The sequence below is a fragment of the Molossus molossus genome, unplaced genomic scaffold (assembly GCF_014108415.1).
Source record: "Molossus molossus isolate mMolMol1 unplaced genomic scaffold, mMolMol1.p scaffold_m16_p_3, whole genome shotgun sequence".
In the NCBI taxonomy this organism is placed as follows: Eukaryota; Metazoa; Chordata; class Mammalia; order Chiroptera; family Molossidae; genus Molossus; species Molossus molossus.
Window position 1 is genome coordinate 26,679,281 of NW_023425366.1, and position 144,179 is coordinate 26,823,459.

The window sequence follows — 144,179 nt, forward strand, 5'->3', positions numbered from 1 at the left end:
GAATGGATGCTGGTGGCCTGTTCTTCATCAGATGTCTGTATTTTACCATTTCTTCCATTTCGGTGCCAGCAGCTGAGCGTAGTTCATCCTTTCTGTGTTTCCCATTGTTCTCTATTTTCACAGTAGAGGATAAAGTCAGTTACAAAAATGTTTTTTCTTGATCCATTGAAGACTCACTGAGTTAACTGAAGATCATGAACAAGTTTCTCTTCTTCAGGGAGTGATCAGCTCTGGAGGTCAAAGAATAATGTTTTTATGTGGCTACTCATCGTATCAAGGAAAGTTAATTTTTTCTCACTGGAGACATTTTTCAAAAACAATCAACTGAGAGGACACATCTAGTATTGTGGCTATTGCCTCCTTTACCCATGTGACTTTGCTGTCTGAGTCATTCTGCATTGTTTATCCAGAACCCACAGCTTTTATGCCGCCTTCTTTGTTACACCTGGTAGAAGCTTACTAGTCACAAACTGAATTATTTAGAGGATTTAAAGTAAAACCCAATTTAGATACCTTTTACTTCACAAACTTAGGACCAAGGCTTATGATTATCCTAAGGCTTATGATATCTTAAGATGTGGCAATATATACAGGCTTGTGCAATGTCATTTTGACAGGTGATGACTGAAAATGAAAGCATATCTACAACCACATTTCTTCAATGTGATAAATTCCTAGGGCATTCAGGGATTATTATTTTTAAAATGTGTTTGCCGCCTGCCACTTTGCTACCAAAAATAAGCTAGTCTGAGGGAGCTAAGTGTTAGAGGACACTTCTGGAAACTATTTCATCTGGGACCATTTGTGACAACATTCTTGACTTATTTTTCATTACTTTCTTTCTCTTGTTTTCCAACCAAATCAATTTCTGACAAAAAAGCTGGGGCATTTTTTAAACCAAATATACTTTTTTTCCCTGCCAAACTGTATAATGAAAAAATTAATTTAAGCTAGTAGTTTATCTTGACCATTTCAGAGCATCTAACTATTAACTCTAGTCAGCGCCATCAAACACACGCATTGCAATACTGTTTTAGGAGGCAGGAGAAAGGATTGGTGGTGGTGGTGGTGTGTGTGGGGGGATCATTATGTTTGAGCCAGAAAATCTGGAGTCAGGGAGCTCAAAAGTTCTTTGTTAATAGTCTTATGACCTTGAACAAGTTACTTTGTCTGTCTGGGTCTTCAGCTGTGAAATGCAGCCAAAAATGACTGTCCAATGGGAGTCTGTTGTGCGCAAGACGTTAAAATGTTACATTGGTGAAAATCACTATTGATTTGGACAGACACATTGCAGTATAGAAACCCAATGCTTTGTGATTTTGGACTCTACGCAGGTGGAAACTAGTGCATGTGCATGGTTTCTGTCTAGTTCCCTGCAGGTAAAGTAGTTTATTTTCAGAAAAGAACTGAGGGGACTTTCGTCCTACCGGAAGATGACTCCCAGAGAGGTTTTGCGGAGTGGAGTTGCCCAGAAACTGGCTTTCGGGTACGTATAACTGAGATCCAAGGTTGCAGCCCTTTACGGAGGAGAGGTGCCATCTGAGTCCTTTATACAAGGATAAAAGTGACCACTCATCACAGAACGTGGCACTAGGAGGAACCACGCCAGGAAATGACCCAAGATGTTTGCAATGTCACCAAGATATTTACAAATAAATCCGAATACTCACTGCAGGAGGGAGGATGGCGACGAGGACAGAGGACATAAGGTCCTGAGACTTCTGATCCTAGGACTCTCGTAGCTTCTTGAGCTTGCCCTTGAGGAAGAGGGTTGGGAGCAGTCGCTGGGAGGAGGCAGCTACCGTCCCCAGGTTCTACGCACCCTTTTCCGCTACCCTGCTTAGTGCGCTCGGGCACGACCACGGCACCAGCCTCGCGCACCTCCACTCCCACGCGGGTCTCAAGTTCCACCGTCTCGTTCTCATCCCGCCCAGGGCCGCCGCTCCCCACTTGCCCACCCAGTAACGGTTTCTAGACCGGTGGACTCCAACCCCTCCCCCTTCCCGATCTCGAGAGCCGCAGTGCCGCGCGGTTTGGAGAGGGGTAATCCGCCCCGGAACCGACGTGAGTGGCCCGGGGGCGGGGTCGGTGGAGGCGGTTGAGGTATCCCCCCACCCCCGAATTCAGGCCTGTCCTTACCGCACCTCACGCCCTGTCCGGAACGCCCACTCTGCTCCTCCTCAGGAACCCCGCGCCAGCTCCCTTCAGAGACCTCCTCCCCAGCCCACCCCTCCGCTCCGCTGCTCCTCCCCGCTCCGTTCCCCTGTCCCCCGCCCCCCGCGGCTCTCACGCGCAGCCGAATTCCGCGCCGCCTGGGTCAGAGCCGAGCCGGCGGCTCCGCGGAGCAGCAGCCTCTGCCGCCACCGCCGGGCCCTCCACGTCCCCTCCCCGTCCCGCCCCTCAGCCCCTGAAGCCCCAGTCCCTTTCCTTCCCTCTTCTCCCCCCTCCTTCCTTCTCTTTTTCCTCCCTCCCCCTCCGTTCTCCCTTCGGCTGCAGCCCCAGCCCGGCCCTTCGGCGAGGCTGCCAGGAGGGCGGCGGCGGCACCACCATGAGCTTTGAGGGCGGCCACAACGGCAGTCGGCGCCGCGGGGCAGAGAGCGGGGACGCCGAGCCACCCCCGTCGCCGCCGCCGCCGCCGCCGCCGCCACCGCCACCGCCACCAGGGGAGCCTGTCCCGGCGCCCCCGCGCTACCTGCCACCGCTGCCCGCGTCCCCTGCGTCCCCCGAGCGCCCCGCAAAACCCGACGAGCCGCCGGCGGGTGTGATCCCGCGGCGCAGGGGCGCGGACGAGCTGCCGCCGCCACCGCTGCCCCTGCCACCCGCCGGCCAGGTGTCGGAGGCTGGCGACTCTGGGGAAGGTCCGAGGCGCCTTCCGGAGGCGGGGGTCCCGGAGGCGGCGGCGGGGAAGGGCGGCCCTGGGGAGCCTGAGGCCGGCGCGGGCGGAGAGGGCGACCGGCCGGTTGCCGGCGACCAGCCCGAGACGCGCTCGGTGTGTAGCAGCCGCAGCAGCAGCAGTGGCGGCGGCAGCGACCAGCGCGTAGGGCACCAGCACCAGCATCACCAGCCCATCTGCAAGATCTGCTTCCAGGGCGCTGAGCAGGTAAGGTCCGGCGGGACTCCGGGGCAGCTGGCAGTGGGCTCGGGCACGGATGGTCTGGTTCCCTCTCGAGACGATCGACCTTTCAGCACCACGGACAGCGCTCGCCTCTCGAGGGCACCTCTGTGTGGCGGGTCTGGCCCTCCCGATTGAGAAGCATCTACTGTGTTCGCCTTCCCATTTCTGTGAAGACAGATAAAAATGTCCCAGTGGCGAATACAGGCTTTCATTTTATTTACACTCCCCCCCCCCATCTGGATTTGCAGTTACACATTCCTCAGGTGCTTTAACGATAATGCCCAAAGTATCTTTTATTTATTAAATGGATTTTGGTTTATACTTAGAAACAAACCTGTATCCCTTTTCTACTTATGTATTCTGAGACTAATCATCTCAGAATACAAACTGGGGCGAGTCATGTCAAAACCAAACAGCAGCGTCTTTCCTTATTGCAGATTTTGGTGACTTCATCTCAGTGATATGACAAGCATGTTACACTTTTACAGGAGAAATAGGAATGTACTTTGGTCCTGTGAAAGAAAGACTATTTAGGCAACCATGTACTTTACATTTTCTTAGAAACAGTTTAAAATATAAACTCCATTAGAGGTACATGCAAACTTATATGAGAGTACTCATGGAGACAACAGGATGATATATCATTCTTACAAAATATGTGGTCGGAGAAAACATTAGGTTTAATATTTTTAAAAGTAAGGAAATTGCATAAGAATATGCAGGCTTTCAGGAATATAGTGCCCTAAGTCAATATTTATGATGCTACATTTAGAAAAAATAAATAAAAGCATAATGCTATTGCAATCTACTTTCTGGGATGCCATGCATTTCTTCTTTAGTAATGATTAAGAATAACTGCAGAGGAAATGCATCTGACCATCCACTTAAAAGTTATTAAAGAGATTTAATAGTTCAGCTTTTCCCCAAGAGTATTGGGAGCTACATCTTGCAGACATTTTGTATGTTGGTAGAACATTTATGTCATAACTCTAAGCAATATCTTTGAAATAGTTTTAAGACTTTAGTTTCATTCCCATCAGAGGTATAAAAATTTAATTTCATTTTCTAGAATAGAGCTTGATGTTGATAGCCTTCTGGGTAAATGACTTTGATAGAAAAGAAAGCAAGTACTAGTTTTTTAAAACAGGGACACACGCATAAATAGTCACACTGAGCTCTTTTCTTTTCAGGGGGAGCTGTTGAACCCCTGCCGCTGTGACGGGTCAGTTAGGTATACACATCAACTGTGCCTGCTAAAGTGGATCAGTGAGAGGGGTTCCTGGACCTGTGAACTCTGCTGTTACAGATACCATGTCATAGCCATTAAAATGAAACAACCTTGCCAGGTAAACATCTGTGGCATTTTTTTTTCCCCTAAAATAATTTTGCTAAACATCAGTGCACTTGAATTTAGTTATTGCTAGGGATATTTACATATGCGACTTAAAAACATTTTATACAAATCATGGTAAAATCAAGATTTAGAATTTGTAAAGAAGAGCTTTGAGAAATCTATGATATTTTTATCTGAGAAACTCAAAATACATTTGATGCAAATGGTTTCCTTTATTAATTTGTTATTTATTAATGAAATTGTACCCACCTTTGTTTCTAAAAGGGAAAGTTGGTAAAATGACTTATACTCCAGTGAAATCAGTTTTATTAATTAGAAATGTTTATAATTTATTTTAGTAATACTTTGTTAATTTAAGCATTGAAACCCTGGATGGGCTCACTTTATGGAAAACAAATGCAAGTAAAACAAAAGTTTACTAGTCTGGAACCTTTGGTTGACCCCTTATTCAAATAATAATTATTATATGCAGTTGTAATCTAAATATTTTTTTCACTTCTCTAGGCTTTTTTTTTTTTTTTTCCCATATGAAATTTTTTGATGGTTAAATTTTGATTACTTGCATTCTTTGTTGTGGTCAAGTGCATAGTGGATGCAGAAGTATTCCCAATATTTACTCTCAGTAATACTACTGAAATGGTATATATTCTTAAACTTTTTGTGTATAATCACATAATAGCACAATACTCAAACCTACAGATGCCCTTGGAAAAACAAGTCTCTTTTTTTTTGTAATGATGGAACTGATTCAGTCCTTTGAAAACACTGATGTAATGTCAAATACAAAATAGTGAGGATGACATCTTAAACTAAAGTAGAATAGTGTGTAATTGACAAGATCTGGTAGTGACATAGAGTTGAAGTTAAGCAGACATAAAAGAGTAGGGTTCAAAGCACAGAGACAAAAGAGGTAATGAAAGGGAAAGGAAGAGAAAATTAAAAAGTTAGGAGGGAAAGAAAGTCATAAAACCTAATGTTCTCTGTTTCTATTTAAAATACAAAATTTAGTTTACAGTGAGCAGTATAAAATAGTTGATATTGTCAGTGTTTGCAGAATAAATCTGGAAGCTGAATTACTACTGCATTAATAATTTAAACTTCATAATTTTTAATTTGTGCATTCTGCACATACTTTGCAATTAATTTGGATCTTTGATAGTCACCACTTAAGGCATGGTTATCAGGCATGAAATGAAAATATCAATTTTCTCAAGCTGACCTAAGGCTTATAAATAATTTGAAAAGAAGAATAGCTAATGTGGATGAATGATGTTATCATGCCGAAGATAGGCATGAACCTGACACATTTTTCCAGAAACTCTAATTGATTGAGCTCCTTTGGTATAAATTTATGGATCCATCACAGTTGTCTTGAGAAACAGATGGAGCCAGGTCCAAAGATCAGAATATGAGTAGCATAATTGAATCTGCAATAATTTTGTGAATAGAAATCTGTGGAAATGACAAATGGAGAGCTTTGGGGCTCTAGCGAAAGGCCCCATGAGAACTGCTATGGTTGGATGTTCAAGAGCTGAGATAGAATGGCAAGTATTTTAAAAACATAAACTTATGCTACTATACATTAATTCATTTGAGATGATTACTTTTGTCATAAGTAGATACAGGTCCTTGATATAATTTTAAAATATAGAAGAGACAAAGTGCTAGGGGGCACCCCCCCCAAATTACTAATAATTCTAATCTTATAACAAAGTGAATTAATTACCACTATATTTTTCTTCATTAAAAGACATTTAATAATTATTTTAACAAAAGCAATTTCCCAAAGTATGTGTATGATATGGCCAAAAATTCAAAACATAAAACAACAAAAACAATAAATTAACCCAGTATTACTAAACATTTAGGTTTACTTTTACGACCTATGTAAATACTACCATGATCTGTAACCTGGTCTGTTTGTTGCAGTGAACTAGAAAATAATATTTAAAAACAAAGTTGATATGAGTGTGATGATTATAGCATAGATTATGCCAGAGAAAATAACTTTTCAAGACTGCGTTGTACATATGTAAAGCTCAGTACTCTTAATGAACAGAAATTAGTTATAAGGTTCCCAAAGTGTGGATCCTTATACCTGGGAGTAGTTTATTCTCAGATAGTTTGACTAATTGTCTGACATTTCTGTAATGGATGACCCATAAACTGAGCATTTACGCTGATTGTGGTTTTCTCCTGTGCTGGTGTAAGGCCAATTAGATTTAGCATTTATTATAGCCATTGTGGCATGACAAAGATCCATTTTCTCATGGTGCAGGATCAAATAAGAAGCATGTTGTGGTCCTCACCTTCACTTTCCATATCTCTCTGTGCTAAGGATAGAGCCCTCACATAGCTTTGAGTGGGTGGTTTCTTGGATGTAAAATAGAATAGAGAATAAATAATAATAATAGAGAACATTTTCTGAATACTTATTCTGTGTCAGGCATTATTCTAAGTGCTTTACATATACTGATATTGATATTTAATCTTCATAACCAATCTATGAGGTAGAGAATATTTCTATCTCTATTTTGTACAAAGGGAAACCGAGGCACAGAGAAGTGAAGTAACTTCTACTAGGTACATATCTAGTAAAAGGCAAAACCAGAATTCAAACTTAGTTTGGATCCTAGGTCCATGGTCTTAGCCATTGTGCCTTATGCTGGAAAGTATTATTCTCAACTCCATCGGAGTTGCCCTCAAGCAGCAACTGATTTCAGCATGGTCTCTAAGATGATCTAGAAAGGCTTTGACTCTTGCTGCATAACAAACCATCTCAAATACTTAGTGGTGCAAATGACTATAACTTATTATCTTGTAAGAGTCTGAGTTAAATGAGATCTGCTGAGAGGCTCTTCTTCACATGTGACATCAGTCTGGAGCTGTTATCATCCAGAGGTTTGACTGAATTGAAACATGTAAGAAGTTGTACTCATTTGACTCATTTTTGGTGCTGGCTGTTGGCTGGAAGCTCAGTTGGGACTGTCAACTGGTGCTTTAGTTCTCTTTCCAGGTGACTTGGACATCTCACAATATTGGGTTGGGTTCCAAGAAAGCGGAAGTCACAGATCTCTATAAGTCTTGACCTTGGAAGTGACAGTTTCATGTCTGCTGCATTCTCTTGATTAAGGCAAGTCACAAAACCAACTCAGACTCAAGAAAAGGGAAAATGGACTCCACCTCTGGAGTCTGCTTTTTTTTTTTTTTAAATAAAAAGAGTAGCTATTTTTAATTTACCATAGGAGCTAGCTTCTAAAACGGCTTTATTTACCTACTCTGGTCTCTGCATTTGATCCTCATCAGGTACAGATTGGTCAGCAGGCAATTACCCACCATCATTTCCCTCCCAGGGCTCAGAAACAAAGAAGGTGAAAAAATTGAATGGGAGGTTGATTCCACCAGTGGTGCTTGATGCATATCCTCAAGTGCTTTCAGAAGTGATTATTTTAATGATGTGGCTCCTGGTGTTCAGAGGGACATGGGGACAGAGGGAAAGGAGCAGTTAGCAAGGAAGCAGGTGTGTTTGAGGGAAATAAGCTGCAATGAATCTAAAACCTTAGTTTTACTTGTTTTTCTCATTGAGATTAGAAGTCTTTGAACATTTGGGTCTAAACCTTCCCATTTCATTGGATTTCAGCGATGCTCAATAACATGACCTACTAGAAAACTGATGTATCTTTTATTACATATTTAAGCGTTAATTGCGGTATCATTAGCAGTAGGAGTTAACTAAAACACTTGAAGTAATTAACATGCATTTACCCTCCTATCTACTTCTAGAATGTATTTTATTGATTAACAAAGTCAAGATGATGCTTTGATGATATTTTAAGAGTAAAAGCCAGTTCTGTTTTGAATCTCATAGTATGGTATAAAATTTGTGAAATGCAGGAACACATAAGATCCAATATATTTTTAAATGTGATATTGTAAATTAAGCTATATTCAAGTTTATGAATGCTTTCAATGCTTTGTCAAGAAATATAGATGCTTTAAGACATAACATTTACTAGATAAAGTATTGTACAAGAAACTTCAAACTTGCTGTAAGAAAGAGACTGTACTTCCTAAACACAGAAAAATACAATGTAAGTGGATAGTAACAGATCTATTACCTTTGACAAGTTACTTTAACTCTTTTGTGCCTCAGTTAATTCATCTTTAAAAGATACTGGCACCTATTTTATATATTATTTTGAGAATGAAATACATAAACACATGTAAAGTGCTTAGAATAGTGCCTGGCACATTTGAATGTTGACTGATTATTATTACATGTTCAAACAGATGGGGACCTTCAGCTGCTCACAACAACAATTGTCACAGGTCCCTGTGGTTTTCTTCAACCTCCTGTCACCTAAGTGAAGTTAATGACTCCTCTTTTTATTTCATTCTTTATCCTTGGATGTTTACATCCTTTTTCTAGAAGAGTCCATCTCAGTGTCTGGCCAAATTTGTTATCATAAATAATGAATGAATCAGCATTTTAAAAATCAGGTGTCATGAGATGTAGTGATCTCAGCACATGGCAGCGTATTTACTCTCCGGATGTCCTTCCCCGTGGGTCTTTGCTGGAGTTATGAGACGCTTTTATATGTGACCGAGCATAGGGCAGTGCTAGTCAGCATGCTCAAGCAGCCTTGTTTGTTTATACTTTGGCAGGAGGTGGGGAAGCCCCGATCCATGGGGATAGTCACAAAGGGGCACTGGCAGGTGACTGAGCATCAGTCCTGAATAGTGTTGCCCATCAGATTTCCTTCTTCTTCTTTAGTTACTCAGATCACCAGAGGAAAGGACTAGGAAGGGACTTGCCTGGAAAGGGAATGTGACTTGCATGTAGTGCATATACCTTCCAGCCATTAGGCCCCTGGCCATTTTTACTACCCTTTAGCATTTTTATTAACCTTCTTACTGCTTTTCCTTTTGAACACTTAAAATGTGCTGTCAGCAACAGGTTTTCTCATCACTGTAAGAATGACAGGAGAGTCTCCTAGGAAGGAGAATGACTTGCGAGTATTTTTTCATTTTTATCCATATTCGTAAAACCCTGCGATTCATCATGACAGTTTTGAATTAGAGAGGAAGTTGGCACCAGGCAGGTTCATTTTGGCAAACGTTCTAAGGTACAGCTTCTGGATGTATTTGTAAAATCTTTATAGAACTTTAATTAACTTCTTGAGGACTCTCGAGTCATTATTTTCCTAAATGGAGCTGTGTCATAAAAGGGGTATTTTCACCTTCAGAAATGATTAAGTCATTCTCATGATGGAGCTGATGCACTAGGAGAAGCTGACAAATTATCATTGGAAATTGGCTATGATTAGAAAATGTATTAAAAAAACATCAGAGCATGAACCTTATCAGCATTGCATGTTGTCATTTGAAACTCTTCAAGGCATTTGCATTTTATGGATTTAAATATCTCCACACATGCAACCTGGTTGAGATAGCAAGCCACCACTTTTTCTGCTACTAACATTCTCTGTAGGTTTAATAGCAAATGACAAGCCAAGGGGCAGCTTTTTATTGCCACGTCTGAACAACTGAGAAACAATGTTAAATGTAGTATTTAAATGCATACACTGGCAGATTTTATAGGTAATTTAAAAAATGTCAAAATAAAGAACATATCAAAAGGCAATTGGCTCGCCTTTGAAATCATTTTTGTTTTCATTTGCTTACTAATTTTCAAATCATAAATTGTCATTTTACTCACTAGAATAATGATTCTCTATTGAATAAAATATGTAAATTATACTCTGCCGACTACTTGTAGCCATCTTGTTTATTGTGTAGGCCACATGATTTTGCAGTTTGTCTCAAAGTCAGGTGGTTCTGAGATGGTCGTAAAAGGAGCTGGAGTCCATTTAGAGCTTAGTGTGCTCATGTTTGCTTTTACCCTTCATAGAAAGAGGATCGGGAACGATGTCCCCATAGATGATACCCTCTAGAACTTTCTTCTCCACATGTATATGCCTTTGTACATTTTTCTAGCTTCCCTTTTGACCCCTTTCTCTTTGCTCTTTTGGCTCCGCCTCTCAGACCTGTAGAAGAAAGAACTTCCTGGCTGGAGCTGGGCAGATTTACTGGTCAAAGCAAGTTAGAAGGGTAAGAGTTGGCATCAGTTGTGTAGAGGAGCCTTGTGGTGGCTCCAGAATGCCTTCATTTTGTAACATTTATCTTGTTATTTAAACGGGAAGCCAGCAAATCTTTTCTCTGGCCAGATAGTAAATAGTTTTGGTTTGAAGGGCCATCCTAACTGCAGCCCCAGTAGGAAAGCAGTCTCACTACCTCAATGAGTGGCATCGCTGTATTCCAGTAAAGCCTTACCGGCACACCCAAAATTTGAATTTCTCATAACCTCAATGCATCAGGAAATAGAGTCCTTGAGATTTTCCCCTTCCCCAACCATTTACAATTTAGAAACTCAGCCCTGGCCAGTTTGGCTCAGCGGTTAGAGCGTCGACCTGCGGTCCGGAGAGACCCGGGTTCGGTTCCCGCTAGGGGCACGTACTTCGGTTGCAGTTTCTCCCCGGCCCTGGTTGGTCGTGCGGGTGGCAGCCACTCGATGTGTCCCTTCACGTCGAGGTTTCTCTCTCTCTCCCTCCCACTCTATCTGTACAAAAAATGGAAAAATATCCTCGGGTGAGGATAAAAAAAAAAGAAACTCAAGGGCAACACCAACTCAGGTGAAAAGCTGGATTCAGCCCACCTGGATTTAGTGGATGTTTGTCAACCTCTGATTTACATGAATGGCGTGTTGAATGGGCTTAGGTGTTTTCTGACCTCTTAGAAAGTGCAGTGGGTGAGGTGTTTGAAATTTTTATGTTTCTTTGTAATTTTCAGAGAAGTCATTATAAGCCTATGTCATTTAGAAAGTGTTGGTATTGTAACTCTATAACAAAAGGCTATTAACTCCTTAATATTAAATATTAAAACTATTGTGTCTTCTAAATGGTTTATTGATTGTCTCAGACTGAAATCTTAACTTTCTAGTAGTTTTAGTTAATTCAGAAGCAGAAGGCTGGGATCAGCCCCCAGAGTCCCTGGAATAGGCCCCCTTCTAGCCTCAGTGAGTTTTGGAATTCATTTACATCCATCTCTAAAACAGGTCCTCCCAGGTTCTTTGAAGCCCAGTAGGTATGCTTAGAATATCCCTTTTCAAACGTATTACAATGATACTGTTTAGGTTTTCTTGGGGCTTCCAGGTTTGCCTTCTAGGAGGGCAAACGTAGCAGTGAGTGGGACAGTTTCAGAATAAATTATGTAACAAAGGTCAGTATAGCTTGAGATTTACTTTCTTGGTCACTTTGTGGGCATTCAATGAATATCTGTGGTATGAATGAATGAATGTTTTAGTAAGGCAGAAAGAACCAAGGAGGTCACGTTCATATTTCTGCAGTGAGAGAATGACTTAAAGAAATCAAGTTGCATTCACTGCTCACACATTTGCCATCTACTGGCTGTCAATTTTCAACTTGCTACCAAGTTGATCTTCTAATAATCCTATTATGATTCTGCCTGAGCAAATATATTCAGTTCTTAGACCACAGGAAAAAGCCTTAAGAGTGAGATCTATTTTTGAAAACCTAGAATTAAAAAAAAAAAGGTTCTAATGAGACATATCTGCTCTTTTCACAAAATAAAATGTCACGAAAAAAGACTCAGTGAATGTGAAATTACCCATGCGTGACACACTTGCTTTCTCGAGGTTATCACTGGTTGAAGGATTTCATTTAGTGTTTGTTCAGAGAATTCTAATAATTTGTTGGAAATTCTTTACTGCATGATCATGTGTACAAATGAGCTGCTAAGAATGTCTACTGGGAATAATTTTTTTGGTGTGAAATCTGCCACCTGGCTGAAAACAAGGTGATGTGTTTTTTTTTTCATGAGCAGTTTGTGCAGTTGTAACATAACTTCAAAAATGATTTTCCACTGGTGAATGCAAGACTCCAGCCCAGGGAGATGTAGCCAGAAAACAAACCCTTTCCTCCCTGCTCATCTCCTGCTTTGCCCTGTGTGTGGCTTTGCTGTGATATGACCAATGTTTGCTGAAGAGATTGGAACAAAGGAAACTCAGCTTCCTTCTATTTTTGGACCTTCTAAGAGTAGAATAGGATGACTCTGAGAGCAAAGCAAGAGTGTTTCCGACTCTTATGAGCAGCAGGGAGTGGACTGATGAGGAGATAACCACCTACAATTACAAATAATGGGTGGTAGACACTGAGGTCTCAGCCATGTGACTGGTGCTTTCTATGTCTTTGGATATCTGACAGTGTCTTCCCCTGTGAGCCTAAGTCATCATTCCGCAACTGTTCTATGTGATTGACCAAGTGAAATTCCACATAAGTCAAGGTGGACTGGAAGCAGTCAGGCGGGAAGACATGAAGAAACCTCAAAGCATTACTACCTGGACAAAGTCAATAAGGGAACTTACTGAGGAGCCATTTCTTATTCCATCCTTCCTTTAGGTGTGGTATGCTCTGAAAATTACCATTGTAAAACCTGCTCTTTCTCCAGTTTCTATCTCTTCAAAATAGTTCCTTGTGACTGATGATACCCGGGCAATGTCTCCTTATCACAATAACAGAGTTCCATCACCTTAATGTGCCTTTTAGTTCTGTTTCTCATGTTGGTATGCTAATTATGTGCAAGTGGCCAAGGCTTAATTCAGGCACAGGGGGCCCTCCCCATATTCCTCCAGCTCTTCTCCCTCAGCACTCCCGGGTTATATATGGACTTGCAGTTGTGACATGACACTCATTTGTGTCATGACTCTGAGTTACAGAAGAGTTCACATAAACAAGGAACTATTTCAGGAAGTTTCTGCAGTTGGTTTATTCAGCCTGTTTAAAAAAAAAAAAAAAAAAAAAGATGTTAAAAAGGATAATATCTCACAGATATCAGTATATTTTACTTAATTTATGTGGAAGAACATTCCAGAATTCCAGAATTCCAGAAGCTGCAAGGAATAGTTTGTTCTTTTCTCTCTCCTCCACCCCCAGTCCCCAATATTAATTTCTTTTCTATGTTACATTTGCAGATGTTTAACACAAATGTGCCTGTAAGTGGCTTTTCTATTAATTTAAAGGGGAAACTATAAAAAATAAACAGCGTATAAAATAGAAAAGAACACAGGATTTGCCAGGCATATATTGAGCATTGAGTAAATATTTGTTTTATCCTCCTTTTTTCATTTCTCTCTTTTTCTGACAACATCACACTCTTATTTTTTGGGAGGTGGGGGGAGTAGATGAGAGGTTTCCAGGAGGAACTTTCAGTCCTTTGGAGAAAAAGAAACAATGAATGCAGGGGACAGTCCTTACTCACACTGTGTTCCCTAGGACCCAGCATGCCCTCGCTCCAATCCAGAAGCTGAAAGAAAATCTTGAATGCAAAGCCACCTTTCAATACCCACTCCAATAGTCTGTCTTTACCTTTCATGGTAGACTGTGGGTCACACTGTCATTGCTTCTGTTAAAGGCATTTTCACATCCAGACAAGATTTTTCAGCAATTTGAGAAGTAGAAGTAAGAAGTAGAAAAATGTGAAGCCAACAAGATTAGAACCAATTTTACCAAAATTTATTGGGTAGCTTTGGGTCATACATGGTTTTTAGATAATGGGGGAAGATTTGGAAACCTTTTTGAGTAGCTTAGTGAAATATGTAAGGATAGGAGATGAGTCTCCCTCCATCCTATCTATTCTCTCTGTCCTGCACCCTATTAAGACTAAGGGTAATATCTGTTGCAGAAAAGGAAATTTGAGCTAGAGCTATGTTGCTTTATTTTGGACATGATTAAGCTCTCCTAGAGTACACTTTAGGGGGGAAAAATACCAACCATTCTTTGAATTGCCTGTGGGGAAAATGTCAATGCTAAGCGATGATGAATACATGGAAATGAGTAATGTAACAGGGCATAGCAATGGATTAATATGTATTTATTTTTAGTCTAGAAAATGATTTTTCTCACGTCAAGAGGTAGCCTCAAAATATTTTCTTTGTTTTTCTACTGTGAGTTATATAACCAATACTTTCTTATTGGTTATTTTTTTCACTCATTCAATAAATTTACCATTACTATTTAACATACACTAAAACAGGTAAGAACTCTGCTTCTAAATTTCTGATGGTGAGGGACAGACAATAAACAAGTAGATTGTGTTAATAACTGGGTGTTAACAAAGGATATGCTAGATTGAACCATGTGATACTGGATTAGAGTGTGGAAACATCAGTGTAAACTCATGTTTTGCTAATTATAGATACAAATGGTTACATATAGAAATATTTATAGATATGTGCTTATGCATGGGTTAGTATAGAAGCATTCATTTTATAGCTCTGTCTGTTGAGAGGGCCTTATAGTGACACTCCAGTGAGAAAAAGCTCACCTGGCACCAGGTCGTGGTTTCCAATACCATTCCCCAATAAATGGAACCAGTCTCATATAAGCTGCTATTCTTATACAATATGAGCCTGGGGTGTCTTGTACTAGAAAGTAAAGGAGTGCTAAAAAAATACAAGGATGAGGCACAGCATGGACTTTAGAAATATGTAGCCCAGAGTCCAAATTTTGGCTCAGCCACATACTAAGCTGTGTGACCAACAGTGATCCCATATGTATTAATTCCTTAATTTGGTTGGGAAGGTTAAATCAAGTAATATTTTCTAAGTTCCTGGCATGTGATGGTGTTTCATTAATTCCTGATTTCTGACCTCGTTAGAACAAGAGTTGTAACACATACACTTCTGCCAGATTTTGGATTTGTTGATTTATTTATTTATCCATTTAATAACACAACAAATATTTATTAGCTACTTACCAGGTGCCAGACACTGTTCCAGAGACTGGGGATGAACAAAAGAGTAAGCAAAGGAAATAAAATCCCTGCCCTCAGAGGGCATCCATCCTGGAGAAGGAGATTGACGACATATAAGTAAACAGTTCAAATGCCGCCATCTCCCCTTATATGCAGTTTTGCTTCTCACAGTTTCAGTTACCCATGGTCCACTGAGGTCTGAAAATATAAAATGGAGAGTTCCAGAAATATACACTTCATAAGTTTTAAATTCTAAATTGCACGATGAAATCTCACACCATCCCTCTCTATTCTGCCCAGGACCTGGATTACTGCTTTGTTTGGTGTATCCATGCTGAACATGCTTCCCAACCATTAGTCACTTAGTAGCCATCTTGGTTATCAGAGGGGGCAGACCACATTCACATAATTTTTATTACAGTATATTGTTATAGTTGTTCTATTTTAATATTAGTTATTATTGTTAACTTTATATTGTACTTCCATTTATAAATTAAACTTTATCATAGGTTATGTATGTATAGGAAAAAAACATAAATACAGAGTTTGGTACTGTCTTCCGTTTTAGGCATCTACTGGGGGTCTTGGAACATACCTCCTGAAGATAAGGAGAGATTACTATAAAAGAACTAGTAGCCCTGCCAGTGTGGATCACTGGTTGAGTGTCAACCTATACACCAAGAGGTTCAATTTCCTGTCAAGGCACATGCCCAGTTTGTGGGTTCAGTCCCCAGTGGGGGGCATGCAGGAGGCGGCCTGTTGATGTTCTCTCTCATTGACGTTTCTCTCTCTTCCTTTCCTTTCCTCTCTCTCTAAAATTAATTTTTTAAAAACATGTTAAAAATAAAATAAAAGAACTAGTAAATTAATTGTGAGTACTAAGAAAGAAGCATTGGGCAAAGAAGGGCAATAGGAAATGTGAAGAAGGGTGGTTATGTTTTTAGATTAGGTTGGCTAGGGAAGGATGGAAATCCATGATCTTTGACTTTGACAGAAATTATTCATATATGGCCTTCTAGAAAAGAATATGCTAGTGAATGTTTACCATGATTGATTTTTCCACTGGAGAACATTTTATTCTGAATTTTAGTTTCTGTGAGTGAACTGGAGAGGTCACTATTTACAGTCTACTGTATAGTTTTATAATTTGCATATATATGTTAACATATATATATATATATATATATATATATATGTTAAAAGTCTTACTAGGGGGCCCAATTTCCTTGACCCATTTGTATAACATATTCTGGTGAATATTCAAGACATTGGTTTTAAGAGCTAGGAAAATAGAGTACCATCAGACAGATTCAGAGAAAAAGAATAATGAAAAATGTATTCTAGATTCTAAGAATCACAGATGCTCAATTTGCTCTTCCCGAGTTACTTAAATTATTTATGTTGCTGTTTTCACTGTTCAGTTTACAGAATTATCAAGAGATTAGTATTTAAATAAAAGCCATCATATATGAGAACTTTGGCTTATTTTGGATTATAATTATTTTATGTTGACTTTATTAATATACTGATAATAAAACAAGTAAAAACCTAATATTGGGCTTATTTTTTTCTTGTACAAGTACATTTTTTAAACACATTTTTAAAATGTGTTAAAAACATTTTATGAGATGGATTGTTTTTAAGAGAAGCTCTATTATCTTACTGAATGTTAGAAAAAAAGCTTGGCTGTTTGGAGATCGAATTTTTGAGGCTGTCATTTTCAAGGTACTATGACTGGGAGATGTAGTCGTCTTCTCATGACATGACCACTATGAACGTCATGCAATGACTTAAAGAGGGGAAATGCCATTTTATGTTGTTCCTAGAGCTACAGAAATGGACATTTAGGCTTCCAAAATCTATTTGAAATAAATGGCTTCCATTAATCAGAGCACTGAGATGCTGGCCAGCCCATCGTTTTTTGCATCTCCGTCACTGACAGAGAAAATGAATATAAAGGAATTTTGAAGGGTGAAGACTCCTTCCTCCTCTTCAGAAAAATTTGAATAATATGGAGACATTTTGCTTAAGCTTATGGTACTTAGGTAACACAAATGGAACAATCAGTTCCCCAAATTTGATGGGAAATGTCATCCATAACTTAAAACCTTTAGCTTTCAAAGGACATAAGCATAAGTAAGTTATTAGGAATCTTTTATTCAGGAGAAAAGCGATGATCATTTCATGGGGAGGTGTTATGTTGGTGACACACACTGCAAGGAAGATGGATCATTCTTAGGGTTAGCATTCTCCATGGAGCCTTTGACTGGGTTTCCTGTGTTTGTTTGATTGCCTTAGTAGTGGACTCGTTCAGATTAACTGTTAATAGTTTAAAACCTTTTAAAATAAGTCAGTAGTGGCAGATCTTGAGGGTTTACATCGGCAAACATCCCAATATTGCTGGTATCCCTTTCTCCAATTAGATGTCAGAAGCGCTTCACTATGCAACTCTGCCCTCTAGTGTTTCTTGTTAACTAGTTGTGGTCTTGAAATTTGACCCATGGTGCACAGAATTCCACTGGGTTAGAGATACTTTTCTATATTTTTATCTTGTTTAAAATTAAATTTGGTCCAGGTTTTACTTATTTAAAAGGCTTTGAAATCTGTTATTGTTCACCTAATTTGTTTCAAAAACAGGTACTTGTTTTTCTATCTATTCAGATTTTGACTAAATCAAACATTTTCGGTTTTCTTTATTGCACTTAGCAATTTTGGATGATTTTATTTTAGTCTGTTCAGAGATTTTGGAAGAGCTACTTCTTAAACAGCTTAAGAATATAAAGTATGTTAACTCAAGCAGAATGTTAAATCCATTTAAAATTATTTTAGGGAGTGCATTCAAATTTTGATTGCCCATTGAATATCTGGGAGCAATAAATTAAAATAGAAGATAATTGTAACATCTAGCAATTTCTGCCAAAATATTTGTAATATATTAATGATCAGTATTTTATCTTGTTTGACAAAAAGATAACATTCTTTATTTGAATTCATGTAACTAAAAGCAACCATTGACCAAATATTGGGGCAGTTTTCTAATTTGAAACAGAAACAGTAACTGCACTTTGGCATTATTTCGGCTTTAGTGTTCTCAAAGAGGGACTTTTATTTTGCTTAGGACCACATTTTTAAAGAGAATTAGACGAGAAGCAATTTTCATGATGTAAAACTTATGAACTATATTTGAAAATGAGGTTTTTAATTACTGCTGATTGTTTTACTAATGGCTCGCCATCTCGCTTGAGGGAGAAAAATTTTCTGAGCAGCATAAGTTCTTAGTTAACAACTAGAGGAACCTTAATTAAGTAGTAACTGTTGAGCCACCGGCCAAATCCTGAGGTTCATGGTTGGTGGGAGGAGGTGTGGAGAACGGGTCTCAGGCTGGTTGTGAATCTCCAGGAAAAGCTCTGTACCTTGGAAATAACTGGGGATAACATAGAAATAGAGGAAGGAACAAGGAGAGATCAATGTGCTTTTCTGTTTCTAAATGATAAATATAATTTTATTTCAGAGGTATAAGACATTTCAAGAGCTCTAATAGTGGACATCAGACAGACTTGGGAAGCACATGTATACTCTTTCCAGATCGATGAGGTCACATCTGTCTTGGTTTGATGCACTGAAAATATGACATAAAGAAAATAAATGGCCTTGGCCAATTTGGCTCAGTGGTTCGAGCATCAGCCCGCGGACCATAGAGACCTGGTTCGGTTCCCTCTAGGGCGCGTGCCATGGTTGCAGTTTTTCCCCCGGCCCTGGTTGGGGTCGTGTGGGTGGTGACCAGTCGATGTGTCTGTCTCACATTGATGTTTCTCTCTCACTCTTCCCCCCTCTCTCCCTCCTGCTCTATCTGAAAATAAATGCAAAAATGTCCTCGGGTGAGGATAAAAAGAAGAAAACAAAAGATGTGTAAGTAATTCAAAGAACTTGGTTTCTCACACTGTCCCTGCCGTCTTGGTGGAGTGACCTATTTATCAGGAGGTATGGGATAGCATGGTTAAAGGTACGAGGAATGTTATGCCCTGTCAGGGAAAACCATGTCAACTCTGCAGTTTTCAGGAATCATACATGGCTTTGGGGCCTGTAGGAACACGAGGCTTCTCTTAGATGATGATGTGGCCGTAACTTTCATTAATCACATTTTACATAGGGATAAAATGTGGTAGATTTGAAGTGAATTGATAAATGTATAAAGTAAATATACTGTCTTTCACATAAAGATCTACATGTAGTACTTTGGCTTTATCAAATATAGAAATGTATTTCTAGGCCCACATAGATTTCAGAGAATATTTAGAAGCTAAACATGATAAGAATGGACTCAATTATTATTGAGTTAATTTATAAATTGAATATGTTGGTAGCATATGTTTTAGTTTGGACAGCTAGAAAAAAAGTATTCTTCATCAGATGTTTATACAGTAAGAAAAGTGACCTATGTTACTCGGTAGTTGACTTTTTCTCTCAGCAGCAAACCCTAGGGTACTAAATTACATAAACATATAGGGAATTAAAATCATTTTGCATGGACAATAACATATTTTCAACAGTTAAAACTTTTAGCAAAATACAGAGCAAATTAATTTTTATGGCAGTATTGCTGAAAAAGGTTGATATAACAATGGGACATTTTCAATGAAGTAGCATAAAATTTCATTGAGATTAAGGAGAGAAGCACTAACATTAATAATGTACCTACATGGCATTTTCTACATGAAAATATATTCATCTAATCATATCCCAGAAGCTCCATAATGACACAGATTAGTACCCACGTGAAGAACTAAGAGAATATTGGCCATCGTTGAAGGTGGATTTAGTTTATAGTCTGAAGACAGGGCCCTTACTTCAAAAAAGGTGCTAGGTACATGTGGTGACAGATGGGTGACAGGAAACGTAATGCAGAGCTGCTTGTCAGCCGCGAGTCAGAATCTGGGCAGTGCTTAGGAGAGCTCTCCTTTCTCGTATGGAACCGGTCTGGAAACGGAATTTCTTCTACATGTCTGATTAAAACAACAACAGCAACACAAATAGTGCCAGCAAAGTTACTTTACAGAGATTAAACTATACAATTATTATCTTTTAAGTATCTGCTAAATCCATTCAGAACTCAGTATAAAGAATATATTGCTTTTTTTTAAATATAGATTTAGATATTTATGGATTTAAACTAACTTGATTACATAGCAAGCAGCAGTAGAAAGTAACATAAATTAGATAATGTTTAAGCAAATCCCAACATGTCATTTCCAGGACTGACAATATTAAACATGGGTGCGAATGATCTGGAATAGGAAGTTAAGAGTGTGTTCAGGTGTCTCCCTGGCTGACTACGGCTGAACCATTGATGAGCTCAGTCAGTCAGCACACTTGTTCAAAGTTTGTATTGCACTATGATGATTAATTCTAGAGATTGTTCCTAATAATTATGATAGCTGCCATTTATTGAGCTTTTAATGTGCCAGGCACCTTCCAAATGCTTGAGAGATGTCACATTTAATTCTCAAAAATATGGGACATGAGTGGTCTAGAAAAATTCTCACTTTGAGGTACTTCAATATCAATTGAACTAACATTCAACAGGATTGATCGAAATCTCTGGATTTCAGAAGTTTAAATCAGTTTGGGAAAATAGAAAAACAGTTTGTAATCAGTTAGGGGGCCTGAATGTTAGTTTATGAGTAACCACAGATCACTATGGGATTTTGGGTACATCTAATAATTTACTAAACAATTTAGGAAAACACAATATTGTTAAAATGTATGTTAAAATTTAAATAATTCAGATAATGTAAAAACAGGTAGTGTGAAATAGATAATCCCTCTTGTTATTTACTTCTCAGACCCCACCCCAATCCAGGTAATCACTGTTAAATGACTGGTCTGTGTGGCCTTTCAGACTTTCTGAAGAATGCATTTACATGCATATATATGTGTGTCTGTGTATTTATGCTATTTTTCTTCACTACCTGACTTGTTCTGAAGTTTCTTTCACTAGACAGTGTATCATTACAAATGACTCTCTCTTCCTCTTTTAACCAGTACATTACATTCTTCAGAATGAGACTATCAATTTATTATAGCAGTTTTCCTGTTGAGGGACATTTAGGTAGTTTACAAGTTTTCACTGCTACAAAATGCTGCAGTGAATTCTATACACACGTTGGTGTACTACTACAGGGTAGAGTCAGTGATTGAATGTTGGGTTATGGAGCATTGCCATTAAACGTGTGATAGATATTTCCAAATTGCTCACCATTAGCACTGTACCAATCTAACTAATATGTACTAATATCAGCATTGTATCTTCATCAATACTGGAAATCATAAATTACTAATAATGAACAAAGTAAATTAATGGTTTATAAATGTGACACCTTGTTATTTTAATTTGTATTTCCCTAATTGCTAGTGAGACTAAACATTGCTTTCTATGTTTTCTGACCACTGGCATTTCTGTATGTGTATGTGTGTGAATGTTCCTATCCTTTGCCTATTTTTGATTGAGATCAAATTTATTCATTTAAAAAATTTACACTCAGCATCATTACATTGTTAAAAATTGTTTTGACCAGCTTGATCTGTCAGTATGTTATATAACTTATTATCTAATTGGGACATAGACATTAACAGATTATCATGCAATTAATGTTTAAACATGTGAAGATCATCTTTGTGTTACTGATGTATAGCTTAATAGTCTTATGATTAGAAAAGATGCTTGGTTTGAATTCATTACTTCAGTAATTGCTGACACTTGAATTTTGGCCAAATATTTGGTTAAATTCTGTAAATACGTAATGTGTGCTTGAAAACAATGTGTTTTCTCCAGTGGTTTAGTGCAGCCTGTCAGGTTTAATTGGACTGTCAGAATGGTTTGCTCCATCTTTTTTTTTTTTTTTTTAACCCTCACCCGAGGATACTTTTTTTTTTTTACATGTATCTTCAGACAGAGTGGGAGGGAGAGAGCGCGCGAGAGAAACATCAACATGAGAGAGACACATCAACTGGTTGCTACCCGCATGGCCCCAACTGGGGCCGGGGATGAACCACAACTGAGGTACACACCATTGGCTATAATCAAACCCAGAACTCTTTGGTCCGAGGGCCGACGCTCTAACCATTGAGCCGAACCAGTCAGGGCTGGTTTGCTCCATCTTTTACAGAGCTCTCCAGTTCCTAAAATAAAGGTAACATATTTGCTGGACATATGGCTACACAGAGCCCCATTCGGCCCTTTTCCAACTGTGTCAGATAGGATTTGGATTGGATGCTAGTGGTGGATATCCAAAATATCTGAATCTCAGAAAAGATAGGAATTTCTTTCTTTTATAGAAGTGGCAGGTAAGGAGCTCTGGGGCTATACAGGTGCTCCATGTATCAGAGTCCAGCTCTTCCTCTCTTATTTTCCTGATATGTGACCTCCACCCCAAGTTCATCTTATGCCCCAAATGGCTGCTTTAGCTCCAGACATTACATCCACATTCCAGGAGGAAGAAAGAGTAAAGGGAAGCACAACCCTCTAGAAATGTCTAGAGGCCATTCCCCAGAAGTTGTGCACAGTACTTCAGACTACATCCCATGGGCTACAACTTAGTCATATGATAACATCTAGCTTCAAGGCAAGGTAGGGAGTATGTGATATTTACTCTGGTTAGCCTTTGACCAGCTGAATTTTGGGAGTTCATTGGCAAGAAAAGGATGAGTAGGGATTAGCAATAATTAGCAGTCTGTCATAACAAATTCTACCATTGCGTATATCAATCAGTTATTACTCAATTTAGAGAATACAAGTGTCTTTAAGTGTAAAGAATACCACGTTTAACTTTGTGTATAATCTTTGCTAAAATACTTAGAATTACACCTGTTCTATACCCTAAAACACAACTCTGAGCATATTTATATCCCTTCTTAAGAGTCTCAACTCCAGATTGCCTCGAGTCCCATTCATGCCCCCTAGCATGGTAGTCAAGGTATTAACTGAGCTAGCCACATCAGAAGTTACCAAACTAATACGCGACTTCCTGTGCATTTTATTACCTGTGAACCTGCTGAAGAGTTATGGTGTTTTTCAAGCACAAAGCACGAATAGTCTTAGTTCCAGTGCCAATGACCCTCCTTTCTCATCTAGAAATGCCCTTCTTCTATTTTTTACATAGAGGAAATCTCCTCTTGCTTTCCAAGTCTAATCCAAAAGCCACTTGTCCACTAAGACATCACCAATCACTTTGACCTGTGTGTAATCTTCTGTCTGTGGGAACTTCCATGGCATTTGATCTTTTCTGTGCTTTTGCAGTTGCATACACATTTTTGTCTCTGCACTCCACTGTGAGGGACTCAAGGGCAGGATCAGTACCTGGCCATGTGTGTGTAACATTGGACACTACAGCAATAAATGGGGGTTTAATAAAGTGAATGATGGATTACATATAAAATGTGTGCATTTAGTGCCATCATATTTATTTCATAAAATCTAAATTATCATACTACTTCAACATAATTGATTTTCTGTGTGGCCTAAATGGTATCGCTGGTGCTTGATCATAGCAATAAGCAAAGAGATACATTTAGTTAAAAGAAAGCATAAGTAGCTGCAGGTGGTGAGGAAAAAAAACATGATACCACTTACTGGCATATCTTAATATTTTAACAGATTTATTCTTAGCCAAATAGAGGAAGCAGAATTTAGAAACATTGCCAGTTCCTGCAATTGGATTCATCAGGGGGCACTTTATTCCATAAACGTTGGAAGGAGGGATGAAATACTTTGGGTTCCATTTGTGTCTCTGATTGAGAGTAAGAAATGGATGCCTGATTTTTCTGTGAAAGCTCTTCATAGATAAGTTTATTCTGTGGTCTTATACCCATCATGTCTCAATCAGAATTTCGTTGCCCAAGACTGGATCCTGCCAAAATTGGCCTTAGTTTCTCTAAGATGAATTAATAAATGGCTTGAAAGGGCTTGTGAAATGGATTTTGATAGCACTGTTATTACTCTTATGCCATACATATAACTCAGAACATGTGTTTTGACTATACTCGTGCATATTGGTCCAGGGACTTTGAACAAATCTCATCTTTGGACAGAAAATTGAAAGTTCTTTGTTAGACAAATGGGTAGGCTGGTAGAAACAGTCTGGTTTATAGCACACCCATATTAAGTATAGCAATCAATGTGTATTCATATTGATGGTTGTGCAAAAATGCATTTGGTAGAAGTCATTTGATCATAACAGAATTGTGAGTAAAATAAAAGTGAAAATATAAAGCTCAACAAAAAATCTCTTCATGGTTAGTGACTGAGCTACTAGAAATACAACTATTAACGTCAGGATCAAAACATGAGTGCCTGCTGTCAACACTGTCATTTGAGATTGTTCTGGAAGTGCTACCTAATGCACGTAGGAAAGAGAACAAAAAATGGGCATCGATGCCGTGTCCCCACACTCAAATCAACAGAGAATGTTACTCTTTGCTTTCACCACAAAATGACAACAAGAAGAAAACAAAACCAAAAATCGTTTTTATTTTTTCACATTGTTTTGGTTAGTAGGGAGATTGGGTATCTTTTTATATGTTTATTGGCCTGTTAAAAATGAGATAGGAAATGTTTACTAGTGGCAATAACTGGAGACAGGGAAGGAGGAATTCTGATTGACATCGCCTTTCGGTAGCTCCCATCACACACAATCTAAGGCAAAGATGCAGGGATACAAGCTGCCACATTTTTGTCCTTTCAGGAGATGAAATAACAAATCAGTCCCATTTGTAGTGGGATGTAGTGGGAGACTGGTTTTGGAAAAAGGACATGGAGTCTATAAACTGATACAATGTTTTTGGAGAGCAGATCTAGGCTCATTTCTCTGAATATAAAATCTTCCACTTCTTGACTGACAATCAGACTTCAAGAGATTTATTCTAAGGATATAATTATACAAATCTGAAATCATGTGTACGCCTGGATATTGATTTCAGCCTTGTTTGTAATAGAAGAATATTGGAAAAGACCTAAATGCTCATCCATAAGGGCTGGTGAATGGTTATGTAAATTATGTCACCTTAGTACAGGGAACACTATGAAGCCAAAGACATTTATTGACTTGGAAAGTTTTTCACAACCTATTGTTGAGGTTACAGAATGCATTTATGCTCTAACTCCTCTTAGTAGTTGACTAGATAGATGATTCATAGCTATATATCTAAACATATCTATGAATATAGATAAGTTTGAAAAAAACATTTACTAAAATATTGACACTGATTATTAAAATCTAACTGGAGAGATACCTGCAAACAAGAAACTGTTGGGGAGTAATGGAAGATATTTACAATCAGCTCTTAAGGTGACAGAGTTTCAGAGAAGGGGAAGGTCAGAGAGAGAGTCTAATGCAGTGGGAAATCCTTGAGTTGATTTATTTACTGGAGGTCAGGTTTGACTTGGTGAAGAGGCAGGAACAGCATTCCAAGTAGACACAAAGCATCCATCCACAATGTTTGTGTTAAACAGTGAGGCAGGTGCCAAGAATCACATGTAAGTTATGGCCTTTAGACTCACGGGGCTTATAGCCCAGTGGAGAATAAATGCACATGAATTGCAATCCAGTATGGAAAATGCACCTATAAAGATGTACCCAGGGCACCGTGAGAGCACTGAAAATGGTATATATACCTAAGCCCAGAATGTGTGAACAGAGATAGAGGGCAAAGGGCTGCCTGGAGAAGGTTTCTAGAAGAGGTGAGTGTGAGTAGAAAGTCAGAGGATGAGTTAGTGACATGGAGAGTAAATAATACTGGAAACAAACATGAATGACTATCTGGGACTTGATCATTGCATGGCTACAAAAGGCCATCTCCAGCTCACTGACAGGTAATGTATTAAACCCCTTCGCTCGCACAGACAAGGTGGTTTTCTCAGGCTTGCCCACTGCAGCCCTTTAGCCTGCGTGCTCTGTAGCATCATGTACTGTGTTTCTTGGGTGAAACGATCCTTGGATTTGAGTAGGCAGAAAACAATTTCTCCTTATCTTTAGTGTCTCCAACTTCGACTGGCTTCCAGGGCCTCGGAAATCAAAATCCCCCCTCTGTACTGGTTCCGAGCAGCACAGCCCTCTTTCCTTGGTAGACTGCAGCCAGAATTGGTTCTTACAGGTTCCTGCCACCCTTGAAGCAGACACATGACCCTTCTAAAGTCTAAGAATTATATAATTTATTTCTAATAAAGTACTCTTTCACCGAGGAATGACTCCTAGAGCACAAAGTGCTTACATCTAAAGTTCATGGCTTGATGACTTTAAAAAATTTTTTTTTATCCTCACCCGAGGACATTTTTCCATTATTTGTTCAGATATTCAGATAGAGTGGGAGGGAGGGAGGGAGGGAGGGAGGGAGGGAGGGAGGGAGGAAGAGAGAGAGAGAGAGAAAAAGAGAGAGAGAGAGAGAGAGAGAGAGAGAGAGAGAGAAACATCGACGTGAAAGGGACACATCAAGTGGCTGCCACCAGCACAACCAACCAGGGCCAGGGACAAACTGCAACCGAGGTACGCGTGCCCTTAGTGGGAACCGAACCCAGGTCTCTCTGGACCGCAGGCCGACGCTCTAGCCGCTGAGCAAAACCGACCAGGGCTTGATGACTTTTTATATCTATACACACTTGTGTAGCCACTATTCAGATCAATCCCAAACAGGCTCACTTGTGCTCCCTATAGATTAACCAATCAAAACCTATCCTATGGTGGCTGTGCCCTACTTTAAACACAGTTCCCTCAAACGTGACGTCTACCAGGAGAGCAAATGAAAGAGAGCTCTTTGGGAAATTCCTTCCTTTGAAAAATGAATCTGAGAACTATTGAGAGAGATACTTCCAGTATTTTCACTCTGGTAAACTTGAAAGCAGTTAGCTCAGCATCCTAGTGTCTCTGTTTCTGTCTCTATCTGTCAACCTGTGTCTATCTTTTTAAGATTTTTAGCACAGAGTAGCTAAGCTAGAATTTCCAGTTGATAAGTACTCTCTTACAAAGTGCTACAACGGAAGGCTAGAGTTGTACTGCTTAAGAAATGTGGCTGCAACAGCCTATATTTCTGCTTCTGCACTAGCTGGACGGCTTTCAAATTGTGTTACAGCAGAAAGCTGAAATGAAATTATTGATTGTCCTCTAGTTTAGTTACTGTGCCAAAATTTAAAAACTTGCAAACAACCTACCCCAGTTTTCTGCTTCTTTCAGCTTCTCAAACCAGAATTTTGAATTACTTTCAGGTTTTTATTGTTGGAGCCACATGGACCTTAGATAATATATATATACTCCAAGCCCCTGAGGTCATAGAGCTGGTAGAGTGAGCCAAGATGTAGTGGTCCCTGAGACCAGAGGTCTTTTTACTCTTTTCTAAGTGATAATGAACCTGAGAGAATTCTGCAATTTTGAGTGGAGGTCTTCCTCTCTCAGCATGAATAGTCTTTTTAAAATTATTTCAACCATCAGAGCTAGAGAAGAAAAAAGAAGAATACTTTTAGCAAATTGGAGGCTTTTAAAACTGCACCTTGTTTTGCTTACTTATATTTACTGATGATTAGCAGACATCAACTTTCATGAGCTAAAATATTTGGTACAATATAAAGAAGGCCCCTGGGAGAGGTTACAGAAATTCTGTCCGCCCCTTTAATTTAATAAAACAGAAAAAATAATTGGGTCTTGGCCTTTAGACAGTGAGATTTTCAAGATCACCTGCTCTTGATTGAGGAGGTTGACCTTATGTCCCAATTCTTTTATTTACAAAATCAAGCAGTTTTCTGCTGTTCTTAAAAATTATTATGACTTTTGAATTCAAATGTCTACTGACTGAATGCAACTTTTTGATGCAGCCAGCCCATTTATGAAAATTCGGGGAGAGTATTATTGAATTAGACATAAGGAATTTGAAATGCTTCCACACAAAACCCTCTTAAAGATCCAGTACATAAAAAAGGTAAAAAAATTTTTCTAGTTATTTCCCTTGGGTAAATATGGACAAAACTTCTCTAGAAGTAGAAGGAAATTTACTGTTAGGGCACCCCTTTGAGGGTCATGTATTGCATGAAATACGGAGATAGTAATTCTATGAGGAGTAACACCAGTGACATTCTGGAGGAAGAAAAACACCTTTGTGCATTTGATTGTATAAAAGCATGTGGTAGAATGAGAAGAAAGGACATGGTTTATATTTTTTCCCTACTTTTTTTTTGTTTTTGTTTTTAGGTTCCACTTATAAGTGAAATCACATGGTATTTGTCTTTCTTTGTTTGACTAACTAAGAGCATAATACCCTCTCAGTCCATCCATGTTGTCACCAATGGCAGGATTTTATTTTATTTTTTATGGCTGAATAATATTCCATTCTCTGTAAGTACCACATCTTCTTTATCCATTTGTCTATCAATGGATACATAGGTTGTTTCGATAACTTAGCTATTGTAAATAATGCCGCAGTTAACATAGGGATGCATATGTCTTTTTGAATTAGTGTTTTGAATTTCTTCAGAAGTGAAACTGGGAGATCCTTTGTTGTCTCTTGTTATAGCCTTGTTTTAAAGTTTATTTTGTCTGATATAAGTATTACTACTCCATCTTTTTAAAATTTTTTTCATTTTCAATTGTATGAAATACCTTTGTCATCCCTTTACTTTCAGTCTTTGTGTGTCTTTCAATCTGAAATGGGTCTCTTGTAGGCAGCACATGTTTGGGTCTTGTTTCCTTATCCATTCAGTACCCAATGTCTTTTGGTTAGATAATTTAATCCATTTACATTTAAAGTAATTATTGATATGTAGTCATTACTATTTAGTTATTCATATTTTTGCACCCCCCCCACCCCCTTCTCCTTAAAGTCGTCCCTTCAACATTTTTTTGTAATACTGGTTTGGTGTTGATGAACTTCTTTAGCTTTTTCTTGTCTGAGACAAAATACACTTCTATCAGTTTTATCAAACTGATCTTTTCATCACATGTATTATTTATATAGAATAATTATGTTCGGTCTTGTATTCTAAAACCACCTTTTCTTTCACAGAGAATTGTATTAGCTATAATAAAATAACACAGATGGGTGGCTTAAGCAATAGAAATTTATTTCTCACAGTTCTGAAATCTGGGAAGTGCAAGATCAAAGTGCTGGCTGATTTGATTTTTGATGTGGTTCTCTTTCTGGTGTGTAGAGTGCTGCCTTCTTTCTGTGCCTCACACTGAGGACTGTCTTCATATCAGATCATGGTTCTATCAGATTAGAACCCCTCCCCCCCTTTATGACCTCATTTAACATTAATTACCTTCTAAAGATCTGTTTGAGGATCCTCATATTACATTTAGTTGTGTCTTCTTAGGCTTCTCTGGGTTATGACAGTTTCTACATTTGAGTAATATTGGTCAGGTGTCATTTAGAATGTTGCTCAATTTGGTTTGCTGATTTTTTTTTTCTCTTAGATAGGCTGGAATGGCTTTTTTTGGGAGGAAGACCCATAGAGGTGAAGTGCCATTCTCATCATATCCTATTTAGGGTACATGTTATCAACATGACTTATTACTGTTTGTGTTGACCTTGGTCATTTGGTTTGAGGTAGTGTTTGTCATGTTTCTCTCTGTAAGGTTACTCTCTCCTCCCACCTTCCTCCATATTCTACTCTTTGAAAACCAGTCAGTAAGTGCAACTCCTACTCAAAGGATGGAAGACCTTTGACTTTATTAAATGAATGTATTCAGCTCCTTTCTATTAACCTTCAACATCTAAATGAATCCCAGTTCTAATTCTTATTCTAACTCTCATGGGAAGATTTTGTAGTGATTGTGCCACCAGCTCCATGTACTGTGTCTTTTTCTCATTTTTGTCAGCTGTCACTCATAATTTTTCTTTTTTTTCTTGCTGTTGGCATGTGACATTTAAAATCAAGATTAAGACTGAAAAATTTAATCAGCTATCCCCATTTTTCCACTTAATTTAAGTGTTTGCCTAATAGCCCAAAAATGCAGATAATGATCTAAAAATTAGTTTTTAATCACTACTGAGTGGTATACATCCTCTGGCACCATGAACTCACTTTGTTATTAAATTATGATATAATGTCACTGGATGTGGAACCTTGTGACCCATATCTGAGCATTCCTCTGTTTACTAGATAAACAGAATGCAATATGTTGATTAAGATAAACAGAATGCAATATGTTGATTAAGAATCAAAGCACACATTTTAACTAAAAACAAACTGGCTGATAGAAAAACAAGAGGTAGGATTTTGGGATAAGGAAGAGAGAAGGTCAGTGAATGCACATTGGTTAGTGGTAGAGAATGAAGGAAAGAGTGTAGGTTGAGGCTGTTAGGAAGCATTCTATTACAGAGAGGGTAGTGAAGACCTGCTGATTAGTATACATTGAGATAAATAATACAATGGGAAGAGTTTGTTCTGGGCATCATGGAGCAATTTGGTAAGTCCCATTTTAAAGGGCATTAAGTCATCTTAAAGACTATTTAGAGAGTATTCAAGAACATAGCTTCAACTTTATTTACTGAACTCATTTTACAGTGTTCATTCTGATTTTCTCTGAGAAATAATAATTAACGTTTTCTTGTTTTTCACATGCATTACTTTAAAAATCCATTAAAAAAATCGTTGATGTTAATTTTATCATTAAGTCATTTTACATATGGGTACATTGAGACTAAGGGAGGTTAAACAATTTATTCTGGATTACTTGTTCCGAAATAAAGAACCAGGGATTTCTGCCTGTTTCAATTCAAGTCAGTTGGTTTCAGTTAACATGGAGTGAGCAGCCCTCACTGCTGGGGACCCTCACTGCTGGGGACCCTCACTGCTGGGGACCCTCACTGCTGGGGACCCTCACTGCTGGGGACCACTGAGCTGGAAGCAGTCCTGCACGGGAGTCTCCAGACTGCAGCGCTTACGTTCAGATCCACTGCGATCCATGTAAATCCAGCTCCTTCTGAAGTCCTGCCAGTATTTGGAAGAGCTTTGTTACTTGGATGTCTAAGTTAGGTCTCTTTTTGGAAAATTCACCCAAATTCAGCTCTGAGGATCATGACTGCAGCTCCCACTTCATGCCCATATTCCCCTAGACCAGCAATTTTCAGTGTGAGGAAAGAATTTTTAAAACATGCAATATCTGCCTTTTTTTTTTTTTTTTATCCTCACCCGAGGACACTTTTCCATTTTTTGTACAGATAGAGTGGGAGGGAGAGAGAGGAAGGGAGAGAGAGAGAGAGAAACATCGACGTGAAGGGACACATCGAGTGGCTGCCACCTGCACGACCAACCAGGGCCGGGGACAAACTGCAACCGAAGTACGTGCCCTTAGCGGGAACCGAACCCGGGTCTCTCCGGACCACAGGCCGACGCTCTAACCGCTGAGCCAAACTGGCCAGGGCAATATCTGCCTATTTATCCAGGGCCATTGACCTCTTTTCCCTTAGACTGTCAAATTAAAAAAAAAAAAAAGATATAAGCCAGCACAACAATAGCTGTCTGGTGTGAATGAATCAAAATCATACTTTTTTTGGTCCATCAACCAAAAAAATGTATATTTTTTTGGCATGTCACAGAATTTTACTAGTTTATGTGTGCCATGAGATGAAAAAGGTTGAAAATTGCTGCTGTAGACCTAGGCAAAACTCTCAAATACCTGCCTCCTCCTCTTTGACCTTGTTGTATTTTGCAACTGGTTTTTCTGGTTTAAACAAAAAGACTCAATTAGAGTTGAGGAAAAACGTCTGTGTTCCTTGGAACACTAGCAGAGCTTGCTTTTAGAACAACATTCTCTTCCATAGGCATTTTCTTGTTAAACAGTGTATCAAATTAGCTGCTTAAGAGATCACTGAAACTCTAAAGTTTAGAGTCTAAAGACATAGAATAAGGCTGGTTCGTTTTGGAGGGAGAGAATATCAACATTCAGCGGCATGGTGAGCCAGGTCCTGGGAGATGGGAGGAACAGGTCAGCCAGGTGGACTAGGGCAGCCAAATTGCCTTGGCCCAGGGGAACAAACATAGAGTGTCTGGGGAATAGGAGCAAAGGGCAGGTCAAGACAAGTCTCTCATCAGCTGTCCTCTCCCACCCCACTTGACCTCCCTGGCTCCAGCATATTCATGGTGGTCTCTTACCTTCCACTTCCTTATGCCCTCTTAGGTGTCAGGAATAGAGACCGAACAAAGTGATCAGCTAGAAAGCTTCTGATAGAATGAAGAGCCAGGGACAGGTAAAGAAACTAAGGAACAATGAAAGGAGAAGGGAGGAGATATGGGCACAAGGGTGTTTTGCCCCTTTTAATGTCTGATTCAGTTTGCTTTTAAACATCAAAGATAAAGTGCACAAAGTGTGAACAAGGCTTTTCCTTTGAGGGGAGCTAACAGAAAAGAGGAACGCAATGGAAGCAGTAACGGTGAACTTGTCCCGGGTCACTAGACTTCATGCATGCTCTGCTCCACTGAAATGCAGAATCCAGAACTTGTAAGCAGTTTGAATCCTCAGGGCGAAACCAGGCTGCATTGTGCCCTCTAGGATATATTTTGTTATCTGGTTGTTTTATGAGCCATCTACTTGGTTTAAGACACTATTGGTCTCAGAAGAGGGATTTTGAAATCTGTCCCAATGGTGCTGGAATGGGATTACTTTTAATGTTATTTTAAAAAGGAAAGTGAGCTCGAGTGGAGGGGATGATGACATAGGAACCAGGTTGGTCAGAAAATCATGTTAGGACTGGAAGTTCATAGATGCTTTTGACTCTTAAACTCTCATCTTAGAAATGGCTTGCCTTTGTAAAATAGAGTACAATTTAGTAATTTTTACCCACTTTGACAACTTGTTAACTATTTTAGTTTAGAAACCATTATGCCAACTCTTCCAGCGAGGTTTTTAGTCATTTTGGCTTGTGATGAAGATGGAATCTGCTGTTTTTCCCTTTAGAAATGATCACAAGGCTGCCTTCTCAATTTTTGGCAGTGAGTCATGTGGAAATCATAGGGTGCTCTGTTTTGCCTTTTAAAGTCTTTGTGTTGAAGTGATTTGCCAGGAAAACTGGAAAAAATCCCCTGAAAATCAAGCAACATCCTGATTGCTGAAGGCCTTGAAGGGGGTCCCTGTGCCGTGAGGTAATGAACACGAAGTACCTGGAGCGTGGAAAGAACTTTTGAAAGTGTGTATCATTTGGGGGCAGTTCCCCTCTTTTTGCTCGAGGTCAGAATATACTGTTCTCATGTTTCTGGGCCCTTGAGTTTTAATTTACATTTTCAAGGTGAATGAAAAGTAGACTTTATTGGTTTTTAACAATGTCAGTTTTCTTCACGATATGAAAGTGAACGTGCTGTGTGTGCGATGGTGTTCCAGGCTGCCCAGCTTCCCGTGAATGTATTTCTCTCACATTCTTGTTTGAAAATTTTCCAAGGTCTTCTGCTTTTACTTTTCCCATAGAAAATGACAGGTATTTATAGGTCATCGGTGTCCAGGCGACCTTCACGTCCTTGTGGGCGCTATGGGTTCCTTGGGAAAGGGCCACGTTTTTGTTTTTATTTGACTCGGTGCCTGAGATTTGGGGACTCATGCTGCTAAATTATTCCTGCTTTTAGATTTAGGACCAGAAAGGGAACTAGATAAAGACGGTTTCTCTGCTGGCATATCTCTGTCACCTGGGACAGTGTCTGGCATCCACTAGGCACCCAGTAACTGTGTGCACACGGGAAGCCTGAGTCTGCTTCTGCTGTGTGTACATCAGCTGTTAGGTAGAGCAGAGTGCTTCATACACAGTGAAGGTCTCCTGTCCAGAGGATCAAAAGGGCTCTGGGAGGGATATTTTAGATTATTCTTCCGTTGGTTTGGCAACTAGATGATTCCTCTGACTTTCAGAATAATCCGAGTCCTGCAGCATTGGCTCTGCACCCGCCCTCACCCCCCCGCAATATCCCCTCATCCCCACTGTCATTGCCTTATTTCACCATTATGTTAGGAGAAGAGGATAGAACAGCTTTGAATGGGTACACCTCCCCTTTAAACAGCACCAGGCACATAATACTCACTATGTAAAGGTCCGGCATTATTATGATGTTGTTAGTGATGCTTCCTCATTTTTCTCTGAAGAGTTTAAAAAAATTAAAAACGGATACATTTTGAGTTCTACTAAATTTTGCTCAATTCCTTCTCTGCATTAATGGAGAACATAAGATTTCTCTCTTTTTACTTCAAATGAGAAACTATGTTGACCTATTTTCTAACTTGAACTGTCCTTGTGCACCTGTTATAAACCTCATTGTGTTGCACAATTTGACTTGCACATACTTTCTTGGAGACTTCTGCATTGCGAGCAGAAGTAGACTTTGTGGGTTCTTGGGTGGGTGTGCTGTGTTTGTCACATGTAGGTTGTGGATGTTATGCTGGTTTCCTAGAAAGAGTCAAGAGTTTTGCTTTATGTTTCTATGTGCATTACAAATAGCACTGAGATTATCTGTTCCTGTAATGATTCGTGGGATTCACAAATCTGCTGTATTTTAGGAGGGGTTCTTATTTGAAAATGTACTGCAGTTTTATTTGTAATAATTGGTAATATATAAAATCATCCATTTATTTCAGTTTTTACATTTTTGAGCCACACATTTTTCTGTGTTGCATATTCCATGAATAATTTGTGGTTATTTCTATTTCTCTTATTTATTTTTGTTAGTTAAGGGTTGATCTTATTTATTGCCCTTAGATTCTTGGCTTGAAAACTCTTTGTTTCTAATTTATTAACATAAGAAATTTAGGCTGTGAATTTTCCTCTGAGCTCATTGCAGCTCTATGACAGAGATTCTGATAGAGTATTCCATTTTAACTATTGTCTGCATATTTTGTATTCTTGGTTTTGATTTCATTTTGACACTAAGTTTATTTTAGAGAATAAAAACTTTAGATGGTAGGGTTCCTTGATTTTCTGGTTTTGTTATAGGTTTTTATTTTTTTTGCATTATGAACAGAAATTATTGCATTTTTGTCTTTATAATTGAGGCTTTATTTTTTTACCTGTTTAGTGGTCAAAATATTCCATGGAGATTTGTAAAGAAGTCACATCCCCTATTTTAAGATATGAGTTCTATTTATATATCAATTAGAACAGCTTTGTGATTTTATTTTTAGTTCTTGTTTAAGTGGTTCTTTGGCAGAAAAAGATACATTTCAGTACATATATATTTCTTATATTTTTGTTAGATGTTCACTACGAATTGCATTGGCTACAGTGTTAAAGTAGCTTTTTCTTATTGGATGCTCATTTCTTTGAATTCAGTGTGTCTCAAATTGAGATCACAGTTCCTGAGTTTTTGTTGGTACTCACCTGGCCCAATCTGTAATTTTCAACATTTCTGAGTCACTTTAAGTGTTCCTTACTTAGAGCACACCGTTTGTTTTTTCCTGTTGGGGACCAATCTGGGGTCTTTTTGTTTTTATTTTAATAGAATCTAAATACATTAATTTATATAATAGATGTATTTAGTCTTAAATTTGTAATCATATTTTATGTTTTTCTTTGTTTTATTTTTTAACACTTTATTATGTGGTCTCGATTTAATTTTATATTTTTTCCTGTTATTTGGAAAGTTCTTGCCTTTCATGTTGTAACTGTTTCAGTGATAATCTTTATAATTGTAGCTTCATAGTTATATTTAGTTAATTATATTTCTTTCTTTCTTTCTTTTTTTTTTAAATCCTCATCTGAGGACACTTTTTGCATTTATCTTCAGGTAGAGTGGGAGGGAGAGAGGGAGGAAGAGAGCGAGAGAAACATCGATGTGAGAGAGATGCATGGAGTGGTTGCCACCCACACAACCCCAACAGGGGCTGGGGACAAACTACAACCGAGGTATGTGCCCTTAGTGGGAACCGAACCAGGGCCTCACTGGTCCGTGGGCTCTAACCACTGAGCAAACTGGCCAGGGCTAATTATATTTCTTTAGACAGAATATTTATGTTCCCTAAAACCTGTGAAGAAATAAGTGTAATTCTACTTATTTCTGCCTTTCGTTACTTCCTTCTACCACCTAAGTTTAGTTTATTATATTATGTATTTTTAGCTATTCTGTATTTACCTTCATATTTTAATATAGTTGCATTGCTTTTTCTTTTCCTCTAGCAGATTTACATTTTATGTTTTTACCCTAGCATGGCACCTCTCTGCTTCTCTTTCTGTGTGCCCCCAAGTTTAGTTACCCATTTCTACATTGTCATAGTGTATACTATTTCCATTCTATTCTATAGCCACAGTTTTCACAGTGGCTTTAATTGTTCCTTGGTTAAAAGCATCAATGCATCAAGTGATCACTAGCAGTCCCTTTAATAAGTTTTTTTTTTTTTTTGTCTCTTGACTTTCTTTGCCCGAGGTCTTTGGAGGTCTTCTGTTATATCTTGATCTGGAATGTTGCTGGGGAGAAGTCCATGGTTAGCCAATGTCCTTAAGCCCTTCAAGATAGATGTATCTCTCTATCCTAGCTGGATGCCCAAAGGAGTTTTCTTTATCACTGAAGTCTATTAAGTTCATGTTTAATGTTATATATAAAATTTATTTCTGGTATCCTGTATACATTTTCAATCTTTTCTTGTGTTTCTGAAACATTTTCTTGTATTACGTCTGCCTCCCTCCCCACATCCCCCTTTTCTCTGTCCTAGTTGATGTTTTCTTGTTCTGGGCCACCATTTATGCAAATACAGTATCTCCTCAACTGACTGCCAGCACTTTCTCCCTGAGCTCTTCAAAGAGCATATTGCATTTACCACCCTCCTTCATTTATACATGAGGAACTGAGGCATAGTAAGAGACAGGGCTGGCTAGTATTCAAAACCAGGTCTGCTTCCCTCTGTCTTTTCAGATGAGCCCCCTTTTTCCTATAGAGTATCTTTCCCAGATTGCTCTCCCCTTTAACCTCCTGCACCACCCCCCCTCTTTCTTCCCCACTCCTCGACATCCTCCTCTCTTCCTCTTTGGTTTCTCTCTTCCTCCTTTCTTCCATCTTTCTTACTGTCTTTGCTATGTTTTCTCACATCTTTGCATTGGGGACCATGTTCTATATGAAAAAGTGAGCAGTTGGGGGCAGGAGGTTAGGTGGGGGGAAGAGAACATGATTAGCATACGATTCACAAATATTTTTGGGGGCATTTTCTTTTTTAGTAGACATGGAGACCACCTGGCCATTGCCAGCCATACAGTAATTACTTTTTATCTATTCCAATATTTAAATCTATTCAACAGTATTGTTTTCTTTTTGGGCTACATGATCTCATTTCTAAAGAGATCTTATTACTTTCAATGTTTTCCATTGAACTCCTCTTCTTAAATTGTGGATCCAAAAACTATACACGATTTTCATAAAACACTATACAATGGCCAGTAGGGTGGGGAGGAATCAATCTCGTTTTATTTGTCAGTTTAGGTTTCAATAATGTACTTGATTTTATACACAGCTTTCTAATCCATGTTGAGTTTCTGGTCCACTGACTCCTAGTTCTATTTCAGACATACCTGCCCTCTGTATTACACTGTGTAATTAGTTTATCTTCTATAATTGATCCAGTAGAGGTCCCTTTTGAATCTCATCCTGTTTATTTCAGATCACCTCAGCATTTAACGATGTCATTTCAAATTCATGAAGTGTCCTGGTTTGGTTAAAGACCCAAAGCTATTAAGTTTATATAGTGTGCCAATGTGTAGTCACTGATGAAAAGATTATAAAATTTACTCAGCCAGGAAATGACCTCTAAATTCTCCCAAAGCTATAACAAATAGTTAAAAAAGTGAATTTATTGGTTGTAGTTATAAAATTAATGTGTGCTTAGTATAGGGGATTTGAAAACTGTGTGTGTGTGTCAGAGATACTCGTACCCACAGGATACAAAGATTACTTAGTGTGATCTTGTGTTTCCTTTTGTCTTAAATATACATACACACACAATTTTATTAAAGTCTAGTCATGCTTTATATACCTAAATTTTAGTACCAAGTTTATTTTTTGTATTGTTCTTATTTCATTTTTGTAAATATTCATTACATATGGTTTTTGTAATGGTTACATACTTCTTAATTAAAAGCTTATACAAGAATAAATGTACCTCTATGTTCACAGCAGCACTATTTGCAATTGCTAAGATCTGGAAACAGCCCCAAGTGTCCATCAGTAGATGAGTTGATAAAAAAGCGGTGGTACATTTACACAATGGAATACTATGCAGCTGTAAGAAAGATTGCTTATCCTTTAAGACAGTATGGAGGGTCCTGAAGAGTATTATGCTAAGTGAAACAGGCCAATTAGAGAAAGACAAATACCACGTGATCTCACTTATTTGTGGAATATAATGAACAAAGAAAGCTGATGAACAAAACAGACCCATAGACACAGAACTTATATGCATGTACACATAGCCAATGGACAGGGACAACAAAGCTGGGGACAGGGCGGGGAGGGAGGGGAAGGGAGGAATCAGTGGGGGGGGGGAAGGAGAAACATCTGTAACAAAAATAAATTAATTAATTAAAAAAATTTTTGACTAAAAGATAAATAAATAAAAAATAAAAATAAAAATTTTTTAAAAGCCATGCCATTTTACCTCCTTACCAGCAGCGTGTTTGAGTGGTTGCCTTCTCACGCCAACTTCAGCCTTTATTAAATTTTGCTGTTTATTTTATAAACAGAGTTGAGTAGATAGTGATGTTTATTAGCCATCTGAATTTTTTCTGTGAATTGTCTAAAGGGATTTTTTTTTGTTAAATTGACTGTTGGAGTATTTGAATTTTGCTTATTTCCGTTAAGGGTATTTTAAATATTTAAACATTTTTTATATTTTTAAAATGTGTGTGTGTGTGTGTGTGTGTCTATTCGAGTTACAATTCTTTGTTCCTGTTTACATAAATTGGTTAGCTGGTGCTGTGTAACAAAACGCTCAAACTCAGTGGCTTACACAATAATCTTTTGTTATTGTTTGTTCATCTTTGGGTAGTCTGCGTGGCCTTCTGGTCTTGGCTGTGTTGTCTCATGCCTCTGGGTCAGCTGTAGGGTAGAGAGATGCTTCTCTGGATCTTAGCTGAGATCTCTCACATTTGGGGCATTGGCAGGCAGGTTGAACTCTGGCCTGGATTAGGAAAACTGGGCTCTCTCTCCTTCTCCAGGCTAGCTTGGCTTATTCAAATAGCAAGTTTCCGAGAAAGGCTTGGCACTGGTACACAGCTGTTTATGACATCTTTATTGGCAAAAGCAAGTCGTAGAATCAGACCAGATTCAAGGGATGGTGAAATACACTGTACTTCTCAGTGGGAGGAACTGTAAAATACAAAAGGCGTAAATACAGTAGAACCAGATAATTGTGGCCATTCTTTCCATTTTTCCACAATGGGTAACTAGTTGTATGTGATTTTTTGTTTGTTTGTTTTTTACTGGATCTTTTTAGAATATTTCCTCATCCTCTTATTTCAATGATTTTCTTAGGATGTATCTAAGATACATTTCAAAAATATATGTACTCTTTTTAAGTATAGGAAAGTTTTATTCAACATGTCTTTGATTATTGCATTTATTCCTATTGTCCATGTTAATGTCAACAGCTTACTCCAATGTGAATATTGATTCTCCTATTATTTTATTGCAATTATTTATCTTTATCTTTGTTGCAGCCAGTTGTATTTCTGTGTGTTCCTGCTGACTTTTCATCTCAGGATTTTCTTTCTTTGCTATTTTTTACATCTAGTTCTTACAGGGCATTCATATTTCTGAAGCTTTGAAGAAGTATTTTAGAATGTTCTTTGGGTTCTGTTAATAAAACACCAGCTGGCTTACTCTTGGTCCCCAGGCTAACACTCCACACTGTCTTGTTCTCTGACACTCTGAATATAAATCATCCATATCCAAATAAAACCTTTTATTTGCCTGTCATTCAGAGTTTTCCCATATCTTGGTATTTTGCTTATAAAAAAATACCCTCTCCTTATACAAGGAGATTTTCATATATACACTTTTCATCATTGACTGTCATTGGTTCTGACAATCCAGGCACTGTAGGAGGGTTATGAGAACTACTTTAAAGAGGAAGAAGCCAAAGAATGATGTGAAGTAGAAGCACCTAGACCAGCAAGGAGTGGAGCCCTGGAACAGGTACCCAGTTGGATTGGTTAGACACACGGGACTGCCTGAAGATTGATAAGATGAGAGCAAAAAATATGAATTTAGATGACTGCTTATTATACTTTGTCCCTTCTCCTTCTCAGCTATGTAATTATTTCTTCTCATTACGTCTGCTCTTCGGCCACTTAAACACCTTGGGAATAGCTCATTTTATGCTTGGTTCTGAATGTAGCAGCAAACCTGTTCCAAAGGCAAGAGGAAGAGCTGTCCCTGCTGCATTCTTCTGCATCACCTGGGCAGCCTCCCCAGCCAGTCTGGATGCTTGAGTTCTTGCCTGGGCTCGGGACCATGGATGAAAGGGTTCCTCTGGCTGGCTCTGGGCTACATTCGAGGATTGTAGACAGTGGCTTATCTGGGCTTTTATTTTCTGGTGTGCGTGCATGTGTGTGTGTGTGCGTGTGTGTGTTTAGTTACGTTGCTCTACCTCAGAGCATCTGTGACTTAATTATTGTGTCTCCCTTTTAAATGGTGCCACAGCACCACTGTTCAATATCATATCAGAAGTTAGAACTGAGTAGGTATTTAGGGGGAAAGGGACATGTATTCCAATTCCTAAGCAGAAAGTAAATTAATCTTTCTTTTTGCGCTGTCCTTTGTGAAATGGCAATGTTCCCAGAATATTGGAACTGGAAACGATCTGAGGGATCATGTAGTTCCTCCACTGGAGGAAACTGAGAAGGTAATCTGACTCATTCATGATTCCAGGGTGGGAAGTTGAAAGAAAGGATTTATACCCAGATCCCCGAAAGTTGCTGCCATTTTATTCTTTATTTTCCCCCAGTTCTTCACACTGCTTGGCTGACAAGTTTTGTTTTAGATTGTATTTTTTCTTTGCTTTCTATTGCCAGCGCCCATTTTTTTTTTTAAACCCTTGTGCTAATATAATTACACATTTGTATATTTATTATATTTTACAATTGAAAATAACAAATAAACTGAAGACATTTTTGCATTTATCTTTAGATAGAGTGGGAGGGAGAGAGGGAGGAAGAGAGACAGAGAAACATTGATGTGAGAGAGACGCCTCGAGTGGTTGCCACCCACATGACCCCGACAGGGGCCAGGGACAAACTGCAACCGAGGCACGTGCCCTTAGTGGGAACTGAACCTGAATCTCTCTGAACCACGGGCCTACACTCTAACTGCTGAGCCAAACCAGCCGGGGCAAGACTTCTGAGCTTTTTAAAAAGAATGACTTTCAACTCTTCTAGCACTTGCCTTAATGTTGATTCATGGTTAATTTACTCCTCCCTTCTATCTACTTCTTTAGGCTAGCCTCTGTTAAATGGAATAGTCAAGGTACTGCTGGCATTAAAATGTATATTTAAAGGCACGTGTTGTTTCATCTGTTTACTATGAGGGATCCATTAGATCATATTTGCCTGGTAAATTAATATGAACCTTCAGGCATAGGGATTAGAATCAATTTTGGTAGATAGGAAGAGATTTAGGAAGTGAATTTCATTGAGAATGGACAATGTGCCTGTAATACAAACATATTTGTAGATACACTGTCAGCTTATGGTTCTATCTGTGGCACTGATACTAGGTTGATTAGTTGTGACAATGATTATCTTCTATCCCAATAATTATAATATAAGTTAGAAGTATATCTTAGGCATTCTTAACTTCCTTAATATGACTTGTTGGCTGAAAAATGGACTAGATTTCTAAAATTGAATCTGGATATAATGGTTGAATTTGTTAAAGTGCAATTTTACCTGTATTTATAAAATGCGGTTAGACAAAATCTTAGGGCAGTAATGATGTCTCATTTTTACTGTAACTGATGAAATATTTTGTCTGTATTAATTTCCTAGGAAATATATCTTAAAATGGCAAAAATGGGGAGACAAGGAAATTTTAATTTTATCCATTTGTATTTCATAGCAGATATCGGACTGTATACTCTTTTTTTCATTTCAATTTATTTGTCTTTTGGTCCTTGTCTCACTGATAGGCATTTCTTACTCTGGTAACAACATAGCCCAGTCCTGTGTAAAGATAAAAGTTGGGACAGGTGACATAAAATGACCTCAAACAAAAGAATTGTATTTAAATTGTATTTAAAACTAATTTAAATGAATGTCAGTTGGAAATTACTGTTTCTCTATCGAAACACCTGAAAACGAACTCGAGAAGAACATTACAAATATCTTACTCAATTCTGCAGTTAACTTTTATAAAGTCTTTTCTGGAATTGCCGAAACACAGTGTAGAAACTAAGTATTGCTGAGCCAGCAAGTTGTTTGAAAAATAATTTACTTACATAAAGCATAATGGGACTATAGAACAACTCTAAAATAAATATTTTAAATCTCTTTATTTGGGCATCTTTATAATAAGTAAAATTAAATTTGGCATAGCTACTTCAGTATAAAACCCTTGACTTAAAATATAAGGAGCTTTTTTCCCCAATTATGTACTGTGACTTTACAAACTCTGTGCTAGAAGAAGCTTTCCTGAGTCATGCCCAGAAAATATAACCAAAGAAACCCTGATAATCGTGCGAAGATGATAGAAAACATTCCCAGCTATTCTACAACTTTAGATAACCAATAAATGTCTTTGGATGGTCCGATGGTTACTGTTACATTTGTGAGACATCTGATTCTTCAGAAATGGAAAAGAGTGTAGTTCCAAGGTAAGCAGCAGAGGAGCAGTTCATGTCAATCACATGCCGACTGCATGAAGTGTGGTGAACAGTATACGTTCTAGGTTGCATATAAAGGACTGAATAATGGTATTAGAATTAGGGACATCCAGCAGTAAGCTCATTTCCTAATCAACCCTTTCCAGTCAAGGGTTAATGAGACTTCTTTGTGTAAAAATATACATGTTGAAAAGGTAAATCTTATATACAAAATGAAAGTGACAATTTTGAAAATGGAAAGAACAAGTGAATATTGAAGGTTTAACTATATGCCAGGAATCAATGTTTTATGAACTACTTGTATGAACAGATGACCAAGCTTGTCACATATTTTTAATCCACACACACACACACATGCACACACATACACACACTGGTAGACTCTTTAGCACATGTTAATTGACCAGCCTCCATGTTTATATATATTCATTAATTACCATTGTACTACAAATTTCCATCATACCCTGTGAAACTTGAATGTTTAACCAGTTACTCTAGATATGCTACTTTAATTATCTAATTATTTAATTATATGAGACTTCATAATTATCTCCATCATTCATTATTTGGAAGAACCATGAGATGCTTTTTATTTTTATTTTTTGGACTGAGTTGCGGTGATGTGAGTAGGTAGATTTATGCTGTTATTAAAGATTTATGGTCCTTCAAAAATATTCCTTCAACATTTAATGCTTCAATCAAGTTATTAATTTGACTCTTTATAAAACGTTCATGCCGCCCTGACCAGTTTGGCTCAGCGGTTAGAGCATCTGCCCATGGTCAAGAGAGACCCGGGTTCAATTCCCACTAAGGGCACGTACCGTGGTTGCAGTTTGTCCCTGACCCTGGTTGGTGCCATGTGGGTGGCAGCCAGTCGATGTGTCTCTCTCACATCGATCTTTCTCTCTTTCTCTTCCTACCTCTCTCCCTCTCGCTCTATCTGAAGATGAATGCAAAAATGTCCTTGGGTGAGGATAAAACAAACAACAAGAAAAACGTTCATGCCGCCCTGGCCGGTTTGGCTCAGCGGTTGGAGCATCGGCCTGCGGTCTCAAGAGACCCGGGTTCGGTCCCTGCTAGGGGCATGTGCCTCGGTTGCAGTTTGTCCCCGGCCCTGGTTGGTCGTGCGGGTGGCGGCCACTCGATGTGTCCCTTTTGCATCGATGTTTCTCTCTCTCTCTCTCCCTCCCACTCTATCTGAACAAAATATCAAAAAGTGTCCTCGGGTGAGGATAAAAACAAACAAACAAACAAACAAAACGTTCATGCCTATTAAAAGTAGATGCTACCCTGGCTGGTGTGGCTTAGTGGGGATAAACATCGTCCCATGTCCCTAACCTTGGATTCTCGGGTAGAGCACATGCCCGGGATTCTAGTGTTTCTCTCTCTCTCTCTCTCCCGCTCTCTCCTCCCCTTTCTCTAAAGTCAATTAAAAAATATTTTGAAAAAGTAGATGCTAACCAAAGCAAGACTTTTGAAGATGCCATATCTTAAAGTTAGAAAAATGAATTGTGTTATGATGAACAGTTAAAATGATGAATTGATTTAATGTCAGAACGTATTAGAATCTTAACTCTGCAATTAGAATCATAACTCTGCATATTCCATTACATGAGATATTTGAAACCAAATATTTAAGACCAAAGACAGGTCCAGAGGAAGACTATATCATTTAGCTTTTCTTGCCTTAGGAAATGTAAGACCACCATATAATGCTAATTTTAAAAATTCTTATATGCACTTAGTTTTTATTTGTAAGATGTCTATACTGGTCATTTAAAAGTAGCTATTGTAACAATAACAGTATCAAATAGAGGTTTTGAGATTAAGAATTTAAGTTTCATTCCATCTGCAAAGTATTATAATTTGAAATAAAGTGCAAAATAATCCATGTGTTAAAAATTAGTGTATCTGCCAATATTTTTTTGTAAATGATTTAGTTGTTAATTAGCAGCATTTACATGGTACATTCTTGGCATGTGATTTCATGGAAATGGTGAGCACTGTGCAAATAAGAAAATTATCTTAATTCTATTTATTTTTTAAAATTTATTTTCTATTATAGTTGACATACAATGTTATATTAGTTTCAGGTGTGCAACATAGTGATTTAACATTATATACGTTACTACATGATCACGACAATATGTTTAATAACCATCTGTCACCATACAAAATTATTACGATATTATTGGCTACATTCCTTGTGCTGTAAATTATATCTCTGAGATTTACATATTTTACAACTGAAGTTTGTGTCTCTTATTCCCATCATCATTTTCATCTATCCTGCCACCCCTGGTTTATCTTAATTTTTTCTTTTCTTTTCTTTAGATGTCAAGGGAATCCTATATGCCCCTTCCACCCACCACCTGAACTTAAAATTATCCAAGGCCAACATTACAATGATGAATCCTTCCGTAATTAATGATTTCTCCCTGACTGTACCAGGTTGCAATGCTTAGTAACTGTTGGGGTGGTGTTACTTAAGAAACAAACTAACAACTGTAGCAGTTAAGGGATTCATCTGAATCCTCTACATTGAACACTTTTTCTGATTGCTTTCTAAAGATTTGCAAGCAAGAATCTATGTTCACAAATGAGAATGAGGAAATGCTCATCACATTGACTTAGTCAACACATCTTTGCTGTGTCTCATTATAGAGAAAAATAAAAGTGTGGGTTACCTGGTGTTTATCAATTAAACCTGAAAGTGACTTGTATTAAATTTCTCCTGACTAATTTGTGTAGCTTGTCTTTCCCTTATAAATCAACTGTTGTTAGATTTCCTCATAATCAGGCCATATTTTCTGGGCTTCTTGACATGGGTCCCTTTGATATTGTAATGAAGAAACTTAATGACAGTCAAAGTTCATCAGATGAGGTGTCTATGGAGGAGCCAGTGCTAAGGGCTTGGCTGTGTTTACAAGCTCCAAATCCATCCCTGGATGCCAGGCTTAGGACTGGATTCTTCATGGCAGCCCAAGGGAAGCTGGGAAGTTATTTCATGCTTTAAAAGGCACATGGCAGGGGCCCATTTTGGGGACTCTCCACAGAACTAAGGGCTCTAGGACAATGATAATAACAGAATTTATAGACCTTGAACCATGTGCCATCCCAGTTCTAGGACAGTTACATATATTATCCTTAATCCACACAATAGAAACTTTACCTATGTTTAGTATACAGGTTGACTTCTGTGCCCTGTGATCAATTTAAACGTCAGATGGTCATGAATATGTATCAGTGGTTCTAGACAATGAGCGGTTGGCAGCGCCACCTTCCCTCATGTTGCATTTCAACTCAATGTGACACATCACAGTTATGAGGCCTGTGGAGTGGAGAGTACAGATTACAATACTTGGTTTACATTCCACTTTACCATCCCATAATTGACAGGAGCCTGAAAAATATTTCTGCAAAGAAACCTCAGATCGAAGGCAATTATAGTAATGCAAACATAATCCAACAATAAGAACATGGCTGACCTGGCATTTTTCATACTAGTGCAGCCATGTTTCTAGAATGGAAGACTGGCAAATATCAGATCTGCCAAAAAGTCAGCCAAAAACTTAGAAGTGATTAAGAGATTATTGGAAATGTGGGTTGTCATTTCCTATTGTTAATTATAAAACTTGCCCCTAAGTGTATTGTTGTATCTGAGAAATAAAGTAATGGAAATCTTTGGCTTGAAAACGTATGCCCTGAGACTTCCCCAGGGGCACCGCTGGATATTGTAAAATGCCAAGGAAAATACAGCTCCATCTGTAGGGCAGAGGGTGAATTGCTAGCTCGAGGTAGCTCGGGATTTAGGGTTTCAACAATAGACCTCACATTTTCCTTTTGATATCATACTTTTGTGAAGCCACATTTTCAGTGACTGCTCTGGTAAAATGATGTGCCCCCTGAAAGGGAGGTGGAACAGGAATTGGAGCTGGAAGCATCTTATTTGAGTCCAAAACTTCAGAAGTTGTAAAGCATCCAAAAGGGTCACATGTCTCATTACAAGTAACTGTGGTCATTTAATAATGACATTTATCTGTATTATTTATTTAATGGCCGCTAAGTTGCTATAAGTAGTCATGAAGTTGTCTGAATCCAACTACTTAATAGACAGATCTGTAAGTTGCTTCTTTTGACCCAGGAGTGATGTAAGAAAATTTATTGTGATACCAAGGGCTCTGTGAACCAAGAAAAGTCAGGAACATCAGCTGTAAACCTGAAAATACCAAAACCTTTCCAAAACTTAATATGCAAGTTAGGGAGATGCATCTCCTATGTTGTTTCTGAAAGACAGTTTCAAAACACACTTGAAGAGGACATACAAGTTTTATTAAAGCACCTTGAATCTTTTTGAAGTTCATACAGAAGACTTGATCTGTTCATCTTACCTCTTTCGACAGCATGGATGGACATGGAGAGCATTATGTTAAGTGAAATAAGACAGCCAGAGAAAGACAAATACCATATGATTTCACTTATATGTGGACTCTAATGAACAAAACAAGCTAACAAACAAAATAGAAACAGACTCACAAATAGAACAGACTGACAGCTGTATGGGAGGTTAGGGGGCTGCATGAAAAAGGTGAAGGGATTAAGAAAATAAAACAAACCAAAAAACCTCATAGGCAACAGTATGGTGATTACCAGAGAGAAATGAGGGGAAGGGGAGGTAAGAGAGAGTAAAGGGGAGGCTAATTGATGATGGAAAAAGAGACTTGACTTTGGGTGGTGAACACATAATACAATATACAGGTGATGTATTATAGAATTGTATACCTGAAACTTATAAGATTTTATTAACTAATGTCACCCCAAAAATTAAATAAAAAATGCCTTTTCTAATAGTTCTTATCATATCTACAAATTTGCCCTGATTTCGTGACTGAATTTCCAAGATTCATTGCTACCTTGGATTTCAACTTGATTAGACAACTGAGATGAAGCAGGCTGAGGACACCCCAACATCCAATTTCCCGTAGCTATCACTAAAGTGAATGGATGTGAAGTTGTGGGATAACATCTTTCACCTTTCTCTATGGGAAGTAGAAATGTTTATTAATAGAGTAAAAGACAAATGGGCCATGCCACCAGGCTTGACTCCACTTCTAGAAAACATACTCTTGTATTCCCTGTATGTCTAGTATGCAAATACTTTGCTTAATAACATACATTTATTGTCTCAAATATTTTGGAGGCTGGAAGTCCAAGATCAAGGCATTGGTAAGGTTGGTTCCTTCTTTATTTTAAAATATTTTTTTCTTTATAGATTTTAGAGAAAGAGGAGGGGGGGGGAGAGAGAGAGAGAGAGAGAGAGAGAGAGAGAGAGAGAGAGAAACATTGATGAGAGAGAACATTGGCCATCTCTTGCATGCCCCTCACTCTAGATCAGGCCCACAACCTGGGCATGTGCCATGACTAAGAATCGAACCATTGACCTCTTGGTGTATGGGTCAATGGTCAATCACTGAGCCACACTGGCAGGGCAGGCTGGTTCCTTCTGAGAGCCAAGACAGAAGGGTCAATTTCAGACCTCTCTTCTTGGTTTGTAGATGGCTGCCTTCTCCTGCATATTCCTTCTATATGTGTCACATGGTCTTCCTTATATACCGTCTTTGTGTACAAATTCCTTCTTATAAGAACACCTGTTATATTGGATCAAGGCCTACCTTAATGACTTTATATTATTGTAATTACTTGATATTATGAACTGGATGTTTATGCCCTCCCTTCCTAATTCACATGTTCAAATGTCATCTCCAATGTGGTGGTATTTGGAGGTGGGGCCTTTGGGAGGTGATTAGGTTATGAGGGTAGCATCTAAATGATGGGGATTAGTGCTCTTATAAGAAGAGGGAGGCCAGAGATAGCTACCTGTCTTTCTGCTGCTTGAAGTTACAATAAGAAGGTCACCTACAACCCTGAAGAGAGTACTCACCTGAACCTGACCATGCTGGCACCCTGATTTCAGACTTCTACCTCCAGAACTCTTAGAAATAATTTCTGTTGTTTTATAAGCCACCCAAGTCTATGTTTTTGTTTTGTTTTATTTTGTTATAGCACCGGAATGGTCTAATAGATCTGGTAATACCTGTAAAGACCCTATCTCTGATACCATTCTGAGGTACTGGGGGTTAGGAATTTAACATGAATTTTTTAAGGAGACACAATGCAATTCATAACATGTGGGAAGCAAATGGAGCAAAAAAGAAGTGATGCCTTTGGAAGAGTCGAAGGCCTGCATTAGCGCAGGTGGCCTCTGAGTTGACTTGAAGAGTGGTGGGTGTTCAACAGAGAAGAACAAGGCAAGTTTACATCATTGACAGGCTTACATCATCCACATGGGAGGTACAGATGCAAAACTGAGATGGCATAAACTAGCCTTTTTTACTTTTTTTAAAAAAATATCTCTATGGCGCTCTCCTTTGGTGATGTGTCCTCTACTCTGAAATGGGGCAAACAAACCTCCATGGTGCTGGGCTCCTAGCTTTGCTGCCAAGGTGGTTTGATCTGCAGGAAGAAAGGAACGAATGTGGCAGCTGAGGCAGAGGGAAGGAGGGCCACTGTGTCATGGGAACATGCCAGAGAGGCGTAAGAGAAACCATGGGGCTGCTCAGAGGATCCAGATGATCCAGACTCACGACAGTTTTGAGATAGAAAAGCAAGACAATGGTTGGGCACAACAAAGAGAAAGCCACTTTGTAAGCTTTTTGCTTTTGTGTAAGTAATTATCCTTGTTTTTAAAATATTTTCCTTGCCCAACCGGTGTGGCTTGAAGGTTGCATGTTGACTCATGCATCTAGAGATCACTGGTTTAATTCCTGGTCAGGGCACATGCCCAGGTTGTGGGCCAGACCCCCAGTGGGGGGCATGCATAAGGCAGCCAATCGATACTCTGTCTCATTGATGTTTCTGTCTTTCTCTCCCTTTCTCTTTCTCTAAAATCAATCAATAAAACAAAATTAAAAAATAAATAAATAAATAAATAAATAAATAAATAAATAAATAAATAATTTTCCTTAAACATTACTTATTTCTACTGGTCTTTTGAAAGATAGTGACTACAGATACCAACTACGTAATAGGCACTGCTATTCCAGCTTGCTGACCTAGAGAGGGTCCTGGAACTTGAATAGTCAGACAGTTGGTGGCATGATAAGACTGGTCATGAAAGTGGGGGAGTTGATTGCAGGTCTCCCCCAGAAGGCTCTCCTACTCCTCTCCGGCCCCATGTCTTGTGCGTGCTTACCCATGCAAGGGGAGGGGAAGCCATCTATTTCAAGACTTTCCAGGGAAACAGCAATGCCTCAGTCCCAGGGCCCAGAAGTCTCTTCCTGTCAAAGCTCAGGACAAAGTATCAGGATTGACAAGGTATTAGGCTAGAATTGGATGGTGGATAAGAGAGGGTAAGGGCATCAGAGCCAATTGCTAATGTTTCAACTGAACCTCACTGCTTTTTAGCTGCTGTGTGCTTTCTGGGCAAAGTACCTACATTTTCTGTCTCCTAGTTCCTATCTGCAGCATGAGAATAATAATAGTATCAATGAGCTGAAACCCATAATGGTCCTAGAATAAAACCTGGAACAGTACAAGTGCTCAAGTGTTCGTATTGTGATTATTGTCAGCAGGGACGGTCCAGCCATCATATTGATGGCATAGTTGATGGAGTGATCAGGTTAAGCCTACCTATTTCAGAATGGGTAAGCTTATTTTGTGGGGCATAGAAGCTTTAGCCTTTCTTTTAGGATCTATGAATAGAGACTGTTCCTGGACTGAGGTAGCCAAGTCAGCTGCAGTTGGGAACAGCGACATTGCTGGTATGATACTTACATGCCACCTGGACCTTTAATATTTAAAAGAACTTGGATTTATTCAGGCATCAACTCAAATGTCACCTTCTCAGAAATACCTTCTGTCACCACTGAATCTAAAGTGGAAACCCACTCACTACCTCATTGCCCCATTTTAAACCTTTTCATAGTAGTTACTTTTATCTTATATTTCTTGGTTTGTTTCATTCATTCATTTACTTATTTAAAAATATATTGCATTTCTACCATAGTCCAGGCACTGTGCTGGTACTGGAGACACAGAGATGAAAACACAAGAGAAAGCCCTGGTCCTCATGTGACTTAATGTTCTAATGGGCAAGGCAGATAGAAAATGAACAAGTTGGTAAATATATAGTAAACATAGTATGTCAGATGGTGATAAACTTTATGCAGAAAAACAAACGAATGTTGGTTGGGAGTGGGCTGGTGGGTTTGAAATTCTATGTGGTGTGTGCAGGGAAGGCCTCACTGTTGGGTCACAGTTGGCCAGAGATCTAAAGGGATTGATACATGTGGTATTCCAAAATAGCAAGTACAAAGGCCCTGAGGTGCAAAGTGTATTTGCTGTATTTATGTAACAGTAAGGATGTGAGTGAGGCAGGAACAAGATGGATAAAAGGAAATGTATCAATTAGCTTTTGCTGCATAACAAACCACCTGAAAGCTTAGTAGTTTAAACCAACTACCATTTATTTAGTTCAATAACCTCTTTGTTAGGAATTTGGCTGTGCTCAGCTAGGCAGTTCTTGATTGGGTTCACTCATGTGTCTCTCATTACTGCCAAAAAGCTGAGTGCTGATTGGCCTTAAGAACTTGGGGCAGGATAGCTTGTCTCTAGTCCACACTGATCTTTCATCTTCCAACAGATTATCCCACGTTTGCTCACATGGCAAGTCCCTTCTGCCTCATTCTTTTGTTCAAAGAAAGTCTCATGGCCAATACAGGATTCAAGGGGTAGAGAATTGGCTCCAGTTCTTGGTGGGAAGATCTGAAAAGTACATTGTGGTCATTTTTGCAACCTACCTTAATGGAAGTGGCATGACATGAAGCCAGAGAGCAGCACAGCCTTGTAAATTGTAAATGTAAGTTTGGATTTCATTCATAATGTAAGTTGGAAATGTAATTTGGAAAGCCATCTGAAGGTTTTGAGCAGAGCTTACACTTGATCTGACTTAATTGAAAAGCATTTTTCTGGCCGCTCTATGGAGACGAGACCATACAAGGGCAAAGTAGAAACCTAGTGGCCAGTTTGGAGGCTATTGTAATAATCTAAGTGGGACTTGATGGTGATGTGAACTGGGGTAGTGGCAGTGGGTGGTGGCGGTGAGGTGGTGAGAAGTAGCCATATTCAAAATATGCACTGAATGTCTTCCACTGCTTATTCTCTCTCTCTCTGTCACCTTGAGAGAAGCTCCTTGTGGGCAAGAATTGTTTTATTTTCCATAGTGTCCTCAGTGCCAGACAATGGCTGGCAATTGGTAGATGTTTAATACATATCTGTTGAATGAATGAATGAATGAATGAATGAATGAATGAATGAATCTGTTGTAATTTAAACTTAAAAGTTGAATGTTCAGAAACCAATAGAGCTTCATTCTAAGAAACTGCAGGGGACCCCGCGAGCTCCCGGCTGCTCATGGCATGCTGTGCAGATGTAAGCCTCTGCTTATAGGGTCTGGGAATGGAGCTTGTTTCCTTGGACCGGCTGCTGAGATGGGAGAGTCCTTGAGTTTAGCACTTAGCAGCATATGTATGGACATAAAGTTTTGGGGATTCCATTTGTGAGGGGTTACTTAGTAATGCATTTTAAGCTAGTTCATTTTACTTCATTGCATTCCGCATGTTTATTTGAATCTGTGGGTTGAATTTTTATTACTATAAATAGAAGTAATAAAACACTGAGCCTGGAGTTGTTTTGCATTAGAGGAATAATTGGTGAAATAAACTCAGAATTTGAAGGTTCCTAAATGGTATTGTCAGCAAGTCAGTAAGCAAAATTTTTTTGTTGGCTTATAGGACTTCATTATCCCAAATGTATTATGTTCATGAGTAGGCATCCCTTAACATTTTACATTCTCAAGTCTTGCAATCTTCATGGCCCTGGGAATTTGGAAAAATTAAAATCAATTTTTTTTTCAAGTCCTGTGTAGAATGCCAGAGTGATGCTTCCTCTATGCTCTCTCCTCTTGGTGGAGTGCTCAACAGCTCAAGGTTTTGTTTCTCAGCTGTTTCTTAGCTTTCCTGACTCTTCAGTGTCTCCTGTCTGTTGGATTATTCCCAAGAATAATTGTGTAGGGTTCTCTAATCTCCTCACCCAATCTAAGAAACAGAAGAGATAAAGCAAGAAGCTCACAAACAAAACTTCCCTTGATCCACCCAGCCACAGCTCTGTTTTTTCTCTGAGCCATATTCTTATGACCCTTGAATAACATGGGTTTGAATGTACAGGTCCTTTTATATTGGGATTAAAATAAATAAATAATGTAAATGTATATTCTCTACCTTATGATATTTTTAACATTTTCTCTACTTTGTTGTAAGAATAGAGTACATAATACATATAACATACAAAATATGTGTTAATCAACTGTTTATGTTATCAGTAAGGCTTCTGGTCAACAGCAAGCTATTAATAGTTAAGTTTTGGGGAAGTTAAACGTTATATGTAGATTTTCAACTGAGTAGGGCATCAGTACCCCCAAGCCCATCGTTGTTCAAAGGTAAATCTTTTTATTCCTTAACTGTTTCCACCTCTTCAGTCCCTGTCATTTTCAACCCACTGTAAGCTAGCTTCTGCCTCTGTTACTTGGCTAAAACTGTTCTTGCTCAAGCTGGCCATGACCTGGCAGAGGGGTCTTCAGACATCTCAGACAGGACACAGCGAGTGATGCCCACCTCTTGGCTCTCTAACTGCTCTGTTTTGTTTTTATTTTAATCCTGTTTCTTCATTCTCTATTGAATATGTCACTTCTTTCTTGCATAAATCCAACAACCTATCTACTTGAAGGTTTCACAGGAATTTCAAACCAAGTGTCCATAACAGAACTCTTAGTCCTTCCCTTGAAGCCTCCTCCTCCTTTCATCTCCCCATCTTGGTGTAACACATCTCCATTCACCTGCCTTCTCAAGCTACCATCTGGCCAAAGTCATGGCCACCTTTTATTTGGAGCAGTAGTATGATCTTCTAGTTGGATGTTTTACTTCTTCCCTGCTCAGATCCATTCTCTGTACAGCAGTGAAGGAAATATCACCTTCCGCCTTAAAACCATTCAGTGGCTGGTTCCCCATTGAGCTTGGGGGAAAAACCTCAATCCTTCAAAGGATGCACAGGCTCTGCCCAACCCAGGCCATGCCCGTGTCTTGGAGCTCATTTCATGTCTCTCATTCTTTCACCTGCACAGTCCATCCACAGTTTGACATGTTCCTCAGACTCGCCACAGGTACTTTGATGCTGTTCCCTTTGCCAGGTACACCTGACCCCTGCCTTTTTGCTCATGCTTACCCTCTCCAGTCTCAGGATAAAGTGCCCTCCGTCAGAGTGGCTTCCCCGAAGCACCAAGCCCAAGGGAGCTCTTCATGCTTCCCTTCCCCAGGCAGCCAGTGCTTTCCCACCGTGCTCGGCACAAGTCACAGTGCCGTCTTCCCCCGGCCCTGTCTGGTCTGACGTTCATGTCTTCTGCTAGTTGGCAAGCACCACCTGAGGAGGGACTGGCCTGCTTTTCACCAACATATGTCCGGCACCAGGCACAGAGTGAGCGCGAAGTTACAGGATGGTCGAGTGAAGTTTATTTCCTGCTTTATTTCGGAAGACAATTGAGTTTATTTATTTATTTATTTATTTATTTATTTATTAATCCTCACCTAAGGATATTTTTCTATTTATCTTTAGATAGAATGGGAGGGAGGGAGAGTGGGAGAGAGAAACATTGATGTGAGACAGACACATTGACTGGCACCTTCTGCACAACCCCAAACCACAACCAAGGTAAGCGCCCTTGACTGGAATCAAACCCAAGACTCGCTGGTCTTTGGGCCGACACTCTAATCGCTGAGCCAAACCAGCTAGGGCTGGAAGGCAATTGAGTTTAAAGAGAGCAGTCACTAATTTTTGTGGGCCTGTGGCTTTTCTGAGGGACTGAGTCCCAACTGGGTGTGATTGTCTTATGCTGCTGTGCAGAGTGCTTTCTGCATGGACATTGTTTTTTCCAGATGTACATGCAAAAGTCAGCTCAAGAGTGCAAAGGAAGGAGGTCTACCCAAATAAGTCAATTTTTTGTTGTTGTTGTTCAGGTAGAGTGGGAGGGGGAGAGAGGAACAGAGAGAGAGAGAGAAACATCGATGTGAAAGGAACACATCGAGTGGCTGCCACCTGCACGACCGACCAGGGCCGGGGACAAACTGCAACCGAGGTACGCGCCCTTTGCGGGAACCGAACCCGGGTCTCTCAGGACCGCAGGTCGATGCTCCAACCGCTGAGCCAAACCGGCCAGGGCAAATAAGTCAATTTTTAAAAGTTTGCACCATTTATGGCTTTAAAAGGTTAATAAGTAAGTATGCCGAATAGGTATGTACTCAGGAATAAATAATTCACAGCCTCCCAAGTGAGCCACATTATAGCACAGCTGATTCAGTCATATTTTATTTATTTTCATATTGAAGAAAATCAATTTGAGAAAATTTCTAGAGCAATCTGGGGGCTCAGCTACCCCCTGCTCTGTGTGCTAAGTTAGGTGATGCTTTTCAGATGGCACAGTTGCAACCAACACTCCTCCTTTCTCCTGCTGTGTTCCTCCCCTGTACCCTCCTCACTCTGTCACTACTGTGGCATTGACGCATCTGCCCATCGGTGTGCTTCTAACTTGAAAATTAAATTATTGTTCCGAGGTTCTAATGGCCAGCGTGACTTTATGTTAGAGTTTAGTTCTCTCTCATTATCTCTGACCTCAGATGTCCAGGCCGGTTAGGGCCCACTCTTCCACTTGAGTTTTATTCTCTTTGCCAGAAGAAAGTCCCAGCACCTCCCACTGCCTGACCCTGCGTGAGGTGGAGGGACAGTGTCTCAGAAACCACCTTCTCTGGGAATTGTAGCCAAATCCAATTTCTTAAACATTCATCCATAGGTCCATTGTATGAGGTTTTACCTTCGAGTTCTTTCCGCATATTCCAAACTGTGTTGTCATGGAGCATGGGAGAATTGCAACTTTTCTTTCTTTCTTTCTTTCTTTCTTTCTTTCTTTCTTTCTTTCTTTCTTTCTTTCTTTCTTTCTTTCTTTCTTTCCTTCTTTCCTTCCTACCTTCCTTCCTTCCTTCCTTCCTTCCTTCCTTCCTTCCTTCCTTCCTTCCTTTTTATTTTATTGTTACAGATGTTTCTCCTTTTTTTTTTTATCCTCACCTGAGGACATTTTTCCATTTTTTGTTCAGATAGAGCGGGAGGGGGGGAGAGAGAGAGAGAAACATCGACGTGAAAGGGACACATTGAGTGGTTGCCACCCGCACGACCAACCAGGGCTGGGGACAAACTGCAACCGAGGTACGTGCCCTTAGTGGGAACCGAACCTGGGTCTCTCTGGACCGCAGGCCAATGCTCTAACCGCTGAGCCAAACCGACCAGGGCTGTTTCTCCTTTTTTACCCCATTGGCACCCCCCTCCCCACCCCACACCTGCCCCGTCCCCGGCTTTGTTGTCCATGTCTATTGGTTATGTATACATGCATATAAGTTCTGTGGTTTATCTCTTCCCACCCCCCCAACCCCTCTTCTGACGGATGTCATTCTGTGCCCTACTTCCACGTTTCTGGGTCTGCCATATTCCTCAGACTGTTATGTTCATTATATTCTGTATATAAGTGAGATCATTTGGTATTTGTCTTTTTCTGCTTACAACTTTTTCTAAATATTCCAGTATCCCGAGTAGCAGCTTCTACTTGTGATTCCAGTAGCCTAAGATTATTTTTTTCTCAAGTCACTAAAAAGGGTCCTTTTACTCTGTCAAAGTAGACAAGTTGTAGTCAATAGCTCAGCACTGCTTTCGTTCGGAAGTTCATACAGTAGCAGGAACTATTTTCGAAATTACCTGTAATAACTGTCCTCTGCAATTTGGGGGCGGCAGTTATGCTGAACTAAGACATTCGAGATGCTCAGAGTTGTTTGATGAAGTCAGAAGCAGGGGAACATGGGCACTCCTAGCTCCCTGCTCATCAGGGCAGGTGTGTGAAGGCAGCGGGGTGGGTGCAGTGTAGTCCCCGGCGGGAGAGTCCCAGGCCCTGGGCACTGACGTGTGTCAGTTTCATTTTATAGAGATAGATCCGACTTCACAGTTGCAGACAGGCAGTAAGCGTCACATGATTGAAATGCTTCATTTGATGACACTAACTTCAAGAATACTACTCGTGGACTTGATAAACATAAACAAGTGATTTCCTTTGTTCTTTGCTGTGTCCTCCGATGGCCATTGATAAATACCTGCATGTTCCAAAGATGGAAATCACAGCACTAAGCTGCCATCTCGCTCCAGGAAGTTTTCAGCCTCACAAATGCGGCCAATCCATGCGCAGGAGACTTTTTAGTCCCTCGGAGGCACGAGCAAGACTCCCTCGAAGCTCCAAGTTTTGATTTAACTGGTACAAAACTTTCACATAAATCTTTTTATTCCTTCCCTCTTACCCAACGTGTTAAAAATACGAGGTGACTCCTAATATACATGGCTTTCTGCAGATGCTGTTGCAAGAAGAAATACTTTCCTTTTCTGCCCTGTTTTCATTCTTTCTCCTACCTCCAGGCCTTTTGATTTAGATTTACTGATGGGGTCATTCTTTTCTCATGAGTGGGAGAGGCGGTGACATACAGCTGCACTGCAGTCCCCACAGCTGGGGAGAAGGCAGTAGCAGGCAGCACGCAGTCAGACTGCGGGAAGAGACCTTGTGTGCCCAGTGCCAGTGTTAGGACGGCAGCTGAACCAGGGAATGAGAGGGCACTCCTCACAAAGCAGCCACTTAAATTAGACTCACAGATTTTATCTCCATGAGTGGATGGACTAAATATTTCATTTTAAGTTATGCTTATTGCAAAATGCCCTTTACAGATCTGCATTTCAGCCTCTGTTAAAAACGTTACTGCAGAGTCCAGACTCGTAATCTTATTCATGAACCTCACCGATGACAGGAATTTGGTCACTGCCAGAGGATGAAATAATCACAGCAGAGTGAGCCATGGTGTGCAGTTAAATGCTATGGATAAGTACACCTGACTAGGAAAGCTTAGATAAATGTTTTTGATTCCACAACACAGGTTATTATTATTTTTTATTCTTAAAACAACAATCCAGATAATCAGAGTCAATTTAATCAAGGAGAAAATGTAAGAAACCACATTGTATTTTTTTTTTTAAATAATTAAGGCAGCCATTTTTTTATTATTATAAAAGAAAGACTTCTGCCCTGGCCAGTTTGACTCAGCGGTTAAAGTGTCGGCCTGTGGTCCAGAGAGACCCAGGTTCAGTTCACGCTAAGGGCACGTACCTTGGTTGCAGTTTGTCCCCAGCCCTGGTTGGGTCATGTGGGTGGTGGCCACTCGATGTGTCCCTTTCACATTGATGTTTCTCTCTCTTCCTCTCTCTCCCTCCCACTCTATCTGAACAAAAAAAAAAAAAAAAAGGAAAAATGTCCTTCGGTGAGGATTAAAAAAAAGAAGGACTTCCAAGAATGTCGACCCTGCACACATACCACGGGTCCTCCAGATCCACAGTTGGGCATGTGGCAGTTGTGGACAAAAAGGGGAAAGTACCGCTCTACCAGGGTAATGATGCTTTCTGGGAGATACACAAGCAGGAAGCAAGACAAAAAGGGCATGTGAGCAACTGACCATCAAACAAAATCACTGCAAAAATGAAGCCCAAAAAATTGTGTTCGAATTTTAGACTCCTTCTGTATGATTTCTTTAGTTGTAGAATCTTGATTTGCGTCTTAACACTGAGGTTTCCGTTACCTTTAATTTGGGCCTTATAATCCAGCTCTGTGATAAAGTAAGGCAATAATCTTTCTTTGAAAATAAAAATATTCCTTTGATAGAAAATATTTACATTAGGAGGGTGGATTACATTGTTCACAATTTCTCAAGACAGAGTGGTGTGGAGAGGTCTGAGCTCATTCCTCAGTTACATCCTCTCTATTCTCATTCAAGTACTCATATACCGTATTTAACTGGAGAAGATGGCCTCTGACATAAAAAGACTCTCTTTCTGAAATCCTATCTTAAAAAGTCAAGCACTAATAATGTATTAGATTTTCAGTATGCTTAGGAATAGTCTTAATCTTCCAAATTTTAGTCATACTTTTCACTTGATCACTGGTCGACATTAATTATGATTGTTGTATTAAAACGGTAAACTATATGTTAGATATAGATGACCTCCTTTGGAGTGGAAATCTCTATTCTCTACCACCAAAAGAAAAGAAATCATAACACAACTTGAATATTGCCAACCCATTGTATAAAGAGCTTTGTATAAATCATGTTAAGCTACGAATAATTTAGAGGAAAAATAATATGTCTATGAGAGCCGATTTTATTTTAAATTGTGCATTGCCTAGACTTAAGTTTACTGGTGGTGTTGGCCATGTATTAGCAATATCTTTTCATGGATACCATAAAAAATGATGCTTTCTGGCTGTGTCATTCTTTAATTTGTTATTTTTTGCTATTAAATGAGTTATCTTTTTGTCAGACCTCAAAGAATACAGTAATTATTACTTCATGGGCTGCAGATTAGAAATACAAATTCACACCATTTTTGAGTTTGCTACAACTAGTGGTAATGTAAAGATCTGTAGCTTTTATTATGTTGTCCATTAACTAGCTGTGTGACTTTGGGTAAGTCATGTTACTTTTATCCTCAATGTCTACAAAATGAGAGTTGGACTAGAATGTTTCTAAGCACTTTTTAACCTCTAATATTCTCTAGTTTAAATAAATATCCATTTTATATGTATGTTATTGTATTGTGCTATGATTGTACACTCCATACATGAAGATGCTGCTCTCACCCACCCCTGGCCACCTGCATGTCCACAGAGAGTGGAAACATGCAAAAGCAGGTGGATGGACAGTCTTCCTCGTTACATCTAGTCTCCTAAGTCCAGTGATGAGAATAACTGATTCATCTGTGCAAGATAATCTTACATGTACGGAAACTGGATGATGTGGTCTTGGTCTCGGTGTCCTAACCAATCATCTTTACATCATCATTTTTGTCTTTTAATGGGGGCCTTTAGAATTGCACATATTATAAACATTTCTAAATTAATTAAAAATATATAATTTTTAAACTCTTTCTAGAGAACTAGGAATAAAAGGTGTTTCCCAAATGGGACTTCCCAGACGTGTTCCACTCATGGTCCGGGAAAACAGTGGCAGTTTCTGTCCTTACAGCATCTGCCTGGGCTTGCTTCTCTAAGGACTTGGGAGGTGAATTTTGGGAACTCCATCCTCTTAACATTTATTCAATAGCTAGATGCTGTTTATTGAGTGTTTATGTCCTCAACACTCAATAAACAGTTGAGTGTTTCATGAATATTTTCTCCTGAGATGCTCATGGCAGTCCTCTGGGGTAGATATTATTATCCTGCGTTGCAAATGAGAGGCAACCAAGATTTTTTAAAATTAATTTCTTTTTGTTACAGATGTTTCTCTCCCCCTCCCCCCCACACACCCTCCTCCCTGTCCTGCCCCCCACCAAGCATTGTTGTCTATGTCCATTGGTTATGCATACATGCATATAAGTTCTTTGGTTTATCTCATTCCTCCACCTTGCCCCTCTCCTCTGAGGGTTGTCAGTCTGAACCATACTCCTTTCCGTGTCTCTGGGTCTATTTTGTTCATCAGCTTTTTTTGTTTATTATATTTCACAAATAAGTGAGATCATGTGGTATGTCTTTCTCTGATTGGCTTATTTGGCTTAGCATACTACTCTCCAGGTCCCTCCATGTCGTCTTAAAGGATAAGAAATCTTTATTTCTTACAGCTGCATGATGTTCCATTGTGTATATGTACCACAGCTTTTTTATCCACTCATCTATTGATGGACACTTGCGCTGTTTCCAGATCTTAGCTATTGTAAATAGTGCTGCCATAGCCCTGGCTGGTTTTGCTCAGTGGTTAGAGCATCGCCCTGTGGTCCAGAGAGACCCGGGTTTGGTTCCCGCTACGGGCACGTACCTCGGTTGCAGTTTGTCCCCGGCCCTGGTTGCTCATGGGGGTGGCAGCCACTCGATGTGTTCCTTTCATGTTGATGTTTCTCTCTCTTTTTCTCATCTTCTCTCTCCCTCCCACTCTATCTGAACAACAACAACAACAACAACAAAAAGGAAAAATGTCCTCCGGTGAGGATTAAAAAAAAACAAAACAGTGCTGCTATGAACATGGGGGTACACATATTCTTTCTGATTGGTGTTTCAGGCTTCTTAGGATATATTCCTAGAAGTGGGATCACTGGGTTAAATGGCAGTTCAATTTTTAATTTTTTGAGGAAACACCTTAGTGTTTTCCATAGTAGCTGTACCAATCTGCATTCCCACCAGCAGTGTAATAGAGTCCCCTTTTCTCCACACCCTCACCAACACTTGCTGTTTGATAATTTGTTGATGGCTGCCATTCTGGCAGGTGTGACGTAATACCTCATAGTCATTTTAATTTGCATCTCTCTGATGATTAGTGATGTTGAGCATTTTTTCATATGTCTCTTGGCCATTTGTATGTCCTGTTTGGAAAGGTGTCTATTTAGGTCTTCTGCCCATTTGTCAATTGGGTTCTTTGTCTTCCTTTTGTTGAGTTGTAGAAGCACTCTATATATTTTGGAAATTAAGCCTTTATCTGATGTACTGTTGGCAATCATATTCTCCCATATAGTGGGTTCCCTTTCCATTTTGATTGTTGTTTCTTTTGCTGTGCAGAAGATTTTTATGGATTCACGAGTCACATTTAAGTCTTTTATCCATTTTGAGTTTATTCTGTATGGTGTAATTTGATGGTCTAGTTTCATTTTTTTTGCATGTAGCTGTCCAGTTTTCCCAACACCATTTATTAAAGAGGCTGTCTTTACTCTATTGTATGCTTTTGCCACCTTTGTCAAATATTAATTGAGCATAATGTCTTGGGTCAATTTTCAGGTTCTCTGTTCTGTTCCATTGGCCTATATGCCTGTTCTTGTGCCAGTACCAGGCTGTTTTGATTAAAATGGCTTTGTAGTATAACCTGATATCTGGTATTGTGATCCCTCCTACTTTTTCAAGATTGCTGTGGCTATTTGGGGTCTTTTTTCTTTCCATATGAACTTTTGAAGTATTTGTTCTAGTTCTGTGAAATATGTCATTGGTATTTTGATGGGGATTGTATTGAATCTATAGATTGCTTTGAGTAGTATGAACATTTTAATGATGTTAATTCTTCCAATCCATGAACTTGGTATATGCTTACACTTTTTTTCTTCTTCTATTTCTTTTTTTCAGTGTCCTACAGTTTTCTGTGAAGAGGTTCTTTACTTCTTTGGTTAAGTTTATTCCTAGGTATCTTAATTTTTTTGCCATGTTGGTAAATGGGATTGTTATTTAAGTTTCTCTGTCTGTGAGTTTATTTTTGGTGTATAAGAATGGCGTGGATTTCTTGATGTTTATTTTGTATCCTGCTACTTTGCCAAATTTGTTTATTAAATCTAGTAGACTTTTGATGGAGTCTTTAGGGTTTTCTATGTACAATATCATGTCATCTGTGAATAATGACAATTTCACTTCCTCCTTTTGAATTTGGATCCCTTTTATTTTTTCTTCCTGTCTGATTGCTGTGGCTAAGACTTCCAGTACTATGTTAATTAAGAGTGGCAAAAGTGGGCATTCCTGTCTTGTTCCTGTTCTTAAAAGAAATGCTTTTAGTTTTTGTCCATTGAGTATGATGTTGGCTGTAGGTTTTTCATATATAGCCTTTATTATGTCAAGATATGATCCTTCTATTCTCACATTACTGAGCATTTTTATCAGAAATGGGTGCTGGATGTTGTCAAATGCTTTTTCAGTGTCTATTGATATGATCATATGGTTTTTATCTTTCATTTTCTTTATGTGGTGTATCACATTTTTGATTTGCAAATATTGTACCAGCCTTGAATCCCTGGGATGAATCCCACTTGGGCATAGTGAATAATTTTTTTGATGTATTGCTGGATCCGATTTGCTAATATTTCATTAAGGATTTTGGCATCTATGTTCATTGGGGATATTGGCCTGTGGTTTTCTTTCTTTGTAGTGTCTTTACCTGGTTTTGGAATTAGAATTATTCTGGCCTCATAAAATGAGTTTGAAAGTCTTCCTTCTTCTTGAATTTTTTGGACTAGTTTGAGGAGAATGGGTGTTAGTTCTTTTTTGGAATGTTTGGTAAAACTCCCCGGTGAAGCCATCTGGGGTTGGGCTTTTGTTTGCTGGAAGGTTCTTGATTACATCTTTAATTTCCTTCATTGTTATTGGTCTGTTCAAGTTTTCTCTCCCCTGTTCAGTTTTGGGAGACTGTGCGTTTCTAATAATTTGTCCATTTCACCTAGATTGTCCAATTTGTTGGCGTATAATTGTTCATAGTATTTGTTAACCATCCTTTGTATTTACGTGGTGTCAGTTGTTACTTCTCTTTTGTTCCTGACTTTGTTTATTTGGGTACTCTTTGTTTTTCTTTGCTGAATCTAGCTAAAGGTCTATCAATCTTGTGTATTTTTTCAAAGAACTAGCTCTTTGTTTCATTGATCTTTTGAATTGTTTTTTTTTTTTTTTTTTTTTTTTAGTCTCTGTGTCATTTATTTCAGCTCTGATCTATACCATTTCTTTCCTTCTTCTTGCTCTGGGTTTTACTTTTTGTTTGCTTTTTTGTTATTTAAATTGTGAGGTTAAATAGTCAATTAGAAATTTTTCTTGTTTCCTGAGGTAGGCCTATAGTACTATGAACTTCCCTCTCAAGACTGCTTTCTCTGCATCCCATAGATTTTGTGTTGTTGTGTGTTCATTTTCATTGGTTTCCAGAAAGTTTTTAATTTCTTCCTTAATCTCCTTGGTAACCCATTCATTGTTTAATAATATGCTATTTAGCCACCATGTGTTTAAATGATTTTGCGTGTTTTTGTTGTAATTGATCTCCAGGTTCATTCAATTAGGATCTGAGAAGGTGCTTGATATGATTTCAATCTTTTTGAACTCGTAGAGACTTAGCTTGTGTCCTAACATATGGTCTATCTTTGAGAATGTTCCATGCGTACTTGAGAAAAATGTGAATTCTGCAGTTTTGGGGTGCAATTCTCTGCAGATATCTATTACATCCATTTGCTATAGTGTATAATTTAGAGTCTCTGTATCCTTGTTAATTTTTTGTCTAGAGGATTTATCCAGTGATGTCAGTGGAGTGTTGAAGTCCCCTGCTATGCTTGTATTGCTGTTGATTTCTCCTTTGAAGTTTTTTTTTTTTTTATTATTTGTCACAGATGTTTTTCCTTTTTTTCCTCATTGACACCTTTGTCCCTATCCCCCCCACCTCATCCCTGGTTTTGTTGTTCATGTTCATTGGTTATGTGTACATGCATATAAGTTCTGTGGTTTATCTCTTCCCTCCCCCCACCACCTCCTCTTTTGAGGGTTGTCAGTCTGTATCCTACTGCCACAACTCTGGGTCTACTCTATTCCTCAGACTATTATGTTCATTATATTCCACAAATAAGTGAGATCATGTGGTATTTGTCTTTTTTTGCTTGGCTTGTTTCGTTTAGGATAATAGTTTCCAGGTCCCTCCATGTCATCTCAAAGGATAAGAGATTCTTCTTTCTTATAGCTTTAAATATATTTTGGTGCTCCTGTGTTGGGAGCACATATGTTTACCAAGGTTATATTTTTTGCTGGATAGATCCTTTCAATATTACGTAGTGGCCTTCTTTGTCTCTAGTTATAGCCTTCACTTTGAAGTCTATTTTATTGGATTTAAGTATTGCTACCCCAGTTCTTTTTTTCCTTTCCATTTGCTTGGAAGATTTTTTTTATCCCTTCACTTTTAACCTGTGTGAGTCTTTTGTTGTGAGGTGGGTCTCTTGTAAACAACATATATAAGAGTCATGCTTTCTTATCCAATCAGCTACTCTGTGTCTTTTGATTGGAGCAATTAATCTATTTACATTTAAGGTTATTGTTGAAATGTACTTACTGATTGCCATTTTTACTTATTATGGTTATATTTTTATTTCTATTTCTTCTACTGATTACAGAAGTCCTTTTAATATTTCTTGCAGTGCCGATTTGGTGCTAATATATTCCCTCAGCCTTTTTTTTTATTATTTATTTTTTGTCTGTGAAGCTATTTCACCTTCTATTTTGATTGATAGCCTTGCTGGATAGAGTAGTCTCAGATTCCAATCCTTGTTTTTCTTTTAAATTTTTTATTTATTAACTTGTTTTTGTTACAAATGTTTCTCATTTTTCCCCCATTGACACCCTTCTTCCCTTCCCCCGCACCCTACCAATCCTTGTTTTTCCTTGATTACTTTATGCTATTTCCTTCTGGCTTGTGGTGTTTCTGCTGAGAAGTCACCTGAGAGCCTTATGGTGGTTCTTTTGTAGGTGACTTGTTGCTTATCTGTTGCTGCCTTTAGGATTCTCTCTTTGTCTTTAATTTTTGGCATTTTAATTACTATGTGTCTTGGTATGGACCTGTTTGGGTTCTTCTTACTTGGGGTTCTCTGTGCTTCTTGAACTTGTACACCTTTTTCCTTCACCAAGTTAAGGAATTTTCTGCCACTATTTCTGCAAATACATTCTCTAACCCTTGCTTATTGTCTTCTTCTTCTGGAACTCCTATGATGCAGATGTTGTTACATTTCACATTGTCCCAGAGTTCTCTTAGGCTGTCTTCCTGTTTTTAAATTGATTTTGTCTTTTTGATTCTCCGATTGGGTGATTTTTTTCCACTCTGTCTTCAAATTCACTAAACCAATCCTCAGCTTCCTCTACTCTGCTGCTTATTCCTTCCAATGTGTTCTTTATTTCTGCTATGCCATTCTTTATTTCCAATTGGTTTATTTTCAGTGCTTCTAAATCTTAACTCATGCTGTTGAGCTTCCTCATGATTATTACTCTGAACTTGCCCTCTGATATCTTGTTCAATTCCCTTTCATTTATTTCATCTTTTGTCCAATTATCTTGTTCTTTTATTTGGAATTTGTTTGTTTCACCATTTTGGCTGTCTCAGTGGGTTTTGGAGCCTGTCAGATTTTTCCTATGGTGTTGCTCTTCCACTGGCTGTGGTTCCCTCTATTGGGTTTGGATGAATGTGGCAGGATCCATGTTAAACACCACTGTCAAGTCTTACTTTCCTGGGTAGATTTGCAAGCCCAAGAAAGGTTCAGTTATTCTGTAGCATTTTGCATGGAAGCTATTAGTCTCAGTTACTTGATGAGCCTTGGGTTGTAGCCTTCAGCTGAATGAAAAAAAAATCCTTCAGGTGTTCAGGGTAAGAGGAGTTCCAGAGGGTTGGGCAGGTGCTTGCTGGCTGTTAATGAGTCTCAGTTTATGTTTCTTTGGTCTGGCTGGGTGGTGTTAAATTCCTGAGGGGGAGGGCCTGTTGCTTCCCACTAGGGTTCTGGGAAGGGGCTCTTCGTGCAAGATGTCCAGTGAGGGAGTGATTCAGCAAAAAACTCTTACTGCTGCCCCAGCTCTCAAGCTCTCCAAGCTCCTGAGTCTCTCCACACAGTTCCAATCCAGTCTTCCCTACCTCTGCCAGAGCCCAAGGTGAGTGACTGTAGCTAATTTAGTGCTCTTTCCTGGCCCTCTGTGCTGTGGAGCCAGCTTTGGAGGGAGCTGCTCACAACTAAAATAGCTGTTGTCCGTGGGCTCCCAGCCTGCCCTCTCTTGCCTCCACAGTTCCTACAAGGCACAATTTCATGTCCTCTTTCTGACCGTGGTTATATGTGTCCTCTTCAGCTGCTTTTATGTTGTTGGTTTTTTTCCTGACAATTTGTCTTTATTTTAGTTGTAATTCCAGATTGGTCGTGGGAGATGGTCTGTGTAGCTTCCATTCACTCCATTGCCATTTTGGAATCCCAGAAACTGAGATTTTGGAAGTTCAAGCAAATTTCCTAGATTATATAGGAAATGACAGAATTGAGATTCTCACTGGGGTTTAAGCACATTGAGACTTGTGATGTTAACCATCACCAATACCAGGCAGAGGACACAGGCACACAATCAGAAACATGCACACACACACACATGTACATATGGGCACATCCACTCACTACCCAGATGCCATTTCCAAAAAGGAGAAGCACAGCCTGGAGCACATTCAATTACATACCTCTGCTACCTGGAGGTGCTCCAGCCTCGTCCTGTGTTGCCAACTCTCTCACCCCCCACCCCCACCCTAGCCTTATAATGTCAATGAGAGCAGCTTTTATAGGCCACTTCCGCTGGCCTAGCCTCCCAACTGTACTCTCTTTGAACCTCTTGCTTAGTAGCTCTCTCTTCACCCTCTCTCCCCTGCCCCAAGCTGGCTGAGGCTTCTACAAGTGACCAGATGTGACCTTCTGCCCTTTTTCTCTACCTGGAGCTTGTCTTGTCCTGGGTTGTGCCCACAGCAGGTGTTCTTCCTCCTCCTAGGACCTTCCAAGTTCTAAACCCCACTGCAATCCCATGCCTGCCCTTCAACCTATCCTCTTTTAACCCTCCAATGCCCAGATATAGGCTTTATTTATTTTAGTGGATGGCACATTTAACATTGTTATAGCTATTTAATAATTTATTGGTTATTTGGAGGTACCAGTTTCCTATTGCAAAGCAGGCTTGGCTTTAGTTGTGTATTCCTACTTCCAATTTCAAAACTTTTGTCAACAAAACTTGTTGAAGAATCAGTTATCTTTTAATAGAGAGATAACCTAAAAAGCAATAATACAGGATCTGATTACAAAGAAAAAAAATAAGTAGTGCTTCCCTCAGGCCCTCTTTTCTTCAAACCACTTAGTTTATTTTTTTTCACTCTAAGCATCTCTTGGGGGAGGGACATCTCTAGAAAATTTTGTTTCACATCTTTTATCACATAAATCTGGTTCATAAGGAGTTTAAAAGCTAGTTCAGCTGTCATGTGAATAAATTTATATTTATCCCTCTGTATTGTTCATTATTTTGGAATGTTTTTCAACAGCAGAAGGGCAGGAACAGCTGGTAACATACCTCACCTGCAGCCAGGGCTTCCTCCAGTCACCTCTGACATTTTGGGTCATGGGGCAGGAGGTTTTTGCCACTGTCATAACTAATAGGCTGACTCCTTAGGATTGTCAAGACAGAACATTGAATAGTACATGAGCCCATAGGATTGAGAAGATGACCCAAATTAAGAAGAAAGAGGTTTCAGAGTAAATTCAAAGGCACCATGGCTAAGTAACAGGAACACCGGACCCAATCCAGTGGCCACGTTGATGTCCCACCAACCAGCTTAGTGGCCTTGCCACAGCCATTTACTTCTCTGCTTTGACCACTCTTTTTCTTAAAATGAAGGGCTCAAGGAGCTTTCTGCCTCCTTCCAAATGGGTTTTTATGTGGAAAGATCTAAACTGTTTATGTTCAGATGTGGACTAGGCTGGATTTTGTTAGTGGACACATTTTTTTGTCCATGCCCATCATGTCTGAGTATATTGCTTTTGTTCTTCTCTCCTATCTGAAGAGCTATATCTTCTCCAGAACAACAAATAATTTAGTCTTTAGGGTTGTCTCTCCTACCCAAGACCTGAAGGTGGCCTGATCCAGAAGTTGTTAGGCATCAAAATATTAGCATCATCTTAAACTTTTTGGATAGCTTTCTTCCAATTCCCAACCAGTTGGCCAAGAGAAGGCCAACTGTTTCTTTTAATTTGGGTGATTATAGTGTTTGAAGACACAATGCAGTATGGCCATACAGCATTATAAATATTATAGTGATCTTAGCTGTGGCCTTGGATAAGGGCAGCTAAGTCTGTTTTTCCATCCATCCACCTATACACTCGCCCATCCATTTTTCTGTCTATTAATCTGTCTGTATATCTATCTATCTATCTATCTATCTATCTATCTATCTATCCATCCATCCACCCACCCATCCATCTACCCACCCATCCATCCATCATCCATCCATCATCTATCCTTTCATTCATCTATCCATCTTTCCATTCATCCATACTTCTTGCCCCATCCTCCCTCCTTTTCTCCTTCCATTCTGTGTATCCACTCATTCATTCATCTCTATCTGTCTTCCCATGTTATAAAGAAATGTTTCCTCAAGGAACATGCTTTTTCCTTATTCATCTAAGTGCATTGAATCATGTATCATTATTTTTAAAAATTAACATGCTGTGATAATATATACATGAAGGTTATTGCAGACAGACTCACAAAGAATTTGAACTTGTTTTTAAATTCGAATATATCAGCATGTTAGTCACTCTCTGACATTGTCCTCTCTGCATTATCCATTTCTCATATATTTTCTGGCCACAGTCACCTCGTAATGCAGTGTTCTGGCTGATGAGATGACCCGTGACACACTTTGGACATCACTGCTGTTAAGTTTCCCAGGAAACTAAGAGCAATTATCTTGAGAAGAATCAGGCTCTTTCCTCCTTGTTTCTTTTAAAAAATAAGCTTGCTGTAAGTTCAGAAGAGAATACACCTAAAATGCTCCAGAATAGTAACACAGCATCTATTTTAGTCTTAAGTGTAATGGACTAGAATAGGGTTTCTCATCCTCTGCACATCGACATTTTGGGCCAGATTTTTGCTGTGGAGGCTGACTTGTACTCTGTAGGATATTTGGCTGCATCCCAAGCCTCTACCCTGGGTTAGTAGCACCATCTCCAGTAATGACAAATAAAAAGGTCTCCAGAAATCATCAAATGTCCCCTGAGGAATGGATGGGGCAAAATTAGCCTTGGTTGAGAAACACAGGACTAGAATTATAAAGTTAAAGTGACTTTTGGGAACCTTCATGCTGTCAAAACAAGTTACGTAAAGAGACAAAGTAAACCAAATCTCATTCATTGATCATAATGTTTCTTTTTTTCAATTTTTATTTTTTTAACTCATCTTTATTGTTGACTGTATTACAGATGTTCCCCCCCTTTCTTTCCTCATTGACCCCCTCTTCTCCAGTCCTGATCCCCTCCTGCCTTTCTCACGCTACTGTTGGTGTCCACTGGTTATGCATAAATGCATAGAAGTTCTTTGGTTTATCTCATCCTGCTCTCCCTCCCCCCTTCCCTTTGAGGTTCATCAGTCTAACAGCCAATTTGTCCTTCTTAATTCCTCCATTTTTTTACCCATCCACCCAGCCTCCACCCATCTTGTAAGCAACAAAAAGTTCTGTCTATCTAAGAGTCTGTTTCTGTTCTGCTTGCTCATTTTGTTTTTAGATTCAATTGTTGATAAATATGTATTCATTGCCATTTTATTGTTTATATTTTTGTTGTTTTTCTCATTTAAGAAGACCCTCAAACATTTCATGTAATACTGGTTTGGTTGTGATAAACTCCTTTAGCTTTTTCTTGTCTGGGAAACTCTTGATACGCCCATTGATTCTAAATGATAGCTTTGTACATAGAGTAATCTTAGTTGTAGGTCATTGCTTTTCATTGCCTTGAATATCTCTTGCCCCTCCTTTCTGACCTGCAAAGTGTCTTTTGAGAAATCAACTGACAGTCTGATTTGGGAGCTCCATTGTAGGTAATGAACTGCATTTCTCTTGCTGCTTTTAAGATTCTCTCTTTTTATGTAACCTTTGGCATTTTGATAATGATGTGTCTTGGTGTGGACCTCTTTGGGTTCATCTTTTTGGGACTCTCTGTGCTTCCTGGACTTGTTTGTCTGTTTCCTTCACTAAGTTAGGGAAGTTTTCTGTTATTGTTTCAAATAGGTTTTCATTTTTTTTGTTCTCTTGCTCCTCCTTCTGGCACCCCTATGATGCAAATGTTGGCATGCTGGAAGTTGTCCCAGAGGCTCCTTACACTATCCTTTGGATTTTTTTTTCTTCTTGCTGTTCTGATTGGGTGTTTCTTGCCTCCTTATATGCCAAATCAATGGTTTGCTTCTTGGCTTTACCTACTCTACTATTGATTCCCTGTAAATTATTCTTTATTTCAGCTAGTGGTTTATCTCATCCTGCCTGCACATCCTTCATTTCTGACTGGTCCTTTTTTATGTTGTCAATGTTCTCATTAAGTGCTTAGGCAGTCTCCTCAAGTTCTTTGAAGGTCTCACTAAGTTTCTTGAATGTCTCACCAAGTTCCTTGAACAACCCTATAACCAGTGTTTTGAACTCTGCATCTGATTGACTGCTGATCTCCATTTTGTTTAATTCTTTTCCTGGAGTTTTGTTCTTTTTTTTCATATGGGACATGTTTCTTTGTCTCCTCATTTTGGCTGCTTCCCAGCAAGTCCTTGCAGCTGATCAGTCTGAGTAAATTCCTTCCATTGATGTGCCAACAGCAATCAAGACTCAATTACAACAGAACGGTGTACAGTCCACACTGAGGTGCACCTCAAGGGCCCATGTAGGGTGATCAGGGAGACTGTGCCACTGGATCCTACAGGACACCTACAACAATAGGCCACCCTACAAAGCCTAGGTGATCTTAAGTTTCTTAAGTTCTGCTTAATGTGCCATGCTACTGTGCCAGGGAACAAAGACTCAGACATCAGTAAGGTATAGTTCCTGCCTACAGAAAGCTCACAGGGAGGTCAGGGAAGAAGATGTGTAAACAGATAATCATATATCCATAGGACTTATAGAGAGGAAATTGGTCATATTGCTGGATGTTATGTATATAGCCAAATCTGTCAGACCCTTGCCACATGTTTCACTTCTCAAGTGGTTCCTCTGGGGTTCTGTAGACACCGCCTTATCTTAAATTGGGTACCACAGAAGCATCCTCATTTATTCCCCCTCCTTGGAGCCTTGTTAAGGTTGTTCCTGCCTAGAAAGTCTTATCTCAGACTTTTATATCTCTAAATTCTCCCTGCTATTGACAGGAGGGTTTGTCTCTTCCAGAAAGCCATCCTGGATTGCTCTAGTTTGCATTGATGTCTACTCACCAAACTCCCTTTATGAAACTCATAATCTCTTTTGCACATCCTATGGCTTATTGTTTGGCTCCATTCTTTCCCATATATTGGTCTCATCACTCAAGAAAATTATAGGCTATTTGAAGGTGGAAACCAATGTGGATTCTACTCTCTAGTGACAATATAAATTTAACAGCTTCCCAAACATGCCAGCTTTTTTGTGCATGCTCTTCTCTATAAAATGGCATTTGACCTGGTTATCTGAGAATAATTGGCTTCATGCCTTGATCTCTTTTCCTAATGAGGTTCCAGAGACTGAACCAGTGGCTGTAAGACTATCAAATGGCTAAGTCAGTAACAGGATCTTAGTGTTTTCTATAAAAAAAAATTGACATGGTTATCTCAGAATAATTGGATACTAAGGTCCTTATGAAAAGAATAACTCGTTTAGTAGTAGATCCAGTTCACAGCTCTGTCTCATTACGCTGCCTCCCCACCACCAAGAGAAAGTCACTTTGTAAAGACCCTGCATAAATCCCATAGAAATGGTGACATGTCTCAAGCTGTGATCCCTAGTTACTAAGGGTACAGTTCTGAACACCAAGAGAATAACAATGTTGGGTCTATACAAGCTGAAATATTTCAAATGTGAAGGTAGTTGCTTTAAAAAAAAACTTCTCTAAAAGCAAAGTTGAAAACAGTAAGTAACAGCTGTTGAGAGTTTTAATAAATACCTTTAGCAAAGATAGCTTTCAACTCTTCATGGAGAGAGCAAGCAAATAAGATTATGACCACTTACTAATTACTTAGATAGATATTCCTGGGGGAGCCCGTGTTTACACATAATTAATACCAAATATTGAGAAGAGTAATGAAACAAAAATACTTTATATGCAAACACACACTTTTAATTCATATGGGGCAAAATCTAGTTATGAAGGCTAACTGTATTAGACAGTTGACACTTGGGCCAAATTTCCCTGATTTGAACAGCACCTGCTTTTGTTACAAAAATTAATTAACACACAGAGGAAAAGGCTATATGAGTTCTTGAACACCGAAGAACTAAAATGTCTTTGCATTTCAGCTTTACTGCTAAATCTGGACTAACAAGCCCTTGACAAGTGTGAAAATCTGTAACAATCAAAACAGCTGAACAAGAAATTACATTGAGAGGTGAGATGTGAATGGTTCTGGAGAAAAAAAAAAGGAGGGATGATTATGCATTTTCTTAACTGCAACCCAGAACCTTTGGTATTCCTTATGTAGTCTCTATACCCCATAGTTGCTAAATTAATCTTGCTTGTTAGTCAATTTGAGAAGTTGTTGTTCTTGTTAATACTTAGTCATTTGAGAAATTTTTCTGTTAGATGAAACCTCCTAAGGGTATTCATCTTTTATAAGAAACCTTCACACCTTCTATGCCTTGATTTACTGCTTCCTGTGAATTTGGAAACAACCAGATAGGATGGTCTTCAGGACTATCTCCCATCTCCACAAACTTGGCAGCTGGCAGCTGGGTAATACAGGACAGCTTTTGTTGGAAGGGTTTTTCTGGACAGACATTTCTTTCGAAGGCCCATTACTTGTGCACTTAGTGTCCTGGTCCCTGGCTATTCACGGACACCTCTCCCATTTAGCATCCCTCCTACTCCATGTCTCTGTGCTCTGCTAGTCTTGCTTCTCCCTTAGTTACCAAACCTTCACTTTGGATTAATTCCTCTCTTCCCGGAACTGATTTTTTCAAACTTTCCAGGCTTGTCTGATCACTCTGGCTTACCCCTGGGTTCTTAGTTCCTTTGCTGCTGCAGGTGGCCTCAGGCCCATTTCACCTTTGTTTAGATTCATCCAGGCCCTGGGCGGTTTGGCTCAGCAGTTAGAGCTTTGGCCTGCAGATCAAAGAGTTTCGTGTTTGATTCCTGGTCAAGGCATGTATCTCAGTTGCAGTTTCAAGGTCGTGTGGGAGGCAACCAATTGATGTGTCTCTCTCACATCGATGTTTCTCTCTCTCTCTCTCTCTCTCTCTCTCTCTCTCTCTCTCTTCTTCTCTCCCACTCTATCTAAAAATCAATGGAAAAATATCCTCAGGAGAGGATTTTTTTTTTTAAAAAGGGACGCATTGCCTAGTCATGGTCCACTCCTGTTGAGCCTAATTTTCATGGGGAAAGCTGGGACGAATGTCAGTGCTGGAGTGAAGTCTTCTTGGCACTCATCTCCTCTCAGGGACTTCCTTTCTGGGAGAAGACAGTTTTCCTCCTCTAATTCTAGGGCCCAGGCCAACAGTCCTGGACACTTAATCTCAGGAACGTACAAGGTGACCCTCACCTTAAGGTGCAAACCACATTGAGCACATCTCCATAGTCATGAAATGTGGCTTGTCAAACCTCTTGGGATTTCCTGATCTCTAGAAGAAAAAAATGTATTGATATTCTGAGTTCTGTACAATAATGTAAACCTATTATGGGGAGCCACCTACCCACCTCTCTGCATTTCTGTTGGTCACATGATCTAGTTACAGGTATTTTCATTAAATAAAGCAGTGATCTATGGCCAAGACACTGTTCTCTCAAAGGGTATGTATTACCAACAGCCAAGGGAGCACTTGTAAAGGTTGTTCCCCCCAAGAAAGTGGTTCAAAGGGTTTTCTCCTCCTAATTCTTACGGAAATTGCAATCAACAATTTGGAGATATGTTTTTGTTGTGTTTTTTTTAAATCACTGTGAGCTAAAATTCAATTGATAACATCAACTTAATGATTATTATTCTAAAGGAATAGTTTCTTTTTCAATAATGTGAACAATGTTAAGAAATCTTTGTTATTCTGATATGATTTCTATTTTAAGTGTAGAACTTAAATTTGGGGAAAATAGTTATCTGAACAATGGTGAGTCTTCTAATCCATAAGTGCTAATTTAGGTCTTCTTTAATTTCTTTTAGCAATGATTTGTAGATGATCTTTAAAAAATGTTAGTCCTATGTAATTTCTGATTTATGATATTTTTAAAATATATAGTATTGTTTCTGCAATTTTATTTTTCATCTTTTTGCTACTGGTATTTAAATACAATCAGTTTTTGTTTATTGAAGTTTTGCTAAATTAATTTCCTAATTTTATTTGGTTTTCTTGTCAATTCTGTAAGATTTTGTACACAAGTTATTATGTCATTTGCAAATAGAAACAATTTTATACTTTTTCTTTTACAATATTTATACTTATTATTATTATTGTTTTTACCTTATTCAACTGAGGAGGACATCCAGTTCATTAGTGAATAGAAGGAATTCAAAGTAGATGTCTTTGTCTAGTTCCTGATCTTGGGTAGGATAACACCATAAGTATTATTTTAGCTTTAAGTGTTCTATAGACATTTTCTTTATTAGGTAAAGAAGTTTGTTTTTTTCTGTTTGTAGATTTTATTATGAATGGGTGTTTGTGATATAATTTTACCACATCTATTGACAGAATCATTTTTTTAATTTGTTGACAAAATCAATTACACTGATTGATACTTGAATGTTATATCCACCTTGCAGTCTTAGGATGAACTTCACTCACTTCTTTATATATTGCTGGATTTGATTTGTTACAGTTTTAAAGAAGATTTTTTAAACAATCTATGCTCATAAAGAACACTGGTCTGGAATTTTTATTTTCTCATAATGTTTTTGTCAAGTTTGGTATCAGGTTTATGTTGGCCTCATAAAATGAGTTGGAAAATGTTCTGTATTTTATTTTCTGAAAGAGTATATGTAAGATTAATATTATATTTTTAAATGTCTGATAAAATTCTCCAGTGAAACCATCTTGTCCTGGGGTGTTTGTTCATTTGTTCGTGGAAGGCTTTTGATTAAAAATTCAATTTATTTTTTATAGGGTTATTTCTTCTCGAGTCAATTTTAATATGCTATGTTTTTCAAAGAATGTGTCTATTTCATTGATGTTATTGAATTAATTGGTATTAAGTTATTTATAAAATTTTCTTATTACTCTTTTTATCTGTAGGATCAGTGATTGTATCTACTCTTTAATTTCTTGGGTAGTCTTGATAGAACTGTATTAATTTTATTAATATTTTTAGAAAGTAGGTTTTTGTTTCTTTAATTATTTTCTCGAGGTTGTTCAGATTTCACCTTTCTCAGAGGCAAAGCAAATTTCTTATGTCTCACATTTAACTCAGGTCTGGTACATTTATGAAGATGTTTTTCTATCAGAGAAGACCCATACTAAACCATGAAATCACTTTTAACATGCAGTTTATAAATATAATTCTACAAAGAATGGGCATATAATTAATTGAATGCTGTATCCACATGTCAAATTGATTACACATTGAGATCTTTTCTGCCAGCATTTCAAATCCCAACTTTAGTGGTTCAATTTAAAAACCATCTAAAGATGATTGAAAATAGGTTTTAGCTAAATTTGTTTTACTGAAGAGACACTTCTCAAGAGCAGGTGTTCTCTCCCATGACACTGGTGAGTAATCCCACCTGTCACCTTCGTACTATAAATCACCGTACTACAAATCTATTAGCTTATGATTCATGTCTGGCTTTCCTTGTAAAAACAAAGAGGAAACAGTACTGTAGACCAAATGACTTAATGCACACTGAATGAATCTACTTTCTCTAACTTCAGCCTTGTTCTCTCTGAGCATTTGTTTTTTTCAGGGAGGAAATTGAGTTCTAAATTGAGAAGGTCAATTAACTCTTTCAGACAATGGAATGACGGTACAGCTTTAATAGCTTCCTGGAGGCCTCATTGAGTTAGTTATGCCTTTCTTCAGTTCTTCTTACTAGTTGAAATACATTTATACAAGGGAGAGACTCTTGGTCTCATTTTGGCTTAGAATCCTGTCATTTCTTCCTTTTTTTTTTTTAAATCCTCACCCGAGGACATTTTTGCATTTATCTTCACATAGAGCAGGAGGGAGAGAGGGGGGAAGAGAGAGAGAGAAACATCAATGCGAGAGAGACACATAGATTGATTGCCACCTACATGACCCCAACCAGGGCCAGGGATGAACAACAACTGAGGTACATGCCCTTAGCAGGAACCAAACCCAGGACTCTCTGGTCTGTGGGCCGACACTCTAACCACTGAGCCAAACTGGTCAGGGTGGATCCCGTCATTTCTTTAAAGAAAATTCTTAGCTTTTCCTTATATTCTTTTTTTTTTTTTTCTCTAAAGGCAGTCATAAACCTGTGTTGATTAGTAAGATTTCACTGGGAAGGGCAATACTTTCTGCCATGGTTTTATAGCAGTCTGTCATAATTATTGAACACTTATCTAATTTCCTATGGAGTGCCACAATAATATGGACTCTCACACAAAATGATATTCAGTTCTGGGCCACATACATTGTTTATAATTTTTTATGACTGATGAACCTTACTTGGTGCATGTATGAACAGTTGTGTATAAAGAGAATATTAAATAAGTTCCAATGTGAGTCTATTTAAGTCTTTCATTAAAATGAATAAGAAATAATTCCTTGAGATTTCCTTTTTTTTCTTCCAATTTTTATTAATTTAATTTTGTTACAGATGTTTCTGTTTTCCCCCCTAGACACCCTCCTCCCATCTTGCCCCTGACCCTGCTGGTCTTGTTGTCTGTGTCCACTGGTTATGCATACATGGATATAAGTGCTTTGGTTCATCTCATCCATCACCCCCATCCCCCTACTCTGAGGTTTGTCAGCCTGAACCATACTCTTTTCTATGTCTCTGGGTCTATTTCATTCATCAGCCCACCTTGTTCATTATATTCCACAAATAAGTGTGATCATGTGGTATTTGTTGTTCTCTGATGGGCTTATTTCACTTAGCATAATACTCTCAAGGTCCCTCCATGTTGTCTCAAAGGATAAGATATCCTTCTTTCTTACAGCTGCATAGTATTCCATTGTATATATGTACCACGTTTTTTTTTTTTTGTTTGTTTTGTTTTAATCCATTGGTCTATTGATGGACACTTGGGCTGTTTTCAGATCCTAGTGATTGTAAATAGTGCTGATATGAACATAGGGGTACATATATTCTTTCTGATTGGTGTTTCAGGCTTCTTAAGATATATTCCTAGAAGTGGGATCACTGGGTCAAATGGCAATTCAATTTTTAATTTTTTGAGAAAACACCATAGTGTTTTCCATAGTGGCTGCACCAGTCTGCATTCCCACCAGCAGTGTACCAGAGTCCCCTTTTCTCCACACCCTCACCAGCACTTGTTGTTTGATGATTTGTTGATGGTGGCCATTCTGGCAGGTGTGAGGTGATACCTCATAGTTGTTTTAATTTGCATCTCTCTGATGATTAGTGATGTTGAGCATTTCTTAATATGTCCTTTCTTCTTTGTGTCAATCCTCATTTAACAAACTGCAGCTTTCAGATTTAAGAAATATTCGAGGGTGACATTTAGAAAGTCAAGTAACTTTAAGTCAAAGTATTCAGTATGCCATTTTGGTATTTGGGGCAGCCTGCCTTGAGTCCCAACAGTATGTTTAGCTCCTTGGTGAACATAAAGGGACGTGAAATTCTGCTTCCACTGTTAGGAAACCTGCATCTACGAAAAACAGGGAGATAAACAACTATCCTGGGGTCCAGGTGAGAAAGACATCTGAACTAAACAGAAGCAGAAGCATTGGGTTGCAGGGTCCAGGAAGGAGGATTCTGCTCAGAAGAGGAGCAGCACGAGGGGGTTGCTTTCGATGCATTAGAGCCTGTTAGGGAGGGATGCGAGATTTCATCTGGTGAAAAAGGGGAGGAGGGCACTGCATGCTGGGGAGGGAAGGAACCTGCTCTGTGGCAGAGGGACCAAAGTAAAAGTACCTAGCAGTAGGGACAATGCAAATCAGCCAGATAAGCCAGTATTGAGGAGTGTGCTTCTTTTCCTCTCTCCTCCCACCCTTTTTCCTTCCTTCCTTCCCCTCTCCTTCCCTCTCATTCTCTTAATGTTCCTCCATCCTGTTTTTCATTATTCTTGCAACAGTTAGGTGCCAGGCACTGGGAATATATGCTGAACCAAACACTCAGCTCTCTTGATGGAGCTCAGAGTCCAGCCCAGCAGGGGCAGTTCTTCCTTCATTAATAATGTACACTGGGGAGTTACACAGAGGGTCCAGGAATGATTTACAGCTAGAAGTCTAGTAGCTATTTCAGTAGATTCAGAGAAGACAGACTCAAAGCTTTTATTAGGAAAATTGTTGTGGCACTACAAAGGCAAGGCATATGCAATTAATTGTGATCAGAGCTCAGTGGCATTCTTACACAGTATAGGATAAGGGTTAAGAGCATGAACCTAGGAGCCAGGCTACCTGGAGTTGTACATCAGTTCCTATTCTCACCAGATGGTTAACCTTGGGCAAATCGTGTAACCTCTCTGTCTCAGCTTACTTATTTAGAAAATGGGGATTATAATAGTACCTACCTAATAGAGTTGTCATGGGGATTAAGTTAGTTAAAATGTGTAACTTGTTAGAAAAGTGACTGCCAGGTATTAGCCCTATCTAAATATAGGCTAGAATTATTAAATTATTTCCAGCCCACTAAATGAGGATGAACTTCCAAAGAGGAGCTAATTGGTTTCGTTCTGCTAGAAACAATAGGTCCCATAGTTTGTGTAAAATCGAACAGCTTTTCAGGAATATGAAAGTGTTAACACATATCCAAAGGTAGTAAAAAGAAATGAAATAATAGCAGTTATTTAGAACCAATCTGGTTATTGTTCTTTTATTTCCCTTTCCAATCTTGGGAAGCAATTTAAGTGAAAAAAGTATATGTGCCTCCATATATATCAAGTTTTAGAGGAGATAGAATGTTCAGCAGTTGACAAATTTTGTTTAAGATTCAGAAATGTCTTACAAACTGAACTCCAGGCCTTGGATACCATTGGGGTAAAGAGAGAAGCCCCAAGAGACTCATCTTCTATTTTTATTGTCCCAGCTAATGGTCCATTAGCACAGCTCCTTGGGCTGAGCCTATAGATAATGTGTGCCTTCCAGGGCAAGGATGCTGGGTGGATGCTTCCTAGTGGTGGAAAGGAGCATCATTTTTCCTGGGGGGAGAAAGTGAACAAATCCCACTTATTGCACATAATGGCGAAAATAAGAAAGATCAGTATCTGGTGGGCAAAGAAATTACCAAGGTACTATCAGTCTTCAAAGGGAAATGCCCATGTTCATAATTGTTTTAATCATTTTGGTTTCAGTAATGGTTTGTTCTTATTAGCTAGTCAGTGAAATGGTGTTAATTTTAAGGTTCATTGGTTTATGAAGAACATGGATGTACTTTCAGGCAGATTTGCATTGTTAGTGATGAGATATGAACAAAATAATTTCAGGGAGCTCATTATAGAGATGAGTAGTTTATCCTTTGAAAATCAGCTTCAAACATTTCAAAATCTTATATCTACAAAGAAAAATTATGTTTATGATAATAGTAAATAATTAAGCTTCCCAATGTACTGTGATTGAGTTCTTTTTTTCTTTGCTTCCTGACATAATTTTGATTCCAAACTGCCAGGTATTTGAATTTTAAACTGTTTCAAATTTGGTATCACCAAACAAGTGTGAAGCATCAATATTTCTTATTCCTAGTAAGTATGTTTCTTTCATCATTCACCTTTTCTGCTAAGGAACAGCTAAGCCTCTTGTGTCCGAAGCCTGCTACCTGAATGCTCCCCCCTCTCCCCGTCATGCTGACTCTGAGATGGAGCCACCACAGTTTCCTGTGTCACCGGGGACAACATAGCCACATCAAACCATCCCCACCAGTTCACCCAAATCTGAGTGTCTAGTAGGGCCTCTGGCTACCGTTTGTTACTGAATTGGCATGCAGGCAGTCTTGGGTCAATTAATTAGCAAGCCTAATTAAAGTTAAATAGAATTAACCATTACAATATTGAGCTGTCCAAATTTAACTCCACTGAAATTATGTAATGAATGTGGAACGTAAAGGATTACTGGCAAACACCTTTGCCTCCTGGAGTTAAACGCATGCTTTGTTTTCATCTATCTGATGTGATTAACAAATTGGTAGAGGGTAACCTAATTCATGCAGACAAGGTAGCACCCATCCAAGGTGGATGCTAGCTGGAAGTAGTTTTCTATATTACTTACTATGTAGTTGCACTTATGCAAATTTTAGTGAGCATCAAAACTAAATAAGAACAACAGACATTGACACTGCACACTTGTTTGATGACACCGAATTTGAAACAGTTTATAATTCAAGTGCCTACCAGTTTGAAATTAATGTGTTTAAAATTATGTCAGTAAGGTAGTGAAAAGCCAATTTCAAATACATGCCTGAAATACAACATTGATTGGTTTGTAATAATAAAATAGTGTTGACCAGTTTAATTATTATTCATCCAGAGTTGTGAAAGCCAAAACTATCTTTCAATAAATAAATCTTTGTATTTAAAATGATTAGAAATATCTTTCTTATTGAATGTCCACCAAACTTTGTCAATTGGTTCTGTTTTTCAAAGAAAAAGTAAATGACTTTAGAGAATGAAATATTTCAAGTGCATTTTGATATTTAATCTTTCATGAATGTAGAATTTAAGTGTCCATGGATATGCATGGTCAAATGCATATTTACATATTATATGTAAATTATTTATGATGAAAGATAGCACAACAGTGAGGGGGAGGGAAACTAGGGGTAGTGATAGACTTGCCATTGGAGGTTGCACACATTCTGACTGCAGGTAAGTAAAGAGTTTAAGAAAACACCAGATTTACCCAATGGACCCTGGTTGTTGAAGCTCGTTTGTTTTGAAAGGTATTTTAGCTGTTTAGGAAGTCCTCTGACAAGCCATGTGCTGCAACAGCCAGACTCTTTCATACAGAAAGAGATTCTGAAGGTTGAGTTTCATTGTTTACTGGCAAACCATAATGGCAATTTTAGTTCTGTTTCTGTCTCAATTATGCAAAAGTGAGAATATGACTAATTAATTCTCTTAAGTTGATAACACCCTTGAAAGATTTTTGATCATTTGTACTGTAAATTCTCTCAAATTACTTTCCCCATTGAATAGTGTGTGCTTTATACAATTTGTGAGTTTCAAAGATGCTCCATTTGTGTACAAATTCTAAATCTTGACAAAAATGGCTCCATGTATTACTCTATAGATAATTAAAAGTCAGTAATATCTGAGTACATGAAATGTACCAATAACAGATAGTATATACTTTTACAGATCCTTTATCATTATTCTAGTATTTTACCTAAACAGCTTTTGTTCTTCTATAACCTAATTGCTTATTTTTTTACATTTTCTCACTAAAACAAGAAATTCCCCCTTTTTTTTAGTAGCCAAATATGATAAGAGCAAAACAAATTCCCAAATAGAGAAGTCCTCACTGTGTTTCTTCAGAGTGTTTTTAATTCTATGCATGCATGAAAGACGGGTAATGTGATTCCCAGGTACTAAATATTCCTCAGACATTCACGCTCAGTACTGTTATCTGGAATAAAACGAGATTAAACTTACGGAATGGCAAAGTACTGAAAATAACAAAGTTAAGGCAACTCATTAATTATTTATCTGCTTATCTTTTTTTTTTTTTTTTTTTTATAGCCTGGATGAAATGGAAAAATCCATTTGGGGGCTGATCAGATTGAAAAGGGTCTAACATTCTGAGGAGAAACAGGGGGCTGAAAATGTTTACTTTTTTCTTTTTTAATTATACACAGCGCCTTTTTTCTTACATGCCTCTGTTTTTCTTTTAGTGGCAAAGCATTTCTATAACACTGGTTGAGAAAGTTCAGATGATTGCTGTAATCCTAGGATCCCTGTTCTTAATAGCGAGTGTGACCTGGCTCCTCTGGTCCGCCTTCAGCCCCTATGCAGTGTGGCAGAGGAAGGACATCCTTTTTCAAATCTGCTATGGAATGTATGGTTTTATGGATCTAGTGTGCATAGGTAAGACCATGACATTAAACATTAACAAACTGTCAGTAATCCATTTCTTGCAGCTATTCTATCTTCACCAGTTGTATGTAATATAGAATGTTGTGGTTCACATGATCTTGGTTCTCCAGTTAATTCACTTTCTGGGGCGTCACAATCTGGCCACTTTTCTCTAAAAGTATAGCATCTGTATTCTTAAATAGTCTGAAAAAATGAACAGGGTAATATACATTTTGAGTGACCTATTTTGCAACACAAAGGAAGGAGGAGTCAAATAAATTATTTGGGGTGGGTGGTATACAGACAGACATTTATTTCTAAGGAATAAGAGAAATCAGCTGCCCTGCACAAAGCTGGGATAGCACTGATGGATGCCAATGTTGCTATTGTGCATTTGGGGAGAGGACCCACTCCTGGAGGTCTTACATTAGGTCATGGTGACTCACATTCCCCAAGGGCAGTGACTCAGATTCCCTGAAGGCATGGACTTGGGGACAGTTTTCTTTGCTGTCATATGTCTGTTTGCTTCACACATTAAATTCAGTGACTTCGAAGAGAAAAAGGATCAAGCATTTTAGCTTAAACAGATCACAGAGTCGATTGATCTGCTGTTTTCTTAATACCATGAAAAGATGGAAGCCCGTTCATACAGCGTTTGTGTGGTGGGTGAGGTGCCACAGGCACCTTGCTGGTGACTAGTTGGCAATGGGGGTCAGGGATGGGGTAGGGCAACACCATGTTGGGGGAAGTGGAAAGAGCTGAAGCCAGCAGCTATGGTTTAAAGCATTGGTTCTCAAAGTGTGGTCCAAGGACCACTGGCAATAGCAGCAGCACCTTTTTTAAGGAGTGCACATTCTCAGGTCCCACCCCGGACCAGCCGAATCAGAAACTTCAGCCTCATCTGTGGTTTACAAGCCCTGCCCCTCCAAGGTTCTAGTACACACTGATTTCGGGGAATGAATGCTTAATTTGAATCAAATCCCTTGGCCTCTAATCCTGACCTCTGCTTGGACAGATCAACTTTGTCCATATTCCTGTTTTCTCACCTATGAAAATGGGATAATCATTTCTAGCTCACAGGGCCTAGATAAAAGAAATAATGATTATAATGTTATTAATTGCAAGTTGTAAACTAAGGGTATTTGAGTAAATCACAAACATTGAAATAATTTAAATCACTCAAATGGATGCCTCTACTCATGAGAGCCTTAATTTAGCTAGCAGTTTTAATATTCTAAGTGATTCCTTTCTAAAAAAACTCCATAAATTTTAAAATATGATCAGCCTGAATTCCCCCTTGTTATCTTCTTTTCTCCTTTGTCACTAGTATAAAGCTAATAAGAAAGAAAATGATCAAACTTCAGGCCAGAAAGGAAAAAAATAAGGCAGAGAAATGTCATGAATAATATGTAAACTGAGCAGATGTTGCCTGAATAATTGAGCTAATCATGTATATGAACAGTTTGCATTAAATGCTATAATACATATGCATGCTTTTGGAAATTCTAAATCTTTATCCAAATGTAGTCTCCAGAGTAGTGCTCTAAATAAAGAAGAATTACAAAATTGTTCTACAAGTCCCTTAACAAATTCAGAGATAGTGTTTCTTCTGTCTTTGTTGTAAAATGTGGTATTCCATTAATATTCTAAGAGAGGGTGTGTGTGTGAAAAACAAAAGCACTGTTAGGCTGCCAAGCCAACCCGAAGGGAAAAAAAAAATCCAGTTGATGCTCTTGATATTAACTAAAGAGGGCTATATGTTTCCTGGTTAGAAATTATCTTCCTGAATTTCACCGCTTGCATTTAGTGTTATTATTCCTCAAATTTTGATTGCTAATGCTCGACTTTTAATCAGTATTATTAGAATTCTACTTTAAAAAGCACATACATATAAACTAATAATGATCTTTCAACAATATATGACATATTTAGGATTCTATTTTGAAATCTGGGTGTTTCCCATTTTATAGAGTCAGTTTCTTAGGAACAGATACCAATTGACATTTTATTGACTAATACTTTTGTCTTATGGCTCATCAAATCTAAATTTCATCATTCAGTGATTTATGTGTATATTTTTAAAAATATTAAAGAATTCAAATTGAACAACATTCTTGATTTCACTTGGAAATTTTATTAATTAATCTGTTTGGACCCAGAGAAAATCTCATTTTTTTCCCCTAAGAAATTAGAAAACTACTATAGTTAAGAAAGTAAGTACAGATAAGCTACCAATAGCCAAACAGATCATAGCCTGTAACAGCTCTTGCTAACATTTCAAATTAACTCAATGTCTGCTCATTTACTGGAGACAGTGACAAACAGCAGATTACATTGATTATATCTCAAATATCCCTGATAGAAAGACTTTGAGTCAGAGTAGAGTGAAAAGCAGATTTATAGCCTTGAGCCCAATTTGCTCAGCTCAGTTTAATAAACATTTATGGAGAACTTCCTATGTGTGAGATCCTGTGCTAGAAGCTGAGAATAAAAATAAGAGTGAGTCACTTTCCTGCCCCCAAGGAGCTTCCATCCCCACAGGCAGGAGAGAGATGCAAGTAAGTAACCAGAACACAGTGAGATGTGCACAATATGACAGTATGCACAGGAGGTGGTAGTTGGACAAAGCTGGGAGAGAATAATCCTGGGGTGCTGTATGCAGGGAGTGGATGGATTCAGGTGGATTTCATGGGGAAATGAGAGCCAAGCAGGCTGACAGATGAGTTGATGCTTGGCAAACGGCGAGATGGCCCCCTTGTCATCGTTGGAGGACGTAAGATTGGCTCATCATTCAGAGGGCTTTAAAGTTGAAAACATTCCTATTCATCCAAGCTTTTCAAACGTGTTTATATTTAAATAAGAAGGAGCAGGTTGGCAGCTTCATCAATGTTCTTTTTAAAGAGTGATTCTGAAAATCTATAGATTATTCTAGAATCAAAAAATTTTATAACTCTGCCAGTGTATGTCATGTTTAGGAAGAAGTTCTAATTGGATTGTAAAATGGAAATGTAAAGATTTGTAGAAAATGTATTTACTTGGAAAATTTATTTACTTATCTCCAGACACAGTAAATTTGTTGTTGCTTTCATTTATTATTAAGTTTTCTGCTTTTTCAAGACTCAGTTTCTTTTTGCTATTAAAGTTTTGAGTTTTCCCAAGGGTTGAAGTACTATTAGAGTTGAAATACTAAAATCAGTGCTTTCCATCAGAACTTTCTGCAATGATGAAAACATTATATATCTGTGCTGTCAAGTACTGCAGACACTGGCTACATTTGGCTCATTTGGCTATTGAGCACTTGAAATGTGGTTCATAAAAATAAGAAAGTGTATATTAAACTCAGTGTTATTTAAATTAATTTAAATGCAACTTAAGTAGCCACATGTGGTGAGTGGCTACCATTTTGGACAGATACCTAGATGCTAAATAGTGGGACGGTATATGCATAAGGATTTGATTAATAAGTTTCACCATGTCTATATAAATAGACTGTGTTTCCTAAATGATAAAGAAATTGTTCTATGAGAGAGGAATAAAGTGAAGATGAGTTCAAGAGGACTACAAGAAGGAAGGGGCTGAAGGTGAGAGGGTGGTGCGCAAGAGGTAGACGAAGAGCTGTAAGAGGGAGATCTGTCTTAAGGTAATGGAGGGAGAAAGAGATAAAACTTTGTATTATATTTGGGGACCTCTTTTACATATTTAAATAGGTGGCATTCTGACTATCGTTGTGCACCAGGAAAACTAATATAAAGGATTTAAACCACCCCCCGACATGTTGTAGCCCAGGAGCAATACTTTAGAGAGAAGTAATATCCGAAGCAGAGTCATGTAGCCTCCTTCCTAAGAAGCTTTGCATAGTGGACAAAGGAAGGTTGACAACCTCAGAAATGAAGAGCAAATGCTTGGAAGATGGCATTGGGCACAGCATCTGGTTCTTAACTTTGTACTTAGCACATTGAGGAAATGAGAAGCCCCCACTTCCGTTGGTCCTGTGATTCAAAGAAAGTCTGGGCCACAAGAGCAATGTGTTCATTAATGACTCAGATGGAGGGACTAAGAGATGGCCATAAGGATGGGGAGTCATTTGATTCACTTGCATCTGAAAAGAGAGGGCATTACTAAGTCCCTTAGTGTCGAGTAGAATAGAGGTGAGTTCAGTTTCTTGTAGAAGCAATGAACTAAAACGAAAACCATATTATGTTAGTGGGATTCTCAAAATAGAGATAGCAGTGCTTATACCTAATCTCATTAACACTATAAAGTGGTGCCAAATCCATGTCTGGAAAATGTTTTGATCTTCCCTGAGATGCTAAGGGAAGGAATGAATTAATCATGGTTACAAAATTTAAAAACTTGGATTACTTTTGTTCTTTTAAATTTTTTTCTTAATTGTCCACACAAATATATACATATTCAAATGTAAAAACACCTTTGTGTGTGAAAAAAAGTTTTAAAAAGACCGTTTTACTCACACTGCTCTGTCGCTCCCTTTGAATAAACAGCCCCTCTCTACATCCCAGTCGGACCCTCCAGAGCGTTCCCATCAGATTAACATGCATATGGGCACCGAGACATTGATGCGCTTCATTTTTCATATAAGCAGGGTCGAAACTCTTCACAGTGTTCAACAAATAGTTGTGTTCATTTAACAACATGATCTAGAGCTCTTTTCACCTTAGAACAGATGTGCACGATGTGCTCCAGCCTTCTTCTGTTGATGGATGTTTTTGCCATTAGGAGCAGTGTGGCAGAGGACATCCTTATGTATTGCTGTGGGCCAGACTCCAAAAGTGGAGCGTCTGGTTTGAGCAGTGAGCACATGTTAACATTTTGCACCCTAAACAGGCTTTACCAATTCATACCCCCCCACACCCAGCATCTGAGAGTTCCAGTTTTCCCGCACCTTGACAAGCATGGATACCACTTTTTGACATCGCAGTTGGTAGTTGGAACTATATTTAACACAAAAGGAGTGTTTTTCTTAAAACCCATTCTGTAACAATTTAAGTCCGTGGGGTAATTTTATCTAAGGAAATAAGAGGGGCCACAGAGGGCATGCAAATACGAAGCTTGTTCTGCCTGCTGTCTTTTCGGACCCCAGGGATGTGATACGCAGGGACAGAGACTGATGATCTGTGGTGTAAACATGCCACTTACTCTTTCTGAGGAAGGAAATCCAGCAGAGGTGATCGAAATCAAAGATCATCGCCTCTCACAAACCCTGCCTTCCCCGAACCTTTGGGAGCTGCGGGCCAGTTTCTTCTATTATACTGTTAACACTGAGGGGATTTTACTCTTCAATCTGTCCCTTTTTTGTGCGTGTAGAAAGTGCTCCCTGAAATTGCTTTACGAAAAATTGCTTCTCTCTGTCACTTGGCTCTGTGGCTAAACTGCTGATTCTTTATTGCTTGTTTTCTGTATTTTTCTGTCTCAAATTAAAGCACAAGCATCAGAATGGAGGATGGACACACACACACACACACACACACACACACACACACACACCATTTTCCCCGTGAGGAACCAAAAATATTTCTCAGGCCTCTCTTAAAATAATGAAAAATGTACAATATGATTGTTTATGCTGTCTCGCTTTTGAAAGCTGCAGAGATTAGGGAATTAAAAAAAAAACAAAAACTGAGATATACCAGAATCAAAATATCTTCTCCTTAATGTACCTGTTACAGTCAATACTGAAAAGAAATGCCATACTCTGCAGAGATGCCACACTATCCAAAATAAAGTTTTATTTTTCTACATTTTGAATCTAAATAAATTTTTTTAAAAATCCATGTAAATTTTATCACTATTGTTATTGCCCATTTGAAAATCTGTTTTTTCGTAGTTGGTAATATATCTCGCTAAAGCAACTTGAAAACTTGTACACAGAGGAAAACTATTTAGAGTTCCCAGTTGGTAACTTTTATTCACATTTCATTATAGAACTTCAGGACAATAAATAAACACAACATATTCCCACAGTTTTAGACTGATGATATCAGACATGTGTTTACATTTTCAAAAGTCAAGGTAATATTTCCCTCTTGCTTTTGATATTGCTTCACTCTGCTGTTTCTTTTTCTCCAGGCAAAGCAGCTAAAAGCACCCCCTTATTTAACTTCTTTTTTGACATGAAATTTAAAATGTACACTTTCTAATTCTTTGATAGTTTATAAGAATTTGACAAATAATTTTAGGATTATCGAAGTCTCGGTTACCACACATGCGTTCTTGTCGTTGAGGGTGACCAGTCCTCTGTCTGTTTAATGCCAGGGTCATTTCCTCCTAAAACGGTGCTTTCAGGTCATCTTCCTTCCTGTGGCTCACTTTCAGCAAGTATAAAGCAATTAGCTTAGGCAAAGCATAATTAAGAAAGTAAATCAGCTAAGGAAAAACAAATTTTAATGCATTCCAAGCAAGATATAAATGACTCTAGACTGTCTCCTGTTTAAAATTTTCCATGTTCTCTGGCACTTCTCACTCAGCATGATTCAGAAATTGACAATATTTCCTAAAGTATTTTAGATGAAAAACACATTTACTGAAAGAGTTCGAAAGAGATTAGTATTGGAATTGAAATGCCGTAATTGAGAACAGAAAAAAAGTGAGTTGGCCGAGGAGCACAGGAGAGCTTCCAGGCCCTACAAAGCCACACAGGGTCGTCTACCGCATAGACGGATGTGTCTGAAAGAGCAATGACCAGCAAGTTCTGCAAAATGTACAGACCTCGGGTCGTTGTAGAGAGAGAGCATAAATATAAAATTTGTATTTGTAAAATATAAAATTATCAAATAGTTCCAAGTGAACCCATGAAATTACCAAGAGAACATGCACGTTGACCGCATTTTTAGGGCCTGCTCAGGCGCTGTCCTGCACAAGGGTGTTTGCTGATGTCTGATAGAGTGAGCTCTTTCCTAGCCTTCCCTAAGCAGAGCCAGAACCACAGAATTCAGTGTGATTGGACACGGGCCATCTCCACATTGAAAATACTTCCTCTGTGGGTAGTGGAGACAATAGCTGTCAGCTGCCTACACCTTCAACACCTTCCCTACCCCATTCAAAACTGTCAGCGAGTTTGATCCTAAGACTACAAATCTGTGCACAGTAGATTTTTTAAAATCACAAAACATTGGAAGCCTAGATCCAAACTTCCATCACACTCCACCCCCTCCCACCCCAGTAACCACCACCACCACCACCACCAAGTCAGGGATCTGAGCACTGAGGTCACTCAGGAAAATAGCTTTGAATGTCAGTAGGTCAGCTTGCAGCCACAGAGGGGGATGCAGAAAGCTGCCCAAGTGGAAGGTTGCACTTTGCATTACAGCGCAAGATGGTGCATTGCGGAAGGCGTTGCCCTTGCCTCATTCTGAGTTTCGTGGGAAGCACTAAGGTGGATAAGTCTGCATGAATCACAGGCATGTGAAAAAACAAGCAAACTCAAACACTGGCAAAATAACTAGGACAGTTGATTTAATGCCCAGTATTTCCCTGTTGAATCTTCATATCACAGTTTTCCTCTTGACATAAGAAGAGTACTAGCCACCTCTGTTGCAGAAAATGCTTCCATTTCCTGATCTATAATTTGATCAGAGACCTACATCCATTTAGTGCTACAATTTGGCTACTTAAGAGACGTTCGCACAGCTGCTAGTTAGTACAGGGTGGACAAAACCTTCTTCCACTCTGGCCCAGAGCCCCTCTGGATTTCCCTTCAAAGTTCCTCCCAGGATGCGGACTGGGTTGTGAGGTTGGCCATGCTGGCGAAGCCTGTCACTCGTGCGGCCATGACTGTTACCAGAGTCCCATGGTCTGCTAGCTTGTTTGGAATGGTTTCTTAGAGTAGAATTCCTTTACCAGCACAAATCATCATTTCCTGATTTCAGAGTATCTTATTGCATTTCTTGCCCCAGGAAATGCCACAACTTCATTTATAGAAAGATTCTGATGCAACATAGGCAGGAATCTGTTCTCCAACACCAGCCCCAGCCTCGGGCCTTTAGGCTTCTAATCTCTGAGCACACCCTGGTCTGGCCCTTTGGGGGAGAGGCAGAGTGGCCCTTTGTAATTCAAAATTATTAGAGAGGGAACAAATTTTTATCCTTTAGATGTTTTGAAAAGTAGGCTATTATCTCTTTACTCTGGAGATACAAATTATAGGCTTTTATATGCCTTAGTTATACTGAAATTTACCAGTGTCTCTGAAGATTATTATCATAGCTAGTTATTAGTGATATTGCTGCCTTTAGAACCCCAGGAAATAAAATAGAAGGGCATTTGTTTTGCTACTTGCCCTTTGTGGTCTCTCAAAGTTCATGAACTCTTTAGGCCTCCCCTGGGGAGAAAACCCAACTCAACACCTTCCTTTCATTTGACTTTGTAAAGTTCAAGTTCTTTGGAGAAATATCAGCATAATCAGCAGAGCAGCTGACCAAATATATTGTTATTGTTGACTTACATTTCCTCCATAGGACATAATGTGACTCTCTGAGCCATCTATCCACTTGGGGCAGTTTAGCCAAAGAGGTGTCAGTCATCTAGTGACCATTTATAATGTCCAAATCCTGGAGTGCAGGATAGGGATATGAATAGCACAGGGATGTTTTTGTAAAGTCCATGATGGTTGAAAAATCAAAAGAAGAATATTATTTTGTGACATATGAAATTTATATCAAATGTAAATTTCAGTGCCCATAAGTAAAGTTTTATATACAGACATATCCATTCATGTGTTGTTAATGAGTAGTTGCAGCCTTTGAGAGATCATAATATCACATAGCCTAAAATATTTATTGTTTGGCCCTTTGCAGAAATGGTTTGTCTAGCCCTGGAATATAACATGCCCCCTGCTTTCCAGCTGCTGGAGAGAGAGAGTCAGGGAAATGAGCAATTCAACTGAAGCATGGAGAGTTCCAGGAGAGGAATGTAGGAGAGAGCAGATAGGGGCAGGTTAACCATGCTTAGAGTCAGCAAAGTCGATGGGGGGGGGGGAGGGGGCGGGAAGAAGTCTTGAGCTAACTTAAAAAACATTTGTTTTCTTCATTGATTTGAGAGAGAGGAAGAGAGAGATAGAAACATCAATGAGAGAGAACATCGATTGGCTGCCTCCTGCATGCCCCCCACTGGGGATCAGGCAACCTGGGCATGTGCCCTGACTGGGAATCGAACCGGCAAACTCTTGGTGCATGGGTCAGCGCTCAACCACTGAGCTACACCAGCCGGGTGTTGAGCTAACTTTTAAAGAAGACCAGCAGGGGGCCAAAGAGAGGCAACTGTCTGGACTTGTCAACACATGAAAACATATAATATTTTAAAGGAATCGTGTCATGTGGTGTGGTGAGAGCAAAAGGTGCTTGTTGGTGAGTAACAGTGAGGGCATAAGACCTGATCAGCTAGAGGACATCTGTGGTGGAGCTTGGGAGTGGGGCCAACCTATGAAAGCTCAGGGACCCTAAGGGTGGTCTCCTGCACCTGACTGATCAGCTTGATATTGAAGAAAGGGCCTTGATAACCAGGGGACATTGAAGGGGAGGGAGAGAGATGGCCACACTGAAGAAGTTAAAAAAAATATTATAATATCATGACTAGGCCTGCATTAAGACTAGGAGTGCACAGCTGCAAGACTATTAGAATATTAAAAGAGGTCAGTTAGAAGATATGGTGATCAATTTGATGATAGAGTTGGGGAAGAAAAGTAGAGGAGCTGTGAGGTGTGATTCATAGTTGCTGATTGATAGGATAGAAAGGTAAGTTACTTTGAACATTTTCCTTTCTGGAGAGTCTAAGTGGATATGACCAGTAAGCAGCTGGATTTAAGAGTCTGAGCTCAGGATAGAAATTTGAGCTGGGGATTTAGGTCTGGTAGTTAAAATCAGTGTGTCAGCAAGGGAAAGTGATTTGGGTGAGACGAGCAGCAGTTTGAGGAACATAGAGAGACTCGAAGAGAAGACAGAGAGGAGCATGACCAGTGAAAGAAAGGGTGGGGTCAGGTGAGGGGACAAGTCTTCAAGGAGGAGGAGCAAGTAGCCAACAGTGCCAGACGCCATGTCAAGAGTAGGTACAATAAAGCCAAAGTGTATTCACTGGACTTGGCAATATGGGAGTTGGCTGGATAGGCACAGTGCAGTAGGCTGAGAATGGCTGGGATGGGCAGAAGGGGGCTCAGAATATGACACAAATCTCAGATGAATGAGGGCAGAATCAAGAGGGAGGTGCACTCTTATTAGACAAGGGCAAATGCTGAGAAGAAAGACCCAGAAATCAGAAGATTGAAGATCCAGGTGGGATGGGGCAGCCTGATGTCTTTGAGAACACAAAGGTAGAACCCAGCATACAGGGGAGGGGTTTGCCTGCATAGGATGGACCTGGGGCCCTTGAGATGGGCAAGCAGGGGGAGATGGTAGCACACCTAGAGGTAGCTGCATTTGCTGTTCCAGGAGAATAAGCTGGAGGGACTCCTTGCAAAATACCTTGTTTCTCAGTCAAGTAGGAAGTATGGCCATCTGCTGAGACAGAGAAGGCACAGTGTGTGGAAAGGAATCTGAGGGGAGCCACAAGGTTTTGGGAGTGGAAGCTGAGCCAAGAGACATTATTGGGCACCGCTAAAGTGAGAACAAGAGTAACCCCAATCCACAGGACTATGTGACTGTGCTTTTTACCCAATTGAGATGACGAGTGAGTGCAGAGCAGTGAAATGTGAGACTGGGCTACCGTGGAGTGTTGTATGAAGAGTTGCAGGAAGACAGGAGCAAGCTCAACCTTGACTTTCACCCCCAGTGGTGGGAGAGTGACTACAGGAAGGGGTGTGCTTTCTCAACTGCCGGGACGTAACTACAGCCAGAAAGAAGCTGGTGGAGTGGGGAAAGACCATGTAGTCCGTAGACCAGGGTCTCAAAATCTTCAGGAGGTGGAACAGGATACATTGAAATTAAGAAAGTGAGTAAGTGAGAAGCATTGGAGGTGGTGGTTGTCAGTAGTTTCAGAGCTTGTAATTGTAACAGTTTCTGGAAGGGGAAGGTCCAGGCTAGAGCGAAGGAGAAACAGCAGAGGGCAAGGGTTAGTCACATCATGTTGTGGCTGAGTCACCCACATGGACCTGAAGTGTGTGGGTCTAGAAAGCTGAAGACATCTGTGAAGCTGCCAAGAGATGGCAGCTCTTGTGGTCTCACTCAGTATGCAGGTGTGCTCATGTGTGTGTGTGTGTGTGTGTGTGTGTGTGCGCGCGCGCGCAATTTTACTCTGTGACTTTACTGTTTTCCAAAAGAAAGGTTATGAGAATTTTAAACATATGAATGAGACTTGAGAACAAGTGCACCAGCGTGAGAGAGATGAGTGTATTCCTGGACCACTCACAAATGAGGTTACTAAAGATGCCAACTCAACTTGGGAATGGGAAGTTTCCCTTAGAAGAGAGAAGAAAGTAGACTGTGTAGTAATGGGAACTGTGACAAGAAGAGACAACCCGCCTCTTTGGGGATCTCCTGGCTTAGTTCTGTTTTACAGCAAAGAATTTTTTTACCGAAGAGAATGTGAATATGATTATTCTTTTTTTATTTTTAGAGAGAGATAGAGAGGAAGGGAGAGAGATATAGAAACATGGATGTGAGATAGAAACATCGATTAGCTGCCTCCTGCACGGCCCCCCACTGGGGACCAAGGCCGTAACCCAGGCATATGGCCTGACCAAACTGGGACCTCTCAGTCTATGGGATGACGCTTAATCCACTAAACCACATAGGCTGGGCCATATGATTATTCTTTTAAACGATATTTTTATGTATAATACAGAGGATGAGGGACTGGGTGTGCGGACAGAGAGTGGGAGACAAAACTCTTACTTCATGAGGTACCACAGAGATGAACATAGAAATGAGGTTCATATATGTTTCGACTGCTTCCAGATATGCAGAAATAAGGCTTTGAAAACCCTATCCCCAGTGATAGCTAAGACCATGTTTTCTGTGACCCAGGCAACATCCTGAGCACTTTGACTCAGTTTTCACATTTAATCTTCACAACAGCACTCTGAGGTATAGGCACTGTTGTTATTCTCATCTCAGAGATGAGAAAACTAGGCACCATTAGTTTCCCTGAGGTCACACAGATTGGATGAGGCATCCAAGATTGGAATCCAGACCCTGTCGCTCCGGAGCCTGTGCATTTGTATCAGTGTAGTCTATTTATTACTTGGTAAAAACCCCTTCTTATATGCTGAACTTGAATGGCTACTTTTCAAAAGGTTGACTAGTAATAAAGTGAAACTAGTTCTGTAGTTGCTGCCTCAAACAACCTGGCATGACATTAAGAAATACTTTACATATGAAAGAGCTGATTTTCGTCAGAAATGGAGAAAACATTTTTCCTAAAAGACCCAAAGCAATGTAGCTGTTTTTTTGAAGTCTTTACTCATTCTAAATGAACAGAACCAAAACCATACAGAAACATTAGTAACGAGAATGGAAACCATTTAATATACCATACCAAGCCATCTCTCTTTCCATTGGTCTGAGTGAAGTAATTGATTAATAAGAATTGCTTATATAAGGAATCACATTTCAACCTTTCTGTTGCTATATCACAGAATAAAATATTAAGGATACCAGAGGTCTGAGCATTTTTATATTCAGGTTACAAATTCCATCAGTATTTGCAATTAAACAAACCTGACTGATGTGAATGAAATGGAAGAGTTAGACATTTTATTTATATATAGATGGTTGCTTCTGTTTGAAATTTTGACCCACTGCCTGTGTGATTTAAGAGAAATGAAAACAAGACCAAGAAAATGAAATAGTCTATTCTAGGTCACAAAGATAAGCAGGTTTAATTAGATATTTCAATTTAGATCATTAAAGATATTATTCTCACCCTGAAGAATAAAACATCTAATCCATGTGTGGTTTATCCTGAAGATTAATAACATTGTGTTCCGTGAGCTTGCAGTAGATAGCTTGTCCAATGCAGAAAAGAAAGGGAAATTAGTTGTCTTTATTTCTACTTCCCATGAGGAAAAGTCCACCCATAGTCTCCTACTAAGGACTGGTTTTAGTCCATATACCAGAGTGTGGGGAAAAAAATGGAGATATATCAAAGTAGATTACTGATCCTAAAAGCTTTAATTAACAAACAAGATGGATTTTGATCAGTTTTTTAACCACATACTGTTACATCGGGGCTTGCAGAAAGATTATTGCTATAAATTGTGAGGGTCGCTGTAATGCTCCCATCTCCTATCCAAATGCTGCAATGTATCCTTGTGGCTAAGGCCAGAGGAGAACTTACCACCACTGCCTCTGGTTTTACTGAAAAAGGATTTTGATTCTATCTACTACTTCACAGTCAGTATAATATCCCTTGGGTCAAAGGGACACAGTGAGGACTGGCTTTGCCCAAGGATGGCTCCTGAGGTTTGAGTTCTTGCAATGTGAGCACACGGGACCAGGCGTCAAGGATCTGGCTCTGATTCTGGGCACTGACACTAACTAACCATGGGCCTTTTGTCAAGCCATGTGGTTTCTCTGGTCCTTAGAGTCCTCATGCCCCCAAATGAAGGGGTTGGATTAAGTTACACCCCAAATTTTCTAATTTTGATACTCAGTAACTGTGTCTGTCCACTTCTGATCCCTGTGATATATAATGTTACCTCTGTGCTACAAGGTTTCATCTGCTCATGAATTGAAGGACCGAATTGAAGTCTCATTCAACTGAAGCAAAACTGATTCTCATCCATGCTCCCAGTTTTATGAGAATTCTATGATATACAAAGGATACACTGATTAGAAAGGTGGGCTTGCTAGTATTGGGTTCATTCTTTTCTTTTATTGAAATAATCATTCCTTAGGTTTTTCTTGACCTCAAGAAATGTTGGGTAGAAACTTAGATAATATAATAATTCTCTCCAATGAATTCTTTTAATATTTTTACAAAAAAATTATCATGTATTTTATAATTATAAATTTATGATAATTTATAAATTATCATGTATTTTACAAAATTTACAGCTTTTGAGAAATATTCTGTGAATATCACAATGATATGTTAGTGCAACAGGGCTAGTAATCAAAAGATCAGGAGTATCCTATCTACTAAGGAATAAAGAAGTCATTAAAATAATTAATTGATAGATTGGCTTCTTAGAAAAGCAAGCAGTCAGATGAATGGACAGCATCTCTTTTGTTCTTCCTGTTTGCCTGGAATCCTTTCCTGTCTCAGAGGCTTTAGGTCTGGGCGCAAGCATTTTGTAACTATCTGGCTTCATGATTGGTTAATGCAGGCAAACATTTGATGACCAGGCCTACAAAACAAAAGCTGCTATAAATTATTGGGACTGAAAACAAATTCTGGTAGAGAAGTTTATAGCTCTTCTATTCCTGTTTGACCTTCTTTGTGTATGTGTGTGTCTGTCTGTGTGTATACACACACACAGAGACACACTCATCATCATCATCATCATAATCATTCTCTTTCTCCTCCATGGCCCAAAGTCCACTGTCATAAAATATGGTCCCTTTTCATCTCTAATGTTGGAGTGTACATCTGTTTCTCTCTGACATCAAAATATTACTCTAACGCTTCAAAGAATAACACTTGAGATCTCTTTTTCTTTTAATAGCAGTTACAACTAGATTAAGTCAATTCTTGTCATCCTGTATATTCCAGTGATGGCTAGTCTATCATTTTCTCTCATTGAGTAAATATTTATTGAATTCTAACTGTGTATCAGACATTGAAGTAGGAATAGGGTTCCTGTCCTCAGAGATCACACAGCTGATCAGGGTCACAGGCATATAAACAAATTGTTCTAGTATGGGTAGTAAGCAAAAACAGTGCAGGTATTTCTTGTGTGGAGTGGTAGAAGGTAGGCAAGAGTGATTAATTTTGAGTGGGTCAGAGAAAAAAGTATGAGAGTGTTATGTTTAATACTTTATCGTGCAAATGCAGGAGAGTGCCCCTTTCAGAGAATTCTGTGATTTATGTGTTTACCTGAGATTTGCTAAGAAGGCAGAGTTTAGTGGTGCAAGAGGAGAGAGGAGTCTAGGTGATCCCCAGCTTTCAGCTGACTTGACCTGGGGGATGGTCAATATAAAGATGGCAAATCAAGGAGCAACTCCAACCCATATCAGGACCACTCAGAAAAGGGCATGCTTCTCCCACAGTCATTTAGCAAAAGATTATACTCCTTATTGGAACCTGACTTTGCCATCTTGTTCTATTCTCAGTCCGTGATGTCATCAGCATTAAAGATGCAACACAAACATGCTCTTTGCATCAAGCTGATGGCTGCAGATTTCACTGAGCAGAGAGGAAGACAGAGAGAGCAGCAGTGTTATAGGACAATGACCATGCATTTTCCTTTGTGTGCTCTCGAATAACAGTCATTTTGGGTCTTCACTATTCAATAATCATTGCTTCATGTGCACTGTGATCTATTTTGGGGGTGGGGTGGGTTACATAGATAATCAATATTTGGGAATTAGCCAGTCTCTAGTGCCAGAGGTTTTCATTTCATGGGAAGTTTCTAAACAGTGTGTTGTCCTTATTATGTTTTTTTTGGGGGGTGCATATTTTATTACCAATGGTTTGAGTGCTGAACCTCTAAGCTTTAAGCTCTCATGACCAGTCTGCCATTCTCAACTTGGTTCCATGAATGTATTTCTAAAATTTATATTCAACAGTAGAAAAACCAACCTATCTTTTATAGATATAAGTGCATTTTATGTGGGATTTTCTTTACATTGTTCAGATATGAAATATGTAATCACCAAAATTCCCATACTTAATCAGGACATTGTGGTTCCCAGAGACTTGGCATTTAACTGTAACTTTGTCTTTTGAGAGCTTAATGACGTCTGTGATGACATATGCATTGCTTTCAGTCTTTATTTCTCTTAGTTTTATAATTTTGCTTTGCTGTTTTTTGGTTTTGTTTTTTCCTTTAAGTTCCATGCATAGTTCAGTCCAACAGTAAACATTCAGTATATATAGCAACAATGACTTATGGTTATTTCAAGATTCATATTCACAAGATTCAACAATGGGTGAATGACATTTAAAGCAATCATCTCTGCACTCAATTCTAAGCTTCCATGACTGTTGGTCATTTAAATTTGGAGTAGGTTGGAAAAATGTTCCAAGAGGATTAATGCATTTTATTGCATTCTAGCAAAGATGATCTCAGCAAAGGGTATCTTGGACAAACGTCTCATTTAGTTAACCTCTTTGGTCTAAACATGCTCTGGTCTTCCAAGTAGGGGAGGAAATTAAGGTATTAAAAGTGGAGCCACTTTATGAGATTGATTCTTAACTATTCTTAAATGGGATCAAATGGGACCCAAAGTCACCATTCTTTTGGTGCACACTGACTTCTCGGAATGACACAGGATTATATTGATAGAGTTTGGTTTTGTGAAAATTTCGGACAGACAGGGAGAGAGGGAATAATCTAAGCAAGGGGGAATAGTAAAATTTGATTTAGTGATCATGGACACTTTCACAATCAAGAGCCTTTTCTGGCCAAACATCTGATGGGAGTTGTGAGCTCCTTAGCTTCCCCAAGGGTCCTTTTAATGGAACAGGGAGTTAGCCTGTGTTTCTTTGTGGTTTCATTAGGGCCTTGCACTTCTTGGGAAGGCTCCGGGTGAGTACAGCTCACCAGATGAAGCTCTCACCACTTAACAGTGTTGCCTTCAAATAGGGCTCCCATCCCCTTTCTCTCTCTTGGGAGTCCTAGAGATACGATTGGCAGTGTCACATGATGATGTTAACAAAGGCAACGAATTACATAACTTTACCCAAACCGCAGCCTTCAGGACTTAATTTACTCATATTTTAAATAAGGGTGATGTCATTTATTGAAAAGGTCTGTCTTAGCTTGTTCGAGCTACTAAAATAAAATACCACAGACTAGCTGGCTTAAACAGCACACATTTATTTCTTACATTTCCGAAGATTGGGAAGTCCAAGGTCAAAGTGTGGGCATACTGAGTGTCTGGTCAGAACTCTAGTCATGATTTGCAGACAACTGTCTTCTCATTATATTCTCACATGGTCTTTCCTTGGTGCATGCACAACAGAGAGAAAACTCGTGTTTCTCCCATTTTACATGAGGGCATTAATCCCATCACGAGTCCCTGCCGTTATGGCTTAATGCAACCCACGTTGCCTCCCAAAGGTCCCACCTCCAAATACCATCACACTAAGGATTAGGGCTTCATCATGAACTTTAGGGAGTTACATACATTGAGTTGATAGCAAGGTCTCTTTTAGTTGGTCATCATTTTAATGACTAGGAGAGACTGTCTTACCTTGGACATTTAGCATGAGTAGGACTGTAGTACTCAAGGTTTGCTTATAGACAAATTGGAGCTTTAATTTCAGCTCTGATTCTTATGTCTTTGTGATGTTGGACACGTAAAATCTCTATAGGTCTCAAGTTCCTCAACCGTGAAATTGTTCAATCATAGTATCTATTTGTGGAGTTGCCATCAAGATTAAATGAAAATCGTGCATATAAAGCACATAGCACAGTGCTTGACTATCAAAATACATCCTTGATAAAAATTTGGCTTCTAAACTATGAAAATAACCAAGCTTATATGGACAAAAGCTGAGACTGGTAACACAAGAAATAAAATGGTTTGACCAGTGTTTTGGTCATTAATATCAAAATTTGTGTTTGATCAAAAATTTTGGAAGTCTCTGTTAATTGTAACACACCATTTGCCTGTGTTAAAATAAATAGACATATGGTGTGTGTATGTGTGCTTATGTGGCAGGCTTATGTAAATATGTGTACCTGATAGTCTGCCCGTCATTTCTTTGGGTAATTAGCTTATTTTCTACTACTATATAAGAATTTCAACTAACACACCACTCCAAATTTGAAATATATTTTACCTACATAAACATTTTGCTTTTGTTTCAATGAAAACAGAAACTATTTAGCCCTGCTTTGTTTTAAAAGATTATTCCCTAACAAAAACCTACTTTTACACATTAATAAGGGGATACTCCACTTAAATGTTACTAGCAAGAAAATGATAACCAACCACACACAAAGCTCAACTCTTAAAACTCCAAGTTCCCATGAATCACACCTTATTGTTATCTCTGCCATTAATAATGTAGCAAGTATCCTAAAATATTTAATACTTACATTTTATAGAAATTATTGATTTTCCCTTCAAGTTTAGTGACTCAGATGAAAAAGTAAATTTAAGCCTGTTCTCATATGACCTAAAATGTCCAGGTGATAAATCCTTTTTAAGGCTTAACTAGTATTACTCAGAGAGTGACGGCTACTGGAGGAAGTGAGCTTCCCTGTTATGAAATCAGAGACCAGTCATTAGTAAGAAAGGATGGCAGTATGATTTTTAGTAGCTGGACTTTTCAACATATGAACTGGAGTTGAATAAATGCTTACTCCTGGATTTCAACGATCACATAGTAACTAACATCTTCTCTTAACTACAAGTACAGAAGGTATTTGCTACAACTCCAGAATATATAAAGAAGAAAGAGGAGAACTCACATTACAGTGGACAGCCTTGGTGGTGGGTTGGGCTTCCTCATATTTCAGTAAAATTTAAGCTTCTAGAGGTCAAGGAGTAATTCTGACTGCTCATGGGGAATAAAGCACAATCTAAGCATTATTCATAACTTGAAATGAAATTAAGAAACAGCACATGGAGCTGGAAATTTAAGAGGGCTGTGTCCTCATGAAATCTTCAAGTAGTTCTCTCTTTAAATTTGGTTCAAAATGTTCTATAAAGACATGTGGGGTTTATTTCTGCATACTGCGTGGATTTATGTATTTAGAAAAGGGCTACCATGAGTGTATGCCCAGAAAGTAACTTTAAGCTCTAGTAAATGATCTGATTTCTGGCCTTTCAAAGGAAATCAATAAAAAAGAATAGGATTCTTTAAAATGAGTGGTTTCCCCTGGTAAATCTCTTCCCTCCCCCCCACAGCACTTAACTACAATGAACCTGCTGCAAGCTGTAATGGTTTTGTGATTAGTATGAATGATGTTCCTCACCACATAGGATCACTGTTGATTTTTTAATTAATAATAATATCTTGTATTTATATATTTACCATCTTAGAGGAAATCTGAATGCTTTGTAGTTGATGAATTCCAATTTATCTTCATACTATTCTGTTGAATGTATAGATTAGGTATTCCAATTGCATTTTAAGGAGGCAAAATAGAACCAGAAACGTTAAATCATTGGCCACAGAGCCTTCAGAAAGCTAATAATAGAATCATCCATTAAACTCCATTAGTCCTGGCTTCTAATTCTGGCTGTTTCCCAAAATCATGTGATCGCATGAGTCAACTCTGATCATTCCTTAGGAAAAAGAAGTTGATCATAACAATTATTTGAAATTGCTGTGATTAACAAACATTTCATTTTCTCTTTATGATTTTGGTATACAATAGCTGGGTTGGAAACATTTTTATTTATTAGACCATATGCATTTTTAGTGGCCTTTGATAATACCTTTGGAATGCTGCTATGTCACATGTCTGACATTGGTCTGGTAAGGGAGTGATGTAAAACTTAAATTCTGCTATTAGGTAGGTGTGGTATTCCAAGGGTGGGATATCTTTATCACCTACCTGATATTGCTTTAGCTGAGAAAAAGAAAGAAAGAATCTCTCAACAAAAACGTGTTTAAAACCCTTACTCGTGGTACTCATTCTTTCAATCGTCCATTCCTCCTGCCTAGAACATGTGGGACTCTTATTTTCCTCCTTCTTTGTATTAAAATGCCTGTCCATTTTCCCTCTGACAAGTGTAGTGCTTCGTCCCTCTGTATTCTCCTTACTGCTACCACTCTACTCCTCATATTTATATGGGTAACCTCTTATTATCTCTCCTACTTCACCTCAATCCGTCTTAGATCCATTTTCCTCATTCTTGGTAATTTGTGAAACTGTGAATTATTCAGTCACACAAAAAGTATACAGAATAACATGTTGAACATCCATATCTCCAAAACCTAGCTTTAAAAACAAGCAAACAAAACAAGCAAACAAACAAAACATGACATTAGAGATACAGTTGGAAGCCTTCTTTGAAGCCTCTCCCCATCTCACTTCATTTCCCCTCTCCACTATTGTGAATTTAATGGTTATTATTCTCATGCATGTTTTCATATTTCATTTACCATATATATCTGTATCCATAAAATGTGTGTCATATTTTTACTCATTTATTTCTGAAACTTTCATTTTTTTTAAATGTGGCTTTGAGATTCCTGCTATTGTTTTAAGGTATGTCCGTGTTTTTTCCTGTGGTTGTTTTGCCTCTATTTCATTGCGGAAGTCCTTCGGGCCCACACACCACAAGCTGTCTGTTATTCTAAAAATTGACATTGAGGTTGTGGTGATTATTTTTCTGAAGAACAAACATGTAAACTTCAGTAAAACATGTAAAATTTTGAACATGCTTTCTTGTTTATGTTTATGAGAGTTTCTTGAAGGCATAAACCCAAGATTCTAAATGCTGGGAAGGTAGGATCTACTCATTTTCAAATTTATTATTAAAGAAAGTTGTGATTTGACGCATTCTTCTGACATTCTGTATTCCATCTAAAAAAAGACTTCATTGGCCTCTCCACCATCTTTCAGTGGAAGTTCATCCTCCAAAGTAAGAGCTCCTCCTTACTTTGATGAAGGGTGTTACAAATTCAAAAGCTCTTGGACTCCATGCTGAAATGTACATGTATGAAGAACACACGGTGTGGCAAGACCTTGGGTGGATGGAGGACATAAAGCCATGCATCAGGGCACCATATCTGACTCACTGACTGTTAGTTTGTGGTCTCTGAAGTTCTTGCATTACCTAGTTTATTTTCCCAAGACTCAGAAATATGTAATTGTCCAGTTCGCTGTGTGACAGCACAGAGCAAGGACCCTGGAACCGGCCTGCCTGGGGCTGATTTCTGCTCCGCCTGATGCTGGTTCTGCTCCTGAGCAAGGGCTCTAACATGCCTGGGGCTTGCGCCTTCTTGCTTGTGAAATGGGGGCCATACTCGTAATTATTTCATAAGGCTGTGGTGAGAATCCAATGAAATATACATAAAGCTTTCAAATAGGTGCTTAATAAGTTTTTATTGAATTGCTGTAGAGAGTAAAAACAACAAAAAGTTATATCTTACCTCTTTGTGTGTCAGGCATTGTTTTAGGAACTGGAGAGATGGCATTGACCTTAATCTGTCTCTTTCCCAAAATTAAGTTGCCAGGTGGCCAAACCCCCATGTACATTGTTTGGCTCAAGAAATACAGTGTTAAATATATGTTGAATGAATATAAGAACCTAATGTTTCTCCTAAGGCAATGAAATGCCCAAGGAATGTCCGGAGCCATAATTATGCAAGTAAATACCTCCATAATACCTATGCTTTCTGTATGGTGGTAGATTCTTAACCTTTGAATGTTGATTGTTTCCATGTAATATGGTGAGTTGTTTGCTATTAGTGAAAATATCTGAGTAGTCAGAATACCATATTTTAAAAGATGATGGGTAACAGAAATTGTACTGTTTCTTTAGTTCCTTAATTGCATACAAAATAACATTCCTAACTTTTGATTAAGACTAGTCTTTTTAAATTGATGTTTTTTCCTTGAATTTTAGGTCTCATTGTCCACGAAGGAGCTGCCGTTTACAGAGTGTTTAAGCGCTGGCGAGCTGTTAACTTACACTGGGATGTATTAAATTATGACAAAGCCACAGACATCGAAGAGAGTAGTCGGGGAGAGTCTTCTACAAGCAGGACTTTATGGTTGCCATTGACGGCTCTGCGGAACAGGAACTTAGTCCACCCAACGCAGTTAACCTCCCCGAGGTTTCAGTGTGGCTACGTGTTACTACACCTGTTCAGCCGAATGAGGCCCCATGAAGATCTGTCAGAAGATAACAGCTCAGGAGAAGTTGTGATGAGAGTGACTTCAGTGTGACAAGAGTATATGATGGAGTAATGTGGACCACCCCACACATTTTGGAATGTAATTGCAATGAATGGCAAAACCACAACACTTCTAAAAACACACATCTATGAACTTTTTAAACTTTATGCTTTTTATATGAACATTTGAATTGCAAATACATTTTTCTGAAAAAAAAAAAAGAGTCCTCTTGTTTGCTTTCTGATTTATCACACATTTTATAAGTTGATACTTAAAATCATTATACATATACTTTAACTCTACTTGGTTAAAAGAATGATGAAAGTTATCCTTGAGGCACAAACTATTTTTTTTCCTTGCTTGTTTTAAATATATTTTTATCAAACTTTATGCTCCACGTGTAATTTTTTTAGACATGCTAGGAATGGGGAAGAGTTTAGAATTCCGTGGGCAGGTTCCAAAGTGCTGCTCAACGGAGTAGCCTGGGAGAGCTGTCTGCTCTGCCCAGGGCCTCTCCTTGTGCCTCACCCTGGTCGGCACATTTGACCATGACTTTTTTTGCTGGGAGGAAGTAGCCTGTCACCAGCAGAGCAAACTCTAGGAGTTATGGCTTGTTTTCTAACTTCTGAAACTGTAGAGAATGTATAAAAAGATAAAGATGAGCAGAAGAAAAGAGTTTTACTCCAGTACATGTAACACAGAATATCCTGCATACTTATAACTCTAAAAGCTCACCAAAACATTGCATCTTTATGTGTGTGATAATAGTAGTGCCTCACATTTGCATAAGCCTCTCATAGACCTATCAAAATTATTTTGGTTAATTATTAGTGTCTTGATTTCTATGGGCACCATCTTAATTAGATTTTCTTTTTGCAAAAGCTTGTATAATACCTACTTAATCATTTAAACACCGATCCTGTTACTTGGTTTAATGGCGTCCTGGGGAAATACATTCACCAGCAGTGAGAAGTGGTTCTCTTTCACTAGATAGGTATTTTTTAAATGAAAAATAGGAAAAGAAAAATGAGGCTATCGACTCTACAGGATCAGGTTGCTAACTAGCGGAACCTGGAGATTTTCCACCTTTTTATCCTGCTAATGGAAGTAAATGGCACATTTTAATTGCAATGACAGAATAGATGAGGAGGCAGGTGGCCATGCTTTCCTTAGAAACACGAGGTGAGCATGTAGGTCATTTGAAGTAATTGATCAGATTTTAAAGCATATGAAATAAAATGCTTTACAGTCTACTTTCTAATAATCTTTGAATGATAATAGAATAGTGAATGTTTGCAGGTAGCATTGTGATTTGTACACAGCAAATTCTACCAACACTTGAAATATTTTCTCAGTTAAAAAATGGTCACAAATGAGTTAAGGTTGTGACAATTTGCAGAAATGTGGATGAATCAGGAAGTCATGAAGGAAGAAAAACTTAGCCACCATTTAGGGGCAGATCTAGAAACTGAGAGCGTTAAATATTCTCACTCCAAAGGTTTCCATGTGATATGGTAGGAGCAGAGTCCTGGGTGAGGCACCCGAGTGGAGGTCGATCCCACAAAGCTCATCTCCATCTCCCAGAATCTTGCCACCTGGGGCACGAAGGCAGATTATTTGGTAGAGACATTAGGGATACAAATCTGTCAAAGAAACTATTATTTGTGCCCTGCAAGTGTTAATATTTGTCCTGGACAGCTTAATCACTAATAAATAGCATATATTTAATAGAGAATAATCCTGAGGACTGTTTTTAGAGCTTTGTATTAATAGTACTGGATAAAGAGATTTTAGGCACAGATTGCTTCTGTATTTAGCAAGCCCACCCTTCTAATCAGTGTATCCTTTGTATTCCTATCAACTCGCTGGAAAACACAAAGGAGCAGAGGATGAGAACTCCTCTGGGTAACATCTGCGTGGGGTGCGCGAGGTGGAGATGGCTGTGTGCCAAGTGCAGAGTGGATTTGTCCACCTAAAGGGAATGTGCACCCCTTCACTCCCTTTCTTTCCAGCTCCTTGCCCTTTTCCATACATTTTTTCTACACCCATTGTTTCCCCCAACATCTTCACATCCCCCACCTCCAAGCACACCCCAATACACTCCCACACATAACCCAATCAGTATTGGAATATGGATCCGACAATTTTCACTCAGCAAAATGTACCATCCATGAAATGATTACATAAAAACACAAAAGAAATACTTGGTGTGTGTGTGTATGGAGGGAGGATTGCATTTAGAGAATTGAATTCACTGTTTTAAAAAAAATTCTAATATGCAATGTAAGTTATGATATAAATAATTAACTTCCAATGGTGAAGGCTGTAATGCAAACTCAGGCTGCCTTAAGGTTCGAAAACATTTATGGTCAGGAAATAAGTTGGAAATAGTTTAAATTGATTCTTTAAAAAACCTTTTTGAACATAAAAACAGACCTGTACGCAGTCTGTCTGTTTCCAACCACTAATCTGCAGTACAGATATTTATGTGTGTGTCAGGCACTGTTAGCAGTGGGCCATGGGAGGCCCCAGTTCGCAGGGAAGCTGTGTCGGGTCGTGCTACACAGTCTCCTGTGTCGGGATACAGGTGAGCCAAGGGAGTGGCAGCCCAGAGGAACAATCAGTTTTCCCTGGAAGAGTCACTGAGGAGCTGGCAAGACTTGAGACTTAAAGCATGATTAGAGGTTTGTCAATCAGACAAGTAAAGAAGAACATTCTGAAAACAGCTTGGAGGTAAAAGAGGCATGTTCTAATAATGGTGAGAGATTGCACATGGGAGCATAGGATACATGTGAAGACATGATCCAACCCTATGGGGTTGGCTAAGTAGCAGGGACTGAACTCAACATGAAACCCTAAGAAGATGGTGTTCGAGCAGCAGGTGGCAAGAGTTGGCAAGGTCATCTCTGGGGGATGATGTTCTCTCTCCACCCCATTCCTGTGGGTAACACTCCTAGTTCTTCAGATTGAATTAACATAATGTAATGAGTTGTAATCACATCCTGAAGAGTTTAGAGAAATCCTATATAATGAAATAAGTACAAGTCACACAAAGGTGCTATTTCCATAAATGACATAACACAATAGAAATATTGGGTAGAATGTGCTTTCCTCCCCTCTCTCAGAAGATGGCAAAATGCATAATTTTGAAGAGGAAAGCACATTGTAGCTCTTGTGAAGTAGAACATAGTTTCTCCATTATTGAAAGTATGCCCAGCCCTGGCTGTTTGGGCTCAGCAGTTGGAGCATCAGCCTGCGGACCAGAGAGTCTCAGGTTTGGTTCGTGCTAGGGGCACATACCAAAAAAAAAAAAAAAAGAAAGTATGCCCGAACATCATTTCCCAGAATAAATAAAGTTTATCATCTGAGTTTTCTTAAATATTATTTAAATTTTTTTCTTCTATTTTTACCATTAACTATTCTTTTCCTTTCATTTCCTTTTCATAGGTTAACAATATTAACGTAGCCTATTGTATTTGATGATGTGCTAATGCTCAACTCTCCATTATCTATGGAGTTAAACAGCAACATTAAGTCATCTTTGTTAATCTAGAATTAGATGAGTTGTCATCTACAACTAATGCCATTTTAAATAGAGATCATGCTGTGTCCATATTTTCCTTTAGAGCTTATTTGTTTGACTTACAAATTTTAATGACATTAGGTTGCATATAGCTCATACTTAAAATATTTTTTTCAAGTTCATCCTTTATCAAACTTCAGTGGCAAAGTTTATTTATTTATTTTTTAATTTTCAACATATACATTTGTATAAATGATATAGTATGAAGATAATTTGATGTTCAATATATTAAGAAAGAGTTGTTTAAAGACCTTTAGAAGTTTCTATAGACAATTATTCAATCATAGTTTATCAGTTCAGCAAAAAATACTCCTGTAATGTGTGCAAGATAAAGCATTATAGCATGTGCTATAATTTATAGCAAAGCTCAAGGCTCCAGGCCCCAGTGGAACCTAGAGATTAACTCATTGCCTTCATAAAAATGCCATTTTACATGCAGTGGATTTATCTGGTAAATTAGTCAAGACTTCAAAGTTATTTTAAGAGATTTTTTCCCCTAGGAGATATAGGACACTAGGAGCCAATAGGAGAATGAAAACAATGCATGATTTCCTGTAAAATTTTGGTGGTATGTTTTATAATTATTTTTTTATTTTATTTTTTTAAATTTAAAATAATTAATTTAATTTTGTTACAAATGTTTCCCCTTTTCCCCCCACTGATTCCCCCCTTCCCCTTCCTCCCCACCCTCTCCCCAGCTTTGTTGTCCATGTCCGTTGTTCATGCATACATGCATATAAGTTCTGTGGTTTATCTTTCCCCCCTACCCCCTCTTCTGGGGATAGTTAGTTTGTACCCCACTTCCACGTCTCTGGGGCTACCCTATTCCTCAGACTGTTATGTTCATTATATTCCACAAATAAGTGAGATCATATGATACTTGTCTTTCTCTATTTGGCTTGCTTCGCTTAGGATGACACTTTCCAGGTCCCTCCATGTCGTCTCAAAGGATAAGAGATCTTTCTTTCTTACAGCTGCATAGTACTCCATTGTGTATATGTACCACAGCTTTTTCATCCATTCGTCTACTGATGGACATTTGGGCTGTTTCCAGATCTTACTATTGTAAATAGTGCTGCTACAAGCATGGCAGTACATATATTCTTTCTGATTGGTGTTTCAGGTTTCTTAGGGTATATTCCTAGAAGTAAAATTACTGGGTCAAATGGAAGTTCAATTTTTAATTTTTGAGGTAACACCATATTGTTGTCCATAGTGGCTGCACCAGTCTGCATTCCCACCAGCAGTGTACCAGAGTCCCCTTTTCTCCACACCCTCACCAGCACTTGTTGTTTGATGATTTGTTGATGGCGGCCATTCTGACAGGTGTGAGGTGATACCTCATTGTTGTTTTAATTTGCATCTCTCTAATGATTAGTGATGTTGAGCAATTCTTCATATGTCTCTTAGCCATTTGTATGTCCTGTTTGGAGAGGTGTCATTTAGTTCCTCTGCCCATTTTTAATTAGGTTCTTTGTCTTCCTTTTGTTGAGTTGTATGAGAACTCTCTATATATTGGAAATTAGCCCCTTATCTGATATATCATTGGCAATCATGCTCTCCCATACAGTGGGTAGCCTTTCCATTTCATGATTGTATCTTTCACTGTGCAGAAGCTTTTGAGTTTGAGGTAGTCCCATGTGTTCATTTTCTCCTTTGTTTCTATTGCCTTAAGTGATGTGTCAGTGAAAATTCTGCTGTGTATGATGTCTGAAATTTTGTTGCTTACAGTTTCTTCTAGGATTTTTATGGATTCATGAGTCACATTTAAGTCTTTTGTCCATTTTGAGTTTATTCTTGTGTATGGTGTAAGTTGATGGTCTAGTTTCATTTTTTTGCATGTAGCTGTTCAATTTTCCCAACACCATTTATTAAAGAGGCTGTCTTTACTCCACTGTATGCTCTAGCCACCTTTGTCAAATATTAATTGAGCATATTGCCTTGGGTCCATTTCTGGGTTCTCTGTTCTGTTCCACTTGTCTATCTGCCTGTTCTTGTGCCAGTACCAGGCTGTTTTGATTACAGTGGCTTTGTAGTATAACCTGAAATCTGGTAATGTGATCCCTCTTACTTTGTTCTTCTTTTTCAAGATTGCTGTGGCTATTCGAGGTTTTTTGGTTCCATATGAACTTTTGAAGTATTTTTTCTAATTCTGTGAAGTATGTTGTTGGTATTTTTATGGGGATTGCATTGAATCTATAGATTGCTTTGGGTAGTATAGACATTTTAATGATGTTAATTCTTCCAATTCATGAACAAGGTATGTGCTTCCACTTTTTTATATCTTCCTCTATTTCTTTTTTCAATGACCTGTAGTTTTCTGCGAATAGGCCCTTTATTTCTTTGGTTAAGTTTATTTCTATGTATCTTAATTTTTTTTTGCTGCGATGGTAAATAGAATTGTTTTTTCAGTTTCTCTTTCTGTGAGTTCATCATTGGTGTATAAGAATGCTGTCAATTTCTTGACGTTAATTTTGTATCCTGCTACTTTGCCAAATTCACTTATTAAATCTAGTAAATTTTTGATGGAGTCTTTGGGGTTTTCTACGTATAGTATCATGTCACCTGTGAATAATGACAGTTTCCACTTCCTCCTTTCCAATTTGGATCCCTTTTATTTTTTCTCCCTGTCTGATTGCTGTGGCTAAGACTTCCAGTACTATGTTAAATAAGAGTGGCGAAAGTGGGCATCCCTGTCTTATTCCTGTTCTTAAGGGAAATGCTTTTAGTCTGCCCATTGACTATGATGTTGGCTGTAGGTCTTTCGTACATGGCCTTTATGATGTTGAGATATGATCCCTCTATTCTCACACTGCTGAGTGTTTTGTGGTATGTTTTTTAAAAGCACATAATAGACTCCATTCCAAAGCATTTTATATTGATTTTCTAAAATAAGGTAACAGTCACTTAATTTTCTTGTAATGTTCTCATAATTTTTGAGAAGTTTTCTATATGCAACATGGCTTTTCGGGGGAAATTATATTATTTCTAATGTTATAAGAAGAAAGAAGATTTATTCTCAGATGCACAGGGACTGGAGCCCAAAGCATGTAGGTGGATAGTAGTGACCTGGGAATTTTAATATCCTGCTTTATAGAGCCATCAAGTAGGAATATTCACCCCAGATGCTGGACCACAAAATGGGCATTGATTAATCTTATCACTGTATATCTAGAATTGGTCTAGCAACTTTTGAATAACCAATTTGTCATTGTATCAGCCTCCTAGGAACTCTTTTATGGGTTGCCAAAATGCCTGTGTGATTAATACCTAAATGCCCTCTGTAGCATATTGGTGATCAACAGTCCAATAAAATTAGTCCTTTAGTTATGTAGAGGTCTTCCCACCTGAAAAAAGAGTGAGGGTCTAGAAGGAGCCAAATTGAATTGTCCAATGCCAAATCAAAAAGAATCACTTGATGCAGGAGTTTACCAGAGTTCTTTGATGTAGAGTAACTTCTAGACTGGCAGCTGAACAGACACTGGATGCACTGGGAGACAGTTGTTCTAAATCTTTCAAACTCATAAGCATACATCAGAAGTTTGGATTTGGCCATTGTAGCTCATTGTGACAATGCATCAAATAAATCTCATTAAATCAGGTTGGATTTCCACAGCTTCCTTTTTGGTTGGCTTTTGTCAACTGTGAACAGTTCCCATTTTCCAGTGTTTAATGGAACCCTACTTCTATAATCCTGCTTCTGATGTACCTGATACACACAGAGATGCTGTACCACCTAGACCCAGAGCCTATGGAATAGATTCATGAATTGTGTGTGTGTGTGTGTGTGTGTGTGTGTGTGTGTGGTATGTGTGTGTAGAGGGCTGAACAGAGAGTTGTGGCCTAAAGGAAGGACCAGAAGCTATGGCAGTTCATGTCTCAGTGTGGCTTAAAAAGTACCTTTCAGCCTGGCCTCTTCTTTAAGAGATTGAATAATTCATGAGAAGGAAGATGAATAATTCATGAGAAGGAAGGTATTGAGACACACCATCATGAAAACAGCAAATGAAAAGGTCTTGTATTAGTTTCCTACTGCTGCTGAAACAAATTACCATACTACAACTGGCTTAAAACAACACAAATATATTCTAGTGCATTTCTGGAGGTCAGAAGTCCCAAATGGATCAGAAGGAGCTGAAAACAACCAGGTTGCCTTCTTCTGGAGGCTCTAGGAAAGATTTTATTGCCTTTTCTAGCTTCCATAGGCTGCCCACATATCTTGACTCATGGTCTCTTCCTCTTTCTTCAAAGTGCATCACTCCAACCTCTGTATCCATCTTATAAGGACCCTTGTGATTACATTTGGTTCCTCAGGTAATTTAGGATAATCCCCCCATCTCAAGATCCTTAACTTAATCACATCTAACAAGTCCTTTCTACCATGTAAGGCATTTTCAAGTTTAGGGAAACAGGACTTCTTGCGGGACATTCCTTTATCTATCACAGATGTGATCTTCAGTCTGTATTCAAGGGCAAGGACATTATTTTGCATCTCTTCCAAGCTTAGGTCTCAGTTGAGTATGGGTACTTTTGAGCATAATTTTCTACAAGAATCAGATGTGTTTGCAGAGATGTCTTCATCCTACTAAAGTCATCAAGTTTGTTTGTTTTCATTTTCATTAAATCTCAGAAGCATGTAGAGTCTACATCACTACCTAGTCCAACAAGGGTGGGCTGGGGAGAGGAAAAGCACTATCTAGCTCTGAGCTCCAGGTCCCAGAGCTGCTGTTCTAAGAAGAGCGCTCGCTGGTTCAGCAGCCCTGTGGAAGTTGCATGTTGTTCACTTGCTCAGCCTCCATGAAGACCCATCACAGAACAATCTACTTTAGTTTCTTAGTAATCCCTTTATGATAAATCACTTCTTTACCCTGAGGCTGCTCTTGAGTTAAGAAGCCCAGTGGAATTCACTGGCGATGAAATGGAGTCAGATAGACCCGCAGGCAGCATCAAGTCACTCTTCAAATTTTCTTTGCTTTTTTATTTGTTTATTTCTTACTGTTATTTAATCTGAGAATTATTTTAAACATATAACTTTCTTTAGAAATGATGGATAAAAATGTTTTTTACACCGCAGAGCTTTAGACTAAAAATCGACTGATTACCTCTTTAAGCATAATTTTCCATTATAGTTATTAAATATAATGATGTGTTCAAAGACCTTAGGAGTGCAGGATTTAATAAAAAGCAGCTAAAATTAAGAACTTCTCTTTGCTAGAAACTCTTTGGGATGTTTATTTCTATTTTATGGATGAAGAAACTCTGGCACAAGAGGATAAATGACATGTGGAGTTGTTTTAGTGTCATATAAAGATAAAACTATCTAAACCATTTCTTTTTTTTTCTTTTCCCTAAATATTAGAATAAAGGGGTTTTAAAAATCTATCAGGTCTAGGTGTTAGGACCCTGCATGATTCCCTTTGTAGATATCTCTGACTTTCCTCACCACTAACACTTGTGTGCTGCTCTAGACTTCGTAACCCAACACCCATTCCCTACTACCTTACATCTTGCCTCTTGCAATTATATTTATATCTTTATAAATGTACTCACTTTTCTCGTTTTTTGGCTAGAGATTGCTAAGTGCCCTTATTCTGGGCCAAGAGACATAAGCAGAAGCCAGGTATGTTAGCTCTTTTAACACCCCTTGGCCATGTAAGGCAACATAGTCATCGGTTTCACAGATTTGGTCATATTTTCAGGGCCATTTTTTGGTCTAGCACACATCTATTCCCTACCAGGATAATTATCCTCAGGGAAAATAATGATAATAAACAAAACAAAACAAAACAAAACAAAAAAAACTGTCCACAGCAGAATAAAGATGCAAACATAGTCTTGGGGTAGGGGAAGCAGAAATACTCCCTTACATTTTAGTTTCCCATGGTCACAGAGGGGGAACTTTTAATTAATAGTTAATAATTAATAAATTACGTCCCCATAGTTTACTTTCATCTCCCTCAAATTCATAAAGCTCTTTCAAAAATCTCTAAAGATGAACGTACCATTAAAACATCAATTTTTATAATTCTTAGTCAACATCTATGGCCAGAGCACCACTCATGAGTTCAGGCAGAGATGGATCTTCTGAGCTAAATGTCAGAAGAAGGTTCAGGGAGGGAGCTGACATTCATTTCTCACAGGTTTAATTTTTGTGCTGGCCTTAGATATGATAGCCTTACAGGAAACAGAATTCTAAGTGCACTTATAAATTACACCCAGGGGACTTGTGCCTCAATAATCTGTTTCATTAGAAAGTTTCACACAGCCGTGTCTGTGAAGAATTTGAATTAACCCTCTTCTGGATAAAAGTAAATTATATTTACTGACAGGATTACAGGTGGAAAATTTTCTTTTCTTTTTCTTTTCACTTTTACTTAAAATTCCTTGCATTATAACTTATATTGGTCTTTTTCTGAGGCTAGTAGAACTAAGTTTAAACAAAATGACAGGCAAAAAAATTTTTTTTAGTAAGATTTTTTGATTCAAGTTTTTTAGGTTCAAACTAAAACAGTATTAAAAACACCTAGTTCAGCCCTGGCCAAGTAACTCAGTTGATTAGCTCAGTGTCGTCCTGATATGCTAAGATTGCATGTTTGATCCCCAGTCAGGGCACATTCAAGAAATCAACCAATGAATGCATAAATAAGTAGAACAAGTCAATCTCTCCTCCTCTCCCGCCCCGCCCGGTCTCTTCGTGTGTGTGTGTGTGTGTGTGTGTGTGTGTGTGTGTCTCACTTTTTCTCCCCCTTTCTCTCTCTCTAAAATAAAAAATATATATGTATAAATAAATAAAACACCTATCTCTGATTAAATAACGTATCTGCTTTCTTGGGTAACGATTTTCTGAATGTAGCAGAGAATGTGCTTGAAACATAGCACTAAAACAGTAAGTGGACTATGGTCTGTGACATACACAAGTTTAGAAGGTGTGGGACTTACAGTCTGGTGAATAATAGCATGCTACTACCATTACTGGTGTTGGATGTGAAAGGTTTTGTGGTTCTCAAAGACTTCTCTGAAGATATCATCAGGATGAATCCTTCTTTTTAAATAAATCTCCTAAATGTGCAATTGTAACATTCTACCAAGCAGCCAAGTAACTCTTAGGTCCAATCACTTCCACTTTACTTGGTTGTCATTACCGGAAAAATATGTGTATTTGGTAGGGAGGTGGGCACTCTCCGCTGGGCATGGGTGTGGGGAGAGATGACAGCAGTTTGTCAGTGTCAGTGGAAAATGTCATTGTCAGGACAGAAGGTTGGGACAATCAGTGCTCAAGGTTTCATTCTCAAACCTCTGGTGCTTGCTTTGAGTCACAATTTATTGAGCCAAATCTAATTGTCATCCACTGTGCTTACTCCTTGGAATCACTCAGAATCAATTTCCTAGCTGTGCTCAGAGGTATGTGCAAGCCCAGCTTCTATCCCTGCTTTGTGACCTCACTCAGGGCTGATATCTTAAACCCCAACAGCACCCAAGATTGAAAATGTAAAACTTGCCTTTGGGAATAAGGCTACTGTGTGTGTATAAGGGGGAGGGTTTAGAGAGAAACACCAAGTAGGAGGTGTGGGCAGTACTGTCCTTAGAGCTGAAAAGAGATCCCTGGGGTGCTGTTTTAGTCCCCTCTAGCTGAACAATTACCCATGGTACAGGGAGACTGTGAACCAAGGGTACATGGCCACCCCGAGTCCATCCAGAGCCCAGCTCTCCTTTAGACCATGATAACATGGCACTACCCAAGTGACTGAGGTCTACTCCTCAGCCCACATAAACCTAGTCTCTGGGTTCATTCTTCTGGGGCTGACCATTGCCCTGCATAGCTATCCCTAGGACCTGGGGCTGGCCAAGAGGCAGCTGATGGGGCAACAGGATGTGTGAATGTTTGGAGGTATGGATCGAAGGTTATACTCATGTGACCAAAGATGCTGTAGTGAAGAGAGGATCCAGAGGTAGAAAGAGAAGGGGCAAAGCCAGGGAGTCTGAGAACTCAGACCTAACCATTTAAATTTCACGAAGGCATTTGTAAAGCTAAGAGGACAAAACTTCTTTTATTTAAAAGTTTTTAACTTCATTTTTAACTTTGAGCATCTGTTAAGATAGATAGATCATCCACATGGTTGGCATGTTGGTGCTGGTGTCAGCTGGGAGCTCAGTCACGGCTATGGGCTATGGGCTAAGGTAATTAGCTTGGCTTTAGCATGGAATTCAGATAGTATAATTTTACCATACTCTGTTAATGTGGTCACCAAGTCCCCTCCAGCTTCGGGGGAGAATCATTTAGCATGGATTCCAAGTGAGTATGTGAGGTGGTACATGTAGTTTCAACAGTCTTGGAATACAGAATCCTCTCCAATTGACCAATACACTCTTGCTTTTACCAGGTGATTTGTCTGAGTTACTCCTCAAATCTCTCAATACCAGTTGCCATTACATAATTTAATTAAATATAACTAATGATTAAATCTGAGTGTGAAAAAAAGTTGCTTTTTTCCCCTGTGAAAACTAGGCTGAATGTTTTGGAATGACTGGGTAGGAATAAGCCACGCCAGTTGGATGTTAGAAGAATAACTATAAAAGATTACAAAAAAATGAAAGAGAAGGATTCTGCATTGGATTGCTTCACACATGTCTCCAGGTTTATTTCGCATCAAAGAAACTGAACTAGGAAATGTTGAGCATATGTTATGCGGTTTCTGCCAGAAAAAACAGTGCTGAATTCCAATTAGCAATTTCTACTGGAAGAAAAAACCTTGTCAAATTGATATACATTAATATGTTTTAAAGAAAGCAAAATGTCTAAGGTATTCATGGATCAGTTTTTAACAGTTCCTTGTTTCAATTTGCATTTTCTTTTTTAAAATTTATTTATTTGAGCTAGTGAGAGTAAGGGAGGGAAAAAGAGATAGATAGATGATGATAGATAGATAGATAGATAGATAGATAGATAGATAGATAGATAGATATAGATAGATAAACATTGACTTGTTGTTTCATTTATTGATGAATTCATTGGTTGAGTCTTGTATGTGCCCTCACAGCAACCTTGGCATATCAGGATGATGCTCTAAACAACTGAGCTACCCAGGCAGGGCCTCAATTTGCATTTTCAATGAACTGACTAATCACTAGTATTTACTGCATTCAGTAGGAAAGCTCTTGCTGTTCTTGACCCCCTTTTGTCTCAGTTTACTCATCTGTAAAATGGATATTTTAATTATAGTATTTATTGCACAGTGTTTTTACAATAATTAAAATATTAAATTTATTTCAAACATTTATCATATACTAAGCATTTGATCACTATAGTTATTATTATTATAATTACTTTGGCTCACAAGGAGTAAGGACATGCTTAAAATACTTCAGGTGATGGGGATCTAGCAAGGAACACCTGGTGAAGTGAGGAGGGACAGGAAACCACCTTAAGTTTCCCACTGTAGGTGTCCCAGGAATTGAAGCATCACCCCAGATCCTCAGAAGCTCAAGTACCCAATGGTCCTCTCTGTCAACAGCATCTATTGGGACCTTCTCTAGTGAGTTTGCTGTTAACACTCAGCTTTTTTTCTAGCTCTTTATCATTCTAATCTTGGGCTCTCTCTATGGTTACCCTGCCTCTGTTCCCTCTTTCTGCACCTTGCATCACTCATTCAACTGATCTAGAGAGAAGCTCTTACTTGACTGGCTGGACTTAATCCAAAAAGAAGCACACGTATCTTGTACTTAGCCACCTTCTAAGCCACTGGACTATTACATATGTCATGTGGCTTTCAGCTGAGGAGTCAAAATGTGGTTTAATTTGTTGTAGCCAAGATATCATTGTCTCATGGTACAGAGCAAGATAACACCTGCACTTCCACTCTGGCCATAGGTGAGCAAAGGTACAGAGGCTCTAGAACATCAGTTCATGGCTGATGTTTGCCCAAAGCATAGTTACAGCCCAGCTGGAATTCTCCAACTGGCATTCATTCTGTTTGAGCAGTGCTGGGGCTGTGCCAATACTCTTGATCCTTACCTTTACATGGTGATTATTTGATAATAACCATTTAAAAGTAGAACATGGGTGGGAATCAAAGCCTGGTTTTAATCTTGGCCTCTTTGCTAGAATCTCTCCCCTTGCTCCCCTCTTCTCTCTATCAGCGCCCCCACACGCACACACACAAAACCATTCTCATTACAATTTCTCCTAAAACTAATTTGAAATAAAAGTCATTCTTTATTATTGTTAAATCCTCAAAGTATGCATCTGAAAGGATTTTGCAAATTTACCCAGTGATGCCTACCCTTCCAAGGCTACTGTATTAGATGCATCAGAGAAGCATCAAGGGAAAAAATGAGAATTAAAGCCATTTGCCCAAAGTGGCACCTGAATGCAGCTGGATTTGCAATTCTAGTTGCTTAATATTTTAGCATCCTTCAGTCTTTGGTGAATATGTGCATTCTCTCTTTAGGACTCACTTAGAGAAAATAATCCCCAAAATGATACCAAGGAAATCCATCTGCAATCAATTGTTTAAAATGTTCAGCAAAACTCTCCTTCTCTTTGGAAAACTCCAATGTCCTCAATAGAATTAGGATTAAAATAAGTCTCTCATCTCACATCAGGTCAGAAAGTGGGGCAAAGAGATGTTCCAGCATATGGAGTAAGAATCCCCACAAATGTTTCCTTTATGTTATTAACCAGCACTATGTCTAATTGGTTTCTTCTGGCCTTACACCTCCCTACACTTGCCCCTCGCTTGCACGAACCTAGCAGCTCATTTCTTTTCTAAATAGAGCGAGGGAATAGTGAGCTCACTCAAAGGAAGAGAAGCTAGCACCAGGAGGTACCAATAAAATGACTGATAATCAAGTGGGCTATCTGGGCGTCACACCAACCTCAGCTGACAATATCCAGAGCGCTGCTCAGTGATGTGCATTTTATAACCTGGGGCAGAAGAAACACTGTCTTTCCACACTGGCCAGCCACAGAAGATCCATTCTTTAATAAGCAGCCAAACACACTCATCCTTCCCATTTGGGACCCTTAAGGCCCCTTCAGATTTGGTTTCCTGCAGTGCAGTTTTATCAGAAATATTCTTGGTTTTTACTACATGCAAACTTCAGGGTATATATAATGGTCCAGACACTATATGAAGTGATTTTCCAAAACTCCAGGAAAAAATGGTTTCCTCCCATCAAGTGGCTTTCACTACCCATAATTCTAAGCTTCACATCTCCCTGTGTCTCTTTTTATTCATCCTAATTAACAGTAAGTGAATCCAGTTATGTTCTGTGGTCAGCCAACTTACAATTGGATTTTATGTGCACTTTAGACTCAGCAACCTGCTGTTATTCAGCTCCAGGCACTGCTTCATCTCTGGTTAAGGGAAGTGTCTGCTTTTGATTTATTTCTACCAGAAATCAAAAGCTTGATTCTGGGTGCATATCCAACACACTCTTACCATGCTCATTTTATGTATTTCTTATTTTTTAGAAGTTTTAAGATTCAATAGGTAATGACGGATCCGTGCTATTGTGCTGAATGTTTGGTGTAGGCATGAGGATTCATTTTGTAAAGAAAAGTTATCCAAGGTTACAGAGGTGGTGCAAAGGCCGGTGGGATGTCAGATAACAAAGAAGGACAAGCATGTTGTTGTCTCAGAGTGGGCTTCACAAGCAAAGATAGGATTTGAGCACAGTTCTCATTGGTAAGCCCACCTGAATGGTCACCTATTGGGGAATGTTCTCTGTGTCCTCTTCTCTGTCCATCTCTTTCCCCACCCTCACCTTAGTGATGGGTGCTCTAAAAAATGAAGAGGAAGAAATAAACTCAATATGTATATTCCAACTGAGGACAAAAAGACCCTCTCAGCATCAGTGGTTTGCCATCCAAATCTCACAGATCATTTTCAAATAATATAATACAGACCTTGCTGCCATTAGGGAGCTGTGTTTTATTCCATCCTGGGCCTGGGCTGAGTGTGCGGGGAGTTCTTAGCTGCTTCTTAGAGTAAAAGTCAACTTCTTAAAAGCCTAAAACATCCCCATGGGATAGAGCCAAGAGCTGTGACAAAAAGCTCCACCAGTCTCATAAAGTGCCAACCTCCTAGGCTCTCGCCCAACAAAGCCCAATTTCAGATGAAATTTCTCAGTGTCCCTTTTTATTCATCATCATTAGTAATGAGTGACTCCCACTAGGGTCATGGCCTTGGTAGGAGCCGGGGAGGAAAAGTGTCCCTTCGAGTTGGCCAGAATTGGACCTAAAGGAGCAAACCTCTGTTACACAGCCAGTTGGGGTCAGCAGGCCAGGTAATCTGACCACACCCCAAGTCCATCCAGTTCATTCTTCTGGTGGTGAGCGTGGTCCTCGCAGCTTTGAGGAATGAAAGGTCATGACCTAGAACACTCTCAGACCAGGACTGGACAAAGACGCTGCCCTCTTCACTGATCACTCACTTCCCACTAATCATATGCCCATTACTATCTGAAATAGCTGCTTTATCAGAGGCTTGGGAAAGGGCTCCTAAAACCCACCTTGTGACATGCTTTATATACTAGCCCTCTTGAGGGAGCTCTCATACAGCCCCACTCTAAAATCCCCTCTCACAAAAGACCTGGTATTACCACCAAGTACACAGTCTAAGATAGTTATTTCCAAATTATCTGTACTTACAAATACCCTCAGTGGGTAGGGAGGAGCTAAATACAGAAGTACACATTCATTCATCCTAGAAGTATTTACTGAGCACCTATTATGGGCAAGGCATGATGACTGCGAGAATTGCAATAATAAAGAAGACAGTCTCTGAGCCCAAGGACATGACCAATCTACAGCCAATGTCTGAGAGCGAATATGAAAAGGCCTTAAGACAGTAAGCCCTGGGAGTTATGGGGTCAAGGAGGAGGGCCTAACCACGCAGTGCCAGGGCAAGGAGGCCATCATGACAAGTCCACACACACTCATGTGCTGCTTGTGGATTGAATGCACAGACATATATTTTTTTCCAGCTGTATGAAATTAAGTGAAGAGTGATATTGGAGGCAGGGAATCCTTCTGTCCTCATGGCTCCTTTATTGGAAGCACACCTCCCATCGGGGGAAGCATGGCATGGTTGTTTATTGTAGGGGCTGTGAAGTCTAACTTCCTGGGTCACAGCTCAGCTCCCCCTTTCCAGTGATTCTGCGCCTTGGCTTTCTCGCCTGTGAAATGGCGTGATACCACTAACCTTGTAGAGATGGAGCAAACATTAACGGAATCAATACACAGGAAACACTTAAATGGAGCTTGGTACACAATATATCTTCTGAAATGTTCGCTACAGTCATAACCACGGAATATTTTGTAGTTAAAAATGGGTTCTTGATAGTGAAAATGTTCGAAATGAAACTTCATTTTCTGGAGTCTGGCTGGGAAAAACTGAGCCAGTTCCATCCTTGGGCATAAATCCTACAAATTGTTGTCGGAGACTCCAAGCCAGCAGCACACATGGTGCCCTCTCCGCTCAGCCCCGTTGTGTACACTTCTTGTATGTGTCCTCTTGTACGTGGTCAGTGAGGGTGCTGTTTCCTGAGACTCTTCCTGCTTGATGTGCAGGGGACCTGTGCGATTATTCCAGGACATCTAGTCTCAAAGGACTCTGCCCTCCAGTGCCCTTTCTTCTAAGAACCTACCCTTACAGTCTCTCCTCCTCTTCTCTCAGTGTGAATCTTCTCATTCCTAGGTTCCCCATAAACAGGAAATTTAGTTACCCAGCTACACAGCAAAAGCTGAGATCAGAGACATGTTTGGCAGGAAGAGAAGGTGAGGGGGTGAGGCATTTACTGGCATCCTGGTGGAGTTGAGGGGTTGAAAACGCACAGTTAGAGGGAGAAAAATATGTGGTCTTTGCTTTCCGATTTTCACTTAAGCCCATTTGTAGTATCTGCGTAGGCTTAATTTTTTCTTTCTTATCTGTAACTTCCATTTTCCTCTGATGTCTCATTACTCAATGAAAAGAAAGAAATTTACAAGACCTGCAGTGAAACCTCCTAAATCCAAGTGTTATTTGCAATTACCCAGCCTTTGGATTCAGGGAGATTAAATGGTGATGTTTCCAGGGGGTGTGAATGAGTCAAGAACTACTTCACTTCTCTATTTCTATCTTTTCATTAATCAATTTCTCTCTCTCTCTCTCTCTCTCTCTTCTCTCTCTCTCTCTCTCTCTCATCTATGTATGTATGCATGTATCATATATTTCTATCTCCATGTCTCTCTGCCTATCTATCTATGTAACTATCATCTATTTATTTTCTCCATCATCTATCTATCTATCTATCTATCTATCCATCCATTTATCCATCTATGTAATATATTTTGTCTCCAGATTGAAGAAATGCTGACAAGAGTCTTTCCAAGGGATCTGGACTTTGGGCATCAAGACAGTTGTTGGAAATGTGCATGTTTGGTATGAGACAGAAGCACATAAAAAGCCACCCAGAAAATAAATGATGAGGCAAGCATCGTCCTAGATGCCTTATGGTGATCATCTTATTTTATCTCACAATTGTGCTTTGTGGCAGGGCAAAGTCTGTCTATTTCACAAAAGTAGAAATTCAAGCCTCAGAGAAATTAAAAACTCTTCCTCATGTCACAGAGCTGAGAAGTTGAAAATTTGTCTCAGTCTAATCTCTTGACACACAGAAAAATGGATCCAGGAAAAAATAATTTTAAGTTAATTAAAAATAAGTTAAATTACAAACAAGGCCTAAATGCATTTTGGGGACTCAAATGCTCCTGCAGATGCACATAGCGAATTGGTGCCCTAAGGAACCCAGTAGCCTGACAGCCCTCAGTCCACGTGTGTGCTGCCCCTGCCCTCCTTCTCCAGTTAACATCTTGTCCCAGCACTCCTGCCTGGACACATTCCTCGTCTCTCCAAACCGAGCACCTGGGCCATCAGTGCTGACTGGTCTGGGTGCCCCACCCATGCTGACTGTTCCCAGACTGTTTTTGGCAATGGACTCTCCACTGGGACAGAGACCTCTAGATGCTCCTACGATACTTGCTTCTTATGCTACCTCCATCCCCCCGAATTTCACAAATGCATGAATGGGGAGTGTCAGTTTTTGATAAGATTTTAGTGAGGCTGGGTTTTTAAATATATTAAATATTTGAGGTCATATTTTGTTTGTAACAAAAATATGCTTTCACGAGTCCTTTAAGGCTAGTGAGCTAAAAAACAGGAGTGCTCCATAGAAGCTGTGGTCAAGTTTATCAGTAACCATTGCGTGGTGCTAGAACTGAGTCATTGGTGTTAAGCCTTTACCCTGAGGGAGGAAACAAGGTCATGCAGTCACTGAAGAAGAGATTGGTGGTCCAGTGGAAAGAACATGGGATGTGTAGCTGATACTTACCAGCTTAATTAGCTTTGTGACCTTGGTTAAGTCACTTTTACCCCCTGTAAGATGAGACTCAAGAGGTGTGTCCTACTGGCCCTAATCAAGAGATAGTGTCTATGTCAGAGTTCTTAAATATTTATTTTATATGAAAATATGTTATATAAAATTATATATACAAACATATGATAGTATATATATACCATAAACACTACTTCCATTAAGCCAGGAGCTGAGTCACTCAGACTGACAATGAACAAATGATGAAGGAGAAACGGTCATGAAAGATTTAGATGTGACACTGAGCTGAATCATTCTCCTTGGGTCCTCATTACACTGTGGCAAGTCAGCAGAGGGTGATACAGTGGAGGGCAAATCAGGTGAGCTATTGGAGAAGGAGGAAGAAAGAACTTTTGTTTGGGAAGTGGTTCAGGTGCTAGAAGGTAAATCAAAAGAGAGGGACAGATTGGCAGCTGAGGACACTCCATCACTGAGCTATTATCCTTCCTTCCATCCATCCATCCATCCATCCATCCATCCATCCATCCACTGTACTCATAAGTATTGCACACCTACTATGTGCAAGGCAAGGAGCTAAATGCCATGGGGGATTCAGGTTGTATGACATAGTTCTTCCCCTCAATCCTATAAGTAACAAACCCTAGTGAACTGCAAGTTGAAACAAATGTTGTAAATGAGGTATAGTAACCCCTCCCCAGTCATGTCTTACTCTCAGTGCACCTTTTTAGGCAAGTTCAACACACTACCTCAAGCAAGTATGTAGGACTAGCCCTTCCTAAGTATGGGAGACTGAGGTATTCCCATTAGGAGCTGGGGGATAGAACAGTCTTCAGGCTGGTCTAGTGGAACGGATCCAAGGGACATTTCATGTCTTGCTTTCAGGGTACTGGGCTACCTCAGTCCACTGAAGCCCTCCATGTCTCTATGCCCCAATTTTTAAAGTGCAGATCACAACCCTTTTGTTGTGTTGTGACAATTAATAGGGTAATAAATTTCAACCCCCAAACACAATGCAGGGCAGATAGGTGCTCAGTAGAATTCATGGCTCCTTGTGCCAGCTTTGCCCCAAGAGTAAATACTGCTTGTTATTCTGGAGTAATTATTGCCTTGGTTAATGTGACAGGAAAGAAGCGAATTTTAATAATACTTCTGACTAAACAACTTATTTGAAAATGCCACATCAATATCAAATTCTTCCTCCCCCAGTTTTTTGGATATTCTTAATATATAGAAAGAACTCCCTCCCATGAGATCAAATGTTATTCTTTATCTGGCAGGATGCATAAGAGGTTGGGTTTGTGAACAGGGGGCCTGTGCCTTGTCGCCTTGGTACTTGTCCCAACAGGGGCCACATTCTTTGGGAATGTAACTTTCAAGGGTATTGTGTGACTCTTTTCTGAGTCTGCAGTGGCTGTAGTGGATGGAAATAATTTTACCTGTAATATTTAGAGCTGGGACTAATGAATCTTCATATCTTTTCAACCTCATCTATTCTTATTTAACAGCAATGAAAAGTGGCAGTTTGGAAATATGTACCTGTTCATTGGTGCAATAAAAAATAGATGGTATTGCAGCACAAAGTTCTTAACGTCCTTCTCCAAGGGAAAAAAATAACCACTACAAGGAATTAGAATTTAACTCTTAGCTTTTATTCTGTCACAAAAGTTCACTATCAATTTTACTTTTTTTCCAAAATGTTTTCCCTCTATAACTTACTAAATTCAAGTACAGAATATTTTACATTTATATATACACATTAATATTTTCTTATCTCTATTTGGCATATTGATAACTTACATTTTTGAAAAATTTTTCTAAAACATGCAAAGGGTTTTAGAAACTTAAATTCAACATAAGAATTTAAACTCTGGGTATCACTCTTCCCAATTTACAGATGGGTAAATAGCACTAAGGGGCAACCTTTATCTCGGAATTTGTAACATAGAAAGAGTCTCAACAGAAAACTCTAAGCAAAGGAAAAATAAACATTCTTGAGGGAAAAATGGATAAATGTTTGTCAGGGATGAGAGGCTTTTGGTACCACTTTCTGAATTATATTTTCATAGGAGAATGAAGACCTGTGTACCATCTGGAGAACAGTTATGCTATATTCATGCTACTAAGATTTTTTTTCCAAAGGTTCAGTAGAAAGGGGGTCAGTACATATTGATTCTGACTGTGACTTTTTTGTTAACCAATTATGTGATCTTAAGAATAGCGTTGAGTGCTTTTGGAGCTCAGTTTCCTCATCTATCAGACATCAATATCAGTCTTAGCATTATTTCTTGTTGAGCCCACATTTCGCCTTGACACATTTTCAATGTCATGCTCTAGGTAGTTACAATCAATTGCTGAAAGTTAATTAAAATAAAATTTCTTTGCCACCCCTGGACTAAAGATTTCAAAGGGACCATCTAAAACCCTAGGCTTCTCTTTCTCGCACAGCTTGCCTGCATGGAATAACAGTGATTTAAAACGAGGGGAACATTTGGAAAGCACCGGTTATACCCTTTGTTAGGTGGAAGCCCCAGGGGACAAAACCGGGTCTAATGAAGTACTTAAAACATCACATGCATAGCCCACAGCAGTGCTAACTGATGGGCTGTTGGAGTCTGACCTCAGGATATAGAGAAATCATCTGGTTTCTCCAAAACATAAGCTGCACTAGTGATTTAAAACTATGCCACAAGCAAATGAAAGGGAACAGTTAGCAATAAAAGATCCAGATATTGGCAGCCATATACTCTTAGATCTCTGTGGAATTTTTGTTGTTGTTGAGATGACACTGAAAAGGCATATAGCTCAGCGCTCTCCTTCCCTCAGCCTCCTGGACCTAAATGGGGAATGATATATATTAGCAGGCTGGCCCTGTAGTAAGGAGTTACATGTTTGCATACATTACCCAATGTAAGTGAATTCCCAGAACATACTGCTCAATGATTGCACTGATTAGGGCCCTAGGAATAGATGCCTTGTTTTATTTTATTCTGGACTCTAAGTTTCTTTGGGCTGGAGAAATCAGGACATTCATAAAAGAAACAAGGTATTTTGAACTGCATTATTGATTTATACTTGCAAATGGTGAATAGCCTTGGGGAGAATGAGAGTTTTGCTTTTGTGTTACTTGTGGTATAATTTGAAGCCCAGTCTCCTTCCAAAATGAGTCTATAAATTGATACTGATGAGGATGCTCTGCTTTTCCTCTGTCTACAAGTAGCCGCAATTCTTCCCAGCACATTCTCCCTGACTTAAGACAATCCAGTGATACTGTTCTGGGGCCAGAAAAAATGTAGTACTTGAGGTAGTTTAAGGAGGTCAACTCAAGGGGAAGTGGCAATCCTGTCAATTCTTCTGCATTGTTCAGTGGACACATTCATTTTTCCCTCCCCTCCCTTCTCCTCTCTGTATAGCAAACATCTACTGAGCACTTACATTAGTTTACTTGGGCTGCCATAGCAACGCACTACAAACTGTGATGTTGAGAGACCAGAAATTTATCTTCTCGAAGCTCAAGATCAAGATGCCAGCAGGTTGGTTTCCTTTAATGGTCCCAAGGGAAGGTTCTGTTCTAGATCTCTCTCCTTGGCTTCAACATCTCAATTTCTTCTGCAGTCCCTTTCATCCAGTTAAAAGATCTGTCAGATCAGACAATGTGGAAAAGCTCATGACGAATCTAGATAGAGAACATTTGAATAATCAATATGTAATTGTTATTTTGTTGGTTCCACTTTGAAGCTCCCACCAGCTGTACTATTTATTCACACATAATTCCACAACAAAATCTTTTTCTCTCTTCATCACCACTGGTAGTGGAAAACTCCTAAGTCTATTTCAAAGAAAGAATTTGCTTAGCTATAACTGAAGATTTCCCTTTGTTCCAAATCCACACCCCCGGACAGGGATCCCATAATGTCATTCCTTAGATTTTCTTTGTTCTGATCTTGTCTCCCTCTAAATTCCCACCAAAGCACAGTGATGAATAGCACCATTATTTTTTGTTCAGATTTTTTTTGTATGCTTGAAACTTATATAATTTTATTAACCAATGTCACACCAATAAATTTAATAAAAAGTTCTTACACACTAGAAGTGCAATTCCTTTGAAGACAAAGACGTAGAAAGTATGTGGCTCACTCCTAGAATCAGAGCTTACTGCAAGGGATAAGGGAAAAAACCCAAAGTGGAGTCTTGAACCCCTGTCTGTACTTTCCAGACCTCTGTGTGGAGGGATCCAAAATGACTGGTGATCAAACAACACAATATAAAGAACCAGATGGATGGAGGAGCTGTGGCATCTCATGGAGTGCTCTGTGGCTGGGAGACTTGGCTTAACCTTGACATTACCCAAACTTTGATGAATATAAGCCAGATTCTTAACTCAATTTCCATGTGGTTTTTGAGCCTGCGACACATACTTACATATTGTATACAGCTGTGACTGCTTGCAAAAACAAACTTTTGTGATAATGATTTTGTTTTGTTTTGGCAAGAAATATCATACTTGTATTCCTCTATGAACCTCTCAACTTTTTCTCTCGATGAAACCAGCAGTTTTATCTGGCCTTTGGTATCTATTTGTGTCTCTAGTTTGGCTTTGATTTGAGGTGGATGGCTTCTTCAAATGTTATTTCCTCTGTTCATCATTTGTCTGATCTCACTTTCAAGAAATAGCTTTATCTTACATATGTTATGCTCCAAAATCTATTTGTGGGTCAAGAATCTGAGTCTATTTGTCTTAAGAACACAGGGAATTATGGAGTAACTATCAACAAAATACTCCTTTATGACTGGATACCCAGAGTTAAATGAGATTATTTCTTAGGGTAGTGGGTAGAAAAATGTGCCTTGTCTATACATTGATGTCACTTTAAAAAAATCTAACTGAGAAACAATACTGAGTCATAATTTTCCTCCAAATGTAAAACTTACAAGTCTTCAGTTGTGGCTGTCTCTTTTGTGTTTCAAAAATTCACGAGAAGCCAACCAACACATAGAACTATTATATTGAAAACTATAGGTTAGCAGGATAATGATTTGTAATATTGTATTTCCCCTTTGGATGAGGCAGTCTTTCCCCCAGTAAGTCTAGGCCAGGGCACTGAGGCTTACTGTTCAAGAGAAGACGGTGGCTATCCTTAAAATAATAAATGATGATAATAATAGTAGTTAGTGCTTATGAAGTATATGCTATTTGCCTGGTATTGTTCTATTCAGTTTGCATTAGAATCTCATCTGATCCTTTATACTAAACAGGTACCTGTAGGCTCACATGTGAACCATCTTAGGCTACTGAAATGAGAAAGAAGATGAGAACTTGGAGTCAAAACCTTATTTAGCAATAACATCATATCGTTTCCTGAAATTTTATCTATATATACAGTGAAACTCCAGAAATTTGCATATAGATTCTTCTACAAATCTAGTTTGGAAGTGGGGATCTGGTTATTTGTTTTTCATCAGAAACTGATCATTTCATAGGGCATAGGTATGCTCAGCTGCATTCTCTTCTGCCCCATCTTTGGATCACTTCCAGGTATCTGAGTAGATAGTAGAGGTATTGAATTTAGGTTAATTCATTTTTTAAACAGTCTTCTTACTGACCAGTTCTGTGTTCACATAAAATTTAGGCATAGGTCACTCAAGATAGCTCTAGCAGTGGTCACTCAAGATAGCTCTAGCAGTGTTAGGCAATTCTGTCATTTCTTATTCTATAAAAAGCCAGTTCTCTTACTAAAGCACCTTAACATCTTACAATTTATTCTGGTCTAAAATTTGGCCATCTTGCATTCAGACTGAGTAAATATTGCTAGCATAAAAAAGACAAAATTTTTTTGGACAATGTTTATATCTAATCATCATGTTGTACACTTTTAAGTAACTTTACACTTTAAATACTTTAAGTAGCTTACATTTTTAAAAAATATGTTTTTTTAATTAATTTTAGAGAAGAAGGGAGACAGAGAGAGAGAGAAACATCTTTATGAGAGAGAAACATCAATTGGTTGCTTTCTATATGCTTCCCAACTGGTGATCGAACCCACAACCGGGGTATGTGCCCTGATTGGGAATCAAACTAGCTATCTTTGGTGCATGGGCCGACACTCAACCAATTAAAACACACCAGCTAGGACAGAAACTTACAATTTTAATAAAATAAAATGACATAAAAATAACTTAAATAATTTAAATCCAATTCCATGATTTAAAGACTTAATTTGAAAGATGGTCAGTCTCATGGAAGTAGGGAACATACTGACAAACCTCAGAGAGAAGGGGGTAGGGGGGTGGGAAGAGATAAACCAAAGAACTTATATGCTTTTATGCATAACTAGCAAACACAGACGATAGTGTGGGGAAGGCAGGAGGCGGGTGGGAAGAGGGAGGAGGGTATCAATGGGGGAGAAAAGGGAGAATATCTGTAATACTTTCAACAATAAAGATTTTTAAAAAATAAAATCAGTTGATTTTCACTAGGAAAAAAAAAAAAGAATGATCAGTCTTACTAGAAAACTTGTTTAGTCACTCAAATATCTCAGGCACCAACCTTTTTCCGTGGATCCTCCCTAGAGTTGGATATAAATATATGGTAAAAAGATGCACTTTACGTACACATCTGGCCATTGGAAGAACAGAGTCCTTTGTCATCATGTCTTCTGGCTTTAACCCAGGACTGTGTCCCTGGCCTGTGCCTTGGCTGCCTCCCAATAGGAAAAGTATGTGGCTGGCATGACTTGAAGTTTTGTTTTTCTCCCTGTTTTTGTTTGGTCTATGCTATAAGATATTCTTTTATTACAAGTAGGAGATATGAACAGTATAAAGAATAACTTATAGACTATGTATAGCTCAATAAATACATGAAAATGGATAATTAGTATTATTAAAATCATATTCTGTATCCTCTCCCCCCACCAAAAAGTAAAGATATGTTTACTACAATTTGAAGAGAGACTCCTGAGAGCATCTAATATACTGAGATTTACTACAGTAGTATATTTCTTTATCCAAGAAATGATTATCATCTCTGGAAGTTACATGGTTCCAGAATATCTCATTAATCCAATAAAATTTCTCAACCTACCCTCACTCATTGGCAAATTTTTCTCCACTCCAGAGATGAGAGGAAGCATGCTCTAAGTGAGGTGGCCTTGTGCCCTGGAAGGGAGGGGGAGGGGGAGGGTGGAGTATGCAGATGTGAGGTGGGGTGAGTTTTGGGAAAATCTTCAAGGAGCTCGGTCTTCCTTTGCATGTCCTTGGGTTGAAAATGAGCACTTGACCTGGTGTCCCATCCCTGAGGAAGCATATGAGGAGAAATGGCCATGCTGGGACCAGCTGGCAGTAACTAGAGGCTAGGTCTCCTAAATGTCCCTGTTTTGGGGAGCAGTAGGGGTCAAGGGACTTGAATTTCCCATTGAAGGCCAACTATTACCAGAAGCATTGGAATCTAAATTCCCATGTATATATAATGAAATATTATTTGGTCATTAAAAAAGGAAATTCTGCCCTTTGCAACAACATGGATGAACTCTGAGGCCATTATGCTAAGTGAAATAAAGCGGACAGAGAAAGATGAATACTGAATGACCTCACTTTACATGTGGAATCTAAAAAAACCTAATTTATGAAAACAGAATAGAATGGTGGTTGCCAGGGGCTGGGGTGGGGGTGAGAGAAATGATAAGGTATTTGTTTAGGGTACAAACTTATAATATGAATAAGTTCTGGGCATACAATGTATAGTATGGTGATTAGTAAATAATACAGTGTTATACACTTGAACATTGCTAATAGGATAGATCCTAAATGTTTACACCACAACAACAATAACAACAAAAATAGTAATTATGTGTGGTGAAGGATGGGTTAATTAACTTTTGCACTGACAAAGAATCAGGGGTTTAACTCAGAGACCTTTTCTCAAAACATATGTGTCAATTCTTTAAGAATAAAATTTTGTTTTATTTTAATTACTTTGAATAAAAAATTTCTAAAACATAGTATGATCTTCCTAATTAAAAAAAATCTTATAGGGAAGTAATTTTATTTTGATTACTTAGGATTATAAATATGAATGGTGGACATATACAGTATGTGTCACACAGTGTTGTAGAGGCAAATTCAGCATACACACCAGAGTCAGACAGTCCTGGGTTCAAATCCTGGCTCTCCTACATATAATATCTTCATTTAAAGATGCAGTTAATAATTCTTTGCTCTGTAAAAAGATAATCTGTGTAAAGTGTATTGTGTTATCTGGCACATTAGGCACTCAATAAGTGTTGGCTTCTCTCTTACTTCCTTTAATTCTCCTTGACTTGTCTTCCCTATAGTTTTCTCTGAACCTAGAGATATACAAAACTGTTCCTCTACTTTTTTAAAAATTTTAATCCTCACCCAAGGACATTTTTTGCATATTTTGTTCAGATAAGGGGGAGAGAGAGAGAGAGAAACATTGACGTGAAAGGGACACATCGAGTGGTTGCCACCCGCACAACCCAACCAGGGCCGGGGACAAATTGCAACCGAGGTACATGCCCTTAGCGGGAACCAAACCTGGGTCTCTCTGGACCGCAGGCCGATGCTCTAACCGCTGAGCCAAACTGGCCAGGGCTCTACTTTTTTTTTTTTTTTTTTTGTCTTTATTGATTTTAGAGAGAGAGAAAGGAAGAGGAAGAGAGAGATGGAAACATCGATGAGAGAGAACATCCAGTGGCCACTTCCTGCATGCCCCCCACTGGGGATTTGGCCCACAACCTGGGCATGTGCCCTGACCAGAACTCAAACCAGCGACCTCTTAGTGCATGGGTCAATGCTCAACCACTGAGCCACACAGGCCAGACTGTTCCTCCACTTTCTTATGACAATTGTGATGAGTAACTGATGTCTAGAGCACTGATATTCTCCAAGTTGGAGGGTCCTGATAATGTGAAGAGTGAAGTCCTTTTCTGCTCCCATCCTCAATGAGAATACAACCAAAACAACCACCCAGGCTCTTGTGAAAAGGGCTTATTATATTCCATCAGATCTACCCAAATTTCAGTCTAAAGGTTGGCTGAGGTCCCATTTCCAATCTATAGATGGAGGAATTAAGCTCTTTATTTGTTTCTCTGTTTTAAGGAAAAGGAAAATGGTGCAGGGCAGGGAGTACTTTTGTTGTTATTGTTGTTGTTTTACAGTCACACTTCATCTACACATATAAAAAATAATAATAATAAAGACTAACCCATACTACTGTCCAGGCTCTGTTTCATGCACTGTACAAATATTAGCTCACTTAACTCTCATACTTGCCGTATAGCTGAGAACACTGAGGTACCAAGAGATGAAGTCCAAGGTCACAAATTGCAAGTGGCAGGGCCGGGATCTGAGCTCAGGCTGTCTAGATCCAAAGTCATAACAAATATCCATCATAACTTCATACATATGTGTCATCGAGTAAATTTTGGAAAACACTTAAAATTTAACTGATGATAATGTTTTTTGCTAATGTGCACAATCTACATCTTAGTGCAGGAGTTGGTTGTAGAAAAAAAAATAAGAAAATTTGCAGATCATAGAATATATTTGAGCACTAAAAACAAAGTGCCATACTCAAGGGAGAAAAACATTATTTCACATTAAAAAGGTAAAATTTGGGGGATCCTATAAGAAAATTATACTCCCCTTCCCCCATCTATTTGTGGGAAACTACTGTGGAATTGGGGCCCCCTGAGCAGTCATATTAAGCAAATTAGCTCTGGAAAACAATGGACAACACCCCTCAAAAGTAGGCCACCTTCATATCCATATAAATGTGACTCTTTACAGTTGTCCTTTATAAAAAGATTTTCTGCATGAAGAAAAGAGAAGGGTAACTAAAAGACAAAGAGTTGATCTTCAGCTGAAAATTTTGCCTCAACTAAGGAGAGACTTTAAAGCCAAAGTCAGGTGAACTGGTCCAGCTGGGTCTGTAGGTGCAGGTAGGTGCCAGGAACTTGGAGATTCTGCTTCACGTTTTTGAATTGGAACCCAATATCTATATATTTAAAAGGCTTCCCTATTGATTTTTTTCTGCCAAAGATGTCTAAGTCCATTCAAAAGCCCTGGGTTTCCTATTTGCTTTACACATCCAGGCTCAGACTCACACACACACAGCTCTGGAAAGTTTAGTGCTTGTGTTTAGCACATTAAAAATCCCAACACATTAACAAGGGCAAATCTTCTATCAACTGAGCATTTTGCTTAATCTTAGTGTAGAGAAACATTTCCATCAACATACTTGGAAACAATACAGTTTCTCCTGTCTCACAATTGGCCTTGAGCTCTGTTCACTGCCTTTGATTTCTGACTCCCTTTGTTGAATAAAGACCCTCTCAGGCCCCACCCAGACCAGAGCAGCAGGGGAGTGTTAGCATTTCATTGGTCAGTGGTGGCATCATCCTTTAAATATTTGATTCTGGGGCTAAGAGTAATTGAAAACATGCTTCCATTCTCCAAACACCACTATAACACTGATTGTCTCTTACATTTGTAAAATTTTTTGTCTCTCACATCTGTAAAATTTTTCTCCAAGTACAATTGTCAGTGTATCAGTATTTTCCCAAATATAAGCTTTTATTCTATTCTGTTCATTTGCAAAGGATAGTGTTCAGTAACTAACAGATTAAGCAATCTCTCCCCATTTCACATTCTCCAAATGTCCTTAATCTCTACTCATTGGATATTTTGGGAAAACATGTGTGTGTGTCAGTACATGAACATGTGTGTGTGTGTTCTGTGTGCAAGTGTTCCAGATTTGATGAGTCTATTAGCATAAATGTTTAACTTAGTTACAGGGTGAAGAGTGAAATGTGGGTGGAACACTTTATTACTTTCAAAGTTACATATTACTACATAGCCATTTGGGATTTCATAGAGACTCTTAGACTTTGAAGAAATAGGAAAACCTCTAGTTCAAAACTGACATGATTTTTATGTTACAAAATGTAAAGCTATTTTAAAAGTCCCAAATTTTAGGTTCATAATATCTTCTTTCGAAAAGAACCTGTACTCTTGGCTGGTGCTCTGTCCTTTTCTCTCTCTCCATTTTATTAGTATTTGAAAATCTCTGCATACATTATATTTTGCATGTCTTTATTTCTTCTGCTTTGACTGTTACTATGTCTGACTAGTGTTCCTATAGATGGATGATAGGTGCATATATACGTACACAGGTCTGTGTGTTGTGTGTGAATGTGTATTCTCAGAACAGGGCAGAAAGCCTGTGTTCTCCTTATTAGGGTAATGACAAAAGAAGTACAGGGTGCTCTGAAATGCATAGCGAATGATGTTTTAAGCAGACGCCCGGAGTTGGGATGGTAAGTGGGCAATCAAAAGTGGTGGGGAGAGTGATGGATAGGTAAAACAGAACACGCAAACTCTCAGAGATGGAAGGAGGAGCACCGTGTTTTACAGAAACAGAAAGTTCCTTGTGGCTGGAGCAACATGTAAAGTAAAAAAGGAGAGGCAAGGATTGAAACCGGAGAGGTAAGCAGAGGCCAAGGGCAGGACGAAAACCACATGGCGCTTACCCAGGCCGTTCACAATCTCTAAGATTGATAGGCTAGCCATAAAAGTGACTTTTGTTTGTAAAGTAATGGTAATTGATAAACCAGTAATTTCATAATTGTTATATGGAACAATGTGTATATTATTTTAGAGAAACTTTGGTGGGTTCAAATGAACTCAGTTTATCTTTCTGGTTTGTTTCCAACATTTATAAATTAAACATAATAAACTTTGTTACTAAAAAAAATTTTTTTTTAAAAAAGTGAAACCAGCCACCTCAGCATTTCACTCCCCCACAAGCACAGAGGCCAGTGTGAGGGGCCAGCTGTCCTCCTCCAGCAGGTTAGTTTAGTTTCTGAGCCAGTCCTGAGCCAGGAGACAACTGTTTATGATGTCCACCATGCAAAGAGGGGAGCTCTGGCTCATGCCTATTCACTTGTCCCTCGAGATTCCTGTCTCCCTGGGAGTTCCTGAAGGTCAGTGTCACGGAACACATCTTCTCTCATTGACATCAGCTAACCCAAGCTCAGGAACCCAATGCTCAGGCCATTGTAAAGGACAGAAGTCATTATATGGCATTTCACCTATTTTGAAGCTGGCTGAAATGTTTTATCGTGCCATGGAGAACAGCAGTGAGAGAGAGGCTGGTCTTGTTTTTTCTCCCCAAGGGAGAGAAGTCACCTCCCACATTCTTTCCCCTGCTCAGGCACAGCGGTAGTAACCGGCCCTGAACTCCTATGGCTGCCAAGCTTGCTTCCTGCTTCACAGCCAGACACTAGAAGCATCAGGTATTCTTTCAATACTGCGAGGCTGTACTCAGCCTTAAAAAAAAAAAAAAATCAAAAATCAATGCTTTCGATTTTCCTAGCATCCCTATTGTGTAATCTTGTCGGTTCAGCCCATCATTCTTGGTCATTTGATTTTCATCAGACATACCTGGTGCTATTTTCCTCTTTTTTCTTTGAGAACGGTTGCTGAACTTTTATTGAGGCCACTATAGGATTTTTTATGTTTACTGTTAAAAAAAAAAAAGACAACAAAAAAACAACTAATGCAATAAACATTATTTTCTCAGGGTTGGCATTTTGGCTGAATCAAGTGACACAAAGTTGAGTTGGGAGATTTAGATGGTTAACTTTTAATAGTGTAGGTAAAAACATGTTGTAATGGCCAAAGTGCTTTGCAAGTAGTTACTGTTAATTTCGTTGCTCTCATTATGGCTGTTCATCACTCCTTCCCCAGACTGAGGAAGATGTAATTACTGAGATGGAAAAAGACTTGAATTCTTACCAGCTAACCTTGACTGACCAATGCTGAGGTGAAAGAAACTCTCTTTATGTGTTTGAAGAAGTGGGAGGTGTGCCCCTAAAAATGATAGATGTCATGAAGATTCCATAGCTTAAAAGAATTGTTTTCAGAATCTGAAGGAGGAGAAGATAATTAAAAGTTAAGGTACCTGTTCTGGTTACAGGATAGCATCAGTAATAAACCTATTCATAGAGGGCTTTTTATAATTACCATGTATCTGCATTGGCATGAGATAGAGAGAACATATCCCATTAAGAAATACTAGTCAACTAGTCACTAACACAAATATTACTGATTACTTCTGCTGGTTTGAATTGGTGATAAGCAGACAAATGAAGAAAGAGTTGAAGATGATGAATGAAACTGCTAGTAGATAAAATCTTGGCTTTGAGAGATGTTAAATAATCTACTTCTTAGTATAGAAGATCCTTTGTTTTTCTTGGGAGTTTTGGAGATACTGAATACAGAATAATTTCTGGTGATTATTCTGGAACCAAGAGGAACCAAGGCCAACACAGTCAGAACTCATCATGCACTTAATATGTATAATGCAATCATTTTATACAATCAGATTAAATTTGCCTGAAGAAGTTCAAGATAAAAGCCTCCATTTCCTGGTACTGCAGCGTCTGTACCCAGTGTTTGCCATCTGTGCCCAGAGGCATATTCATGTTGCATGCCACTCAGAGAGAGGACTTTGTTTTTGCTTTGGCTTTGTCACTTGAACCGAGAGTTGATCTTCCCTCTCCAAAGTCACTCACCCACTGTTGGTGCTCAATGGGTCAGAACACCACAGTCAATGCTACTTGGGTCCAGAGATGCCTGCTTTGTAGCCCTAAAGCCACCTGCCATAAGAGCCTATTCTGAGTCCATATAAATCAAGAATGATGTCCATGCAAAATTTTGGCATTGGGTGGTGTATGGACTAAACATTTCTGTTCCCTTAAAAGTTTTATTTTGAAGCCCTAACTCCCAAAGTGATGGTATTAGAAGGTGGGGTTGTTTGAAAGATAATTAGGTTTAGATAAGGTCATGAGGCTGGAGCCCCCATGATGGGTTGAATGTCCTTATAAGAAGAAAAGACTTGTCCTGGCTGGTTTGGCTCAGCAGTTAGACTGTCAGCCCATGGACCAAAGAGTCACAGGTTCGATTCCAGTCAAGGGCACATACCTCAGTTTTGGTTCAGTCCCAGCCCAGGTCAGAGTTGTGCAGGAGGCAACCAATTGATATTTCTCTCTCTCTCTCTCTCCCTCCCTCTCACTCTATCTGAAGATAAATGGAAAAAATATTCTTGGGTAAAGATTAAAAAACAAACAAACAAGAACAGACTAGAGTTTTCTCTCTTTGCGATGTGAAGACACAGCAAGAGGGTACCATCTGCAAAACAGAAAGTGGGTTCTAACCAGACACCAAACTGATTGGTGTCTTGACCTTGACCGTCCCAGCCTCCAGAACTGCGAGAAATAGTTGCTATTTCAGTTACCCAGTCTATGATATATATATTATAGCAGCCTAAGGAAGAATTTTAGCAAGTGTCTGCATACTTTTTTTTTAAACAAAAGGGGGTGCTGGATAGGAAACATTTTAGGCCCTGTAGGCCATCTGTCTACAAGAAGGTATTGACCACAACAAACATACCATAAATCAGACCCCAGTGCAAAGGGTGAAGGAGAAATGAGAGGGAAGGAGCCTGGAACCCTAACAGCCTGGAACCTCAAATGTCCCACTGTGCACCTCTCTAGTTTATATAAGAAAGAAATACACTTCTAGCTTATTTAAGCTATTAATACTGTGAGTTTTAGGTTGCTTTCTGCCTAATCTATTTCTCAGTAATACAGGCACTTACATTGTTACTCACAATTTGAGTGAAACTGATCCTGTATGCTATCCTGGTGTTTTCTGGAAGTTAGAGAATAAAACTAGGAATGGTATTAGCATAACAAGAGCAAGATTTTTGTCCCATGTAAATCACATAGAGCTAGAAGTTACAGGTACCTGATCCCAGCTCTTCCACAAGACTACTGAGTGCTTGTCCCCAGTGGGTCACATATCAGTCAGGGTTTTTAGTTGTAAGAAACTAAAAAGCAAACCAAAAACAACACTAAAAATAAAACCTTTGGTTGATTTAGGCAGATAAGTATTTTATTGAGAAGACCTGGAGTAGCTCTCAGAATAACCAGGAAGGCCGTAAAGAAAGGCTTGCTCAAGAGCATGGATGCTGGCAGCAATTGGGACCACAAGGCAAAACCAGTCAGGATACCACTGCTGCCTCTGGAACTGAGCAAGAATGCCACCATCAAAGCACCGAGCCTGGAGTTTCTGAAAACACTGCTGCTGCCACCCACCAGAGTGGAATCTCCCTGAATCTTCACACCTCAAGCTTTTATTTCAGAATTTGGGACAAGTACACCTGGTTGGAGAACTCTGGACACATGCCCATGCCTTAGTTGCAAGAGAGGATGAGAATGTAAAAGTCTAGGGTTTGCAACATCTGTAGTTAGTCAAGCTTTGGCTTCCACTGAGACTCATGAACTGAGGAATCATCCATTTGTAAGATGGTTTAAGATGCCCAACAACCAGAGACAGAGACAAAGACAGAGAGACTATCTACAATAGGACTTCATTTGCTCTTCTGTAAATCGAGCAGTTTGAATGAAATGATATCTGATGTTTTAACTTTCCAGATATTCTGATTGTAGAGAAGTAACATCTAGAATCTTAGGTGTATTACACATATGTTTCTTGTCATTTAAAAAAATATTAGAGGAGGCAGCATATAAAACATCTGTCTTCTAAGCTACTTGGACCTGGCTAAGAGTCTTGATGGCAAATATTTCATCTTGCACGCTAACTTCTATTGATTGATTGTCGTGTCCAAAACTCTTGTGAAAGAAATAATTCAGACAATGGCCCTATATTCATAAGGAAAGAGAGTTGGGGGTCAACTGTCAGGAAATTCCACACGGATAGTATTGGGGAGGGGTAGCAGCTGTGTGACTGAGCTACCAATTCTAGCCTAAACTCTGAATAGGGGCCAGAGCTTCCCCTTTTCATACACAATGCCCTTTCTCCCCAAAAAGAAATCTACAAATAGGAACTAGTCCCTTAGGAGAACTTTGGGTCATGGTTAAAAACAACCAGGATGTGAAGATATATCTTATGTGTCAATTGACTAGGATATGATGTGACCAGACCTTTGGTCAAACATTATTTTGGGTGTGTCTGTGAGGATATATTTGGATGAAGTTGACATTTTATTTGGTAGACTGAGTAAAGCAGATTGCCCTCCCTAATGTGAGTGACTCTCATCCAATCAACTGAAGACCTGAATAGAATGAAAAGGTTGAATAAGAGGTAACCACCTGCCTGACTATTGAGCTAAAACATTAGTTTTCTTCTGCTCTTGGAATAGATTTTCTAACATTGACTCTCCTGGTTCTCAGGCCTTTGAACACATACTGGAACTACACACACTACACATTATTGTTCCAGGCAAGGGGAAGTGAAGGAATAAAGTCCAAATTTAATAAGAGGTAGATAATTTCATACAAGGAGGCACTTGAGAGAGATGGGGACCAGTCTAGAAATGATTTCCAGCTGCTATCACAAAAGCAAGTCCCCTATTGTTAGAGCATGTTCCTAAGGAGCAAAGACACCAGTGTTAGTGGGTGGGCTGAGCTGCTTTGTGGGTTGTCACTCCTTAGACAGCTGCGCTATTTAACACCTCAACCAACCAAAGAGTTGCCTTGGCCATGGTAGGAGCAAATGTCTCAAGGGTTTTTGGAGAGTATTTAGGTTAGCCAAGGGTCACCTCACCCAAACTGAAACTCTCAAATAGTCCTCAGAAGCTTTCATTATTTATAGTCTAAATGTCCCCTTGTCCTAATTGCTTTTCCGTTTGTTCAACAAAACCCCAGTGGGGTTCCTCACCAGCTGGGCTGCTGACTACTTTTCAACAACAACAGATGTAGAAGGGTGACATCCTGGCACAACTGTCTTCATACTGATATCAAAACACCTTTTTGGGGCCTTAGTCATAAACAAATGGATTAAAACAATTTTACTTACATCATAAACAAATGGGTTTGAAGTCTTATTAAACCTATACATAACAAAACTATTTTTATTTTTAATCTAGTCATGTGATCTAGAAGCTATGAATGCAAATGTCAGTACAAGTGTTTGAACCATGTAAGATTTTGTCTCTCATTGTGTAGTTAGTCCTCTTCACTGCACCTGAATGATTTTTGGTTATGTTTAAGTCACATCAGCACTCCTAACATGACAACAATCCTTTATAAAGGGATGTCAAGGGAGTGTATTACATTCTTTGAAGGCTGTTTTTGTAATGAGGTGCCAAAGAGAGTTTGCCCGGAAGTAATATCATTGGAATCAGTGTAGAAATTCCCAAGGTGGTAACTTTGAGGTGATGACAATCACTCTACTACATAAATTCTTAAATGGCCAGAAACTTCTGTCATATAATTTTATAGTTGGATTATTTTCAAAGGACTTCATGGAAAGAGTTTCCATAAATTTTCACAGTACGATTTGTAACTCTTTTCTTTAGGGAAGCTCCTTTTTTTATGTCAACTTTAAACCTCTTCTCCTGCAATTCAGCTGATTGCTTGACACTGAATTGTGATAACCACAGCTACTATTTGATCCTCAAAATGGCTCTCTTCCTATGAGGGGGCTACTATTATAGCCCCTGTTTATGAACTAATAACATTAGGTTTAGTGGGATCAAGTATTTTACCCAAAAGCACACAGTTATTATGGTGAAGAACTGGGATTCACACCCATTCAGAATCTGAGAAACTTCAACATTGTTCTTCAGATCCCCTCTAGAGAAGATGGCTTCTCAGACAGAGAAGCTCATTTTTCCTAGAAGTGGAAATTGATACAGATTTTCCTAACACATAAAGAAAACTCTCCTCAGGATAGGTTTCTTTATCTTAATCCCCTAAGTCTTGTGCAAATGAGTAGCCTACCATGGAGCTATACCTAGGATATCAACCATATATCTATAAACAGGTGTTGTCTCCAAACAAGGTTTCCCTAGAGAAACTTCACCTCTATTTCATTGGAAGAAGCTTGATCTGGCTCCTTTGCATTGGTTGCTAGTGACTCACTGCATCCGACAGCCAGAATTACAGATGCAAGGCAGAACATATGAACGAGTCCAAAAATAATCCTCTCCTTAAAACACTTGAAGGACCCATTTTCAGCATGGCCCTGAGCCCTTGAGAGATACTGTCACAATAATTTATGCTGCCACCTTCTAACAAAAAGAAAATGCTCCTTTACAAATCTTGGGACCATAGCCTGTACTCCATATTGTTCCTGGATTTTCTGCCTTGAATATTTAGAATCTGCCCTGTGAAATACAAATGTAGATTCATAAATTGATGAGAAAAATATCAAGGGGCAAACTATACAAAGCTGAATAACCAATGAAGCCTAGTTGGTTATGGATTCTGCCCAGAATATTAATCTTCAAGTATTAATTTTTACTCCACACCAAACAGTCCCTTGTTTCTTGGTAAACGTAAAAACTACTCCTGCCCATTACAAGTCAAAATTACTTTTTCCAAAAGTCACTTAACAACTTCTCTGGTTTAACAACTTATTTAAGATATCTTTCTTTTCTGGGCTATTGTATCTTGGGGAAGGTTTTTTTTTTTCTATAGCCTCCTGACTTCCCAATAATTTTAGCTAAACTTCCTCTGGACAGTTGTGCCCTCCTTCACCTCAGTTCTATTGAGGAAGTTTAAAATGTTGGCTCCAATTTTCCACTGTCCTGTAGAATTACATTTAAGATTGGCCACGGCCAAATGACAGAGTAGTCTTCCTTGACCTTTGAATTTGAGCTTGGCTACATGACTTTCATTGGCTGTAATAATTTCTATTGCTGTCATAACAAACCACCACAAAGTTATTTGTTCAAACAACTTCCATTTATTATCTCATAGTTTCTGTAAGTCAGAAGTTCAGTGGGCTCAACTGGATCTTCTGCTTAGGGTCTCACAATGCCTACATCAAGGTTATGAGAAGGCTGGACCCTTACATGAAAATTCTAGGGATGACTGTGCTTTCAAGCTCATTCAAATTGTTCATCAAATTTAGTTCCTTGTGAATGTATGACTGAGATTTTTGTTTCCTTGCTGGCTAACAGCTAGGAACGGTTTGCTCCTACAAGCTGTCTGAATTGCTGCTGATGCTTCCATGTGGCCCCCTTCAGCAGTGGTGTGTTGAGTTTCTCACATGCTTCAGATCCCTCTACCTTTTCATTTTGATGCATCTCTCACTCCAGCTGAAAAAAATCTCTCTGCTTTGAAAGACCCATGTGATTAGATTGGGTCTATACAGATAACCTCCTTATTTTAAGGTTCACAACCTAGATTACACCTGTATGTTCTCTTTTGCTGTGTGACATAACATATTCACAAGTTCCATGAATTAGGGCTCGGGCATCTTTGGGATCCATTCTGACTACCATATTGGTCAGCAAGATATTAGCAGTAAAGATGTAAGCATAGACTTGAAATGTACCTGAAAGAATGGTTTTATCTCTGGTTTGTCCATCTTTACCATGAGAATAACTCACCTAGGTAGCTGATGGCCCTTCTGTCTAGACCCCGAATGAACATACTTGGGAGAGTTCTGAGACTAACACCTAGTGAGGACCCAAACTTAGCCCAACCTAAAACTTGAAGCAGAGACACCAGCCACTCTCAGCCTAGATAAGTTCATCTGTAGTCAGTTGACCTGTTGACCCATTATCTTGAGAATAAATTCTTATTGTTATTTGCCACTAAGTTTGAGGGAATTTTTCTTTTCATTAAAAGGTATTGTGGTGATTGCTGACATATAGCAATTGACCTTAAAAAATAAAAGAAAGCACTTCTCTTTCTCTTTTCCTTTCTAAACACAAATCTAAGATTCATTTAAAAGTCTGTTCTAACCTTATTTCACCCTAGAAACTGAGCTTTATTTCTGTAAATAGCTTCTGCCAATGACAGAAAACGTGGTTTGGAACTCTGGCTCTAATTTTGACTAATGTGATTTTGGACAAGTCATTTTATGTCCATGTGTTTTGAGTGTTTCATATATAAATCAAAAAATAAATCCAATCTTGTAGGATTATAGCAAAAATTAGATAAAATAGTAAATGTTTTCATCAATTCTTCTTTGGTATATCTGTGAAGTTAATACTTACTGAGTTCTTAATATGAGCCAGACATTATGTTAAGGACTGAGTAATCAAAGATCAATGAAAACAAATGTCTTATTTTGAAGAAGACTATATTCAAGTGAGAAAAGCATTCTGTAAACACTAAAGCAATCTACAAATCCAAGACATTATTGTTATAATGCTTATTATTTTTCTTATTTCTTCCCTGTAGGCACACACTGCCTTTCCATACTTCCTGTCCTATTTTCCTCTAACCTGTCAATCAACAACTCTCAAATTCCACATTCACGTTCTTTGCCTGAAATAAAAGGTAGTTATACTTA

The 144,179-nt window shown here is 38.9% G+C and overlaps 1 protein-coding gene across 1 annotated transcript; it reads left to right on the forward strand.

Moving 5' to 3' along the window:
- The first annotated feature begins 2,325 nt into the window (after positions 1 to 2,325).
- On the forward strand, positions 2,326 to 105,258 carry MARCHF11 (membrane associated ring-CH-type finger 11). Its single transcript, XM_036280580.1, has 4 exons — positions 2,326 to 3,100; positions 4,306 to 4,461; positions 82,776 to 82,968; positions 104,598 to 105,258. The coding sequence occupies exons 1-4, from the start codon at positions 2,549 to 2,551 to the stop codon at positions 104,918 to 104,920; spliced, it is 1,224 nt and encodes a 407-aa protein (XP_036136473.1). The 5' UTR covers positions 2,326 to 2,548; the 3' UTR covers positions 104,921 to 105,258.
- Positions 105,259 to 144,179: the final 38,921 nt, after the last annotated feature.

What these genes read in the sequence shown, in the direction of transcription:
- MARCHF11 (XM_036280580.1), top strand. Translation starts at nt 2,549, where the DNA reads ATGAGCTTTGAGGGCGGCCACAACGGCAGTCGGCGCCGCGGGGCAGAG. An exon ending in AAATGAAACAACCTTGCCAG is followed by an intron (nt 4,462 to 82,775) that starts GTAAACATCTGT and finishes TTTTTCTTTTAG; the next exon opens with TGGCAAAGCATTTCTATAAC. An exon ending in TATGGATCTAGTGTGCATAG is followed by an intron (nt 82,969 to 104,597) that starts GTAAGACCATGA and finishes CTTGAATTTTAG; the next exon opens with GTCTCATTGTCCACGAAGGA.